The following is a 144,179-nucleotide window of genomic DNA, read 5'->3' on the forward strand; positions in this document are numbered from 1 at the left end:
TGCTCGGGTGGTGATTTGTTACCGATTACAATTGTTTCGGTTATCTTTTTCATCACCAGATATGGTTTCACGTTTGTGACCCACCCGACGTAATTTTCGCCAGTTATTTTCAGGGCCGGGAACTGGAGTTTCTCGATGTTTTCCATTTGTATTTCTAAAAACTCAAAATAAAATATTTTATTAGAATTTCGGAATTTTAAAACGAACCATTTATATTGATAATACAAGCAATTACAAGGAGAAGCGATGTAAAGAAAATTAAATCGATATTCATCTTAAATTCATTCGGAGTAAATTCTCCAACGAATAAACCATAAATAGAAACACAAATAAAAATGGCACATAAAAACAAAAGTGTGCGAATCATCTTTCTTGAAATGAAAAATCGGAGGAGAGCGATTTGAAATTTTTGAGAGAAGATGAAATGTTTTGGATGATGAAATGGAGTGAAAATGAGTTGTATTTATAGATGAAAATTACTGTTCATGACCGTTGGAGAAAGGGGAAAATTTTGAAAAATTTTCTTTGTGACCGTTGGGGTTAAATCGAGTGCACCAAAAATTAGTCTGAAAATATCGTATTGAACGGTCAATCAAATCTATAAAATTTCATAAAAGTGAAAAATTATGACAATGAAATATTTATGTTATATGACAACAAATCATGCGACGGCTCAGCCGATCAATGCAGAATAATAAATAAATTATACGGCGGCTCGGCCGACCAATTAATAATAAACAGAATATAAGGCGGCTCAGCCGACCAATAAATAATAAACAGGATATAAGGCGGCTCGGCCGACCAATAAATAATAAACATGATATAAGGCGGCTCGGCCGACCAATAAATAAATTAAATTACTAGTAAATAATATAGGCGGTATTCCGGCCATTATAACATGATATAAATAATAGTAGAGGCGGTATACCGACCATTATAACAGGGTATAAATGATACAAATAATTTTACCGAATCGCAGAGTGATCGTGCTGATAACGTGTTATAAAAAGAACAGGAATTTTATTATATCGCAGAAATTTAAATAAGGGCAAAATTTATACCCGTAGAATTTATAACACTGATAGAAAGATTATTATAGAGAGAAGAGGAGAGTGAATGATGATCTTACAAATGATCGAAATCGATCATATATATAGAAAAGAAATTTACTGTGCAAATAGTGCATCGGGCCCCACATCTTTCTATATTTTCAACGAAAACGGTGGCCGCTGCTTTCTTTGTCTTTCGTAACAAAGACCACACTAAATATGAAGAGGGTGAGTTCGAAGATAATAAAAGTTGTGGGGCTGAAAAAGAAGAAAAGTGGATACGTAAAGGTAGGGACCAAAGGGTTTGTGTATTTATGAGTTTCAGAGAGAAAAGTGATATGCCGACCAAATCTAAGTGATCTTCTCGTCGAACTTCCTTCCCACATTGTGCCTTCTCTCTTTTTCTTTTCTATTGGTTATCTATTTTTATTTACTACTTTTCATATCCATTCAACATTGTATATTGACTCACCAACCACAAACTCAAACCATAAAATGTCCTCTTCTTTTTTACCATAGCATATTTACATCAACACATGAGAGTATCTAGTCTAGAGACAATATTCTAGAGGTGTAGTGAAACAAATTCAAATGAATTGTTTCTGCTTTTTGACGAAATGTTTAGAGGAATGTTATTCATTACAACTTGACCATAAAAAGTTACAAATGTCTGGGAGAGAAAACAAAAGCTTTTCCGACGAAAGAGGAATCTGTCTCTGAGATCATTATTATGTCTATCGACAAAACACACATTGGCCTATAGTACTAACTCATGTAACCATCTAAGCACAAGAAAGTTAGTAAACACAATATGCAATATTTGTTCTTTTGTGAATCCTAAATTTTTGTGAATCTTAATTTTTTTTGCTCAAGAGAGAGAAACCTATACACAGTCCATGTTTCACCATAATATTTTTACGATCAGAAAAGCTTAACAAGGTTCCAAAAGCTTCTATTTACAAAAGTAAAGAAGCCTGGTCTCTACTTACCATGATAAGCAGCACAACAACGAGATAAAAGAGTTTGAAGAAACAGAGGAGTAAGATGCATACTAGAATCTAAGCGTGCTACAAAAAAAACATACTAGAATCCAGGTATATTAGAAAAAGTGCCACATTAAATCAACAGTATAGGTACTTAGAGCTAAGATTTCATGCAGCATAACCACAATGTCTCGCAACATATCACACTTACCAATGCGTTGTTAAGAAATACGCGGTCAAATTTTGCGGTAAACCATAATTTACGGGAGCAGAAAAACACACACAAAATTGTTAACTGAGTTCGGCCAATGTTGCCTACGTCTCCGGACCTGCTACAGATCTTTTATTATCAATCCGAGAAATTTTTACAAGCTCTCAACTCACACCCCGATCCCAAATACACTCAAGAAAATTATTCTTAATTTTCTTACAAGAGAATTTTTTTTCTCACAAAAAAACTTATTTCTCTCTTGAACACTTTACTCTTGTGTTCTTCCTTGTTTCGGGATGAAGAGCAACAACAAGATACATCATGTATTTATAGGAATGGCTTGAGAGGTTGGTGAGAAGTAGTTGTTGACAAAATTGCCAAGCCATTCTTTTTTACTTTGTTTTCACCATGTCCACATTTCACCAACCATCATTTTTCACATGTTCTTTGACTAACAATCTCCCACTTGAAGACTGATTTCAATCTGTCTTCACACCTTGATCAATGTAGCAGGTCTTCCCAGCTTGTTACACCAACAAACCAACTGAGGTTGCACACAACCTCAGCTTATCATACGACACAACCTTCGTCAACATGTCTGCCGGATTCTTGCTTCCTGGGATCTTCTCAAGCACCAACATTTCATCTTCCAACGCTGATCTGATGAAATGATATCGACGATGTATGTGCTTCGTCCGAGCATGGTAAACCGAATTCTTTGCCAAATCGATGGCACTTTTACTATCACAGTATAACACACTTTTCCCTTGGTCATGGCCTAGCTCTTCTAGAAAAGACTGTAGCCACATCATCTCTTTTGTTGCCTCCGCTACCGCAACATATTCAGCTTCACAGCTTGATAGAGATACAATATTCTGCAACTTTGACACCCAACAAATTGCAGTACCGCCAAAGGTGTAGACATACCCGGTTGTGCTCTTCGTGCTGTCAATGTCACCTCCATTGTCAGCATCAACATATCTCTGCAATCCTGTCTTAGACTTCGTGAAACATAGCGATAAGCTTGGATTTCCTTTTAGATATCTGAAAATCCACTTAACGGCTTCCCAATGTTCCTTTCCTGGATTGCTCATAAATCTGCTAACGACTTCCACTGCATGTGCAATGTCTGGCCTTGTACATATCATAGCGTACATCAAGCTGCCAATAGCAGAAGCATATGGAATTTTATCCATATATTCCATCTCGTCTTCCATCTTTGGAGACTGTTCTCTAGATAACCGAAAATGACTTGCCAGAGAGTACTGACCGGCTTCGCGTCATCCATGTTAAACCTCTTGAGGACTTTCTTCACATACTCCTCTTGTGATAGCTTAAGACCTTCCTTGCTTCTACTGATTCTCATCCCTAGAATCTGTCTTGCTTCGCCAAGGTCTTTCATTGCAAACTCTTCTGAGAGTTTCGTCTTCAAGCTATTGATCTCGTGCAAGTATGCTCCTACTATCAGCATGTCATCGACATATAGGAGCAATATCAAGTAGGACTCTTAAAGCCTCTTGAAGTAACAACAGTGGCCAGCTTCACACCTCAAGAAACCGACACCTTTAATAAAGTTGTCGAACCGTTTATACCACTGTCTTGGAGCTGGTTTTAAGCCGTACAAACTCCTTTTCAGCTTGCAAACAAGGCTTTCCTTCCCTTTGATCTCAAAGCCTTCGGGTTGCTTCATATAAATTTCTTCATCCAAATCACCGTAAAGAAATGTCGTCTTCACATCCATCTGTTGAAGATGCAGATCTTCTTTTGCTACCAGCCCAAGAACCGTTCTTATGGTCACCATCTTGACTACAGGAGAGGAGATTTCAGTGTAGTCAACGCCTTCTTTTCGTTGGAATCCCTTCACAACAAGCCTCGCTTTATAGCGCTTACTCCCATCAGGTTCTTCTTTTATTCGGTAGACCCACTTGTTATGCAATGCCTTTTTCTCCTTAGGCAAATCTGCTAACTCCCACGTGTGATTGGATAACAACGAGTCCATCTCGTCGTTCATTGCAAGCTCCCACTTGATCGACTCATCAACTTGCATAGCTTCCTTATAACATTCAGGCTCGCCTCTGTCTATGAGCAGAATGTAGTTGAGCGATGGAGAGAATCTTACAGGCTTTCTGATGATTCTGCTTGACCGTCGTAACTTCGTGACTAGTGTATATGGGACCACTTCAGAATCATCACTTTCTTCAGCCTCACCACTCTCGTCTTGAGAGATTTCTTCTGCTGCTGTTGCGGTATCCTGTGGAAACTTCGGTGTCAGGATATCTTCTAAGTCAACAGCTCCAGGCTCTTTCCTCTCCGAGCCTTCTCTTAGCTTATCCTTGTACAGCACTTCTTCGTTGAACACAACATTCTTGCTGCGGATGATCTTTGGCTTTTCATTATCCCAAAACCGGTAACCAAACTCCGCGTTACCATAACCGATGAAGTAACACTTCTTAGACTTCGAGTCAAGTTTACTTCTTGCAGCATCATCAATACGAACATAAGCTAAGCATCCGGACACCTTTAGATAAGAAAGATTTACTTTCTTTCCGCTCCAAACTTCTTCAGAGATCTTAAATCCCAATGGTATAGACGGTCCTCTGTTTATTAAGAAGGCTGCGGTATTGATTGCATCTGCCCAAAACGTCTTTGGCAATCCACAGTGCAATCTCATGCTCTTTGCACGCTCATTCAAGGTTCGGTTCATCCTTTCTGCTATTCCATTCTGTTGAGGCGTTCCAGGAATAGTCTTCTCCATCTTGATCCCATTATCAGTGCAATATCTCTTGAACTTGTCGGTGATGTATTCTCCACCATTATCTGACATTAAACACTTCAACTTGAGATTTGTCTCAATCTCAACCATGGCTTTCCATATTTTGAAAACTGAAAACACTTCATGCTTGTTCTTCATGAAGTAAACCCACATCTTTCTTGTGGAGTCATCAATAAAGGTCACATAGTAGTATGAACCTCCCAGCGATGCAACAGGAGCGGGTCCCCATACGTCAGTATGCACCAGCTCTAACTTCTCAGATTTTCCCTCTCTTCCTCCTTTAGAGAAACTAACTCGTTTCTGTTTCCCAAGGATGCAGCTTTCACACATCTGATGATCCACCGTCTTCAGATCAGGAAGAGCACCATTTTCCACCATGAGTTTCATCCCTTTCTCACTCATGTGCCCCAACCTACAATGCCACAACTTAGTCTGTTTGGCATTCTCAACAACAGCAACAGTGTCTTGATAACTCGTCGTCATATAAAGAGTGCCTCTTTTATGACCTCTAGCCACCACCATGGAACCTTTCTTGACTCTCCAGGCTCCACCACCAAAATTAACATTGTGCCCCGTATCATCAAGTTGACCTACTGAGATCAGATTTCGCATCAACTTTGGCACATGTCTGACCTTTGTAATCTTCCACACATGTCCGTCTGACATCTTCAGGTGGATATCTCCAATACCAACTATATCCAAAGGTAATCCATCAGCAAGATATACCTTTCCGTAATTTCCCGCAACATAATTTTCCATGATGTTATGGTGCGGTGTGGTGTGGAATGACGCTCCTGAATCAAGCTCCCATGAATCGACTGGGCTATCGACATAGGAGATTGACGCTTTGGTGGTATTCGCAGTTGCATCACGAGCTTCAATTCCACAATCATAAAAACATAAAATTTAAAAGCAAATTTAATATTAAGAAAACAAATAAATTAAATAGTAATAAAATATAATATATCTACCTCATTATACTATTTTGTAACTATTTGATCAAACGATGTTTATTTTCAAAATTTATTTTTAGTTTTTTTAATATCTCTTAAAAATAAGCAGTAAAAATGTGATTGTATTTGAAAATAATACTATATAAGTAAAATATAATTTATCGATATTTTTTGTTGTAATTGAAAGATATTATAGTCAACTAAATATATGAAAAATAAATAAAACATTTTAATAATATTAATTATAAACTATTTTTAGTCAATTATAAATAAATGAGTTTATGTAATATATCATCTATGAAAATAGATAGATATATAAAAATATTTCTATTACTTTGAAATTTTTTATTGTTTAAAATTATGTTTTAAAAGAAATAATATTTTTTTTCTAATATCAAGATTATCTGTGTAAATTGTTTTTAATGAAATCGCATTATATACAAATTTATATTTTTCATCTAAGAAAATATAGATGAAAAGAAAATATTTTAATACTTCAAAAGTATATTTTATGTTATTTAAAAATATTTTTTAATTGTAATATTAATATTTTGTGAACTTTCCCTTTTTATGAAATCATATTATATATAAATATATATTTTTTTCAATTCGTTTTTTTTTTAATTTATAAAACAATTCCTTTTTTATTATATGTTTATTTTTTTGGAAAATTTTAAAAAGGAAACTAAATAAAAATAAATAATTGTATTTGAAATATAATATTTTAATTCATTAAGGATATCAATGTAATCAACCATCGTGAGAGTTAATGTGATAGCGACACATAGGAAACTGACTTCTCAAATAATATTTTATATATATATATATATATATATATTGTATAATTAGAAACGAATTTTATATTACTAATATAATATTTGAAAAAATAAGATAATTCTTTTATACTATTTTTCTGTTATAAATTTTTTAAACTAAGATATACAATAATTTATAATCAAATATTAATCAAGTAAAAACATTTTCATAAAGGTATTATCTAAAATATTTTGAGGGTGTTTTAAATGAGAAACTTTATCAAATATAAATATTTTAGTGTTTGATTTAATTTTTTTGAAGACATAAACAATAACTTATCGTACTCGTTTGGTTTAAACTTATAAATATTCATAAGAAATTATGTGCGCATAGCATGTACGGGCAAAACACCTAGTATTTAACTTAGAAAAATTCCCTAAGATAGTCTTTTTTAAATTTTTGTCACAAAAATAGCTTTCAATGAAGAAAATGACCAAAATAAGTTTTATTAACTAAATTTAACCTATGGTTAACTAATTTAGACCTAGAGTTTAGAGTTAAGCGGTGGGGTTTCGGGGATAGAGTTTCAAATTTTTTTTAAAAAAATAAAAAAAATATTAAAAATTTCAAAATAAAAATGTGCTATTTTGATCACTTTTTCTTGAGAGCTATTTTTGTGATAAAAACTTAAAAATTGCTATTTGATAGAATTGCTTATTAATTAATTTTATAAATATGGTTGCTATTTACCTTTTTCATGAAATATATTTTGGTCATTTTGACCTTTGTGTAATATTTTTATGATAAACTTTTTTTTATAAATCTTTCTTACGAAACAAGAAAAGAATAATATTACAATCTATCATCGAGGACAGCGAAGTATATATAGTTGAGTTGGAAACCCATTAACTCAACCCACGGTCCAATGATTATGATACGAGATAGCCAAAAACAGGATTGACGTTCAGAAAATCACTGTTTGTCTTTGCCTCTAGAGGCTTTGTGTAAATAGGGTAAAAGGCTTTGTGTTCATTTAGAAAGATCTGTACGTCTATGAGCAACTCATAACCATAGTCAGAGATGACGACATTGACTTTGATTAGATGAATTTTTTTTTTTTTAATTTTCTTTGTTTTGTTCTTGTTTAGTTTTTGATTCTTGATCTATTTCGTGCAAATACAAAATCATATAATGTCGCTAAACAACTTTTGAAATTTATATAAAACCTGGTCGAAATCTCAAAACATTAAGGAATCGTACGCACATTACAATGTAACCAAGATTTTATATTGTACATCTTATAAACAGTGTTACAACTCCATTACAACACAAGGAGACACTGAAACACACAAGCACATAGTACGGAAATACCTTATTCAAACCTTTTGCTTACCGTCACACACGTATAATGACAATTTCTAAAGGAGAGCTTAACTTTATGACATATAGCTCATCTTTATTACATTGGGACGTAAGAGAAGACATTCTCAGATCACTTGGAGATGGCCTTGACATGGACTCCAACTTGGTGAAGTATGTCAGCACCTGCTTTGCCATGGAACCCAACGACCTTGTGGCCGTCTTCTTTGAGTAGGACACTTTTAGCACCTTCAAGTCCAAAAGGTGGAGAGGTTCGCTTATTTGTCGTGAACCCAAGCATCGTTATAATTTCGGACTCAGTACCAAATATGTTGTCGTAGTTAATCTCCACCGCTGTGATATATTCGTTTGGATCAAGCACGAACTGCAAAAAAAAAAAAAAAAAACAGTAAACAAAAGATTTAACGTAAAACATTTTTAAAAATGTGTTGCATCGACGTTAGAGCTAAATGATTCTCTTGTATTTATATATTTGACCTCTTCAGGTGCAAGTAGTGTCTTTTTTCCATGATCATTTCCAGGGACCTCCTTAGAGTCCTTCTCGTAGACGAACTTGACGTAGGATACCCCTGATTCGCCTTGACCTACGTACACTTTCTTAACACCATCATGAGGACCATCGTCCCACGGGTTTCCCGCATTACCACCTTTTGCCTCTAGTTTTTTGGCACCGGCAGCTGATCCAGCTGTCTGAGTGCTCGAAGAAGTACGACCACCAGAAGAAGTACTTGACGAAGGAGCGAAATATGCTCCTAGAGCATGAAGAACTTCGCCTGCTCGTCCATGGAATCCTACAAGTTTTCCACCATTCTTGTCCTTGAGTTCATATTTCTGCGCACCCTCTAGTCCAAAGGGCGGTGAGGTTTTTCCCTTAGCTGTTTTGAAGATTAAGCAGGTGATAACATCTGTGTCTTGCCCAAATATCCTGTCGGATTGCACCTCAACTGATGTGATGTAGTCGTCTGGATCAACCTCAAACTATACAAAGATTTCAAATAGATTATTTTTTTCAGTAAAGTCTAAATGGATTCGCACTTCCTAGTTATGACAAATAAAATGAACACAAACCACTTCTGATCCGAGCAAGGTCTTCTTTCCGTATTCGCGTGTTTCCTTTTTACCGTTCTTCTCGTACTCAAATTTGACATAAGAGACACTAGACTCGCCTTGTCCAACGTACACTTTTCTTACATGGTCATGAGCACCATCATCCCATGATGTTCCTCCTTTTCCACCTTGAGCATCCACTTTGTTTGCTTGACTAGCCGAAGATGGGGTTGAGGAATCAGAAGTGGAAGATGACGGTAAGGGAGCAAAGTGGACGTCAATGGAATTGAGAACATTACTGCTAATTCCTTGAAAACCGGCGATCTGGTTATCTTTGGGTGCATGGATGGAGAATTGGTTCTGTGTTTTGTTTCCGTAAGGACCATATTGGGTTTTGTTGGTCTTAAAAGCCAACGCTGCTATAGCATCTTCATTCCCAGTAGTTTTGTAGTAGCCAGTAACATCTGTTATGTACTCGTCTGGGCTCAAGCTCACCTACAAAAATTAAAATATTACAATTTATCAAAATAACACATTAAATAATCGCTTTATACATATATCATATGGTGAGTACTAACGCCGTCAGATTTCTTGCCAGGAGTGCCATGACGCTTAGGATTTTGGTCATCGTCATACTCGGCCTCTATGGACTTGATAACATCTTCATATGTAACCTGAACTCTCTTCACCCTCATGTGCTTCCCGTCGTCCCAAGACATTGTTGCGGCCGCCATAGTTGTATCTGACCCATTAAGAGTACCAAATGTTATTTATTTCATCATAGAAAAAATATCGTACGTACTTTTTACATATCAGATGTAATCTATATCTTTTTCATAACAGATAGCAATCAACCAAAAATATCAGATGGAATCTATATCGGAGTAGCAATTAACCAAAAACATGGACATTTATTTTCGAGCATTTGAAAGAGAGAATACCTCTGTTTTATTTTATTTTTTGATAGATAATAGAAAGAGATAAGAGAGCTGGTGTGGTACTGATGAAGATGAATGCAAGTGCGTTTTATATACACAGAGATGCACATTAGATAGGCGATATCTCAAAACCAAGTTTGTGGTCCTAAAGATCACACGTTACTCTGTATGACGATTGTTCCACTTGTTGAAATCCATGCATTATCCACTTATAACCCTTCAAAATCGAACACTTGGCCTTAATATCCACATGTACTTCTAAAGAATCATACACTTAACCCTAACATGCCAGATGTAAGAAATATTCCACATATACATACGAATCTTACGCCGGAAAACGAGAAGACAACAACAGACAAATGATCAATGTGGATGCAGCAGTGAGAGCTAAAGACACACTTCGCCTTCAAAAACTCAATTTGCATGTAACAGTGTAATAAAGACACTGGCATCCAGATGTGCTTCTAAAGAATCGTACACTTAACCCTAACATCCAGATGTAAGAAATATTTGACATACACCTACGAATCTTATACCAGAGAAAAAGAAGACAACAACAGACAGATGATCAATGTGCATGCAACAGTGAGAGCGAACGAGACACTTGGACTTAAAATTTCAATGTGCATGTAACAGCGTGATTAAGACACTTGGCGGCCTACAGATACAATTTTCGGCCATGGATTTCATCACTCGATCGTTGCTACTTATATATGTGTATAAAACGAAGATATTCCCCTTCTACATATCTATTCCATTAACCATAATCTTCCACTGTTTTAAACGTTTATCAAGAAAGAAACTCGTGAGCTTGTACAAAGTATAGCAACAATGAAGTTTCCTCTCTTGGGGTTACTTTTGCTCGTAACTCTTGTCGGCTCTCCTACCAGGGCCGAAGAAGGACCTGTTTGCCCTAAGACTGAAACCCTTAGTCGTGCAAGTTTCCCGGAGGGCTTCATGTTTGGTACCGCAACCGCATCCTATCAGGTATATATAGAGAAGCTTCCTACAAGTTAGGATAAAATTATTTTTCTAGATTTTTTATTTAAGTTATTGAAAGTTTCCCTTGACTAAATTTAATAATAAAACAACACTCAATTTATAATGGAGGGAGTATTAACTAATAAAGATATATATATACTCTTCCTGAAACACATCTAATTACTAAAGATGTAATGTATCTATGTGGTGAAAATAGGTTGAAGGTGCAGTAAATGAAAGTTGCAGAGGACCAAGCCTGTGGGATATCTATACTAAGAAATTTCCTCGTATGTCTCTCTTTTACCATTTATTTTTACCACGGAACATATATATATATATATATCTAAAGTTCAGAACTCTTCACTAAGACCATGATTAACCCGAAGTTCTTAGAGTGAGGTTCTTAGTGAAAGTTTCTTAATTTTTAACTAAAAAAGTTAAAAACCGGTTCTTAAAGTCTTTATTTAAGAACCCGTTCTTAGTTTTTTTAGTTAAAAGTTAAAAAAACAATTTTATAACTTCATCATAAGAACCCCGGGTTAATCATACTCTTAAGTTGCTCTTAGACAGGGCCTTCTGCGCATGGCCGTCTCCATCTCTTTAATTAGGATCTTGTCGTTTCAATCTGTTGTGGTTGTGTTGTTGTTGTTTAAGCTCTCGTATAAACGAGATAATATCTGTTTGACCTTATCCTGTACTTGATACAAAAAACCTTAGTTTTGTAGTAAGATTTTATTGTTATAGATTAAACCTAGATAGTAAACAGTGTCATCTAACAAGACAAACAGAGCTACACTTGAAAAAAGTTTCCTCGACCACTATTAGAAAGTTCACTCATATATCATTTCTTAATATGAAAACTGCAGATAGAGTTAAGAATCACAATGCTGATGTAGCTGTCGATTTCTACCATCGTTTCAGGGTAATCTCCGTCTTCCTGCCTCTCTCTCCAGTTAAAATCTCTACTTTGTAAACTTATGTTTAGTAACCGTGAAATCCAACAGGAGGATATCAAGTTGATGAAAAAGCTGAACACTGATGCTTTTAGACTATCCATTGCATGGCCAAGAATATTTCCCCGTAAGTTAAAACATATGACTTTTTAATAAATAATAGGCATAACAAATTCCGAATTAGTTGTAATAACAGCTGGAAATTGATTAATATAACAGATGGGAGGATGGAGAAAGGAATAAGCAAAGAAGGAGTTCAATTTTACCACGACCTTATAGACGAGCTCCTTAAAAATGGTCACATATGTTCTCACTGTCTTCTTCATTTTAATTTATAGTATCAATGTATAGTGTAACTGAAAAACTAACTCTTCACTGTTCTTTCAGACCTAACACCACTAGTAACGATTTTCCACTGGGACATGCCCGCCGATTTGGAAGATGAGTACGGTGGCTTTTTGAGCGAACGTGTAGTGTAAGCTTTTTTACTGGTCTCTCAATCATTTTTACATTCTCTAATGTACGCAAACTGAGATTTTATGAGAATTAAGAAAGAAAAGAGAAATTAAATGAAGAACATCAAAACTAATGAGAGACTTTCTTGAAAGATAATGAGAAAGATGGAATTGAATTGCTTGATTGTTTCATGTATCAAGAGTACCTATATATACATCAAATGGGGAGCCAAAACAAAGAGGCTCTCATGCACTAAGTGAGGCTCCCTTGCACTAAGTGAGGCTCCCTTGCACTAAGGAGAGGCTCTCATACACTAACTAAATAAAGAAATGATAGTGCATGATATGTGGGCATAATACTCCACGCAACTTCATTTTACATTTACAACAATTTACATTCATAAGTTTACTTATCTTTTCTTTATGATCAACACTCCCCCTCAAGCTTGACACAGGTAGGTATCAAGCTTGGAAACCATGAAGCATTCCCTCATTAAAACCTTTAGCTTGGAAAAACCACATGGGATAAAAACCAAGCTAAGGAAAAAGAGTAGAACACTTCATGGCTAAGGATCAGTGTGATGAGAGATCCACGAGTCCCAACTTAGAATGTATGAATTCACAAACCTTAGTGCTTGCAGCCTTGGTAAAGATGTCAGCCAGCTGATCTTCACTTCTTGTGTAACAAGGGAGGATGATTTTCTGTTCCACAGCTTGCCTCACCTTGTGACAATCTACTTCAATGTGTTTAGTCCTCTCATGAAAGACTGAGTTGCTAGCGATGTGTATGGCAGCCTGATTATCACAATGCATAGTGATTGGTGTTGTAGTCTCAATCCCCAAGTCTTTAAGCAGCCCCTTGATCCATATCAGTTCACTTGTGAGTTTTCTCATAGCTCTATATTCTGCTTCAGCACTTGAGCATGACACTACTTTCTGCTTCTTGCTCTTCCAAGTCACAAGGTTGCCACCAATAAATGTGCAATATCCAGTGGTTGATCTTCTATCAACTCTATCTCCTGCCCAATCAGCATCACAATATCCCACTATTTCAGTGCTCTTGTTGCATCCCATCCAAACTCCTTGGCCTGGTGCCTCTCTTAGGTACCTTAATATCCTTTCCACCATGTTCCAATGGTGAATTTTTGGCGCCTGCATCTGCTGGCTTACTTGGTTCACAGCAAAGCAAATATCAGGTCTTGTAATTGTGAGGTAGATGAGCTTTCCCACAATTCTTCTGTACTTCTTCTCATCTCCAAAAGGCTTATTTTCAAACTCCCCCTGTCGCAGCACTTTGTAACCATCTTCCAGTGGGGTCTTTGCTTTCTTTTCTCCAAGATCACCTGCCTCACTCAACAAATCAAGTATGTACTTTCTTTGAGATATGAATAGCCCCTCTTTAGATCGGCATATCTCAATCCCTAGAAAGTACTTTAGCTCACCCAAGTCTTTAATATCAAAAGAGGATTTAAGAAAGGCTTTGGTTAAGATGATACCTTCCTTATCACTTCCGGTAATGATAATGTCATCCACATAGATCAATATGACTACAATCCCACGCTGAGATGTGTGGGTGAATAGGGTGTGATCAGCTTCAGACTTGCTGAATCCTCTTCCATTAAGAGTTGTACTCAGCTTGTGGTACCATGCTCTTGGTGATTGCTTTAACCCATAGATTGCTTTCTTTAGCCTCAGCACATTCCCTGGTTTGACAAGGTTTTCAAGCCCTGGTGGTGGTCTCATGTAGACTTCATCATCCAATTCTCCTTGAAGAAAGGCATTCTTCACGTCCATCTGCCATAAGTCCCACTCTAGGTTGACAGCCAATGAGAGAATGATCCTTATAGTGTGAAGCTTGGCTACTGGTGCAAAAGTATCCAAATAATCCTCTCCATACACCTGAGTATATCCCCTTGCTACTAGCCTTGTCTTCTTTCTTTCTGGCTTTCCATTTGCTAAGTACTTGATAGTGTGTATCATGCGGCTTGTCACTGCTCTCTTGCCTTTAGGGAGTTCAGTTTCATACCAAGTGTCATTTCTGATCATGGCATTGACCTCATCCTCGACGGATGCTCTCCATTCATCATCTACCATTGCTTCTTCATAAGACCTTGGAATGTACTCTTGATCTAAGTTGGTGATGAAAGCTTGATGCTCTGTGGGATAGTGAGCAAGAGAACATACTGCTTGTATAGGATGAGCTACTGCTTGGCTGTTGAAGTAAAATTTTTTGTTGATCCAGTTTGAGGCAGGCTTTCTCTCCCTTGTACTTCTCCTAAGTGGTTGGACTTCTTCAGTAACATGCTGCTCATGTTCATCTCCACCTGAATGTACCTCAGTGTGCGGCTCCTCCACTGTCTCTTCTTGTTGTCTCACATCCTGATCATGATCCTGACCAGTATGTGTATCATCTTGTCTCCCCCCTTCAGGATCAGGATAGGGATTGTCTCCAGCGTGATCAACCACTTCAATCACAGTCCTTGGAACCTGTGTATCCTCTTGATCAGTTCCAGTCTCTGATGGTTGAGCCATATTGATGCCAAGACTCTCCATTATACGCTTCAGATTGTTTGCCCTATCAGAAGATGATTGAGAGATGTCCTTGAGTTTATCCCAACTCTTCTCTTCATAATATCCCCTTGATTCCACAAACTTTACATCTCTCGAGACCAGTACCTTTCTCATGTCTGGGTCATAGCACTTGTAGCCTTTTTGGGTTGAAGAATAACCAAGGAACACAGCCTTAGTACTTCTAGCCTCAAGCTTATTTCTTTGCTCCATTGGCTGCAAAACATAACACAAGCAACCAAACACACGAAAGTGATCAATAGATGGTTTTCTATTGTTTAGTACCTCATATGGCGTGAGATCATCTAGCACCCTTGTTGGTGTTCTGTTGATGAGGTAGCATGCTGTCATGACCGCATCACTCCAGAACTGCTTAGGTACATTAGTCTGGAACATCATAGATCTTGCCACTTCCATGAGGTGTCTGTTCTTCCTCTCTGCTACACCATTTTGTTGTGGTGTGTATGGACAACTGGTTTGGTGTATGATCCCATTCTTGGCTAAGTAATTTTTGAACGCATTGCTTGTATACTCCCCTCCATTATCTGACCTGAATACTTTGATCTTAACATTAAATTGGTTAGTTATGTGGTTCTGGAAATTAATAAAGGCATCTAGCACTCTATCTTTAGTTTGAATCATAGTTATCCAAGTATATTTTGATTTTTGATCAATAAAAGTGACAAAATATCTATGATTCTCCCTAGATATGCATGGTGCAGTCCAAACATCAGAATGTATAAGATCAAAGCAATTTTCATAGATAGTAGATGACTTAGGAAACACAGTCTTGCAATGTTTGCCTAGGATACATGCTTCACAGCCATCATTTTTAAAGGAAATATCAGGAAGCAGCAGGTTTAGTGCACGAGAATGGGGATGACCTAGTCTAGCATGCCATAAAACACTTTTATCTAAAACAGGAATTGAACTGAAAGCTGAAGATAAATTGGAAACAGTTTTGGTGTCTTCAAGTAGGTACAAGTCATCCTTTGTAACACCTTTTCCAATCAACTTAAGAGTCTCAATATCCTGAAAAATAACCTCATTAGGACTAAAAATCACATTACAATTTAAATCAGTGGTAGCTCTTTTGACAGATAATAAATTTGATGCAAAAGATGGCATGTAAAATGCTTTTGTATCTTTTTCAAATAGCTTAAGAGTTCCTACACCTTTAATTGGTATTTTATCTCCATTTGCAATCACTACATTACCTAATACGGGTTCTACATTACTAATCAACTTAGCATCACTAATCATGTGGTGAGAGGCTCCTGAGTCTATGACTAAAGGTTTAATACCACTAGATGAATGAGATGCATGTAGAGAAGTAACCATAACTCTAGGCGGTTTATATGATGCACTAAGGGAAATACCAAGTGTGTTACCAGACTCTTTTAGAGCTTTGATGAGAGCCTCAAGGTCTGACTTCTTGATAGATTCATCTCGTGTAGTTCTCACAGCTGAGCAGCCACTGAAAGACAGTGTCTTTCCTTCACTAGCACCATTAGTGCACTTAGGAGTAGATGGCTCTCCTACTTCACCAGAGAAGTTTGCCCTTGCATCTGCATATGGAGTCCGAAATTTCTGAGGTTTGAGGTGTGGATGGAGGATCCAACATTTGTCTTTGCCATGACCCTTCTTCTTACAGTGATCACACACCCAAATCTTCTTATCTTCTGGTTTGTAGTACCCTTTGTTAGCTACGCCTTCTGGTTTGGTCTTTGCCCCTTCAGCTTGATTTACCATGATGAGCTCTCCCTTTCTCCCAAAGAGTCCAACTGATCCTTGCTCCTTTTGGATCTGAGAGCACACTTCATCTAGAGATGGGAGCTCATGTCCTCTTAGGATGTGTTTGATCAAGTCATTATACGCAGGGTTTAGAGTGAAGAGAAGCGCAAAGACTTTATCTTGCTCTCTTCTCTGGTTCAGTACTTCAGGATCCAGAGTACTTGGCCTCAACATCTCTAGTTCAGCCCACAAAGACCTAAACTTTCCAAAGTGTTTATCAAACTCAGTATCCTCTTGACACAAGTTGTTGATAGCCCTCTTGACTTCAAACACTCTACTGATGTTGGAGACATTTCCAAACACCTTTTGAAGTGTATCCCACAGATCTTTAGAAGTTTCACAGTAGGAGTAAGCTTCCAAGATTGCGGGTTCAAGACTGTTGTGGATGATAGATAACACCATGAGATCTTCTTGAACTCTTTTCTTATCACCAGCTTCAGCCACCACTATCTCCTTACCATCCTCTCCTAGGATAGTCTTCTTCTTAAGGCCTCTGCCTTCTTCAACAATTTCCCAGAGACCTCTGCCTCCAAGAGCTGTCTTAGTTAGCCTTGCCCAAAGTAAGTAGTTAGCTCCCTTGAGAGTAACTGGAATCACAACCATCTTTGAATTTCCTCCAGAATCCATTAAGAACAGCTTCGCAATGAGAAGAACAAAGTAATTTTTTTTTTTTTTAAGAAAAAAAATAAATAGAAACAAAGTGAAAGATTGCGGAAGACTTAGGTTTCAAGAGCTTGTGGCTCTGATACCATGAGATTTTATGAGAATTAAGAAAGAAAAGAGAAATTAAATGAAGAACATGAAAACTAATGAGAGACTTTCTTGAAAGATAATGAGAAAGATGGAATTGAATTGCTTGATTGTTTCATGTATCAAGAGTACCTATATATACATCAAATGGGGAGCCAAAACAAAGAGGCTCTCATGCACTAAGTGAGGCTCCCTTGCACTAAGTGAGGCTCCCTTGCACTAAGGAGAGGCTCTCATACACTAACTAAATAAAGAAATGATAGTGCATGATATGTGGGCATAATACTCCACGCAACTTCATTTTACATTTACAACAATTTACATTCATAAGTTTACTTATCTTTTCTTTATGATCAACACAAACAACATCAATACCGTATACTCTTTCCTTAAATTGCGAATATATATATAGGCCGGATTTTGTGGAGTACGCAAATTTCACGTTCCACGAATATGGGGACAAAGTGAAAAACTGGATTACGTTCAACGAGCCATGGGTCTTTAGCCGTTCAGGCTACGACGTTGGGAAGAAAGCACCGGGACGTTGTTCTCCGTACATCAAAGACTTTGGGCATCTTTGCCAAGATGGACGGTCAGGATTCGAGGCTTATGTCGTTAGTCACAATCTTCTCGTCAGTCACGCTGAAGCAGTTGACGCTTTCAGAAAGTGCGAGAAGGTGAAAAAACGAAACAAAAGACGAGTGAACTGATTTTTTATTCTTTAATTTCTCATTTATTTTGGTTTTTCGATTCTTAAAAGTGCAAAGGTGGTAAAATCGGGATTGCTCATAGCCCGGCTTGGTTTGAACCAGAAGATGTGGAGGGAGGTCAACGTACCGTAGACCGTGTGCTTGACTTCATCATGGGCTGGTAAACATACGAAATCATCAGTTCCTGATCTTTTGTTATTCTGTATGTATATATACACATTCAAATGTACGAATCATGATACTCTTCAGGCATTTGGATCCTACGACGTACGGAGATTATCCTCAAAGTATGAAAGATGCGGTCGGAGCTAGATTGCCCAAATTTACAAAAGCCCAAAAGGCAAAACTGAAAGGGTCAGCTGACTTCGTGGGAATAAACTATTACAGTTCCTTCTATGCAAAGGCAAGCGAAAAGCCTGATTATCGGCAACCATCTTGGGCTACAGATTCTCTAGTCGAGTTTGAACGTAAGATTCATTCATGTTCACGTATTAAAAGTAGATTGCTATTTACGTATGAGTGAAAATCTATGCAGGTAAGAATATTACATATTGTTCATTCAATAACTAATTTTATTTGCTCTTTTTACATGTTCAGCCAAGACTGTTGATGGATCCGTTAAGATTGGTAGCCAGGTTGACACTTGCTTCTTAACCTTATGTAGTTCTAAATTACATTTTAATTACTTTATCCTTTCTTCTATATTTTGTAGCCCAGCACTGCTAAGATGGCTGTATACGCGGCGGGTTTGAGGAAGCTTGTAAAATACATAAAGGACAGATATGGCAACCCTGAGATCATAATTACCGAGAATGGTTTTTCTCAATATTTGAAATGTTTTTTATTATAGTATGAATTTAATATTTTTATTATGTTTATTGAATTTTCCTATTTCTTATAGGTTATGGAGAGGACCTTGGCGAGAAAGATACAGATCATAGCGTTGCTCTCAATGATCACAACAGGAAATACTATCACCAGAGGCATCTTTTGGCCCTACATCAGGCTATATGGTGAGATCAATTAAATAATTTGTGGTAGGCAATGATGCTTAATTATACATGTTGTTTTCCCATTTACATATTTGATCCTTGCTGTATCTTGTAGTGAAGACAAGGTGAATGTTACATCTTATTTCGTGTGGTCATTAATGGACAACTTCGAGTGGCAAGACGGGTACACAGCTAGGTTTGGTCTCTATTACATCGACTTCCAGAACAACTTGACTCGTATGGAGAAAGAATCTGCAAAATGGTTCTCTGAATTCCTCAAACCGGGCCTAAAACAGAAATCATCCAAGTCGACGTTCAGCGAGGAGCTCTAGATTCAACTTCTCTACATGATCTCTCAAAGCTTTAGTCACATGGGAAAGTAAAAGAAGAATGAGTTTGTGTTGGAGTTCTTCTCATGTTGTTTAGTTTCTGGTGCAATGTAATTAGAAGTCTCTTCAATAAAGAAACATGGGTTACTATACCCAAATATGTGTATACCTCCGAAATCCAAAACTTCTTTATGCTTGCAAGAATATGTTGCTAGAGTACTAGTCGTGTCATTATCAGTATTTCCATGTTCGTACCTACTGCATTCAAGTTGATTAAACTCTGATACTAAATTTGCCATGCATCCACTTGGAAATAAAGCTTAAAACTGATAATTCTGATAACCACCAAAGAAAGAAGAGAAATCTACGTACTCGCGTGTCACTATATAATTTTTACTACTGGTGCAATTTATGGACTAGTATCAAACGTGAGCGAGTATGAATTATGGAAACGCCAATTTTGAATCTTTATTGTGGGCAAACAAGGTGGATCCAACTTACAAATTCAACAATTTGAATCTCATTGCAGCCACAAAATATTGAGTTTTGAGGATGATTACAACATGAGTGTAAACTATCGAATCTGTGAGTTAGAAAAATCTACAACTTTTACAAATATGACATGTCTCTTGTGAAGATGTATATTTTGTATCAGTAGTACATGTGTGTGTCATGAAGATGAACTTGGTTGGACTTCGTCTTTTGTGATAATGTGTAAATGATATAACTTCAAAAGAAAAATACAAAGGAGTTATTCTTTAAGAAAAAAAGAAACAACAAGTTGTTTAAGTTGTCTTTGTAAGAACTTCTGGAGCAAGTTTTGGTAATCATATACAACGAAGACGTGCATATACGAAGAAAAGTGTCTGCAAAATAAGAAAACCGAGAAATATTTGTTTAGTGCTTGTATGATCAAGCTTTTGGAGTTGGTGTTGTGCTTTGGGTATTGAAATACTTGCTGACAGACTTCCGAGTATGAAGATTGAAGTCTAGGCTCTAAGGGGAGTTAACTTAGGATAGGGATTATCCTAAAGAGTTCTTGTAATAGAAAAATACGGTATTTCAGGAGGGTTGAGTGCCTGATTTATGCGTTAGCGAATTTGTTATATTTGCTTTCTTGTTCTAGTGAATTCGAAAAGAGAAAAACTTGTATCTTGTTTATTTTTGTATAATTGTATTTTAATCTGACTTCACTGCACTTACAATTGGTATAAGAGGGGGTCACCTAAGTTACCGGTGAGATCAAGAAGAGTGAGGACATAAACTGATTCAAAAATGACATAGTTTTTTATGGAGGCATATCATGAGAGAACGTCTATGACAAGACCACCCGTCTTGATTCATCCAATTATGGATATAGGAAGGTACTTATGTAAGCCTTTATCAGTGGTCTTGATGAAGCTTGTTGGAGTTATATTGAGGCTGGTTGAAGTCATCCACTGATGCTTGATGATGAGAAGGTTTAAGTTCTTAAGCTGAGAAATCAGTAGATTGCTGCAGAGAAGAAGGCTTCAAGTTGCAACTCTAAGGCCAAGACTTCAATCTACAATGCTATTGATGCAAGCTACTTCAAGTTGATTTCTCAATGTGCTTCAACTTAGAAGGCATGAAAGACATTGGATAATATGTTTGAAGGTACTACAAGTTTCAAGCAAACTAAGCTGGATATGTTAAAAAGTATATATGATTATGCAGAGGTGTATCATAAGAAGTTGTCAAGTTGATAAAGCAAAAAAATATTCAGCTTTCGTCATCAAATGTGAATCATCTGATTTGAAAAGATACTTGTTCTTGATTTATTTATATTTTGATAAATGGACATGTGTTTTGTGTTTACTCATAAGGTTGTTGTATTTGATTCCGGACCATGTTTTGTACAAGAATTTTTGGAGGATTTTCTCTTGGAATACTAATGATTAGTAGGACCAACATATCGGATTTATACAAAGATATAAAGAGTAGTTAACGTTATGTTAAGCTTTCCAGAAATTGGTTGCTTCACAGGAACGTACTTTGTCTAAAACGTCATGGAAGCAAATAAATACCATAACCGTGCAACTAAAAAGTCAACAAGCATGATCGACCATTTTTATCTCCCCAGCTTGCAAACCTCATCGAATCCTGACTTTTCTTTTGATTATTATTTATTATATAGTTTTAAAAATTAGAAATATTATTATTATTTATTTACTGAGAAAATTATAGATATCAGGGGGTGTTATCCAATAATATATTTTAATAAAAATTACATTTAAACAAAATCTACCGTTATTTGAAATCAGTTGTCAATGTTTCGTAATCAATTAAGTTTAGAGTTTCATGTTTGTTGGGAGTCAGCTTGATAGATTGATTTTATGATATTAAATAAATTAAGGATTATATTTTATCTACCAAATCTTTCAATTTATATATTTGATTTCAGATGTTTGTCGTTATAGATGAACCCCTTTTTTTCAAATTGTTTGGAAAAAAATGGAACCGGCTCCTAGGGTTTTGGCAAAAAAAAGGAGATTTTTGTCTCCAAACGATCCACCGTCACCTGCTATAGAAGATAGATCTCTAGGCTCTGACGAGGAACAAAGGAGACTACTACACTCTTTGTTTACCTCTCTCATCAGGGGATCTCTTTTGCTTATGTTTCTAGCGACTGCTACGTTTGGTTTTTTTCTATAGCTTCCGGCTCACGTAAAGCTATTCCTTTGGTTTTTGGTTCATCTCTAGCATATGCTAAGTATTTCTTTTTTATTTCGATATCAATATTAGTTCAGATCTAGTGTCTACTTACACAGATCTTCTCGCTCTCAGTGTTGTCTATACACGTGTTGACAGGATGAGTAAGATAAACAGTATGGTGCTGCGTGGAGAGAGTCCTGATCAAGGGAACCAAGGTCTAGATCTGGAGAAGGACATCATCAGGATCCCTGAGTGTGACATGACGACGATGGCAGAAAGATTTAAGCTGACTCTTATTGGGCATGTCCTCCATCTGGGGGGGGGGGAGAAGCATTGAAGCCCTAATCTCGCAATTGCCTAGACCTCGCATCTGGAACGTAGAAGGACGAGTGAGAGGAAGAAACTTAGGGAATGGACGATTCCAATTTGACTTTGATAATGAGCGAGACCTCCAAGCGGTACTGAACAAGAGGCCTTGCCACTTCAACCATTGGAGTTTTGCTCTGGAGAGATGGGAGCCCTTCACTAGGGAAGACTTCCCAAACACAATCCCCTTTTGGGTGCAAGTTACGGGCGTTCCGGTACATTTCTGGAACGATGACACTTTCACAGAGATAGCAAAGGCGCTGGGAACAAAGATGGCAATAGATGCAACAAGTGCCCGTATTCAAATTTCTGTAAACATTGACAAGCCTCTCCAATTTGAAGGAACAGTGGGTTTCCCGAATGGAGATACTGGAAAGGTCACCTTCCTATACGTGGGCCTCCACAGATACTGCTTCACTTGTAAGATGATTTCTCATGATGAGAATAGCTGCCCGGAGCTAACAGAAACCCAAAGGGAACAAAAACGTCTACAGAGACTGGCTTTAAACAGCCCTGGTGCACAACGTCAGTTACCAGCTCATGACCCTGGTCAAGAACGTAAGCAAGGCAACAAAAGGCCTCACTCTCCTTCGCTAGATTTACACAGGCAGTCACCGCCCCCGCAAGGTCCAAACTGATGTTGCTTATGGGAGAAACAAGCGGTATGGTAATAACAAGGAGTCTCGAGGCTTTAAATCCAACCAGACAAACAGGTCACACAACCATGAACACTCATATCAGAGGAATAAATATAATTCAGGATCGTCTAGACATGGGGTTTGGAGTCGTTTGGACAAAGAGTACCCCATTCCTCGAGTTATAAGACGTGATGAAAGTGCTGGGATCCGCTCAAACACACAGCATATGAGCAGGGAGCAAAGGCAAGATTATATACCTCATGCTGATATAACTAGAGGTAAAGGGGAGAACATCTCCAGAGAGTTTAATGGGTCACGACAGCAAGAGTGGAGACCAAGAGTATCTCAGTCTTACACTAGCGACCGGACCAGAGACTCACATAATGATCGGGTCTTTGTGCCTAGGGAAATGAACCGTAGTACCCCGATGTCAACAGGAGTTGATCAGGATGACACAGATTCCCAAAGAACTATCTCTGAACACCCGAGAATTTTCACCAATAATGGAACACAAGGGAGTGGACATCTGGTGGTGCATAGGAATGAGACAGAAGAGGAAAAATAGAGGAGGTTAAAAGGTAAAGCGATCATGGCTCCACTTGATGCAACTCCAATGTCTAAGGCAAAAGATGCGACAAGCTCAGCCATCCTAATTGGTAGAAACACTATCATCATTGGAGACCAGCCATCGTTCAGACCAACCTCCCAAAGAGCTCTGATTGGACAGACAGCGGAGAGTGCACAAGGAAGGCAAAATGCATCTAGTGAGAGGGCCACCATCATTGATACCGCGACAAGAGAGGAGGGGATTCTGGATGACGACATGCTAACCGAAGAGCAAGCTAAACAAGTGAATATGACTGCGGAAGATGAAGCAGAGGTGGATAGGCTTGTCTCTGAGTTTGGGGACGTGATAATGGACGAAAATATGATGGAAAATGATGACCTCTTGGTAGATGAACCGGGCTTTGATGCGGAGAAGATTGATGCTATTTCCCAGCTGTCCCCAATGCAGGTCCAAAACGAGCCTGATGAGGCAATGGGACCAAAGAATCCGAGCTCCCATAGGCATGAGAAGGCTCAGAGAGCCGAGCATGAAAACAAGAAACATGTTGCATCGGCACAACCCATGCTGGAGGTTCCCCTTGACATGATTGCTACAGATAAAGGGGTAGCAAAGAAGAAACCCGCTAGCAGTGCTGACGTTAAAGGTGCTCGTGCGTCCAAGAAACTTGCAGCTCAAAGAGGAAGAGCATCCCCTAAGAAAGCCAGAGGATCGGGTATACCCAAAAAATCTGCCTCTCACAAAGTCCCTCGAATTGAGGTGTTTCCTTCTGCTAATAGCAAGAAATCTCTTTCTCTTACAGGTTCGGTGGTGTCCCATAAACCACCCAGTAAGAAGATATGAACATTATCTCATGGAACTGTCAAGGGGCGGGAGCCTACTTGACGAAGCAACACTTGCGAGAGTTGCACCGTTATTTTGCACCTTCTTTTCTTTTTTTATCAGAAACAAAAAACTCTTTTTCTTTTATGCAAGATTTACAGCTTTCTTATGGTTATAATAAATTGTTCACCGTGGAACCGGAAGGTCGAAGCGGTGGACTGGCTCTTTTTTATTTGGATTCTTTCGATGTCAAGATTCTTTACTCTGATAGGCGTATGATTGATATAGAAGCAACAATTGAAGGACGCAAGACTTTCTTGACATTTGTTTATGGTGATCTGGTCATTGAGTGCCGTGAATATGTTTGGGAACGCCTTACCCGGACGAGCTTGGGAAGAACAGGAGTCTGGTTCATGATAGGAGACTTCAATGAAATTAAGAACAATGGAGAAAAAAGGGAGGGCGGAAAAGGAAGGAAGCGTCTTTTATCCCTTTTAGAACGATGTTGGCTAACTGTGGCATGATTGACTTTCCATTCAAAGGTAACCCAATGTCGTGGGTTGGATTCAGAAGTTCGGGCAAGGTACAATGTCGACTTGACCGTGCGGTAGGTAATGAAGAATGGCACCATCTTTTCTCCCACACTAATGTGGAGTATCTTAAGCTATGGGGCTCAGACCATCGGCCAGTCCTGGCAAGGATTCAATCACGGGAAATACGGATCCAACGTAACTTTAAGTTCGATTAGCGGTTGATATCTTGCATATTCACATTGTTTTATCCATTTATTCATGTGCATTTTCATCATATAGATTAGGATTTAGCCATGTCTAGGTTGCATTTTGCATACATATGTCTCTATTTGGTATTCGAGTACCACATGGAGTTCCTGGAGACATTTGGGTACATTTGGAGCTCAAGGGAGGTGATTAGAGTGATCTTTGGACGAGCACTGCCTGGAGCGACTTCCCGGAGCGACTACATGAAGTCGCTGTGACACACATCCCAGAGAAATCTGGACAGAGCGACGTACAGAGGTCGCTCGCGTTTCTATCGCGAGACACCCCTCCCAGAGCGACCTGGACAGAGCGACATGAAGAGGTCGCTCGCGTTTCTATCGCGAGACACCCCTCCCAGAGCGACTTGCCAGAGAGACGCTCCAAGGTCGCTCGCATTTCCATGGTGAGACAACACCCAACGAAGCCCGGAGCGACCTCTCAGAGCGACCCACTGAGGTCGCTCCCGAAGGCCGGAGCGACTTGTCGGAGCGACATGCCGAGGTCGCTCCGCGTCTATTTGCCTATCGAACTCATGTTTTTCTAAGGGCCTTTTGGTCATTTCATTATGCACGTTTTTTACTTTCTAAACCTATGTTTAAGTATCTTTTGTAAGCCAGAGTGGCTGAATCTCTTTTCTGAAGAACAACTAGTAAAACTTCTTTTGATTTAGATTTCATTGCTTTCATCTTGTGTTCTTGTTGATTTCTTATCTATTTCTCTACATGATTAATCTGAAATCCACCATGGGTTTAAGAGGAATCATGGAGATTAGTGAGTAATTACCTTTTGAATTCATGGGTTATGGAGATCAAGGGTGATTAGGTTAGTTCTAGGATGTTTTAGTGTAGATCATTCTTGTTCCTTGCTAGTAGAGTATTCATAATGCATCTTCTGAGTTGGCCACTCAAAAGTTGATCAATAGGCATTTCCCACCCAAAAAGTGTTTGATGAAATGCCTGAGACAACTCTCCTAGGCTTTTAGTATACTTTGCCAAAGACATTTGTTGTTAAAGATTCTAAGATAGCTAATAGACTTGTTAGTAATGATTGCTTTCACATTATTCAACCAAAGACATTTTCTGTTTGAGATATGTTAGCAAATGAGCATTCATCTAGACATAGAGCTTGCTTAGAATTGTGTCTAGGCTTAAGGTTGATAGTTTGATTGATCGTTTGCCATCCTTAGTTTGAAACTTGATCACCCAAGGTCTAATCCCAATACCCATGAGTTCTCTTTTCCTTTAGTCAAGAAAGTATCATTCTTTAATTGTTTTCTAGTATTAGTAGTAGTTTAAAACCCATCTAAATCATTGGTTGCGCTTAGATTAGGTGAGTGCTTGCATTCTCGGTGTTTTGATATCCCTCAGAACTGGTTCGACATTCACTATACTACAACATTTGTTTAAGGAGCCTTAAAAACTCCTAATATCAGCGGTGGCTGAGCAAAGACGGCCTAGAGGAAGCCATAAAAGAGGGATGGGGAATCTCCTCTAGAAGAGATGCAAGCGAGCTGCATTTTAAAATAAGTAATGTAAGATGAGCTTTTTCAAAATGGAAAAACGCAAATCCGACCAACTCGGCAAAGATGATTGAAGATATAAGGGCTTTGCTTGAAGATGGGTTCACTAGCGAGGAAGTCCTGAACCTAAAATGGAACTTATGCTCAGCTTTTCGAGAAGAAGAGCTCTATTGGAAACAAAAGAGCAGAGTCCTATGGCTTAAGGAAGGAGACCGTAACACGAAGTTTTTCCATGCAGCCACCAAGCAACGGAGAGGCAGGAATCATATAATCAAATTACGAAACTCAGCCGGTGGACGGGTAGAGGACGACGAAGGCATAGAGCAAATGGCAACTACATACTTCCAGAACCTGTTTACTACATCTTCTTCGGGAGATCCCGAGGACGGACTCCGGTATATTACTGCGCAGGTCTCCCCAGATATGAACACGTCGCTCATACGACCGGTACTGGACTCGGAAATCATGAAAGCCATAGAAGATATCAACCCAGAAAAAGCGCCGGGGCCGGACGGGATGACTGGTACTTTTTATCAAGCGTTTGGGGACATAGTCGCAGAAGATGTGATTCATACAGTCAAGGGGTTCTTCAACTCGGACTCCTTTGATAGCCGACTAAATCAGACCAACATCTGCTTGATTCCAAAGACAGATTGCCCCAAGGAGATGACAGAATTTAGACCGATAAGCTTATGTAATGTAAGTTATAAAATCATCTCCAAGATTATGTGTAGACGGCTAAAAAAATTCCTCCTGAAGCTCATCTCGGAGACACAATCAGCATTTGTGGCTAGACGTCTGATCTCAGACAATATCTTAGTAGCCCGCCCAGGAGATTTTTCATGCTATGAGAACAAACCCAATCTGCAAGTCAAAGTTCGTAGCTATCAAAACCGACATGAGCAAGGCCTATGATCGAGTGGAATGGAACTTTCTGGAAGCTCTAATGCTTAAGATGGGCTTCGCAGAGAAATGGGTAGCATGGATTAAATGGTGTATCTCTTCTGTCTCCTATCAGGTCCTCTTAAATGGTGAAGCAAAGGGCAACATTAAACCCTCGAGAGGACTCCGGCAGGGAGATCCTTTGTCGCCTTTTCTTTTTATTATCCTGACAGAAGCTCTTATCTCCCAGATAAAAGGTGCAGAAGCTGAAGGGAGATTAATGGGGCTGAAGATTGCTCAAGAAAGTCCCGCCGTCTCGCACCTCCTCTTCGTAGATGATAGTATATTTTTCTGCAAAGCAGATGTCCAGTAATGTGCTGAGTTGATGAAGATCATTCATAACTATGGTGTGGCTTCAGGACAACAACTGAACACATCCAAATCGTCCATATTGTCTGGTAATAAAGTCCCTGCCGAGGCGAAACAAGCCATCAAAACAGCCGTCGGAATTCAGCGAGAAGGTGGAATGGGTACTTACCTAGGCCTCCCGGAGAAGATTTGTGGATCCAAACGACATGTATTTGCGTTCATTAGAGACAGATTAAACAATCGGATCAACTCTTGGAAAGCGAAGTTTCTGACTAAGGGAGGAAAAGAGATCCTCATAAAGTCTATAGCGCAAGTGCTGCCCACCTATGTCATGTCGTGTTTCTTACTTCCCCAAGACATTTTGAATAAGCTAAAGAGTGCGATAGCAAAGTTCTGGTGGAGCACAAAAGAAATAACAAAGGTTTACACTGGATGGCTTGGGATAAGATATGTAAACCTGTTGAGAAAGGGGGTTTGGGCTTCAAAGATTTGAAGAATTTTAATCTCGCACTACTTGCGAAGCAACTATGGTGCCTACTACATCATCCAACTTCTCTCCTGGCCCGTGTGATGAAAGGCAGGTACTATAGGCATACCAACCCATTGGAGATAAGCAGTTCGAATAGCCCGTCGTATGGTTGGAAAAGCATGCTGGTGGCTAAGGACCTACTTAAGAAGGGGCTGAGACATACGATTGGATCAGGTTACAACACACGGGTGTGGTTTGATCAATGGATCCCGACACAAACACCTAGATTGGTCAAAGATAATGGAACATGGAGAGATCCTAAGCTGTACGTGAATCATCTAATCGATCACAGTACCGGCGAATGGAGGATGGATCTGATACAGAACATATGTGATCCCGGTGAGATTTCTCTTATACAGAGCATTCGACCTAGCCGGAGTATTAAGGCTGATGGTTTCTGCTGGACCCATACAAAGTCCGGTCTATACACAGTCAAGTCTGGGTATGAACTAGCGACTCTGGAAAAGAGCGAAAGTGATGATTAACAAGTGCAAGAACCAAGTATCAATCCCTTACTATCTAAGGTGTGGAAACTGAAAGCTCCCAGGAAGATTAAACACTTTCTCTGGCAATGCTTAACAGGGTGCGTTGCGGTATGCAGCCGACTGGCTGAACGACACTGCAGAAACGAACGGGCGTGCCCTAGGTGCGGAGGAGATGAGGAAACTATAAACCATCTTCTCTTAGAATGCCCTCCGGCGGTGCAGACATGGGCGCTGTCCGATATCCCATCAATTCCGGGACAATTCCCGAGTAAGTCACTCCTGGAGAACTTTGATTTCCTTTTGTTTCGAGCCACTGCAAAGGGCGTCTCAACGCAAAGGCTTATCAAGTTCCCGTGGATTGCATGGTATTTATGGAAATCAAGGAATGATAAGCTGTTCAATGGAGTGGAGATCTCTCCTTTGGATTCTCTACTAAAGGCCAGCCAAGAAAGTGACGAGTGGTGCGTTGCGCAAGAGGTTGTATCGGCAGGAAAGGCTCGAGAGAGCACAGCAACGGTAAATCGTGAGGAGATGATGGAGTCGCACAAACCGAGATGTCAAGTGGATCCATCTTCGGCGACCAACCAAGCTACTTTCGGCGGGGGTTTTGTTCTAGATCAAGAAGACGGGAACTCAATCTTGGGTTCCTTTGGGAGAAATCAAGTCCTCTCTCCCATTCACGCGGAGTTCCAATCCCTGTTATGGGCAATGGGTAATTCTCTCCGATTGGGGCAAGAATCTATGCATTTCGAATCGGACTGCCTGCAAATGGTTAAGCTGATCGAAGAAGAAGAATATTGGCCATCTTTGGCTTCAGAATTAGATGAATTCTTTCATCTCCGTTCTTTGTTTACTTTATTTTTCCTTTCCTTTATTCATCGCGAGTTCAATTCTCGTGCGTATTTCCATTCTAAGGATGCTCGTATGAAAAACTCTGAATTTTTCCATGTAAACATTTTTGTTCATCCGGGCTTAGCTCAGGTTAACCCTCCCGGACCAGTTTAATGAAAGATGGTGCTTTTGTTGTTAAAAAAAAAAAATATGAACCCTTTCCATAACAAACTACCAATCCTAGTCGGTGGCATCTCCGATTGTTTCATTACTTTGATGGCAATTTAACCTCAACACAATTAATACATTGTGCTAACCGTTATATGATGGGCCTTAATCAGTTAATCCCTTGCGTTAGCGGAGTTGAAATAGGCCTTCATTACGAGACTTTTTAAAATGTACAACTTGTTGTAGTTTAATTAAACCGTTTGTCAGTTTTTCATTTTTTTTTTCTGTTTTTCATTTTTCTTATTGAATAAATGTTACATGGCGGATTTGAACTGATACAATCACAGACATTAACACAAACCACTAAGTTACATGTCATATTCTTTATCATTTATATAGTTTGTATAGGGCTAGACAAAATATCCAAATCCAAAGAATCGAACGGAATCCGACCAAAAAAATTGTATCAATCCCGAACCAAAACTGATTAAACATTCAAATGTATCTAAAATTTTAAGATTTGGAGAACCGGAACCGAACCCAACTTGAACCGAAATATTTTTGAAACCCGTAGATATCCTAACAATAACTATATATTTAAATATATTAATTATTTCTGATTTAATATTTTCAAAATATTCAAAATGCATGAAAATATTAAAAATTACCAAATATAGTAACAAGTAAATATCTAAAAATAGCCAAAAATTCTCAAAATACTGGAAATATCCAAAATACATACTTTTCTCCATCCATATATCCAAATTGAACCAATTTTCATATTAATTTTAATTATCTAGTCCTACATTATTTAAAATTTTATGCTATATATTATTATTTTTAGGATTTAAAGATATTTATTTAATTTTTGGTTTCTCTTATATTTAAAGGGGTACTCGAACTCGAACTGAACCCGTAAGAATTCTAATGGAACTAGAACCGAAACTTGTAAATATTCTAATAAAACTAAAATTTCTAACCCCGAAAACCCGAAATCTGAATAGAACTGTACCAAATTCAAATGGGTGTCCGAACACCCATCCATATGTTTGTTTATCTCAGTCTTGCGAATTATAGATCGAACACATTATGGACAAGTTATAACACAGGCAGAGCACATAATTAGGTTAATATTTCATAACTCGCGATGATTTCTTTCTTGAGACCTCTGGATGTTAACAAATAAGCACGTCCCAGTTTGAAGTTAGCCAAACCGGACTTGTTAATGGGTTGTGGGTTTACCGGTCCAACTGATCGAATCAGGCCAGGTTTCAACCCATTATAACCGAGACAAAACAGCACATCTATCAAAGGAACAACTTCTATCAAAAGTAACAACATAAGGCGATTTTAGATGAAATAAGACAAAGACAAAAACATAAGACAAGTTGTTCAAAAAAAAAAGAAGACAAAAACATAAGACAAAAAAGAAGAATAAAAAGAGAGGGAGGTAGAGAGATGCATGTGGTGAGCATTGTAGAGTGTATGAGTCTGGTTGGAACTATATTTTCAAGACGCACGCCTTCAAACATTTTTAACTCTTTAGTAATTTCCAAACATTGAAAAAAGGGAGAATTAGCAAAAGGGACACTTTTGTCTCATTAGGACTTTTGATCTTTTGGTCATTTTTGGACATGTTTTACCCTTTTGTAGTGTAACAAAATTTATTTCAAGTTTTAAAAGTTTCAAAAAATATGAAAACTATTGGAAACATAAGTATGATTATTTATATGTTTTACTTTAAAAAAAAAATATAATGAAATCATATTTTATTTTATGTCCTACCTGATGGTAGAACACATATTCTGATCATCTGCTTAGTTTAGAAATCGGATACTAAGTATGATACATTGATCTATCTTTGGTATATAACACAAACAAAACTTTCTTATATATTCTACCTTTGTTATATTTCGTTCAATTGTATTATGGCAAGATATCAATAGTCTACCTAAAGCTCCATTACACATTCTAGAACTAACTCTATGTTTTACCTTATCTTGTTTATATGTCATAACCTCTTCTACCTATTACCTGATGCTATGCGTGGAGAAGAATAGATTTCCCACCCACTATGTAAGATTCTACTCTACATATGATACATATTACAGCCAAATCACAAAAAAATATGAAAATTTCCATAAGCGGTTAAGTATCTTTCCTAAATCTACATGGAATCTACCCTTCTTAAGTCTACATGAAATCTACCATAAATCTCGCGCAAGATTAATTCCGTGTGTTCCTGTTCTTAATCCAGTGAAAACACACAAGATGTGTCTTTGTTTTGCTGTTCTCTGTATATTAGGATTTGATTGGTTTTCTTCTTCTTTAGCAACGAGATTCACCTTCATTGATGGCCATACTTTTTCAGTTTTACGAGTTCATTGCACAATGTGAAAGAATTAAAACAGAAAATAAGCAGATCATCTACAAACAGAAAAATAAAGACTCAGGTTTTACAGAATCTCAGAGTTATGAATCATAGGATCAAACTACGGATTTACTACAGACAAAAAAAAGAGAGTACATAGGTACTGAAAGATTTTGAGTTCTGCAGGTGATGAGATAATCACATGATTCAAGATCTAAACTCTTGAAATAAGAAACTGGTAATGGTATGAATATATATAGGGATTGCTCTGTTGTTGAACTTTCCCATAATGGCTTCTTTTTTAGTATGATTACTGATCCTGAACTTCAAAAATTTGACAGCTGCCTTTGCATATATTTGAGCAGCTTCAGCTTCTGCTTCTGCTCTATCCACCTCTTTTGCTGCTTCTTCAGCCTCTGTGATTCCAAATTCTGCCTCTGCTACTGCTCTTGCAGCGGTTTCTGCAGCTTCTTGTCCTGTCATGCGTTTTATCATAAATAACTCTCCCTCTGATCTTGACCTGGTGAGAAATTGGCACCCTTTTCGTTGGGTTTTGGTTAGTCATTTTTGTTGTTCCTTTTAAACAGAGTTGAGGAGACTTCTGCCTTGCTCCTGCGCTAGTAAAATTAGTAGAAAACCTGTACTTGTGTTTTATCTGAAAATGAGAATAAGAGCGAGTAAGTGTTTGTGTTCATGAATCTTGAATCCAAATCTGTTTTGAGTGTTTATCTTGACTAATGGCCCATTTGATGATAGATGCTTTAATCTTACGACTTACAGCCACATGTGTTTTCATATTCCGTGGAGTCTTGAAGTTCTCCTAAAATTTTACAAGCTAATACTAGTATGCAGTCTGCAAATCCTAAGAGAAACATAGAATCTCAAAGCTTACCACTATATACCTAAAGATTGAAGTTCTGTCAGAACCGCGTGGCTCTTTCAAGTTGGTAATAGCCTCCAAGATGATCTTGTCCAAACTACAAGAACAAGCAATATAGCTCAACATCTAATATTTATCAACTTAAGTCCTGTTCGTTTCATAGTCGCCGCGTCCGGCGGCTGCGTAAAAAAAAAGCTCTGTGATGGAGACAACAATAACAAAGCCGTAGACGCAGAAAACCCAAATCAGTCGCTAATACATTGCCATAGACACAGAAACTTAGACGCTGATGACGCTGATTTCTTCCGCGTTCGTTATATTAGCTGGTAGTTGTCGCCGCGACTGGAAATCAGTGATTAGTGCTTCTCCGGTGCCGTATGTTTCTGTCATTAAAGGCTTAATTTTTTGACGCAACCGCTGGAGTAAACGAACATGGCTTTAGAACAAAGATTAAAAATCTTTAATATTAAGAGCTTTGAGTACTTCTGCGTCTATCTCCGCGGATTTAACGTCTAGGTTGAAACATCACTTTCATCATCTCCACAGCAAGACCTGGCCTGTATGCTGTCTCTATGCGAAGCAGGCTAGACAAAACATGAAACGAGGGATGGATATGTAAATTGTTTCTCTCAATATATACCTTCTCTTTGGTCCGTCTTCTTTCACATGTATGTGAGTCGGATATCGACATCAATCTGTCACCATATGAATCAAAAACCATATAAAATATATCGGTAAAGATAAGCCTTTAACAATGAACTTTTCGAAATGTTTTTAAGCTTGATGTCGATATGGTGACGATTTCATCAAAATCGACCTCTAGAACAAATTATAATTTGAAAAGTAACTTTTAAAAAGTTAAGGTTTTAAGAATTTAGAGGATGAAACACATTTGAGGAATGATAGGATTTTGATGAAATTGACGAAGAAGTACAGAACTGAGCGGACAAGAACATAGAAAAATACTAGGAAGAAGAAACCGAGAACATAGATGACTTGGGTTTAACCTAGTGAAGAACAATAAGAAGAAATAATCAAGAGAAGAGGAAGATTCCCAAGATAGGCTCATTTAGGTGAATATACAAACTATATACGGTAATTAGGTACTCATGCAGATTTCAAAAATATTTGTAAATGTGGGTATTTGTTGAGGGTGTAGTGACCATTCTATCCAGTTACAAAGAAAAGAAACGATCAAACAAATCACGATTTGGATATATTCACCATAAGAAAAATCTCCAAAAACAAATGAGCTCACCATCATCATCACAAAAAACAAACACCATTACAATGCATAACTCAAACTAATCAAACAAGGGAAACAAAAACATAAATACCAGAAAAAAAATCGAGGACAATAACATGGATCATCACGCAACTTCCGTTCATCTTCTCCGCACAAGCACAATCAGTTATTAATCTGTTCAAGATCATATCGGGCAAAACAGTTTCTTCATCTACCGGCCATGTAACACCCCCGAACCGTCCTAAGCATAGGTCGATCCAACGGCCAACAATCAAACGAAAACATGACCGACGGACGATCCACACCAATGGTTGGAGATGAAAGGCCAACCGGCCAGCCAACAATCAAACAAGTACATGACTGACCGTCCAACCCAACACCATGGTCCGGAAGCGCTACGTGACGGGCTAGGGACGATCCGGTCAGAGTCACAAACTTTATTCCACAACCTAGACCAGTTCATCCCCTAACTCGTCCCGCTGCGTCAAGGCATAAGGCTTTGCAACCCGTACCTAGAGTTAGCCTTTTCCGTTAGATCAAGGCCTAAGGCTTTTCAATCCGTACCTCGACCTAACGTTGTGTTAGACTGGACTAGTCAAATATCAGAGTACTCATGAAGCGCATATAAAAACAATTTCTTTATTGATTCAAGAAATATTCATACATTGAATAATTCAAAATTGGGCCCGGCCTAATGCCAAAACGAGTCAACATAACACAATTCACAATACTGTTTACAAAAGGCATGAAAATCTACACCGGCAGTCCTAACGTCCAGCACCAAGCTATCCGATCATCCTTACCTAAAGCGACCTGCAAAAAGGACAACAGAGTTGGATGAGTAATCTAGTATTACTCAGTGAGCTGGCGGCCTCTACCCGCAACCTAGAATCTAACCCAGACAACCCAAAATAACAATCAATCTAGCCCTAGCATGCAATAAAAGCTAAGGCTAAGCAAACCGTTACTAAGTTAGACTTGGCCTCCTGCCATGATCTAGCTTCAAGGAACGGGAACCTGCATTAAAACAAGTCAAAAACCAATCCCTAGTTGGCCAACCAATGATACCGCATAGCTTTAATATCCACCACCCTTCACAAGCAATCACTCAAACACAAACAGGTCAACGTCAGGCCTACAATAACCAAATACACACCAAGCCTAATCTGGTACCTAAACCAGACTTAGGACTTAATGTCAGAACCTGCAAACAAATCAATTAACAACCAAACACAATCACAATAATAAGACTATGAGTAACTACGACTCGATCTAACTTGTAACACCGTATATCGGTGCTACACTAACTCGAGGATTCCATAACCCTCTACGACACACTAACACAACACTCTAACCTGGGCCCTGGTGACTTCCTCGTCTCTATCGGCAATATCCTATCTCCCTACCATAAAGGCCAGAAGAAGGAACTTTCAACCGACCGCGGCCCACAGTCCTTCGGGTCACCGCGCGATAGCCCATAGTCCTTCGGGTCACTGCCACATTACACCGTCGTGTAATACTCAGCCATAGGCCATGACCCCGTCTATCTGAGTCTTCCCGATCTAGCGAATAAGAGGTTTCCTTGAACCCGCTGAATACAAGACCGAGGAAATACTAGTCCACCCCAAAACATGCCTAGCATGGGCGGGTTTCGCACCTGCTGTCGGCATAACACTCGACACACAATCCCTAGGAAAGACCTAAGGGAAAAGACTCGTACCGAAAACTAAATAATACTTAGGAGTCTATGACACTAACCACTAGTAGTAGTAGTCCGGCCTATATGGCATAGGACATGTAGTACCAATATCACAACTAGGAGATCAGCCTATATGGCCAAAGATCCCCTAAACAACAACAACTAAACAACTCAACCAGTTAGTCACTCCCTTACCAAGAGATGACTAACCTCAATCAACAAGATTAATTAAACGAGCAAGCATTTAATTAAATCTACTCAATCAAACCATTACCTAGATAGTTCGACCTCCTGCTACGACACTATCTTTAAAGATAACGGGAACCTGCAGTCAACCATATCAACACGCAAGAATATAAATCATGATGCATCCTAATCCTAGTCAGGTTATTATCTCAGTCTTAATTGCATTCATCCCAGTTTAGCCCTTGCTAAACTGAGTCCGGTTCCATAAATAACCCTAAGGACTCTACCATGTAACAGCGTGAGCATTCTACTCTATATGCGACTCGATCTTCCCTTAGTTCCAAGTGGAACTCAACTACCCTAAATTCCAAGTGAAATTCACACAAGCCAACTCACACTGTTCTAGGCGAGAAACGGCTGGTTGATCGGAGAGGACTTAGCCAAAACCCAATGGACGACTTGACTGGACTGGACTGATCTCGACTTGGACAGAACATGGGCTTCACCATGTAGAAACTGACAGGCTTCAACAGACTGATCTGGACTCTTACAGAACCTCCTTTAGCTTCTGGACAGTTCTTCGGACTTCCCGGTGGAGTATTGAGCAATACTTCGACTGAAATGAACCCGTGGAACTGAACTAACTCCGGACAGTACCTCCACTTGATCATCAAAGAATATAACTGGCCTGGACAGATTGATTTGGATAGAGCTTCTGCGTCACAATCGTAAAGAATCAACGATTGGACGGAACTGGCCGTCTCGGTGGAGTATCGGTCTTCAGAATCGACGACTCTACATCGACCACTTTCTCTCTCTCTCTCTCTATAGCCACGTTGACTTGATTCCCATCTGAGCTTATCTTCATTTGATTGAACTTCAGTTGGACAAAACCTTCCCTAGGCGCTGATTCGAAATCAGTAGAGAACTGGCCTCGAAAACTCTCTAAAACTCTCGAAAAAGATCGGAAACTCTTGCTTTCTTTTTTTACCTTCCTCTCACGTTTTGAACTGGCTTTGGAAAGGTATGGATGTGATGAAATGATCTGGGGTCATGGGCTATTTATAGAAGACAACAACCAATCAGCTTCAGGTTGGTGACAGCCCGTGTGTCGCTTCACATGGCTCCGGACGCATGCACGGCGGCACCTCGTGCTCCACATGGCTGGCTGCATTTCCAGGACACGTGCAGGACGCCATCACTCGTCCCAGATGTCAGGCTGCATTACTAGAACTCATGTAAGGCGCCACAGCAGCACACACATGTCGATCAGCATGCTTCGGTTGCATGCGCGGAGAGACCTCGTGCTTGGTCGATCCACCTTGTGCTTCTACATGTCAGGATGCATGTACAGCTTCCACGCACGGCGACACCTCGAGCTTCTGGAGACACTCAGCTTGTTATATGGTTGACACCACGTTCTGAACCTGATGTTAGGAGTTTTCAAGGCTCCTAAGGCAAATGTTGTAGTATAGTGATTGTCGAACCAGTTCTGAGGGATATCAAAGCACCGAGAATGCAAGTACTCACTTAATCTAAGTGCAACCAATGATTTAGATGGATTTTAAACTACTACTAATACTAGAAAGCAATTACAGAATGATACTTTTTTGACTAAGGGAAAAGAGAACTCATGGGCATAGGGATTAGACCTTGGGTGATCAAGTTTCGAACTAAAGATGGCAAACGATCAATCAAACTATCAACTTTAAGCTTAGACACAATCTTAAACAAACTCTATGTCTAGATAAATGTTCATTTACTAACATATCTCAAACATCAAATGTCTTTGGTTGAATAATATGAAAGCAATCATTACTAACAAGTCTATTGGCTATCTTAACACCTTTAACAACAAATGTCTTTGGTAAAGTATGTTAAAAGCTTAGAAGAGTTGTCTCAGGCATTTCATCAAACACCTTGTGGGTGGGAAATGCCTAACGATCAACTTTTGAGTGACCAACTCAGAAGATGCATTATGAATACTCTACTAGCAAGGAACAAGAATGATCTACACTAAAACATCCTAGAACTAACCTAATCACCCTTAATCTCCCTAACCCATGAATTCCAAAGGTGATTACTCACTAATCTCCATAATTCCTCTTAAACCCATATTGGATTTCAGATTAATCATGTAGAGAAATATAGATAATAGATTAGAAATCAACAGGATAACTTATGATCAAATGAAACAAAGAGATGAACTTTTCCAAGAGGTTTTTGGTGGTTTCCTCCAAGATCAAGATAATCCGCCCTTGATGGCTTACAAAAGATACTTAAACATAGGTTTAGAAAGTAAAAAACATGCATAATGAAATGACCAAAAGGCCCCTAGAAAAACATGAGTTCGACAGGTAAATAGACACAGAGCGACCTCTGCACGTCGCTGCGATAGGTCGCTCCCGGGTCGTTTCTTCGCGAGCGACCTGGCTGTGTCACTCCGAAGACGTCGCTCCCGGGTCGTCTCCTCGCGAGCGACCTGGCTGTGTCGCTCTGAAGACGTCGCTCCTGGGTCGTCCCCTCGCGAGCGACCTGGTTGTGTCGCTCTGAAGACGTTGCTCCCGGCTTCGTTTTGTGTCGTCTCGCCATGGAGACGCGAGCGACCTCGGAGCGTCGCTCTGGCCAGGTCGCTCCGGGATGTGTGTCACAGCGACTTCACGGCGTCGCTCCGGTGAGGTTGCTCTGGTGCACTGCTCGTCCGTTGATCGCTTTAAACACTTCTTTTGAGCTCCAAATGCGTCCAAATGTCTCCAGGAACTCCATGTGGTACTCCAATACCTAATAGAGACATATGTATGCAAAATGCAACCTAGACATGGCTAAACCCTAATCTATATGATGAAAATGTACATGAATAAATGGATAAGACAATGTAAATATGCAAGATATCAACTCCCCCAAACTTATTCTTTTACTTGTCCTCAAGTGAACTTTCTAGAACTCATAGGGAGAGAGGTTTGAAGGTGAGAGCTCATAGCCAAAAGAAACACACAAAGCACTCAAATCAACATCTAAATTCAGCATTAGTACACCTTCTCTTATTATACTCTAGCTTCTCTAGGCCTATCTCAACTCTTTTCATCCCTACACTCATCATCATGCATTCGCACATGCAAATCAGCCAACTCTCAAGTTCATAAAGCATAGCATCAAGTGAATTCTTGCAAATGGTCAATTGGTCCAAATCATTTGGTTGAGTAAGAGAAGGCTTTTATTCAAGTGGGTCAAGAGGTTCAAAATCCATGATCTTTTAAAGTGGTTTACTCTCAAAACAAGTAACCTTGACATTACACATAATATACTCGACCAATCTTTCTCTCTTTTTTTTTTTTTTTTTTAACGGGTTTCTACAGGTCAGATCTTCTGGTAAGTCAAAAATTTGTGAACACATCTTCAGGTAAGTCACCGATTTGAGAAAATAATATATCACCTTTGAGAAGAGAGTTGCTTCTAGATATGAATAGAGGCTGAAGAAAGAGAAATAGAAATAGGAAGTGGTGATGAATTTAGTTTTTTCTCTATTTTTTTTTGCGTAGAAAGGTTTCTTCAAATTTTTAAAACTCATTATTAATACAGAAGCGTGTTGCTGGCATGGACAAGAAAGGAGTTGTGTCCGTTTAGGTTCACCTCTGCCACATTGAATAAGGTTAATGTTGGTATTATTTAAAAATCAACAGTTGCATGTCTGTTTACCTAATATCAATTCATAATTTGTCTATCTACCGCAAATTCCCTAAGACTCATTTAGGTGAATAACCAAAACGTAGACGGTAATTAGGTAATCATGCAGATTTCAAAAGTATTTGCAAATGTGGTTATTTGTTGAGAGTGTAGTGACCATTCTATCCAGTACGTTTGAGGTGCAGAGCTATTCCCTATGTAAAACCAGATTTGCAAAATATTTGAGGCAAAAGAAAATGTTAGAAACCAAATCAATCGGTAGACTGTGTTGCTATTTTTAGAGCGGCATAAACGCAAGAAATTTTACTGTGGGCCTTATGTGTGTGTGTTGAATCCGGTATTATGGCAGGATAAAAATCGCAATTGTCGGTAATAGAACTCACAAGAGGAAAAGAGAGCTAGAACTTCCTTCTCTGGCTCGAAAGATAACAGATGTGACATAACAGATGCCATTCACAAAGTGTTAATGCAAAGTAAAACCCACTACCGTAAAGGCACAAGCTTTCAACCAAAAGAAACAAGTTGTCATCAAAATTCAGCATAAAACACAACTATCAATATGAATCTGACAACAAATAAGCTCTAGACTTTACAGATGAGAGCCTGACAAATAAGACCAGTCAGAATTTGGATTTCATGTCCGTTTTATGGGAACACGACAACGGCAACGGTGAAGGCATAGTGATGCAACATCATGATACCTTCACCGCCAAGCAACTGTTTTTCTATTTCGGTTTTTAGAAGATTTCCTTTTCTAATTATGAATTCCTTTTAGTAGATTTTCTATTTTTAACAGAGTTAGGTTATTATAAACCGTCTCTAGGATCCTATATAAGGGATTGTAAGTTGGCTTTGATAAGTAGTTTTTGAAAGATAATAAACTAGAGTTTCTCTAAAGCCTTGCATTGATTCGATTATGTCGTCAATACGAGAGCCTTGTATCGAATTTGATTAAGTTCTTCGATTCAAGAAGTCAGGTCTCTACAGATTTAACCTAAATCTTTAGATTTGAGCTGAGTTACCGTTGATACGCTGCGCCAGGTTGGTATCAGAGCTTTGCTACGCTCCTCGAAAATTTTTCCATTCACCATGGCAAGACCTCGACGAGCACCTGTTCGAACCGAAGCAGAAATCACCCGTGATGCAATCGCTGAGCTTCAGGCTCAGATGCAAACTATCGCCGCCGCCCTCCACAACCTTAATGTTCAACAACAACCACAAGTTCGCGATAATGTTGAACGTGCGAGCAACAACGATGCAGAAGACGATGAAGAAGCAAACCTATTTGCCGCCGCAGCAGCAGAACATGTGAACCCCTTCGCTCCTCTCAACGACCGTGTACTCGGTCAAGATAACATTCGCGGTGCAGCAGCTGTTGTTCCATGGGAAACAGGATTCAAAACAGAGATTCCAGAGTTCCATGGCAACTCATCCGCCGAAGAACTTCTGGATTGGATAGTCACAGTTGAAGAAATTCTTGAATTCAAGAGAGCACCAATGGAACGTTGTGTTCCGTTGTTAACAATGCGATTCCGCAACAGAGCAGCAGCATGGTGGATACAACTAAAAACTACACGAGCCCGTCTTGGAAAACCCAAGATCATGTCATGGGATAAGCTTAAATCAAAACTTAAAAAGACATTCTTGCCTTACAACTATGATCTGCTAATGTTCCAACGACTACATCATATTCGTCAAGGAACTCGTTCAGTTGCTGAATATTCCCAAGAATTTTTTTTGCTGCTTACAAGAGTTGATATTCAAGATTCAGAACGACAGTTGGTTGCTCGATTCACTGCCGGCCTGCGTCAACAGATCCAGCACACTATCAACTTGTTTAATCCACTGACCTTATCAGAAGCTCACCAACAGGCACTCACCATTGAATCTCAAACTAAAAGCAATTACTCTTGGTCTGCGTCTCGTACTACCCGACCTGTTCAGCAACAGCAGTCTACAAATTTAGCCGATGATTCGCTTCCTCAACAAGCTGAAACTGCCCTCGTGCCTTTGACGGATAAGACAACAACTCGACCATCTTTACTACGATGTTTCGCTTGCGGAGAGATTGGTCATCGACAAGCCAATTGTCCGAAAAGAAATCGCAGGGGACTTCTTCTTGATGCCGCTGGCAAGGACGTAGAGGTTATTTATGATGAGGAAATTGCAGAAAATCTAGAAGAAACAGAGGACCTGATCGCAGACACTGGTCCTTGTTTGATGATGCGACGTGTTTGCCTTGCTCCACGCCATATTAATGACAATCCACAACGCCATAACTTGTTCCACTCGAAGTGTACTATTGCCGGCAAGGTTTGCAAATTTATTATTGACTCGGGAAGTAGTGAAAACGTAGTGGCAGAGGACGTTGTCAACAAACTCAATCTGACAACAGAACTTCATCCATATCCATATAAACTCGCATGGCTAGACAAGAAGACAGACTTGACCATTACTCGACGTGCTCTCATATCATATTCAGTTGGTGGCACATTCCAGGATCAAATTTATTGTGATGTAGCACCGATGGACGCTTGTCATCTTCTCTTAGGACGCCCTTGGCTATTTGATCATCGAGTAAAACACGATGGTTATCACAATACCTATAGCTTCCGTTTCAACGATAAAAACTTCACACTGCAACCCTATTTACCTGAGAAGCAGAGTTTACCGTCCTCACCAGTCCTTATTCTCCAACACAAACCTTTTGAGCGAGAGATGCGAGAAGAGGGACGTGTTCTGATCCTGCTGAACTCACCAGTCAACACATCTTTACCGCAAATTCCGGATAGCTTTAAATGTCTGTTGACCAAGTTTCAGGACGTCTTCCCCGACGAGTTACCAACTGGCCTTCCTCCTCTAAGAGATATTCAACACCGTATTGATCTAGTTCCAGATGCTATCCTACCTAATCGAGCTCATTACCGTATGAGTCCAAGTGAGCATGAAGAACTGCGACGACAAGTTGAGGATCTCATCACGAAAGGATACTTGCGTGAGAGTTTGAGTCCGTGTGCAGTTCCAGCTTTGCTCATACCAAAAAAAGATGGATCATGGAGAATGTGTGTCGATAGCCGTGCTATTAATAAGATTATAGTCCGCTATCGATTTCCAATACCACGTCTTGATGATCTATTAGACCAAATTGGTGCTGCAACAACCTTTTCTAAACTCGATCTTCGCAGTGGATACCATCAAATCCGTATTCAACCGGGTGATGAGTGGAAGACAGCATTCAAAACCAGAGAAGGGCTGTTTGAATGGCTTGTTATGCCTTTCGGGCTTTCCAATGCCCCTAGTACCTTCATGCGGGTTATGAATCAGTCTCTTCGGCCGTTTATTGGTAAATTTGTGGTGGTTTACTTTGATGATATTCTGATATTCAGTAAGTCATTAGCCGAGCATCTTGAACACTTGGAAGCAGTCCTTCTTATCCTTCGTCGTGATCAATTCTATGCGACGATGAAGAAGTGTGAGTTCGGCTCTCCTAAAGTCCACTTTCTCGGCTACATTGTTTCCGCAGAAGGACTCGCCGTGGATACTAGTAAAGTGGATGCAATTAAAACGTGGCAAACTCCATCTACATTGTCTGAGACACGAAGCTTTCATGGTCTCGCATCTTTTTATCGAAGATTTGTGCCACAGTTTAGCAGCTTAATGGCGCCTCTCACGGATTGTATTCGACGGGATGGTGTCTTCACATGGACTCCCGCCGCAGCCACCGCGTTTGAGATTATCAAATCAAAGTTGATTTCAGCTCCTATACTTGCTCTACCTGATTTTACCCTGGTCTTTGAACTCCATTGTGATGCTTCTAAGTTGGGAATCGGTGCTGTCTTGAGTCAGCGAAACCGGCCTATCGCCTTCTTCAGTGAAAAGCTGGCAGGAGCTCGTTTACGTTGTAGTACTTATGATGTGGAGTTTTATGCCGTGGTTCAAGCAATCAAGCACTGGAGACATTATCTTTTTCATAAAGAATTCGTTCTCTATACAGATCACGATGCGTTAAAACACTTGAGTAGTCAAGATAAGGTCTCGGCAAGTCATGCCTCGTGGGTGTCTTATTTACAGCAGTTTACTTTTGTTATCAAGCACACGTCGGGTATCTCCAATCGAGTGGCTGACGCACTAAGCCGTCGTCGTTCTTTGCTGGGTGTTCTTCATGTTTCAGTTCCCGGCTTTGCAGCTTTTGCTGACTTCTACGAGTCTGATGAATATTTTGGTCGGATTCTTCTTGATGTTCAGAATGGCGTATCACGCGATTTCACTCTTCATGATGGGTTTCTTTTTCGTGGCGACCGTCTCTGAGTTCCGGATTGTAGCCTCCGTCTTCAACTAATCGCTGAAACACATAATGAGGGTCATATAGGATGCGACAGAACATTGCATTTGATCTCTGCCTCATATTTCTGGCTGGCTCTAAGACGCGATGTTGAGCGTTTTGTGGAGAGATGCACGACCTGTCAAACGTCGAAAGGACATGCTACAAACGCTGGTCTCTACATGCCGTTACCTATACCAACGCAACCGTGGACTGACATCAGTATGGATTTCGTCATGGGTCTTCCTCGTACACAAAAAAGGTTTGATTCAATCTTTGTTGTCGTGGATCGATTCTCAAAAATGGTGCACTTTGTTCCCTGTAAAAAAATGACGGATGCAGTTCAAGTTGCGACACTCTTCTTCCGTGAGGTTTATAGACTTCATGGGTTGCCTACTTCTATTGTCTCAGACCGTGATTCACGCTTCTTGGGTCACTTCTGGCGATATCTTTGGAAGCTTCTCGGCACCAGTCTCGACATGAGTTCCGCTTATCATCCCCAAACGGACGGTCAAACAGAGGTGACCAATAGATTGTTGGGTAACTTGCTACGATGTCTTGTTGGTGATTCCATTAAATCGTGGGATTCAAAACTTCCTCAAGCAGAGTTTGCTCATAATCATGCACTCAATCGAAGTTCAGGTTTCAGTCCATTTCAGGTCGTTTATGGTCTTCTTCCTCGTGGTCCTTTGGATTTAACTACTCTTCCAGACCATACCCGTCTTCATGGAGTCGCTACTGATTTTGTCGACAATATTCATCAAGTTCATGCGCAGATTATCACCAATCTTCAGTCCTCCTCGTCAAAGTACAAAGCAGCGTCTGATTCTCATCGTCGCCGTGTCCTATTTGAAGTTGTTGATCAAGTTTGGGTGTTTCTCACTAAGGATCGAATGCCAGCTCATGCTTATAACAAACTCAAGGCAAAGAAAATAGGTCCTCTCACAGTCTTGGAGCGTATTAATGATAATGTATATCGTCTGCAACTTCCAGCTCATATCACTACCTCGGATGTATTCAATGTTCGTTATCTCTCTCGCTATGCACCACCGGATCCGGTTCCTGATTCGAGGTCGAATCTTTCTCACCCCGGGGGACCTGATGCAGCATCATGATACCTTCACCGCCAAGCAACCTTTTTTCTATTTCGGTTTTTAGAAGATTTCCTTTTCTAATTATGAATTCCTTTTAGTAGAGTTTCTATTTTTAACAGAGTTAGGTTATTATAAACCGTCTCTAGGATCCTATATAAGGGATTGTAAGTTGGCTTTGATAAGTAGTTTTTGAAAGATAATAAACTAGAGTTTCTCTAAAGCCTTGCATTGATTCGATTCTGTCGTCAATACGAGAGCCTTGTATCGAATTTGATTAAGTTCTTCGATTCAAGAAGTCAGGTCTCTAAAGATTTAACCTAAATCTTTAGATTTGAGCTGAGTTACCGTTGATACGCTGCGCCACATAGGCGGACAGAAACACAACGATGGAGGAAGAGATGTAGACTTTTGCTATCACGACAGTGGAGAGGAAGCCTTACTGGGACACAAAGATGAAACCTTTCGACATCTAAATCATTGAAATTGCAGGCCCTTGAAGAAAGTTACGGTTCTTTATTCTTCTTTTGATGTTCAGGTGGTTGAAGAATAAAAAAATGTATGTGAAAGGAGACAACAAATCATAACATATTTTGCTGCAAAAACCTAAAGGCTATTTGTTATTTAGTTGACATATCTATTTTATAGGGATACATTTGGTATTTATGAAAGATCTACAGCAGATTTCCATATACCTAATTAAAATAGTTTTTAGGTTATGTAGTGCAAATTTTCTATATTAAAAAGAGAAAAACAAATATTTTATATTTTAATTAGGATAATTTTTAAAAAATCTAAAGGTATAATAATATTAACCGTAATTATAGTTCTAGTGAGACCAAATTTTTAGACAAGGTCATAGTGAGACAAATCCAAGTTCTAAGTGTTTCTTTTTACCAATTTTCTCAAAAAAGAAATCATGTCTTTATATTTAAACAATCAAAAGAAACATCTTTAAACAATTTCTCAAGAAACAGTTCTCTGTAAATAAAATTAGTAGTACTAATTAAATTTTCTTCCACTAACACTATCCAGCAATCAGCACATATCTGCATGTATACATACATAATGACTTGGTTATTATTTATCTTGTAAAAGAACAGATCTGAAATCAGTTTCTTATATGTACCAATGTGCCCAAGTGCCAACATTAAAAAGATATATATAATTAAAAGAGCATGCATTACAGATATAGATATTTGATATCAAGGTCCTCCAAAGAAGTTTAAACAACTCAGAGATCATTCATGTACCTCGGACAGAGAATATAAGGGTGGATAGCTTAGCACGCAGTGCTAGGAAACAACCGTCTTTCGTCGTTCACATGGATGCGGAGTTACCGGTTTGGTTTACAAAGTCAAGTTGAGTCTGTGAATGTCTTGTTGTCAAAAAAAAAAAATTATATACTTTTCATATGTGTCGTTCTTATGTTAATTCTTAAAATTGTTAATTCTTACAATAATATATTTAATGAATAAACTATTTTAGTAATTGCCATTAATAATATATATATATATATATTTTATAACCGTGGGGCTCCCAAAGACTTTCTAGGCCCAAAGACTAATCTCACGAAGTTCGTAGAAATCCGAGTTTTCTTGCCAGTTAAAGCGTCTATGGGTGGCCAATGCTACTCAAACCCAGGACGGAAACTCCAGTTGGAGCCCCTTTACCACAAGACCAAGGCGACTTGGTTACCATTAATAATACTGTCTATGGTCTATTTCTTTTTTTTTCTAATGATTTTTATAAATCATACCAATATATAAAAAATAGTTTAGTATAAAAATGACAATATTTTAAAATAAAATATATAACAATGTTTTATATTTAGAACATGTAGTTTAAAAATAAAGAATTAAGGGCTCTGGCCCGAACCTCCCGATATTTAATAAAACAAATAATAACGAGTTTCTATTTTAGTTTATTAAAATTTTATTTTTACATTTTTCTTAATGATGTTAAATAAATAAATTTCCTTTAGAATTTTAAAATATTTAATAACTCTTTTAATAAGAAAAAATCCATTTAGTTAGAAACTACTATTTTTATGGTATTAAAGAATATTATTATATCTTATTTACGAATTTCATAATATGCTATTTAATTATATTTTTGGATAATTATACGGTATAATATTTTTAAGCATTTTTCTAATAATTTTATGCAATTTTTATTTTCCTAATTACATATTCTCAAACTTTTGGATATCTCCATATCTATATATATAAACAAGTAATTATGTATAATCTAAACCCATTGTAGATTCCACTAACAAATTGTTTCAAAATAAATGGAGTATTCTGATAAAATAATTAGAATTTTTTTTAATAATGTAACCCGATCATCTAATATTAGATTTTTTCTAAATTATATTTATTTTTATTCGAGATGACTTTCTGCGATATCACGTGATAGTATTATATAAATATTATTTACGGTAAGCAATTTTTGTATATATTTAAAATTTATAATAATTTTGAGAAATTAAATTTGTAGATAAAAACCGATAAAGAACTTGTGATTTGTTGATAACAGAGGAATAACATATAGAAACTAGAGTATATGATTTGGTGATATATATCTAGTATCTATGTCCAGATCAGAAAATAGTTAGTTTGAAAAGATTATGTTATATCTATACCATTAAAACAAAAGACTCTGGTTTTAAGTATGTTTCTGTTTTGTAAGTATTTACAAAGCCATGCCATTACATTATATATATATATATATATATATATATATATATATATATATATATTATTTTTTTATAACCGTGGTGTGATTTCAAAGGTTTTCTAGATCCAATGACTAATCACCACGAGGTCCGCAGAATCCGTGTTTCTGTACCACTTAAAGCATCCCGAGTGGCCAAAGAGAATCAAACTCAGGGTGGTATTCACAGCTGTGAACCATTTATCAATAGGTCAAGATCACTTGGTTAAAAGGGTTTAAATACCTACAATGGCTTAATCATAATTAATACAGTTTATTATACAGAAAATCTGTAATGGAAATATTTGGCATATTATCTGAAACACAAAAAGCAGTATTTTAAAATCCGACTCAAACACCAAACTGGACAACCTCCCGGATTACTGGGTCACAATATTAACCGCGGATGAATCGCATGTTAATAAATTAATTAATGTTATTATGTAATAATATATATTATAAACTAAAGTTAAGTATTTCTTAAATGCTGTTTAAAACATGAAATAATAGTTTGGTTATGCTTTAGAAAAAACTATATTTTTAGTTTCATTTAACGTACAAAATATAAAAAAATAGTTTAGACTATTTAATTTTTTTTTGTAACAAATTAAGAACTTAAGAGTTATGACATCCAACGAAAATATATCAAGACTTAAAATTCAGAAATATTTAAATATCTAATGTAAAAAAAATCACTGCAGAACATGATTCAAATCATATGGTTTTGCATAAACAATATGAATAAAATCTGTGACTTTTAAGACAAAACATATTTAGTTAGAAACATGTAAAACAAAAACATAAAATAAACTCATGCGATTCACGAAAAAGAATGGAAAACATAGTAGAGCTTAGAATATATAAAACGTAGTAAGCGAGATTTATGATAAGCAAAAACTTAGAACATGTACAACCTAACTTCTTAATTAAAATTTAGAATACAAAACAGATTAAAAAATCATAATTAAAAACTAAAAAAAATGTAAAAGTTATTTATTGGTTCAAACCAATGATTTAACCGGTAACCGAGTTCTGGTTTTTAACGATTTTTTGCAGGTTTAATTGGGGTTTTTAAATATTGTTTTTTTTACAAAACCCAAACTGGATTTATCTTTCACCGGGTTTACTGGTTCAACTGTGGGTCCGGATCAGGTTTCAAGACACTACCAAAAACTGTACCCGAACCGACTAAAAATCAGAAGTGAAATCGAACCGAAATTATAAAAAAAAATAAACGGTTTTCATTTCTCTAAAACATAAAAACTGAAACCAAACCAAAAACCGAACGGGTACCTGAATATTTGAAATATAATAAAATATTAATTATTTTTAATTTATATATATAATTATAATTTATAAATTAATAATATTCAAAATCGCCGAATTACTCTAATCACCTGATTTTTTGTGGTTTTCCAGGTTTAACTCTTGTTTTTAAGCATTTTTTGGAATTTTTTCCTTTAACCATGGATTAAACTCAATCTATTCCTAATTCGCTTCCACTACAAGTTTTATAAGAAAATAAAAACATGTCCTAAATCCACATTACCGGGTCTTTAACATCCTAACCCTAATAAACTGAATCGAAAACATGAATGCCTAACATTTTGAGCCGTCAAAATAATTACTCTCAATTATAGATGTTAAAGCTCAAATATTAAAATTTAAATAAAAAATGATAGTAACTTTTGAATTGAAAAATGTAACCAAAATGTTATCTCGCACTTTAAAAGCGCTGGTAAAATCTAGTTAAAGATCGGATCAAGTAAAATATTTAGAATTCTATCCTAATTATTGTTTCTACTTATTTAATAAAATTTGAATAATAGTATAATATTTAAATTTAGGGAGAATTGGAAAAACAAGACATTTTCGAAGTTTGTTTGTCAAAATAAGACTTTGGTCGTTTTGGACTGGTTTTGCCCTTGTGTTGTGGAAAAAATAGTAAACTTAGGTAAAAAAATATAAAAAAATGTAGAATCATTAGAAACCAAAGTATATATACTTTTATGTTTAAATTTAATTTTTAAAAATTGTGGAACTATGTTTTATTTAATATCAAAGCTATAACAGAATACTTATTCAAGCCATCTACGTAGTCTACAAATCGAATATAAAGTATTGTACATAGGTTTACCTTGGATAGAAAATATAAACTACACTTTCTTCAATAGTTTACCTTAGCTAGATTTTTTGTCGTAATATTCTATCTTGATATCTTCAGTCTACCTACGGCTTTTTTACAAGTTATATCCTAGAGTCAGTGAAATACCTTTTCTTTTTTACAAGTCATACCTTGTTCTGCATTTTACTATATAATAGCCTAAGGCAGAATGTAGTTTCATTGTCTCTACATATTTCTGCCTTACGTATGATGTATATTCTTGCCAAATAAAGTAAAAATGGAAACTTCCAAATTTCGTGATCATATCTTTCCTAAATATATCCTAACTAAATATTTCCTAAATATCTTCCCCCCCCCCACGATTTTCTCCCTTTTCTCTTCACACGATCTCTATCTCCCTCGTTCCTTGTTCCTCTCTCTTCTTCATCGACAAAAATTTCTTCTATCAACCAACATAAGATGGTTCTAATCTACGTTAAATCTGGTGTATGGATGTCAAGTTTCAGTGACGAGTGGAGTTTCTTGGCAGACAAACAAAGGCGTGGTCGAATGGTGACATTAGAAACTACTACTTTACTGGAGGAACTCAAGATCATGGTGTGTGAAGATTATGGGGTCGACCCTAATTTGGTTAATGTCGAGTTCAGTTATGAGATGGTCAATCAAAGAGGAAATCCTCCAATTAGTATCAGTAATGATCGACAAGTGTGTAACTTTGTGGGCTACGCAAAGAAGGGTTCCTCTACAACCTTGTGTGTCACGTTCTCTGGTACTGGTACTGGTATAAAGGAAAAGGAACGAGTCAATATCGATCTGAATAAGGAACTGTGTGATTCAAGTAATGTTGAGGAAGGTGAAGTTCCTGACATAAATCTGGGAGATTTTGCAGAACCATCAACAAAGTGTTGTGATAAAAGGAAGAATCATGTCGTTGAGGATGGTTCCGGTCATGCTGGTTCAAAGAGTGAAAAGTATGGCGATAGTGAAAAGGAAAGCCGAGCTGGGAACACAGATTTCGTGAAGAAAGATCAACTTTTCCGAAGTAAACGTGTCCTAAAGGCAACAATGGAAATTTGGGCGATGAAGAATAATTACGATTTCCTTGTTACCAAATCAACGAAAAAGTGGTGGTCTATACGATGTAAGGATAATACGTGCAACTGGACTGTGCGTGCGGAATGTGTTGATGGGTCTACATATTTCATGATCAATAAGTGTGTGGGTATACACTCATGTGCTCCTTCAAAGAAAAGCAACTTCGGAAAAACGGCGTCGGCAAGAACTATTGGAAAGCTGATACAACATCGATTTGATGATGCCAATGATGGCCCCAAAGCAAACGACATCATTCAGTTTATGAGGCTAGAACATAGCTGCGAAATTACTTATTGGCACGCTTGGGAAGCTCGTGAGTATGCAATTGCAGCTGTTAGAGGTATACCAGACGAAAGTTATGCAAAGATACCAAAATATTTGCATATGATTAAAGAAGCTAATCCTGGTACACACACTCACTATGAAACTAAGAAGGATGGTAGATTCATGTATCTATTTATGTCGTTTGGGCAATCAGTTAGAGGATTTCACAGTCATATGCGTAGGGTGATTGTTGTTGATGGAACTTTTCTGAAAAATAAATATAAAGGAGTTCTACTTGTTGCTACAGCTGTAGATGGTAACTCCAACTTGTATCCAATTGCATTTGGAGTTGCTGATTCAGAGAATGAAGAATCATGGGAGTGGTTCTTCAGACAGTTGAGTGTGGTTATTCCTGATAGTAAAGACTTAGCTTTTGTGTCAGATAGACATGCGTCAATTGCTAAAGCAATCAGGGATGTCTACCCACGATCAAAGCACGGAATTTGTATACACCACTTGCTGACCAATGTAGTTAAATTCTTGAGGACAAAGGGGTTCACTGCCTTGGTCGAGAAGGCTTCAAAGGCATATAGGTATAGTGAATTTCAGGAACGTTTCACAGAAATTGTTGATATCAGTCCGGCACTTGGAAGATATCTACAGGAGGCTGATGTGAGAAAATGGGCTCGTTCTCTCTTCCTTGGATCCAGGTATGACATCAGGACCAATAACCCAGCTGAGTCGATTAATTCAGCTCTGAGATCTCCTAGACAATTTCCAGTAATTCCTTTGCTAGATAGTATAAGAGAAATGATGACCCGATGGTTCTATGAGCGTCGCATGTTAAGCTCCAAACATATTGATCCTTTAACCGATAAGGTGGAGAAAAAGATTGATATGAGAATCGTGAAGGCTCGAGGGTTTCAGGTTCAGAAGGTTGACAACTTCAGATCACTTGTTAAAGGAGACATATATGATTGTCATGTTGATCTGGAAACCAGAACATGCACATGTGGGAAATTTGATTTAGGAAAAATTCCATGCAGACACGTCATTCCTGCAATTTATTCTCGAGGTATGGAAGTATATAAACATTATCTTGGTACCTATATATTCCAGCATTTTTGCAGCATTTAGACATTGGTCGGTCTTTTTTTTGACACAGGTATGGAAGTACACCGATTTACTGATGGCGTCTATAGCACTGCAACGTGGAGAGCTGCCTACGTGGAATCCATTAATCCCATACCAGTTCCAGAGGCTGAATGGAATGTCCCAGATGAGGTTAAACTTGCGAAGATCTTACCACCAGAGTCAAGAAAGAGTGCTGGTAGACCAGTAAAGAGAAGGTATGAAACAGTAGAAGACAAGATTAAATCTTCTCAAGGATCAACAAAGAAGAAAAAGCACAAGTGCAGCCGGTGTGGTATGGAGGGACACATGAGAGGAACATGTGATAAACCTATCTAGTTTGTTGTGTGTGTTCTCTGTTATTTGATGTTTGCTTACAACATTGTTGAGACAAATCGAATCTTCCTATTGACAGTTTGATTTTTGCAATTTTTTTGTTATATTCGATGCAAATCACCAAAAACATCAAAGAACATAGTCTTACATTTATTCAGAAAAAACAGAACAAGAAATTGAACATCATGCATAGGTAAGGTACATGAAGACCATAGCAAAACAACACACAAACAAAGCTTTGATGATCCTTAACTCTCTAATGCATTCGATGGAATTTTCTTCACAACGAGCAATTGCATCTTCCATCTCTTCAAGTCTACTCTTATGTCGTTTCAGCATTGTCTCAGAAGCTCGTACTGATTTTTGAAACTCGGAATTGTCCACTAGCAGCACATCAAACAGATCCTGAAAGTCTTCAATTTCCTCAACAACTGACTTATCAGTCCATTTGAACAAGTGAGTTTTGTCCTTCATCATTAACATCAACAAACAGTTAGATTGGAGCGACGAAAAGGTTATATGAATACAGACTAACCATCTCAGATCCCATCGGACAACAATGGAACAATCTTCCCGGATTTTTTGACAGTTGTTGAAGTGAAAAGATGCACTGCCTTGCCGCAATTGCATCTTTTCGGAATTCCTCTTTGTTTGGTGTGCTGATATCTTGAATCGACAGAAGAACCGACCGAAGACATGATTGAGTTGATCTCCCAAGTTCTCTCCCCTTGATTTTTCTCTGTCGTGAAAGAATGAGGAAGAAAAGGCATTAGGTCAAAAAATAATACAAAACTACGTCGTTTCATGACGTAGAAAACATGTTTTATACCTGAGGCAGATCTATTAAATATAATGAAAAACGATTTAGGGGTTCGTTAGGGATTAGTAAGGGTATGTATTTCACCATATATCCACTAAAGTAGTGATTATACATGAAACAAAAAAATACATTATTAGTGGCTATAAGAACTACAAATGGAATTATTAAACAAATACATGTCATTCTCAACACAAATGGTAAGAGTTTAGAGTAAAGAGTTCTTATGTATAGGGTTCATTTAGGCTTTAGGGTAAATATTGGGTTCGTTAGTGGTTTAGGGTAAAGATTGATAAGTTTAGTGGTTTAGTGTAATTGGATATTTTAGTTGTAAATATTTCATGCAAAATCAAACCACAAATAACTAGTAAACTAAAATAGTGTCATGTCACATAATTTCTAGAAAACTCTAAAATAGAGTATTGTCACAACATTCCTGGTAAACCTAAACAAACACACATAATCAGTCTTCTTCAAGGTCATAAAAAGTAGAACTCTCAAAATCCAAAGGGATGTGTTGTGCCATAAGCTGGATTAAAATGGGATCATGGGCAGCCTCCCATATATCATAAGCAATTTTCTGTCGGTAACCAGACATTATTCCGTCTTCCACTAAACTGAGGTCGAGACCAAGAAGGATGCACTCCAAGTGTTTGAGTGCCCCGAAATCAGCACAAGACTTGTTCAATCTTGTCTGCATTGGCATATCTACAATCGAATAGGATGTAAGGAGTAACTTGCTCTTAGGTGGACCAACTGCCTTGACAATTCTAGGAATCATACAAGCAAAATTCTCTACGTATTGCCTATTCCTTCCCCGATTGCAATCATAGACTTCCACTTTCTTCTCAATCATGTTGACGCATACATCAACCCAATGATTACCTGCAACGGACATCACTTATTTTGTTAAAAAAAATACTTGAATAACGGAGACGTGTAGAGGAAGCATGGATAATTACCATTGACAAACAGAGGAAAGTAGAGATGATCAACATCGACACCCCAAACTCTATTAGTCCGCCTATGAGATGGAAGCTCTCCTCTCCCATAAGCAAGAAGAAGATCGGGTACTACGTAGCCTCTTTTGTCGTCTTTACACTTCTCGTATTCTTTCTCGATCTGGAGGCAGAACATGGCGTTCATGAAAGCAACACGGTCTATATTCCAACGCCTCAAAGATGTCTTCTCTCGCCATATATACATCATCGCATCCATTTCCTGAATATTCACATGGACAATTACCCAATGCACAATCAAATATATGTTACAAATATATGTTAAGAAAATAATACCTCGTTTCCAAGCCATTTTCCAGCACAAACTATTCTCTGTGCGAAGGTCAAATTAAAGACAGAGGGACCAATCCTCAAAGATGTTGGATTCGTAGACCATTTCGTGAATCTATCCCACGATTCTTCGGTAAAATAATACAGTGACACCTGTGGAGAACCGTCATCTGCCATTGGTGAGTCACTAAGCTGAAGCTTCTTGCTTGGTCCTCCAGTCCATCTATCCCACTTTGCCGATGTTAGAGGTGCATTTGATTGCTTTGATCCACCTTTTCGTAGTTTCCGGACAGTAGTCATTGGAGTCCACCAATCACTTGCATCGTTGTCGTTATTGGTCTGTGATGGATCAAAATCGGGTACGTACGAGGCTTGAGAAAGTCCTTCAAGGCTTTGCGTACCTATTGGTTCGTCCATATCATCCGCTTGACTGAAATTTACATCTTGTTTCAAAGTACACAAGCAATTCATAAAAAACCCTGATTCAAAACACACAAGCAATTCATACAAAAATCAGATTCAAAATACACAAGCAATTCATAAAAAACCAGTTATTAAGCATACACAAGGAATTCATAAAAAACATGATTTTATAAACTAATAAAATTCATATAAATATCTTACACATAGTTCACATAACAAAACACACATCATAATGCAGATACAAAATTAAGCCTGATTTTGAACAACAATTACAAACCAAACACACTTCCAAAACGAGACAATGCAAAACACATCACAAGGCCGATAAACACATGAAACTAACACTAAAAGAAGTTAAGACACATTGCAGAGAGTTATGAAGACTAGTGGTTGTTTACCAAGCGTTTGGACATCCTCGGAGATGGCTTGCTAGGCGATGGCTTCGTAGGATATGGCTTCCTAGGCGATGGGTTGCTAGGCGCTGGCTTGCTAGGCGATGGGTGGCTAGGCGCTGGCTTGCTCGCAGATGGATCTCCATGCTCAGCTTGGACGGTTGAATCCCCACGGGAATTTTTAAGCTCAGACTGCACTCCCTCAAATTTTTCATCCATCTTTTTCTCTAGCCTCTCTTCCATCGCAGCAAAACCTTGCTGAAACAACTGCGTCACAAAAGTCTTCATATCTTCATCAAAGGGCGCCTGTTGTGGTCTAGTATGTAGGACCTTATGCTTCCTTTTTTCCATTCGACGATCAGGGAGCCTCTTCTTTCCCTTTGTATCTCTCGCCCTTATGGTTGCTGATCCTTTTGGAGTTTGAAACTCCTCATCACTCCCACTTGCTTCATTGCTCCCAGCTGCTTCATCGCTCCCACCTTCACCATCCTTGTTGTTAGGCTCTTCATCACTCCCACTTTCTCCCTCATGCGTAGCTACTTTCTCCTTCTCACCTTCTTTGTTATCAACCCCAAAAGAAAAGACTGGTGTCTCTTCGTACTCCCAATTATGACCACTGAAGTCAAACTGCTTCATTATCATCTGCATGAGAAGCTTGACTCTATCATCCTCTACCTCATCTCGTCTGCTAAATTGAAGACTTTCACGCACTGTATAATTCCCTGTCCACGAGATGTATGGATATATGTCATCCTACACAAGAAAGGTGAAAAGAGTCAATCATTAATACAAACATTTGTTTGTTTTTCTACTTGTTAAAATAAATATTTACCTTGGGTGTTAAGATGTTCTCCAACTTGTTGAGCTCCTCGTACGAAATCTTTGCAGCTCCCATCCAGTTTACACATCTAGGACCGTTCTTAAAACTTTTGTTCAGTTTTCTTCCACAGAGCTTTCCAAGCTTTGGTATTGCTTCCATAGCCCATATCTGAAGACCGTAGGTGAAGCCATCTAACACGTAACTCTTTGGATTCTCCTTCAGTTTATCTCGTTTTTCAGCTATTGACTCGCATAGAAGGTCAAAAGAAGCAACTCCCCAAGGGTAGTTTCGAACCTGCTCAAGATCCATCACCAACTTCACGTACTTGATGGGGATAGGTGCCTTCTCATCTCTCCCGCAAACCATACAAACAATGATGCAAAGATACACCAGCCTGATTCGATCAGCATTACTCCACTTCTTAACAGCTGCCCTGTGATGTTCCCACAGCTCGAAAATAGAAATCCCCTTATTTGTCCTGATCACTAAGCTCCAGAAACCACCATCATCATCCCAGTCAACCAACTCCTTAAGTGAGAGACTAGTATCGCACTGAAGCCCGGTAACTGCGTGGAACTCAAGCAATGAAAATCGGAGAGGTCTTCTCGCAAAGACAAACCAGAGCTCATGATCTTTGTAAGTCAACAGCTCCCTACACAAGAAGCCGTGTATCACTCTCGCCGAGAATCCCAAACCATTATCGAACAGCTTAAAAATCTGAGCAAAAACAGGATCTTTCTTCACTGTCTCCAACTCCTTTGGCAACCACTCCATCAATCTTTTGAAATAGCGTACCATCTTGCAGTTGTTATTGATCTAATGCACTTGGGTCTCTTCACCCGGCTTAAACAACCGCTTTGGTAACTCCTCAGACATACCTACAATCACAGAAAAAAAGTTTATAATCAGAGCACAAACAAAGAAAGAAGAAGATTTGACAAAAAACCAAACCTTTGAATCGGAAAACAACAAAAACGAATCTATTTGTCAATTTTCCCTCTTTCAAAAAAGGACCAAAATCGAAGATAAGAAACTAAAATCAAAACACCCAAACAATAACATCCATGAATTGCGTAATGTATAAGGAGATTAATCAACCCATTCAAGTAATTTAGATTAAGAAATAAGAGAAATCGGATTTAAGTGATGAGAAACTTTAAGAAATCTAGGGTTAAGAGAATCAAAACAAGTAATCGCAAACTCACCTTCTTAGAAACGTGAGATGTTGATGAAATTGATGGTGGAAGAAGAAGAAGAGCGTCCGACGATGTCGTAGAGTAAGAACAAATCTCCAATTCTTCAGGCTGATAACGAAGAGAATGACGAAAATAACTAGATTAGAGATGAAAAATGAAAGTTAAAGAGTGAAGAAACGATATGGCTTTGTTCTTACCCAAAATCGCCATTGGAGGAGCTTCAAGCTTTCGACGGAGAAGATGAGAGAGGTTCGTTAATCTCTAGGGTAAATCGACTTTTGTTTCTACTTTTTTTATTGTTTTTCCTTTATTTTTACTTTCTGTTTTTACTTTTTTTTTTGTTTTTTAAAAGTGGTTAAATATATTTCAAAATATTAATATTAATTATATAAATCTTAACTATGCTAATTTGAGGGCAATATGGTATTTAAAAAATTATAAATCCTACTTACCTAAATAATTTTCAAAAAGTCCTATTCTGACAAATCGAAATATAAAATGTCTTTATTTTCCAATTTTCCCTTAAATTTATGACTCATTAATCAAAAATTATAATAATATGAAAAATAAGAAAATTGTCTAAAACCATGGAGAATATGACAAATAAGCAAATTCAATTCTCAAATAATAGTATAGATTAAGATTAACTTAATATCTAATAAATACTTAAAAAGTGTGTGATGTGATATAACCTGTACATTGTCAAAATTGTGAAATAAAAATTAGATTCGGCCCTTATTACATTTAATACTCGAGTAATCGATGTGTTTTCAATAAATTACAAGTTTTATTTACGCAACTCCAAATCAAGATTTCACATTTTCTCTCATAAATCTAACCCAAAACAATATATCAACTTATACATAAATTATAAATACATATTTATAATTCTAAGAGGATAAGCCAAACTATATCTATACTATTATTTGCCGATTTTTCGCATTCAACCTCTCATGTTAAAAGTTAGAGCGGTTAAAGTCAATATTGTGGGCTGAGGCACAAATATTGTGGGCTGAGGCACAAATATTGAATGAACAGAGGACAACGCCACAAATTGTAAATACGATAATGCCGTCAATTCCAGGAAGATGGTGTTTTTTCGGATGGCTCATGGAAAGAGGGTTATACCTTTACTGGACAAGGTTGGTTCAACACCTTAGAAAGATTTGATGGATTGTTGGGGGCAAGGAATGTTAGGGCTAGTCTCTCCCCCCTTCATGCGGAGATGGAAGCGCTACTCTGGGCAATGAAAAGTATGAAGAATTTACGTTAATATCAGGTTACGTTTGCAACGGATTGTTCTCAACTGGTGAAGATGGTTTCGGAACCAGAAGAATGACCAGCTTTTGCAAATTATTTGGAAGATGTCAAGCTTCTGAAAGAGAGTTTCACCCGATCAGAGATTATCTATGTACCAAAGACGCAAAATTCAAAGGCGGATGGACTAGCACGCAATGTTAGGAAGCAACCGTATTTTGTCGTTCACATGGATACTGTCACCCGGTTTGGTTTTATAAGTTGATGACAAAAAAAAAATGCGGCTAAAGTCTTTAATACCTTTAATGAAGAATTAAAAATTTAATATATAATTAACCATAAATTGAAAGCTAATTTCATTGATTTAGTAAGGATCATTATCTAAAAATATTTTATTTTAGGATATAAAGCCTTTATTAATCTTAATGAATAATAAGATTTGTTAAAATATAGTTAACCTAAATTTTAAAACAAATTAGATTGATTCAATAATTATCATCATCTAAAAATAGTTTATACTGTGTTAAAAAATATTTATCAATATTAATGAATGATTAGATTTGTTAATCTATAATTAGCCTTCAATTAAAAATGAATTTCATTGATTTGATAATTATCATACTATAAAAATAGTTTACATTGTGTTATCCAAAAAATATTCTTCATAGAAAAACTTATAAAAATTAAAAAGAAAGATAAATCCATATATATATTTTGCATACAATTTTAATTATAAATGAGTATTTTCAAGTTTATTTAACGCTATAAAAATAGTTTTATTATACTAAAAAAATATCATATATAAAGAATTTGATATTTAATTTATTACTAAATATTTTAAACGCATTGAGATTTTCAAGTTTATTTTCTTTAATAAAGATATTATGTTATGATGAAAAACTTTGTATATATAATGATTTCGTTGTTTAAGTTATTATTAAATATTTTGAATATATGAATAATAACATATTCTAATGATATTTGAATTGATACTATAACTATTTATAGATATTTTTAAAGTTTAAAATATTCTGATTTAATCCAATTAGAAATTAAATGGAAAAATGTGTACGACTCAATATTCTCGATTCTTACTTATACCCCATGTTCAAAAACGCGGCCGCCTAGGCAGCCAGAGGTTGACCGTGGCGAATATTCCCGCGTTGACCGCCTAATTTCTGTGTAGCTAGGTGTTGAGCCGTGTTGACCCGCTTAAGACCGTTTAATTTCCGCGTTGATCGCCTAATTTCGCGTAAGTTTTTTTTTTTTTGTCCGTGTAAAGTTGAGATTATATTTTACTCATTATTGATAGATTTTGTGTAATTATTCATTAATAAATAATTATAATTAGCTACTAAACCTAAAACAAACACATAATTACTTCATTTATGGATTTTTCGTACCAAACACACCATAATCTAAATGTTTGATGAATCAAAAAGAAACTGTTTAAAATTTTATATAAAAAGTATATAATTATGTCTAACAACATGTGTCATCGTATTTAAAATTAACTAAATATATTATAAATATATTAAATTGTATTTAAAACTAGGTTCCGCGTAATTTCCGAGTACTTCCGATTTTTTGGTAACTCTCTGTGTTCGGGTTGCCGCCCTGACGTGGTTCCAAACAGGGCTTATACCGCACGTTAACTTTTGACAAAACCACGAGACGTCGTGATTGGCGAATTCCGACCGAACACGCTTTGGTTTTCTGCTGAAACATTTATTTCCGGTCCGTCTAAACCGGGAACAGACACATTCCGACCAAACACGCTTCTTCTCTCCACTTTTGTGTCAGATGATTGTGATCAGAAACAGATATTTCCGCTAAAAGATAGTCCCAAATTAGATTCTTTTGGAGGAGATGAAGTTTAAGTTAGCCACGAGAGAGATTGAAAACATGTGGCTGTGTTATGTAAAGAGACCGAGTCACACGAACAACTCCTCCCACACGCCATTTCTCCTACCACTCGAACCTAACAAACCAAAACCCGCCACGTTTAATCTGAAACCCGAGTTCCCGTGAGTTAGGATCTTTACTTGAAGGAACCAGACATGATCGCAGAGTCACACATACACACACAAACCTTTAGAAGTGTTTTGTCGTCCCCCTCGTATAGAATCCATTGTGGGGCGACACAAACATAATATCTTCTTTTTGCTTATGCTCTTCTTGATCTTCTCTCATAAGATTTGTTTCTTTCAGGTGGATTTAGCTTTCCCATCTAATTAGCAAAGAAAAAAAAAGAAAGAAATTCTACTCTTTTCGATCTAAAGTATTATTTGATCTTGACTTATTTCAGAAGGTAACCAATCATTATTGTTCTTTCTTGAGGTTACGTGTGGGGAAAGGTATTAATATGGTTTGGTTGATCGTAGGGAGAAGAAGACCAAGAAGAAGATAAATTGGAGGAATGAAAGATGAGGCGAAGAGGATAACAATTCCTCCATTGTTCCCAAGGGTTCATGTGAAAGATACTGAACGAGGAGGCTTGTCTCAGCCATTTGATGGCAAAACAATGTCTCCATATAAACATTCCATTCTTCCATCTCCGACCGACAAGATCTCTGATTCTCCTTCCACTCTCTCACTGTCTCTTCCTCCTCCAGCCAACAACGCTTGTCTCGTGAGTTATTTGCTCACTTTTTAATCTTCAAGTTCTTGATTATGTATGTGCCATTTGCATACTCTTGGTGAGATGAAGAATTGATCAAAACAGAATGAACATTGTCCATATTGAATATGACTTCTTGTTGAATACTTTTTTTTTATTTTTTTCAGCAGACTGATCGATCTGAAATGAATCAGTTATCACCAAACTACAACACTTCCCCAGCATCAAATCTTGAAGGGAAGGTGAATAAAAAAGGCATGATTTATCCAAGTCCTAGAGGATCATCAGTTAAACCTAGTTCAATAAAACAAAATGAGTACAACCTTACCAACTTGGATTCTCTTAAGGTTCCTGTTTTTAGACTCCCGGAGACAGATCCAAAAGCAAACACAGATTTGTCACTACAGTTTCATAATAGCAGTACCAGTAAATCAAGAGGAGAAGCTGCTGGTTTCAAACCTCTCCTGAACAATCTTGATATTCGAGAATTACTTTTGCCACTACAGTGTTTGGAAGATGAAAGCAATAATGGGTCTCTTAGTGTGATGAAAACTCAACTGTATAGAAGAAGAACCCCCAAAACTGTGCCTCCATGTGAACAAGATGCCTCAGACTGCTCTGCAATAGACTCTTTGTCTGGTATGAGTGCAACTTCTAATGATGTTGCCAGAGTGATAGGTGAGAAGAGATTTTGGAAGATGAGAGCTTATATGATCAGGTATGTATCCGTCTCACTTGCTATATCAATCTCTCTCTCTTTTGCTATGATTCCAGATTCATAAATATTTTGCTGTATTTTCAGTCAGCAGAAGATCTTTGCCACTCAAGTCTTTGAGCTGCATAGACTGATAATGGTAAAGTTGCTAATAACTAGATTGTTTCAATGCTTCCTAATGCCTTTCAGCTTCCATCTGATCTCACCATGAACCTGAACAAAATGCAGGTTCAGAAAATGGTTGCAAAGTCGCCAAACTTGGTTCTCAAAAATAAGATCAATGGTGGTTCAAAGTTTAAAAGACCAAACACCGAGAATCAAAAACCTGTAACCGAAGCCTATCCAGAGCATATGAAACCAAAGATTCCTTTACCATTCATAAGCAAAGAGCTCATGACCCCAATTTGGCAACAACAGCTACTTCCTCCACAAGAAAACCAGTGGTTAGTTCCTGTAATGTCTCCTTCAGAAGGTCTGGTCTATAAACCATACGCAGGTCCATGTCCTCCTCCTCCTTCAGCTTTCATGGTTCCTATTTATGGACAAGATTCGCCCTCCAGGTTCCCTGCTTCTACTCAGTTTAGCCACAACTGCTTCCCACCGAGGACAGCAGTACTTGACCAGACAAACCCGTTTGGTCAGCTTCAAAGATGGTCAAGCACATCTAGCCACATGACTCAAGCGATTCCGTTTTCGTTAAAGAAGTCTCAGGAGTCTAATGACAGTGAGGTACATGGAAGTACAGCTTCAAGTCCACCAGAGAAGCATAAATTTGATGTTCTTCCACTTTTTCCTACAGAGCCTACTCATCACACTGATGAGTATGAGCAGAAACAGCAACCACTTTCTGGTGCCATTAAAGCCATTCCTCATAACTCAACATCTGCCTCTGAATCTGCTGCAAGAATTTTCCGTTCTATTCAGGAAGAAAGGAGGGACTCAGATCATATGATTAGTTAGTTTTCTTACTTTCTCCACATTCTTTTTCTTTATAATTTCTTCTTCTTATACCTTAGATTTTATACTATTTACTCTTCATGAGAAGATGTAAATCAATACTGTCACTATACATAAAGCATACACACATCTTATACTGATATTGTATTGACAAACAGCAAATAAATGATAGATTCTTTTGTTCTATTAATAACATTCCAATTTTGAAGGGTTATGGAAATGCCAGAACAACAAAACAAGAAGACTATAATTAACTCTGGAATTGACTTAAATTTCAGTGAACTAGTAAAAAAGTCACATTAGTTGGGCCAGACAAAATGTCTTTAGTAGATAAAGATGTTATCTTAAAGGGAAAAAGAATATCGGATTTTGAGGTAGTATAAATACAAGTTTAAGGGGTTGTAAATAATTCATTCTCATCATCAGTATACAAATCCTAAAATGAGTATTTGCCTCAATCATGTCTTCTCTCTTAGTTTCTTTGCTTTCTTCTGTGGGTAATTTGTGTTTGTTCACAACAAGATTATGATGCTTAGAGACTAAACAATACCAGTCCTCTATCCATATTCATCTGTAAAGTTAAATTTTATTAGCCATTGAAGTAATGATATATATGTAGAAGGAGACAACAATGATCAGTTGTGTCCACGCAAAAACAAAGCTACACTCAAAATAAAAAGACATTTCAAAATAAAAACCAATAACCAAAATAGCACATCGTTTAGAAACCAGGAACCTTTGAGGAATGTTCTCTGAAACTCTCATCTGTGTTCGGTATCTACTTTTTGGAAACAGAGAGGTTTTTCTTTTGTCATCTGTAAATTTGATTTGACCACCAAAGGTGAACAAGTTCAGTACACACCATCATCCCTGTAGAGGGTGAATTCGACCATCCCTCAAGGTCCGAAGAACTGACGACCCGGTCCCCGAAGAACAGACAGCCCGGCCCACGGAGGACAAAACAATGGCTCGGAGTGGTGGCTCAAAGCGCGTGTCTCTCGGCGTAACATGAGAGAGCTTTTGGTCGATTCCTCGGCTAAGCGTCCCCGACTAAACGGCTCCCCGAGACAGCATGGGCTTCTCGGCCCAGCGAGTTAGAAGCCCACGAAGACGATGCAAACTAGATCATGGGAGAGCACGAGGTTAGTTATATAAGGTGAGGGAGATGTAACGTAAGGGGATCCGAAATCACTGATACACACTGGGCAGCTAGATTAGGGTTTTACCTTTGTTATCTCGCCTTGTTGTATCTCTCCGGTAAAGCCTCCGAGGCTCCAGTACCTTTCCTTTCACGCATTTCCTTTCCTTGTAACCGACGAAACATTCTTCCGACCATTAATAAGACGTCTTTGCTTAAACCCACTTCTAAGACCGAACGTTCTCTCGTTCTATACCGTTTTCCGATCAAACAGTTGGCGCCCACCGTGGGACCTTTAGCAAAGTAACGTCGACAAGATGGCGACGAGTAACGACGGCTCTTCCTCTGGAGAAGAGCGTGAAGCTCCTGAAGTAACGCCGGCGTCCTTCCCTGTGACTCCGACGCCACTTCCACCTGCTTCCATAGAAGCTATCATGGCGCGCCTTGCGCAGCAAGATGCAGCCCAGAAAGCGGCGACAGACCAAATCGCGGCGCTCGCAAATATCTTAGCTCCTCTCGCTGCGAACGTGGAAGCCTCGACGACGCAATACCGAAGACATCTGTTTAACAAAGAGAGAGCGACTGGCGCAGCACCGACGCAAGCTGCCGACCAAGACGTCGACGACGACGTGGCCCAAACCCCTGGGGGTCTTGACGCGCAAACGATAAACGAGCTCGCCGCGTTGAAACAGTCGGTTCTCGATATAAACTCCAAGATTCATCACGTAACTACGTCCGCTCCCCAGATCGAGCGGGTCCTCGCGGAGTCTCTCCGGACACCGTTCACTGAGAAAATAACGAAGGTTCGCCTCCGAAAGATGGAAAAGCTCTGTCTTCCGACCTTCGACGGTGTTTCCGACCCTTCTGCTCACGTCACATCCTTCAATATCGCGATGCGACGCGCGAACCTTTCTGATGAAGAAAAAGACACCGGTTTTTGTCAACTTTTTGTCGAAACCCTAGAGGGCATCGCTCTTAACTGGTTCACCGGCCTTCAGAAGAACTCCGTCGATAGTTTTCACGACCTCTCAACGGCTTTCCTCAAAAATTACATCATGTTCACTCGACAGGAGGCCACCGCCACGGATCTCTGGAATCTCAACCATGCAAACGGGCAAAGCTTGAGAGATTTTATGGAAAAGTTCAAATCTATTGTCTCGAAAGTCGACGTACCGGACCACATAGCCGTGGAGTCATTGATGAACACCCTCCATATTAAGTCGCCATTCCGGGCTGACCTTCACCGACACCCAACGAGATCGGTACCGGATGCAATCGCTCGATCCAACAACTTCATTCGAATGGAAGAGGATACCAAAGCTAAGGCGGCGAAAGAAGCAGCGGGAAAACAGACTCCCGCCCGGACGAACGACACTCGTCATGAACCACACCAACATTCTACAGGTGGCAAGCCCAACCAGAAGAAGGGTTATATGAACGCTGTGGACGATGGAGAACCCTCAGGCTCCGCCATTGTGGTGCGAGAGAAGGGATGGAATCATTGGGATCGAGACACCAACCAGCAGAAGTCTAGTTCTCCCGAACCAACAAGCTCAAGTATTACGGAGCCGAGCAAATGGTGTTCTTATCATGAAGTCAAATCACACGACACAAAGGATTGCAAAGTTCTTTACAGACATTTCCTCAAGTCCATCGAAAGTGGGAAAATCGAGATAGAATCTCCTCAGCAGAAGCCGAAAAACAATAAGAGTTGGAGCAAAAACAAAGAGAAGAAGACTCAGAAGTCTCAAGCAAAAGCCCCTCAGAAAGAAGAGCAAGCTAATCCAGAGCGAGCCACAATAAACAATCTCAACCTCGAAGGTGAATCAACTGATGAAGAACCACCTAAGAACCGGCGACGGGTGGAAATGATACTCCCTCGACAGGCTGATTCCTCGGATGACGAAATTCCACCGGTACCGAGGGACTTGCGCGAAAAATTGGGAAGAAAAACAGATTCCAAGGACTTACGCACCTTTTTGGAGCGGAAGGTCGAAATGGTACAAAAGAACGAGGCGGACCTCAGAACGTCCCTCGACGAGTCTAAAGCAAGAAAGACTACCTGCATCACTACCTGCATCGGAGCTGCTCCACACCTTCAACCTCAACCCGCAGATTTACGTGAGCATATCAACTCCAAAGCCGAATACTTGCGCGTCAAGCTTAGTCAGCCCAAGCAACATGATTTACGACCGTGCCTCGAAGCGAAACGACAAGCGCAACGAGAATTGATGAAAGCTACGAACACCCCGCACCTCAACGTCATAATGGGTGGTTCACCTCCTTGTGGGGACTCGGTAAGAGCAGTTAAAGATTATAGACGACAAGCTGTCACCGCCCAAAAGTGGCCTTCGCAAGTCGAAGCAGACCATCGAATCTCCTTCTCGGTGGCCGACACTCACGGCATCAGCATGCGGCATAATGACCCGCTCCTAATCGATATTGGAATTGGCGAATGCCAGGTCACAAAGGTTCTCGTTGACACGGGCAGCTCAGTCGACCTTATCTTTCGGGACACGCTCGACAAAATGGGGATCGACCTACGTGACATGAAGCCCTCTTCACGCACTCTCACGGGATTCAATGGCTCCTCGGAACAGATGATTGGGACAATTCGTCTCCCAGTTTACGCAGGTGATGTGACCCGCACTGTTAAGTTCTCTGTTATCCGAGCTAAGGCGCCCTACAACGCAATCCTCGGTACGCCTTGGTTACACTCTAGCCATTCCCTCCACCTATCACCAATGCGTTAAGTTTCCTGGGAAAGATGGAACGACGCAGACGACCCGCGGGGATGAACGGGCTGCGAGAGAGCTGCTTATCACCGCGGTCAAGCTACAACAACCACCTTCTCTCGTCAACGCGGTCACCAAACCAATACATAAGATCTACCCTCAGAAGGAAGAAATCCGCGAGGTTCCCATTGATGAAGCTGACCCATCGAAGGTCGTGCGCATTGGCGCTTATCTCTCTGACGAAATGCAGTCACTAATCATTTCTTTCCTCAAAGAGAATGCCTCAACCTTTGCATGGGTAACTTCTGATATGAAAGGAATCGACCCTGCAATAGCATCTCACGAATTAAACGTTGATCCGACGTTCAAGCCTATTCGACAGAAGAGGTGGAAGCTCGGACCCGAACGGTCCAAAGCAGTAAATGAGGAAATTGACAGGTTGCTCGACGCAGGTTTCATCGCTGAGGTACGGTACCCAGAGTGGCTAGCAAACCCTGTCGTCGTAAAAAAGAAAAACGGGAAGTGGTGCATTTGTGTTGACTTCACGGATTTGAACAAAGCCTGTCCAAAAGACAGCCACCCTCTCCCGCATATCGACCGTCTGGTAGAGTCGACTGCCGGCAATGAGCTCCTAACCTTTATGGATGCTTTTTCAGGGTACAATCAAATCATGATGCACACAGACGACCGCAAGAAAATGGCGTTCATAACGGACAGAGGGACGTATTGCTACAAGGTCGTGCCTTTCGGCCTAAAGAACGCATGAGCGACTTACCAGCGTCTGGTCAATAGAATGTTTGCCGACAAACTTGGCAACACTATGGAAGTTTACATCGATGATATGCTGGTTAAATCACTTCGCACCAAGGACCATCTCGACCATTTGCGAGACTGCTTCAAAACGCTGAATGAGTACGGGATGAAGCTCAACCCGGCGAAATGCACCTTCGGCGTCATGTCTGGAGAGTTCCTAGGTTACATTGTTACCCAGCGAGGCATCGAAGCAAACCCAAAACAAATAACGGGAATCCTCGATCTCCCTAGCCCGAAGAACACCTGTGAGGTTCAGCATTTAACCGGAAGGATTGCGGCACTAAACAGGTTCATCTCAAGATCCATAGACAAGTGCCTCCCGTTCTATGAACTCCTGCGGGGAAATAAGAGATTCGTCTGGGACGAAAAATACGAGGAAGCCTTCAATCAGCTCAAGCATTACCTCACAACACGTCCAGTTCTGTCGAAGCCCGAAGTCGGGGACACTCTATCTCTATACATTGCCGTCACCTCCTCCGTAGTTAGCAGCGTCCTAATACGAGAAGACCGTGGCGAACATAAGCCTATTTTCTACATCAGCAAGCGAATGACGGAACCAGAAACGAGAGAACCAACCTTAGAAAAGATGGCCCTCGCCATCATCACTTCGGCAAGAAAACTCCGACCTTTTTTCCAGTCGCACACTATCGAGGTACTCTCCAACCAGCCCCTTAGGACGGTAATGCAAAATACCAACCAATCAGGAAGGCTAACAAAATGGGCAGTGGAGCTTAGCGAACACGACATCATGTACAAGAACCGCACAGCAGCTAAGTCGCAAGCTCTTCCTGATTTCCTGATCGAGCTAACGCCGGAGCTAGAACAAGATCTCGTGCTGCCAAGGCTGAACTGGATATTGCACGTAGATGGTTCATCTACGAACAAAGGTTCAGGGGCAGGCGTACAACTCCAGTCACCAACAGGCAAACTAATCCGACAGTCGTTCAGTTTTGATTTTGCGGCGTCCAAAAACGAAGCCGAATACGAGTCTCTCATCGCAGGCCTTCGTCTCGCTAAAGCAGTAAAGGCTGAACAAGTCAGCGCATACTGTGACTCCCAACTCGTGGTGAGTCAATTTCTCGGAGACTATGACGTCAGGAACAATAGGATGGATGCCTACTTGAAACTCGTCAAAGATATTACACAAGACTTCGAATTCTTCGAGCTCACGAAAGTCCCTCGCAGAGAGAACGTATGTGCGGATGCACTCGCAGCCCTTGGAAGTAAGCTACACGATCAGGTGAAAAGGATAATCCCGATACATAGGATCGAGAAGCCAAGCATCAGCCCAATGACGGAACAACTTGCCATCGCAGCATCTATCACCGACGTCAAGGACATCGACGAAGGGGAACCCCACACAACGGAAGGTCAACTTGATGATTGGCGAACGGAATTCATCGTTTACCTATCCGATGGCATATTACCCACAGAGAAGTGGGAAGCAAGACAACTCAAAAGACGCAGTGCACATTTCGTCGTCATGGACGGAACAATCCATCGATGGACTGCAACAAAAGTAATCCTTAGGTGTATCTTTGGAGACGAAACAAGGCTGGTCATGGCCGAAACACATGAAGGAGCAGCAGACAATCATTCGGGAGGACGAGCTCTCGCACTAAAAGTAAAAAGCCTCGGTTTCTATTGGCCAACAATGAACGCGGATTGCGAATCCTATGTCAAGAAATGCGACAAGTGCCAACGACACGCTTCAACCATACACAGCCCGATGGAATTGCTCCATACCTTGACGGCGCCATACCCCTTCATGCGATGGGGAATGGATATCACCGGGCCAATGCCGAGCTCTCGACAGAAGAGATTCATCCTAGTCTTAACAGATTACTTCACTAAATGGGTGGAAGCAGAAGCCTACGCCATCATTACCGACAAGGAGGTGCAGAAGTTCGTTTGGAAAAACATCATCTGCAGGCACGGGCTCCCATATGAGATAGTCACGAACAACGGATCCCAATTTATCTCCCACAACTTCAAAGAGTTCGGCGACAGATGGAGAATTCGACTCAACATGTCCACACCGAGAAACCCACAGAGCAACGGTCAAGCCGAGTCCACAAACAAGACAATCATCGACGGACTCAAGAAACGACTCGACTTGAAGAAGGGTTGCTGAGACGATGAACTGGATGGGGTCCTCTGGTCCCATAGAACAACACCTCGCGGAGCAACGAAAGCCACCCCCTTCTTGATGGCCTATGGAGTCGAAGCAACGGCACCTGCTGAGGTAAACGTGACGAGTTTACGCCATTCCAAAATTCCGCAGAACGTCGAACTTAACCAAGATATGCTCCTTGATGCACTGGATGATATAGAAGAAAGACGCTACCAAGCGTTGCTTCGTATCCAAAACTATCAGCACCAGATCGAAAGCTACTACAACAAGAAGGTTAAGTCCCGCCCCCTCGAATTGGGAAATCTGGTCCTCCATAAGAGTGTTCGAAAACACTAAGGAACGGAAGGCCGGAAAACTCAGAGCCAACTGGGAAGGACCCTACAAGATCATCGAAGTCGTAAAACCCGGAGTCTACCACCTCGAAACTTCAACCGGCGAAGCGGTGCCGCGAGCCTGGAACTCAAAGCACCTCCGACTCTTCCACAACTAAAAGCACCAAGAGCAGATGAACGACCAACAGTTACACTCACTTGCTTAAAAAAAAAAAACACTTCCCCGAGTAAATGCGCTCTCAGCCACTTTACTCAGAAAACAAAGAACTACGAATGGCTTGATCCTCTACAAAGGATGTACGTAGGCAGCCTTAACGGGCCCAGCTGTAACAAAAAAAAAAACAAAAAAAAACACACTTCCCCGAGAAGTCGCACAATCCATGCGATGCCCACATGAGTTCGCCCCGGAATCTCGAGACACGCGTACCGACACTCGCACCCCACAGCCGAGTATGTCCTGATAAGACATTTACTCGCGGGAATCCGGTCATATCACAATATTAACTGATACGTCCGAAATGATGACTCCTATCCATTTCATAATTTGCTAAGTAAGGTTTGGCCGACCGAACGCTTAGAAATTACTTTGAGATCGAGTTAGGAACCGTTGTCATTTAAAAATTATCTTTCACAGTCTAAATTTATCCTATTTTGACTCGTATCTAATCGATATACGGCGTCAAGCAAACGAGGAAACTTGACAAACGACCAAACGACACCCGACCACTAGTTATTAAATTCGCAGCCCGTACGAGTCAACATCGAAAAACTACTATATCACTGTCTCGATACGGCTTGAATCACATACTCTATAATAGCTTGCAGTCAAAACATCTACTGAGTTTCCTAAAAACCAGCGCAAAACCTACACCTTTTTGGACCGCAACTCCCCGAGTTATCGATATAAACTCCAAGATTCATCACGTAACTACGTCCGCTCCCCAGATCGAGCGGGTCCTCGCGGAGTCTCTCTGGACACCGTTCACTGAGAAAATAACGAAGGTTCGCCTCCGAAAGATGGAAAAGCTCTGTCTTCCGACCTTCGACGGTGTTTCCGACCCTTCTGCTCACGTCACATCCTTCAATATCGCGATGCGACGCACGAACCTTTCTGATGAAGAAAAAGACACCGGTTTTTGTCAACTTTTTGTCGAAACCCTAGAGGGCATCGCTCTTAACTGGTTCACCGGCCTTCAGAAGAACTCCGTCGATAGTTTTCACGACCTCTCAACGGCTTTCCTCAAAAATTACATCATGTTCACTCGACAGGAGGCCACCGCCACGGATCTCTGGAATCTCAACCATGCAAACGGGCAAAGCTTGAGAGATTTTATGGAAAAGTTCAAATCTATTGTCTCGAAAGTCGACGTACCGGACCACATAGCCGTGGAGTCATTGATGAACACCCTCCATATTAAGTCGCCATTCCGGGCTGACCTTCACCGACACCCAACGAGATCGGTACCGGATGCAATCGCTCGATCCAACAACTTCATTCGAATGGAAGAGGATACCAAAGCTAAGGCGGCGAAAGAAGCAGCGGGAAAACAGACTCCCGCCCGGACGAACGACACTCGTCATGAACCACACCAACATTCTACAGGTGGCAAGCCCAACCAGAAGAAGGGTTATATGAACGCTGTGGACGATGGAGAACCCTCAGGCTCCGCCATTGTGGTGCGAGAGAAGGGATGGAATCATTGGGATCGAGACACCAACCAGCAGAAGTCTAGTTCTCCCGAACCAACAAGCTCAAGTATTACGGAGCCGAGCAAATGGTGTTCTTATCATGAAGTCAAATCACACGACACAAAGGATTGCAAAGTTCTTTACAGACATTTCCTCAAGTCCATCGAAAGTGGGAAAATCGAGATAGAATCTCCTCAGCAGAAGCCAAAAAACAATAAGAGTTGGAGCAAAAACAAAGAGAAGAAGACTCAGAAGTCTCAAGCAAAAGCCCCTCAGAAAGAAGAGCAAGCTAATCCAGAGCGAGCCACAATAAACAATCTCAACCTCGAAGGTGAATCAACTGATGAAGAACCACCTAAGAACCGGCGACGGGTGGAAATGATACTCCCTCGACAGGCTGATTCCTCGGATGACGAAATTCCACCGGTACCGAGGGACTTGCGCGAAAAATTGGGAAGAAAAACAGATTCCAAAGACTTACGCACCTTTTTGGAGCGGAAGGTCGAAATGGTACAAAAGAACGAGGCGGACCTCAGGACGTCCCTCGACGAGTCTAAAGCAAGAAAGACTACCTGCATCGGAGCTGCTCCACACCTTCAACCTCAACCCGCAGATTTACGTGAGCATATCAACTCCAAAGCCGAATACTTGCGCGTCAAGCTTAGTCAGCCCAAGCAACATGATTTACGACCGTGCCTCGAAGCGAAACGACAAGCGCAACGAGAATTGATGAAAGCTACGAACACCCCGCACCTCAACGTCATAATGGGTGGTTCACCTCCTTGCGGGGACTCGGTAAGAGCAGTTAAAGATTATAGACGACAAGCTGTCACCGCCCAAAAGTGGCCTTCGCAAGTCGAAGCAGACCATCGAATCTCCTTCTCGGTGGCCGACACTCACGGCATCAGCATGCGGCATAATGACCCGCTCCTAATCGATATTGGAATTGGCGAATGCCAGGTCACAAAGGTTCTCGTTGACATGGGCAGCTCAGTCGACCTTATCTTTCGGGACACGCTCGACAAAATGGGGATCGACCTACGTGACATGAATCCCTCTTCACGCACTCTCACGGGATTCAATGGCTCCTCGGAACAGATGATTGGGACAATTCGTCTCCCAGTTTACGCAGGTGATGTGACCCGCACTGTTAAGTTCTCTGTTATCCGAGCTAAGGCGCCCTACAACGCAATCCTCGGTACGCCTTGGTTACACTCTAGCCATTCCCTCCACCTATCACCAATGCGTTAAGTTTCCTGGGAAAGATGGAACGACGCAGACGACCCGCGGGGATCAACGGGCTGCGAGAGAGCTGCTTATCACCGCGGTCAAGCTACAACAACCACCTTCTCTCGTCAACGCGGTCACCAAACCAATACATAAGATCTACCCTCAGAAGGAAGAAATCCGCGAGGTTCCCATTGATGAAGCTGACCCATCGAAGGTCGTGCGCATTGGCGCTTATCTCTCTGACGAAATGCAGTCACTAATCATTTCTTTCCTCAAAGAGAATGCCTCAACCTTTGCATGGGTAACTTCTGATATGAAAGGAATCGACCCTGCAATAGCATCTCACGAATTAAAAGTTGATCCGACGTTCAAGCCTATTCGACAGAAGAGGCGGAAGCTCGGACCCGAATGGTCCAAAGCAGTAAATGAGGAAGTTGACAGGTTGCTCGACGCAGGTTTCATCGCTGAGGTACGGTACCCAGAGTGGCTAGCAAACCCTGTCGTCGTAAAAAAGAAAAACGGGAAGTGGTGCACTTGTGTTGACTTCACGGATTTGAACAAAGCCTGTCCAAAAGACAGCCACCCTCTCCCGCATATCGACCGTCTGGTAGAGTCGACTGCCGGCAATGAGCTCCTAACCTTTATGGATGCTTTTTCAGGGTACAATCAAATCATGATGCACACAGACGACCGCAAGAAAATGGCGTTCATAACGGACAGAGGGACGTATTGCTACAAGGTCGTGCCTTTCGGCCTAAAGAACGCATGAGCGACTTACCAGCGTCTGGTCAATAGAATGTTTGCCGACAAACTTGGCAACACTATGGAAGTTTACATCGATGATATGCTGGTCAAATCACTTCGCGCCAAGGACCATCTCGACCATTTGCGAGACTGCTTCAAAACGCTGAACGAGTACGGGATGAAGCTCAACCCGGCGAAATGCACCTTCGGCGTCATGTCTGGAGAGTTCCTAGGTTACATTGTTACCCAGCGAGGCATCGAAGCAAACCCAAAACAAATAACGGCAATCCTCGATCGCCCTAGCCCGAAGAACACCTGCGAGGTTCAGCATTTAACCGGAAGGATTGCGGCACTAAACAGGTTCATCTCAAGATCCATAGACAAGTGCCTCCCGTTCTATGAACTCCTGCGGGGAAATAATAGATTCGTCTGGGACGAAAAATACGAGGAAGCCTTCAATCAGCTCAAGCATTACCTCACAACACGTCCAGTTCTGTCGAAGCCCGAAGTCGGGGACACTCTATCTCTATACATTGCCGTCACCTCCTCCGTAGTTAGCAGCGTCCTTATACGAGAAGACCGTTGCGAACATAAGCCTATTTTCTACATCAGCAAGCGAATGACGGAACCAGAAACGAGATAACCAACCTTAGAAAAGATGGCCCTCGCCATCATCACTTCGGCAAGAAAACTCCGACCTTTTTTCCAGTCGCACACTATCGAGGTACTCTCCAACCAGCCCCTTAGGACGGTAATGCAAAATACCAACCAATCAGGAAGGCTAACAAAATGGGCAGTGGAGCTTAGCGAACACGACATCATGTACAAGAACCGCACAGCAGCTAAGTCGCAAGTTCTTCCTGATTTCCTGATCGAGCTAACGCCGGAGCTAGAACAAGATCTCGTGCTGCCAAGTCTGAACTGGATATTGCACGTAGATGGTTCATCTACGAACAAAGGTTCAGGGGCAGGCGTACAACTCCAGTCACCAACAGGCAAACTAATCCGACAGTCGTTCAGTTTTGATTTTGCGGCGTCCAACAACGAAGCCGAATACGAGTCTCTCATCGCAGGCCTTCGTCTCGCTAAAGCAGTAAAGGCTGAACAAGTCAGCGTATACTGTGACTCCCAACTCGTGGTGAGTCAATTTCTCGGAGACTATGACGTCAGGAACAATAGGATGGATGCCTACTTGAAACTCGTCAAAGATATTACACAAGACTTCGAATTCTTCGAGCTCACGAAAGTCCCTCGCAGAGAGAACGTATGTGCGGATGCACTCTCAGCCCTTGGAAGTAAGCTACACGATCAGGTGAAAAGGATAATCCCGATACATAGGATCGAGAAGCCAAGCATCAGCCCAATGACGGAACAACTTGCCATCGCAGCATCTATCACCGACGTCAAGGACATCGACGAAGGGGAACCTCACACAACGGAAGGTCAACTTGATGATTGGCGAACGGAATTCATCGTTTACCTATCCGATGGCATATTACCCACAGAGAAGTGGGAAGCAAGACAACTCAAAAGACGCAGTGCACATTACGTCGTCATGGACGGAACAATCCATCGATGGACTGCAACAAAAGTACTCCTTAGGTGTATCTTTGGAGACGAAACAAGGCTGGTCATGGCCGAAACACATGAAGGAGCAGCAGACAATCATTCGGGAGGACGAGCTCTCGCAATAAAAGTAAAAAGCCTCGGTTTCTATTGGCCAACAATGAACGCGGATTGCGAATCCTATGTCAAGAAATGCGACAAGTGCCAACGACATGCTTCAACCATACACAGCCCGATGGAATTGCTCCATACCTTGACGGCGCCATACCCCTTCATGCGATGGGGAATGGATATCATCGGGCCAATGCCGAGCTCTCGACAGAAGAGATTCATCCTAGTCTTAACAGATTACTTCACTAAATGGGTGGAAGCAGAAGCCTACGCCATCATTACCGACAAGGAGGTGCAGAAGTTCGTTTGGAAAAACATCATCTGCAGGCACGGGCTCCCATATGAGATAGTCACGAACAACGGATCCCAATTTATCTCCCACAACTTCAAAGAGTTCGGCGACAGATGGAGAATTCGACTCAACATGTCCACACCGAGAAACCCACAGAGCAACGGTCAAGCCGAGTCCACAAACAAGACAATCATCGACGGACTCAAGAAACGACTCGACTTGAAGAAGGGTTGCTGAGCCGATGAACTGGATGGGGTCCTCTGGTCCCATAGAACAACACCTCGCGGAGCAACGAAAGCCACCCCCTTCTTGATGGCCTATGGAGTCGAAGCAACGGCACCTGCTGAGGTAAACGTGACGAGTTTACGCCATTCCAAAATTCCGCAGAACGTCGAACTTAACCAAGATATGCTCCTTGATGCACTGGATGATATAGAAGAAAGACGCGACCAAGCGTTGCTTCGTATCCAAAACTATCAGCACCAGATCGAAAGCTACTACAACAAGAAGGTTAAGTCCCGCCCCCTCGAATTGGGAAATCTGGTCCTCTAGAAGAGTGTTCGAAAACACTAAGGAACGGAAGGCCGGAAAACTCAGAGCCAACTGGGAAGGACCCTACAAGATCATCGAAGTCGTAAAACCCGGAGTCTACCACCTCGAAACTTCAACCGACGAAGCGGTGCCGCGAGCCTGGAACTCAAAGCACCTCCGACTCTTCCACAACTAAAAGCACCAAGAGCAGATGAACGACCAACAGTTACACTCACTTGCTTAAAAAAAAAACACTTCCCCGAGTAAATGCGCTCTCAGCCACTTTTACTCGGAAAACAAAGAACTACGAATGGCTTGATCCTCTACAAAGGATGTACGTAGGCAGCCTTAACGGGCCCAGCTGTAACAATAAAAAAACAAAAAAAAACAAAAAAAAACACACTTCCCCGAGAAGTCGCACAATCCATGCGATGCCCACATGAGTTCGCCCCGGCATCTCGAGACACGCGTACCGGCACTCGCACCCCACAGCCGAGTATGTCCTGATAAGACATTTACTCGCGGGAATCCGGTCATATCACAATATTAACTGATACGTCCGAAATGATGACTCCTATCCATTTCATAATTTGCTAAGTAAGGTTTGGCCGACCGAACGCTTAGAAATTACTTTGAGATCGAGTTAGGAACCGTTGTCATTTAAAAATTATCTTTCACGGTCTAAATTTATCCTATTTTGACTCGTATCTAATCGATATACGGCATCAAGCAAACGAGGAAACTTGACAAACGACCAAACGACACCCGACCACTAGTTATTAAATTCGCAGCCCGTACGAGTCAACATCGAAAAACGACTATATCACTGTCTCGATACGGCTTGAATCACATACTCTATAATAGCTTGCAGTCAAAACATCTACTGAGTTTCCTAAAAACCAGCGCAAAACCTACACCTTTTTGGACCGCAACTCCCCGAGTTATCGAATGCTCAAGAAGCAAGATAAATAAGGCGGAATTCGTAAACAAGAAGAAATAGGTAAAGTCTTAAACAAACAAAAGACCACGCTGGTTCAAGTCATAATACATAAAAAAGAGCAAGGTTTTTCAAACTAAAAAAGAAAAGGAACAACAGAGTCATTCCTCGGGGTCTTTAGCCTGTTCCTGCGCTATGGCATCACCATCGAGAGACGGTTCAGGAAGGTTGGTGCACACGGGTTGATCCGCGTCGACGCTCTCAACACGAGCGGTCGCCTCGCTCCCACGAGCCTCAAGCTGATTCTCGGAGGGGTTATCTTGGGAACCAATCATCTCTCCACTATGCTCCTTGTCGACCTCCTCGCCGGCGTCACCCTTGTCCGATTCTCGACCCCGACCATCCTCTGGATTAGAAACAGTGGAGTCGGAGATCTCAAGAACATTGTTCCCATCCTGGTTCCCAACAGATTTTACTCTCTCATCAACGGCTTGAGAGTCGAGAGCCGGAGCGTCAGTCTTTGATAAATCATCTCCCACAGAATGAGAGGGAGCAGTCGAGGTTCCAGGACGATTAGCAGGACTTTGGAGAACTCCAGCAGTCCTTGGATCGATCAAGCATATGTTGGATCCATGCGGATCGAGACCCACAAAAGCTCGCATGTCGACGAACTGAGAGTTGAGGCGAAGTGGAGAAAGGACCAAATCAGTCTCTGGGATCTCGCCCGGATAAAGCTTCAAGGCTTCCTCTTCGAACTGTTTCTCTCGGGCTGCGAACATGTCAATGGTCTCCAGAGGGATGTCGCGACCACTATCCTTTAGAGCCTCAAGGCAGTTCTTAGTCCCGAACGCCTGACTTTGAAGCAACCGCGCCGTGTCGAAAGGTCCACAGCGAGTCCACCATTCGCGCAGATTCCCGAAATGCTTGTTGGATTTCGCAATCATCTCGCTCTCGACCCTCAGCCTTTCCTTCGTAACCTCGTAAACACGCGAGTCCCTAAGGCGGTCCAGTTCTTTCTTATACTCCGCGACCTTGAATCCCATCTCCTCCATAAAATTGGCCTTCCGCAGCTCTAGAGCCTCGATAGTAGAACGAGCAATGGAAAGCTCCTCCTCAGCTGCATCAGCTCGTTTCTTCTGAGATTTCCTCCGAGCAACCGCGCGGTCTCGCTTCTCGGCCATCCTCTCGAACTCCCCTTGCCATTCCGCCTTCTTTTGACGGAGAAGTCTACTCTTGCTCGCCACTGTCTTCTTCAGCTTCTCTGACTCAGCAAGCGTTTCTTTCAGCGCAGAGTCATATTTCTCAATGACGAAGTTCGAAACCCCGTCGCAATCCGAGGCACAAAAACCAAAACACTTAAGCAACAAAATAAGTATCTAAGGGAAGAGACGAAAGAGCCGAAGGAGAGTCTTACCAACAACTTGGTGCGAGCAGCATCAACATACTCATCCTGAAAGATCAGGTCAGCAACTGGCGGAAAGGGTTTTGGGCCGCACTTGATCTGACTAACCAGTTCTGCGCATCTGTGCGGAGCGTAGATGAGAGGAGTTGGCCCGTCATACTCGAACGAAACACGGTCAGGAAACTCAACTCTCAGAGTCTTCCTGACGACCGGAATACCACCAGTCAACGAACCGGGGACCGACACCCCAGGGTTCGATGGAACAGCAACAGAGGGAACCTGGCGCTTGGTCATCCCCTGCTCACGAGTTTGCTTCGACCTTTTTTTCTGAAGCGGAACCTCGAGCGAGATGTTCCGAGGTTCATCCGCTAGGGCCAAGTTAAGAGAGGGCCCGTCAGTCGGATCAGATAGAGCAGAGGAGCGAGCAACTTCAGTACCTTGATTGGTGACGTTCCCCTCCAAAGATGGTTGCTTCTTCTTCGTCGACGGCTCCGCAATCTCCGAACGATCACCTTCTTCTGGAAGAGTCTAGAGATCATCATTGACAGACGGCTCATCACGAGACCTCTTCTTGCTCTTCTTCTTAGAAGCAGCGGCAACAACACCAGGCGAGGATTCACGATGGTCAAGACTCGTGAGGGTCGTGTCATTAGCCACTAACTCATTAGAAAGTACCGACGGCTCAGCATTTGACAAGTCAAGCTCTGTTGCCATCATAGCACTCAGATCCGGAAGGCCCCTCATCCTCCTTGCTGCGTTGATCTTCTTCTGCTCTTCCTTGGTGAACAGCGAGATCTGTCTCTTGGTCTTGTTAGCCGAGGGAAGGTAACTAGAATCCCAATCCCCTGCAAAGGATATACGGAGAGAAAAGACTCATTTACCAAGGAAAGAGTAAAAGAACATGATGGAACAAGGAAAAGAATTGGTTTACTCCTGGAAATACGATCGATCGAACGGCGGACCCTTTCCCAAGAAATATTTTCCCAGTACCCTTGAGCGAGTCTCGCGGCAGCACGAGCGCCCACAAGAAACTCTTCCGGATATTCGCGAGAAGTCGGATGGTCAGCTGCAAAGAAAAAAGACAACGAAAAAAGGCAGTCAGTATACGAAGAAATGATACGAGTTAACGAAGGTGTTCTACCAAGCAATGTGTTCCATAAGACACGGTAGTCATTGTCTGGAGGATCCTCGAAGGTAGAATCATCGCATTTAATGAAGAAATAAGACCTCTGCCAATCGAGCGTCTTATTAGGATGCCCCCTATCACGTTGTAGCTTGGTCGCATTTTTATCGATAGAAGGCCATCATCCAACAAACTGACGGACGTCAACTCTTCGAAGGCACGAACCCTCAGCGAGACATCGATCTCGGCAGCCATAACCATCAAAGCAACCGCAATACGCCATGAACCGTTCAAAAACTGACTTATCGCTGCGTCTCGGCGCCTCGCATATGCTGTGACTAGTCGAGGAATTGGGAACCAAAGCTTTGTATCGTCTCGAAAATAGGATTCGTAAACGCATTGATACCCGACTGGCGGTGACCAAGGCCTTTGGCTTGCCAAGGGAATCAAGAAGGTCACCCCTAATCCACGACGTTCCCTCAGAAGCCTCTTCACGCTATTAGGAGTTGACTGTGTCTTCATGACGTTCTCCCAAGCCTGACCACTCACATCTGAAGAGCGCAGGAACTCGGGAGCTATTGCCGGTAGTTCCTCGAAGATCTCTCCAGGGTAGTAGCACGTCGGCATATAGTTAACGGGAAGGACCCCAACTCTCGCACCACCAGAACCGTCTCTCTCGCAAGCCTGCGGCTCGGCTGCCCTTACTTCTTGCCGGTACGAACTCGCAGACTCGAAGACTAGGATCCTTTGAGATATATCTAGATTCCCAGTGTCCATCATCGCGTCGTAATGAACCCGTTCGAATTCTTCGAGCGGAACCTCGCTCGCATCTCTCGAGGGACGAGATACAGTCGCGATCTCTTTTCCTTTCTGTTTACGAGATAACCTCCCACCATACGACATATCGCTATCTATGTTACAACAACAACCTAGAGAGAGAAGTGGAGAGGAAGAGAGAGAAAGTACCTGTATAACGCAGAGAAGAATAGAGAGAATGAGAAGCGGGCAAGTATTTATAGGGGAGAGATGGGGTGCTTCCCCGAGGCGTCATCATTTGATCTACATGGGCCTACGTGGGCCTAGGAACAGTATTTGGCCGCCGAAGAAATCGAAGCGTCGTTTCGACTTCCCGTAATAATCGGCTTCAACTCCGAGTCGAACCAATGGTTGGGGTAGAATCAGATCTAACCAAACCAAAACCGGTTTGGCTAAGATTTGATTAAACCGCCAAACAAAGCAAAAATACTTAACGGTGCCTCGCGATGCCCGATTTGATGATGTGCCTTCAAGACGACCCATCTGTTCTTCCAAACCATTAACCTTCTCAATTCATCAAGTTCAACAGGACGTTCATCTCGATAAACTGGGGGGACTTACTGTTGATGGTGAATTCGACCATCCCTCAAGGCCCGAAGAACAGACGGCCCGGCCCACGTAGGACGAAACAATGGCTCGGCGTGGTGGCTCAAAGCGCGTGTCTCTCGGTGTAACATAAGAAAGCTTTTGGTCGATTCCTCGGCTAAGCGTCCCCGACTAAACGGCTCCCCGAGACAGCATGGGCTTCTCGGCCCAGCGAGTTAGAAGCCCACGAAGACGATGCAAACTAGATCATGGGAGAGCACGAGGTTAGTTATATAAGGTGAGGGAGATGTAACGTAAGGGGATCCGAAATCACTGATACACACTGGGCAGCTAGATTAGGGTTTTACCTTTGTTATCTCGCCTTGTTGTATCTCTCCGGTAAAGCCTTCGAGGCTCGGGTACCTTTCCTTTCACGCATTTCCTTTCCTTGTAACCGACGAAACGTTCTTCCGACCATTAATAAGACGTCTTTGCTTAAACCCACTTCTAAAACCGAATGTTCTCTCGTTCTATACCGTTTTTCGATCAAACAGTTGGCACCCACCGTGGGACCTTTAGCAAAGTAACGTCGACAAGATGGCGACGAGTAACGACGGCTCTTCCTCTGGAGAAGAGCGTGAAGCTCCTGAAGTAACGCCGGCGTCGTTCCCTGTGACTCCGACGCCACTTCCACCTGCTTCCATAGAAGCTATCATGGCGCGCCTTGCGCAGCAAGATGCAGACCAGAAAGCGGCGACAGACCAAATCGCGGCGCTCGCAAAGATCTTAGCTCCTCTCGCTGCGAACGTGGAAGCCTCGACGACACAATACCGAAGACATTTGTTTAACACAGAGAGAGCGACTGGCGCAGCACAGACGCAAGCTGTCGACCAAGACGTCGACGACGACGTGGCCCAAACCCCTAGGGGTCTTGATGCGCAAACGATAAACGAGCTCGCCGTGTTGAAACAGTCGGTTCTCGATATAAACTCCAAGATTCATCACGTAACTACGTCCGCTCCCCAGATCGAGCGGGTCCTCGCGGAGTCTCTCCGGACACCGTTCACTGAGAAAATAACGAAGGTTCGCCTCCGAAAGATGGAAAAGCTCCGTCTTCCGACCTTCGACGGTGTTTCCGACCCTTCTGCTCACGTCACATCCTTCAATATCGCGATGCGACGCGCGAACCTTTCTGATGAAGAAAAAGACACCGGTTTTTGTCAACTTTTTGTCGAAACCCTAGAGGGCATCGCTCTTAACTGGTTCACCGGCCTTCAGAAGAACTCCGTCGATAGTTTTCACGACCTCTCAACGGCTTTCCTCAAAAATTACATCATGTTCACTCGACAGGAGGCCACCGCCACGGATCTCTGGAATCTCAACAATGCAAACGGGCAAAGCTTGAGAGATTTTATGGAAAAGTTCAAATCTATTGTCTCGAAAGTCGACGTACCGGACCACCTAGCCGTGGAGTCATTGATGAACACCCTCCATATTAAGTTGCCATTTCGGGCTGACCTCCACCGACACCCAACGAGATCGGTACCGGATGCAATCGCTCGATCCAACAACTTCAGTCGAATGGAGGAGGATACCAAAGCTAAGGCGGCGAAAGAAGCAGCGGGAAAACAGACTCCCGCCCGGACGAACTACACTCGTCATGAACCACACCAACATTCTACAGGTGGCAAGCCCAACCAGAAGAAGGGTTATATGAACGCTGTGGACGATGGAGAACCCTCAGGCTCCGCCATTGTGGTGCGAGTGAAGGGATGGAATCGTTGGGATCGAGACACCAACCAGCAGAAGTCTAGTTCTCCCGAACCAACAAGCTCAAGTATTACGGAGCCGAGCAAATGGTGTTCTTATCATGAAGTCAAATCACACGACACAAAGGATTGCAAAGTTCTTTACAGACATTTCCTCAAGTCCATCGAAAGTGGGAAAATCGATCAATGATATATATGTAGAAGGAGACAACAATGATCAGTTGTTTCCATGCAAAAACAAAGCTACACTCAAAATAAAAAGACATTTCAAAATAAAAAACCAATAACCAAAATAGCACATCGTTTAGAAACCAAGAACCTTTGAGGAATGTTCTCTGAAACTCTCATCTGTGTTTGGTATCTACTTTTTGGAAACAGAGAGGTTTTTCTTTTGTCATCTGTAAATTTGATTTGACCACCAAAGGTGAACAAGTTCAGTACACACCATCATCCATGTAGAGGGTGAATTCGACCATCCCTCAAGGCCCGAAGAACAGACGGCCCGGCCCCCGAAGAACAGACGGCCCGGCCCACGTAGGACAAAACAATGGCTCGGAGTGGTGGCTCAAAGCGCATGTCTCTCGGCGTAACATGAGAGAGCTTTTGGTCGATTCCTCGGCTAAGCGTCCCCGACTAAACGGCTCCCCGAGACAGCATGGGCTTCTCGTCCCAGCGAGTTAGAAGCCCACGAAGACGATGCAAACTATATCATGGGAGAGCACGAGGTTAGTTATATAAGGTGAGGGAGATGTAACGTAAGGGGGATCCGAAATCACTGATACACACTGGGCGGCTAGATTAGGGTTTTACATTTGTTATCTCGCCTTGTACCTTTCCTTTCACGCATTTCCTTTCCTTGTAACCGACGAAACGTTCTTCCGACCATTAATAAAACGTCTTTGCTTAAACCCACTTCTAAAACCGAACGTTCTCTCGTTCTATACCGTTTTCCGATCAAACAATCCCTTCAAAACAAAGATAGAATGATCAAACAAAAGGGACCTAAGCCAAGGCCATGAGATACATACGCCGGATAGAAACCGGAGCTATAAGTTGGATAGAAACCGGAGCCATAAACTTTTAACACAACTTTCACCTAGAATCATCTCCACCACTATCACATTATCAACGCGACCATGAAGCTAGCACAAATGCCCACCTTCATCAACACCCAAAGAAGCCGGAAGCCCTCATAAAGCTGGAGAGATACCTTAAGAGTTAAGACGAGAACCCATCTTTAACAAAACCACTCGTTACTTGGCTGAAACCACATGACGAGAACCAATACCCATGAACTTGCAGAGAAGTCCCTTGCTCAAACCAGAACCTTTCCAAGAGAGACACACACCACGTTGCAAAGAAACGTTTGAAACAACAAAGATATACCCATCGAAGATAAAGATGGAGCGACAGGAATCTGGAGACACCACACATGTTGTGACTAGAACAAGACCCCAAGACCAACAGAGAAGGGATTGAACTCTTAACCAGAAGACACGAATGAGACACTAACAAATCAACGAGACCAGCCTTAAACCAATACCCGGCACTACTACAGATAATCCGAGAAGCAAGCACTAGTACAAAATTTACCAACACATAGACCCAACTAAACAGAAGCCTAACGAATCAAAGAGGAAGGTCCGCTTAGCTAGAACGTCGGGAACAGAGCGATTCAGGTGAAAGAAAAAAAGGATAAGCTAGAGCACAGAAACCTTACGACAAACTGAAAGGGATGGAAGAAAACAGAGAGCTTATATGCAAGAGAAGTCGGAGAAAGAACATAATAAAGCATTAAAAAAAGCCTTAAAGACATTTGTGTTGTAAAACGAAGGTCTTAGGTCTGAATATTTCTGTGTTTTATTAATGAATAAGAGATCCCTTTATATAAGGGTTACAAGAGAGATAAATGGAAATACATAAATGGAAAGAGTACAAATCATAAACATAGATGAAATAGGAAAACTAGAAGAATGGAAAGTCTCTAGCCGACTTTCCCTCTCTCCCCATGCCGCGGCCGCCGCCTCTCTCTCTAGGGTTTGGACTGTCTCTCTCTCTAGGGTTTGGGCCGGTTATGGACCGGGCCGGTTATGGACATCCACCAATTGATTTATAACACTCCCCCTTGGATGCCATAACCATTCAGGGATTGTAATACGCTTAATGTTGCCTCATTAAAACCTTATCAGGAAAACCCACTGGGACAAAACCATGATGAAGGAAAAAGAGTACCACACGTACTACTCCCCCTAATGTGAACCTCAGTGGAAGTTCATCAGCCTACGCATCTGATGCGTGAGCTTCCTGAATGTGCAGGTAGGAAGTAAACAAATCAGCCAAGTTTATTACTGAACCGTAACTAGATTACTTTGACCTCTCCGGTCTTTTCTCATGTCTTATGACATCCTGTGTGCATGGTCAATAAGTGAATCTTTGCTGTCGACTACTCTTAATTTGGTCGGTCAGACTTACAGACAATTACATGCTGAGCATGGTGCCATGAACTTGTAATCTCAAGTCATAAGTCTATGTCCTGGTGCATCTTTTCTACACGGATGTATATCAACCACACTCTAATCTGATCGATTCATGTTGAGTCATAGATCTCGCCTATACATGTTTATAACTTTTCTCATGAGTGTCTAAGATCAAGATGTGATCAATGATTATTGTTGTAATGAGTTTTACGATCTCATTGAACTATAGCTCTGCAGCCAAATACACTCATGGACCTCATACATGACCATCGACTCTTCTTGCCTTTGGCAATGCTACATTCATTAGTCTTTGCAGTCCTATCTTAATATATGATGGCGTCACATGACCTTTCTTGCCGTGGACCATATCACGCATATTAGGTCATGGACCTCGGCCACTTGTGTTTATGGACTACAACACGATGGCTGATCTTTCTTTTCACTAGCCATGATCAAAGAAGAAGGGCCGGACGCCTCTAGCCGGACACCCACACAGATTTAATAGATAATCTGTATCAATCAACTAACCTTTATTTAGGCTGGTTTAGTATAAGTAAACACAAGGAATTCAAATCTCTTTTATAAGTATATGGACTGAATTGGATTGTTCTTATACAACTCCTTTACATAATATATGCAGCTGCTTTGTTTCAGTCCATGAACAACTTAGGAATAATGTTGTTCTTTATCCAGTGATCCATATGCTGCTTACTACATCAGTGTATGTCAATCTAATTTCTTTCTTATGACCAGACCTTTTGTCAATTTCGAAAATCTGTAGCAGCATCCACCACATAGGAGTTTATCTCCTTATAATTTGTTCCTTTGGTCTCTGTGAGTATCCTTGTGTAACAAACTATGATCGAATGTTGTTAGTAGGAAAACATGAACACCTTTACACCTCGTGATCATGTACCATCTCTCACGGTTTCTTTTCCCTCACAAGACCCATCTATTTCACTGGTTTATCAGATGGTGTTTCTGTATATGTGTATGGCCAATACGCCTATCTCTTCTTTAGATACCTTGAACCCCACGTTTATCTTTCAATCTAATCTTTATGAGTACTCTTTCGTGGGTTCATGATCCTCGTTTATATCTTTAAACTCAAGTGCTACTACTTTATGTATCCTTATACAAATATAACTTTCATGTGTCGACACGTATATATATGTGTGGTTCCATTGTGTTCCAGACATGATCTAATCGATTTGAGATTTCTTAATCGAGGATCTTTGTTACCTAGTAGTTTGGCGTCCCAAGCTACATGGTTTGGTACCTTAGATGTTTAGCTGCGCAGCCTTTTTTGAATGTCTGGTATGGTTTCTATTTTGACCTCGAATCTGTATTCTATGCACGTTTTCTTTCTGAGGTTCTTTATCTTATGGAACACTTTGGTCTATCTTGTATAAACTCAGCAACTTGACTGTGTCTCTAGGACATCAGATTTCGTTTGGTGCTAAGCTGGTTATGACTTAGTCATTCTTTTCTTTTCTTTTATTTTCGGGTCAGTGTCTGGCATCTAGATTAGCTACCTTTGTATAATCTTTCTTTGGCCGTCTTAAATCATACTTTTAGTCTGAGGATCTTGCCAAGACAATGATGGTTGATACCATTCTATTTCTCTTATCATTCTTTTAATCTTTACCAGCTTATAACTTTCTCCTTCTAATGTTGGATAGTCGGATACATTAGTCATGCAATCCGTGCACCTGGCCTCAATCTGATCGCCCATATTTGACTCAAGGTCTCTTAAAACTCGTGGGAGAAAGACATACTTTTATCCAACATATATTCCCAATCCTCTTCTGAGGTTCCATCTTAGACGGCACATATGTCTGTGGTGGTTTATTCAATAGTCTCTTAAGATGGTATATGTCTGGCTCATGACCCGTATTCAATCTGAGATGGGAATATCTATGCTCACTTATATGGCCTGATGCATATTAACCTTATATACATGTAAAACTCGTGATGTCCCCAAGCTTATAGACTTTAGAGTCTGAACCTTATAGGTAATAGCCTGTACGGCCAAGCTGTTATCAAGTTGTTATATCCGTGTTTATAGTTTGGTCATGGACCACGGGTTTGTCCTCACTCCCCCTCATGATCATACTATAATCTGCAGATGCTTGGGACATTATAGCCTAATGAGTTTCCCTTGTGTACATGTTACACAACGTGAGATACTATGGGATAACTCTGTGTGCCCTTTTAATATCAATCTTTTTCATCAAGTTTAGACCAGGATGGCTAATCCGGTCATGCCATATAGTGTATCATTTTCGTGGGGTATACCAATCTGGTTACCATGGCTCTTGCCTCTTATCATACTGATCTTTGCATAGTCTAGATCAGTAGAGAATGCAGGTATAGTTTCGACCACTCTTTGTTTCCATTGTCCATTGTTTCTATATGGAAACCATTCTTATATCATATATCTTATAAAATCAATGGGCTTCTATGGGAGGATATAGAGCATTAGGTCTTTCAAGCCTGCGTGCTCTTTTTAGGCACCAATGTACTTAGCCTCTTTAGGCGCCAATGTACTAAGTCTAGCCGTAGCCCTTTAGACAATTCTATACTGGTCGCAGGCCCTTATCTGACTGACTATACCCGCAACATTGCCTTATATATTGGCGTTTTCTTAGTCATAACTAAAATCATTCATTCATCTTATAATATAAGTTCTTAATTCAAGAAAATCACAAACATAAAGCAAAGCAAACACAGAAGTCGAAATCAACATTATTCTTCTTAGACAATCAGATGTTTTAACCTAATGATTCCCCATTACATATCTTATGGCACACTGACTTGGTCGAGTGTGGTGGCTTAGAAATGCCACAGCCTCCTCTCCCTTAACCATGGCCAAAACAGGGTCCACAACCACGATTATAGTGATTCCTATGTCCATGGTCGTATAAGGTGGTTTGGCTATGCCCACGTCCTTTCCATCCATCATGGTTACAGCCGTATGGTTTATCATGATGGACGTGGTTGCTTTCTTTAGAATTTTTTTTTCTGCAGCCTCATTGGTTTAGGGTTGGCGAGTAATCATTATTGCCATGTATCTATTACTTTCACTTGCATTATTATCCTCGGTGATACTTTCACCGAGGCCCTTTGATTTCAGGACAATCTCTGTGTCTAATGCCCATTGCAAATAATTATCTCCAAAGAGATTTATGGCAGCATAATCTAGATTGCTGATTTTCGACATCTGTAATCATATATCACTCAATCTTTATAAGAAAATAAATCGTGTGACCAAGTAAACAATCGAGTTAATGCATTCCTAATAAACAAGCCACACGTCTATAGGGGTGATGTGTAATGAGGCCACACGGCCTAGGTGATGTATGATGCGGCCAAGCAAGCAATCAAGTAATGATCAATGCATCAGTAAGTAAGCCACACGGCTATGAGGGTTTAATGCAATACAATCAAGGCCACACAGTCATACAGTCATGATGCAAGCAAAGAGGCCACACGGCTAGATAGATATATGATGCATACGATCTTAGCTTTCGGATTCTATATGTGATCAAGGTGATATGATGTATGCAAGCCACACGGCTATGATAGTAAGGTGCAATAAAGGCCACACGGCCAAGCTATGATGCAAACAATCTATGTTGATCCAATTAGGGTTTTATCATCTTAGCAATACAAAATGTGGCTAGGTTTCAGATTTTATGAGAATCAAAATAATCTAGCACCTTAGCCTTCAAGACATCAATTAGATCAGTCAAAATAACAAGAATCAAACCTAAACTCAATTTGGATCAATATCATGCGATTTAGGGTTTCAAGGCCCTTAGGAATTCAAATTCGAGATTTAGGGTTTCAGATTCAATATGCAATCAATCTAGCTGACTTAACTCACAATCAATAGAATCAATCAAGCAAGCAAGCCTTATGGCTAAGGTTTATGCCTCACGGCCAAGAAGAAGCCACACAGCCATGAGGAAGCCACACGGCCAAAACAGGAGAACAAGCCGCACGGCTAATGATTCAATTCAGGATCAATGCATATAGTTTGTTGTGTAATTGCAATCCTAGCATAGATGCATTCTATCAGTTTATACAATGTACTCAACACAAGCAAGCTAACCAGCCAAGCAAAGAACAATCATACTTGATTTCAATTTCAATTTTAATACCATCCTAACATGAGATTCTAAGTGCAATTGCAATCAATCAATGTGATTAGGTTTAGATATGAATGCAACAAGGCCACACGGCCACAAGTATGATTATGTCTAGAACAGTTTAACCTAATCATATAGTTTCAGATTTTGATTTTTAAACAATCTAAACTAGATCATTAGGGTTTTGATTTAAACAAGCCAATTACTTCAAGATTCAAGTTTAAACAATCCTAATCATAGTTCTAGGTGATCAATCAATCAAACAAAAAATTTTAAAATCCAAACAATTAAAATCAATTTTTCAAATTAGGGTTTCGGGAATTCGATTTGATCTTAGATCAAGGGAGTTTAATTTTGAGATTCAAAACCTTCAAGGTTCTGATTTTAATTGATCAATGGATCAAATCTCGATTTTAGGGTTTGGATCGAACTTATAGAGCTTCGATTTACTCATAGGGTATCGATCTATTATCCTATGGCTTTCATCCTTTTAGAGATTATATTTTAGGGTTTCAATCTTTACAAAACAACCAGATTCGATTCATGTTTTCAGAATTCAAATTAACTTTAGGTTTTGAAGATTGTAGAACCGGACCACCAAGAGAACCTCGAGCTGGACGGGATGCGAGCTGGAACAAGCTGGAACGCGAGCTGGAACAAGCTGGAACGCGAGCTGGAACGAGCTCGAACGGACGCGTGCTGAGGCGCGAGCTGTAGCTGTCCGGGATGTAAGCTGAGAACGGATGGAGCTGAGGCTGAGTTCTTCTAGTATCAGGAACGCCTTAGGGCTGGGGCTGATCGGATGAACACGAGCTGGAACGCTTGCAAGAACAGATTAGGGTTCCTCGGGTTCGGATTAGGGTTCCAAAGCAAATCGGCGCGCACAGTATTGGTACGTGAGGGCGCGTCGGTAGTCAAATCGACAAACAGTTTGCACTGACTGATTCGTCTTGGCAAGAGCTTCGATTTGATATCTTGATCGTTTTCTGGGTCCTCACGGTTTGGGAGAACGACCTCTTTGAAGTTACGAGGTAGATTCTTTTTGTTTATGGTTTTAGGGGTTTGGTTTTAGGCTCAAGGTGTTAGAGGCTATCGTGCTGATAACGTGTTGTAAAACGAAGGTCTTAGGTCTGAATATTTCTGTGTTTTATTAATGAATAAGAGATCCCTTTATATAAGGGTTACAAGAGAGATAAATGGAAATACATAAATGGAAAGATTACAAATCATAAACATAGATGAAATAGGAAAACTAGAAGAATGGAAAGTCTCTAGCCGAATTTCCCTCTCTCTCCATGCCGCGGCCGCCGCCTCTCTCTTTAGGGTTTGGACTGTCTCTCTCTAGGGTTTGGGCCAGTTATGGGCCGGGCCGGTTATGGACATCCACCAATTGATTTATAACAATTTGGTATATTTGGTATATGGTGGTCTTTCTTTGTAACTGATGGTCTCAGTTAGAGACTACCTTTTATTACAAAACAAAAACTTTTATTAAACAATTATGTAACATACGCATAATGCAGTTAATAGATTCAATGTTTTCCAGTGAAATGCTTGATGAGATTTTCTTTTCTTTTAAATTATTTAGTTTGGTGTGGTGTCTGTGTTATTTAGAATTAGTTTTCTAAGAAAATATGTTATCAAGTTAGGAAATTTAAAAGTTCATTCCAATTTTCAAAGCTGATAATTGAGCTCTCGATTGTCTTGTCCCCGCTTCAAGACACTACAAGAAAACACGCCGAATTCCGACGGAGGTTCCGACGGACATCAATGTCGTCGGACGTTTGTGACGGATTATCGACCAATTTCCGATGAAATCAAAAAAATTGAAGTCGTCGGAATTCCGTCGGCCATTTCCGACGGAATTTTCGACGACATTCCGATAAAAAATGTAACCGTTGTAGTCGTCGGTATATTCCGACGAATTTCCGACGACATTCCGATTAACAGTAAAGTCATCGGAATTCCGTCGGAATTTTCCGACGAATTTCCGACGAACCATGTGACCGTTGCCGACAAATATATATGACCGTTGTATAGCCGTTTGAGATTGGACAATACCGACGGAATTCCGACGGACTGCTTTACATCCGTCGGAATTTCGTCGGAAAGTCGTCGGAGGGCCGTAAGCAATTTCCTATAAATACAACCCCTCCTCATTCAACTCATTCACACTTCATTCTCTCTTCATTCTCTTTAGTCATAACAATTCCGTGAAAATCATGTCTTCAGAAGTTTATTATCGTTCGTTGATGGATAAACCTCATTTGGATCCGAACACCAATTTGCTTACGGAAGAATACGTTCAAGGGATTGGAGAATTCATGAGGCTTGTTCAACAGCAACCGGATGCAAAAAGTGGTATGTTAAGATGTCCCTGCTCTTCTTGCAATAATAATAGGGTTATAAAAGAATTTGATGTTTGGACTCATTTGTATATGAAAGGGTTTTCACGTAATTATAAAGTTTGGTACCTTCATGGGAAAATTGGTTATGAATATGGTAGTACTAGCGAACCTCAGCCTGTTAGTGAACTTCAGCCTTATATTAGGTTAGAAGAATCTAGAACAGATATAGATTATGGTGTAGGTACTGAGCAGATGGTACATGATCATTATAGAGGGGAAGAACCAAATCCCGAATCTAGGAGATTTTTTGACATGTTGGATGCAGGAAAACAACCTTTGTATCAAAATTGTAGAGATGGTCATTCAGTCTTATCATCTGCAACTAGATTAATGAGTATTAAGACAGACTATAATTTGGCTGAAGAATGTATGGATGCGATTACTGATTTTGTCAAAGGTATTCTACCTGAGGATAACCTTGCACCGGGTTCATACTACGAGGTTCAGAAACTTATTGCCGGTCTTCAACTACCGTATGAAGTGATAGATGTATGTATTGACAACTGCATTATCTACTGGAGAGCGGATGAGACACGCAAATTTTGTGGGAAACCTCGTTATCAGGAGACGAGCGGAAGAGTTCCGATCCCATTCAAAAGAATGTGGTATTTGCCTTTGACGGAAAGATTGAAGAGGTTGTATCAGTGTGAGCGCACAGCAAAAGCAATGAGATGGCATGCAGAGCATTCCACAAATGGTGAGATTAGACATCCTTCAGATGCGAAGGCTTGGAAACATTTCCAGTCAACATATCCAGAATTTGCGGAAGAGAGAAGAAATGTTTATCTTGGATTATCTACTGATGGTTTCAGCCCATTTGGAAAGCATGGAAGACAGTATTCTCTATGGCCAGTTATTGTGACACCGTACAACTTACGGCCGAGCTTGTGCATGCGACGAGAGTTTTTGTTTCTCTCAATTCTCGTCCCCGGGCCAGATAATCCTAAAAGATCACTAGATGTGTTTCTTCAACCACTTATATATGAGTTGCAACAACTATGGGCGCATGGTTTTGAGACATACGATGTTTCGTGCAAAGAAAACTTTCAGATGCGGGCAGTACTTATGTGGACAATAAGTGACTTTCCAGCATATGGTATGTTATCTGGATGGACAACACATGGGAGGCTATCATGTCCATATTGTCAAGATGACACAGATGCTTTCCAACTAAAGAACGGAAGGAAAACGTGTTGGTTTGACTGTCACAGACGATTTCTACCACCTGATCATCCATACCGCAGGAGTAAGACTTCGTTTACGAAGAACAAGCAGGTGTTTGATGGTCCACCTGAGGAAGTTAGTGGGAAAGATTTGTTGAAGCAGTTTAGGTATTTTGATGCAGAAAGGACGCCAGATGTAGGTGGACATGAAAACATTCGAGTCAATGCGGTTGGAGAGCTACATAACTGGCACAAAAAGAGTATTTTCTGGGATCTGCCATATTGGGAGAGTCATCTATTGCGGCATAATTTAGATGTCATGCATATTGAGAAGAACTTCTTCGATAATCTGATGAACACAGTCCTTAACATCCAAGGTAAAACGAAGGATAATTTGAAGTCAAGGTTGGATTTAGTCGATATTTGTGATCGTTCTGAACTTCACGTTGATGAGAACGGTACGGCCCCTTTTCCCATTTATCGGCTGGATGGTGCTAGAAAAGAAGAGTTCTTTGATTGGATTACAGATAAAGTGAAATTTCCTGACGGATATGCATCAAATTTGGGGAACTGCGTTGATAGAAGCGAAGGAAAGTTTACTGGCTTGAAGAGTCATGATTGTCATGTAATTATGCAGCGCCTCCTTCCGTTTGCTTTTTCAGCATTATTGCCACGTAATGTTCATGAAGCAATTGCAGGTATATTATATTTTTACAATTTAATTTATTTTTATATTTAACAATTATGCTTATAAAAACTTAATACTTACGAAAATTATGTCTTTTATCTATGTAGGGATTAGTGTTTTCTTCCGCGACTTATGCAGCAGAGTAGTGACTGAAGAGGGTATTAATAATTTGAAGACAAACGCACCAGTCAGCATGTGCAACCTTGAGAAGATATTTCCTCCATCATTCTTTGATGTAATGGAACATCTTGCTATTCATCTCGCAAGAGAATTGGAACTTGGTGGTCCTGTGCAGTACAGATGGATGTATATTTTTGAGCGGTATATGCATCATCTGAAGAAGATGGTCAAAAATCAAAGCAGGGTGGAAGGATCTATAGTGGCACAGGTGATCAATGAAGAAACTGCAATCTTTGCTGAAAATTATTTTCCACCAGAAGTGCATACAAAACACCGAAGACCTGCTCGGCATGATGATAGAGGGGAGAGAGCAACATATCATGTTACTGTCCCAAGCATGTTCAAGGAAATAGGACGACTTAGTGGAAAATTCACGAAGCGGAGACTTACGGACACTGAGCACGCTCATTTGCAAACATATTTGCTCACCAACTGTGAAGATGTTCTACAATATGAGAGGTAAAAATATTTATTCATTTATTGTTAGATTAATATTCAATAAATTTATTTCATATTGATAATATTTTTGTATATAGTGTATATATGGCGGAGTTGCGTATGACTCACAGGCATGCAACAGAAGATGAGCTTCGACAACTTAGAGATAACGGATTTGCTGCGTGGCTTCGTAGTTATGTGAGTCATATATCATATTACCCTATGCAAATGATTAGTTTAAATTTAATATAAACTAATTAACTTTTCAATCATATATGTTTTTAATTTATAGGTGAATGATGGTTTGGCCAGAGGTCTTGTGTTCGATGATTGGATACGCGAATTTGTGCAGGAACCAAACTATGTGGTCAAATCATATCCTAAATTTTGTACGCGAGGATATGCATTCACAAGGAAAGGTCATTCTAAGACAACATATGATGCTGGTGTTTCATCTTCTTCCGGTGACGATGTCTACTACGGCAACATAAAAGAAATATTGGAAATCCAATTTCCTGGAATGGTTGGATTGCGTTGTGTAGTATTCTATTGTGATTGGTATGACACCACCCCAGATAGAGGAGTGAAGATTGATGCGTTTGGTGTTACATCAGTTCATTCGCGGCGGAAACTTCAATATTATGATCCCTTCATTCTTGGTTCGCAAGCTGATCAGGTATGTCAATCTATTCATAATTTTTTACCAATATAATTAATTAATGTTATATATTTTACTAATACTTGTATAATTGATATGTATAGGTGTGCTACATCAGTTACCCTCGGGTGACGTACAGAGACGATCCATGGGTTACTGTAGCGCAAATCAACCCAAGAGGACGAGTGGATGGAACTTCTGATGATGATGAACCATTGCAACCAGAGTCTACCAGCAATGCCCAGGCAGTTGAAGATTTGGAAAATGTTCAACTCGTTGAGAATTTGACTGTGTTTGGACATGATGATGTCGTACATTCGGAGCCAGAAGCCGAGGTTGGGGAGTTTGATGAAGATTCAGAAGATTCTGTTTTTTTTTTTTTTTTATTGGTCCGTCGGAAATCCCTCGCAATATACCGACGACATAGCGACGACGTTGGGTTTTATTAAAATTTGGAAAGGTCGTCGGTAATTCGTCGGAATATACCGACGACATTCCGACGAACTGGACAAGTTCGTCGGAATGTCGTCGGTATATTCCGACGAATTACCGACGACATGTGTTTCTAAAAAACTTTAATCATAAAAATCTATAAATTTAGATGCCAAAACTATGAAAATAACACATAATAAGTGTTTAGTATAGTATTAGATCGCAACCGTTCAAATATAACAACTCATTAAAATATTTATGTATGCATATCATTGTTTTCATAACATCTCATCTTAACATTATATACTTATACAATCATATTCATATAAGCTTACACTACAAAAAATGTTGTTGTGTAAAATCGTGTTATAAAACATTTTTATTGTTAAATCTTTATGCAAATACTATATATATATTATCAAAGATTTGGATTTTGCATTTAGAAACTTGAAATCAACACCCTAAACACTAAGTCGTCGGAATTCCGTCAGAACATACTAATGGACACATTCCGTCGGAATATACTGACGGGCACATTCCGTCGGAAATTCAATTTGCCCGGGAGATCCAAACCGCTTGAAAATTTTCGCGAATCGGCATTTGGTATATTTTAATTATACCGACGGAATACTGACGAACCCGTGTCCGTCGGAATCTTCAGATATAATAACCCTCCTTCTTCCTTCTTCGTTATTTCCGCCTCTCTCTCTCTCTAAATTCCTCTCTCTACACCGGCGATTCCTCCCTCTACACCGGCGATTCCTCTCCCAAACCCTAAATCATGTAAGAATCATCCCAAACCTTCTTTAATCTCAATTGTTTAGGGTTTTGGAAGTTAAATCTCGGATTTTAGGTTGTTTGATTGATAGTTTAGGATATATAAGTTAGGATTGTTGTTTGGATTGTTGTTTTAGTTTTTTTTTGGAACATTTTTTTATTTTTAAAAATGTTTTTTGATTTTTAAAAACGTTTTTTGATTTTTTAAAACGTTTTTTTGATTTTTAAAAAAGTTTTTCAAGTTTCCTGTAATGAAATATATATAATAAAATGTTTTTAAAATTTTTTAAAAATATTTAACAACATTTTTCTATATTTAAAATTTTTTTATAGTTTTGTATATATATATATATATATATATATATATATAAATCATGTATAATAAAAAATTTAAATTTTTTTATAATTTTTTATAAGTTTCCACTAATAAACTATGTATAATAAAACGTTTTTTAAAAAAATTTATAAATATTTAACAGCATTTTTCTTCATTTATAAATTTTTTATAATTGTGTATACATATATATATATATATATAAATCATGTATAATAAAAAATTTTAAATTTTTTTATTATTTTTTATAAGTTTCTAGTAATAAACTATGTATAATAAAAGGTTTAATAGTTTTTTTTAAAACGTTTATAAAACCTTTTGTAAATATATAAATGAAAACATTAAAAATAGAAATGATTTGAAAATATGTTTGATGTATTAATTTTTTTTTTAGGGCCGAGGATGAACCCCGCCCCGCAGCCCGTCTTCGACGTAGTTCGGTGAGCAGTTCCCGTGCATCGGGATCGTCTCATGACTCGGTTCCCGCATATATTCCCGCTCCAGCTCCCGCTTCCCCTCACGCTGCTGCTCAACAGGATCCGGGGGTCATGCCGGTTCATCTATTGGTTCAACAACCAGGTCGAGAGCATCTCCCGGTTCTCCAACCCAACCCACGACGAGGCCATAGCACTTGGTTAGTATTTTTTTTATTTGTACCGTTATGTTTTTTTCCTTTAATTAACTTGCTAACTTGTATTTTTTTAAAGGTTCACCAAGTCGAAAAATGGCATTAGCCGGAGCATCAACCAGATGATGTACTCCATGCTCCGTTTTGGATATCCAAAGTGGAGTGTGATCCCTTCCGACGAACGAGAGTTGTGGTTTCGTCAGTTTGCGGTATAGTAACTCTTCATTTTTTTAAAGTTTTTACATTTTTTTAAATATATTTACTTATTAAATTGTGTTTGTTTTGTAGCAAGAGTTCAACTGGCACTCCGATCTTACGGAAACAGTCCGTATGAAATTCAACGAAAAGGCCATGGACTCTTATACAAAGCAGATAAACGCGTGGAAGACAGTTTGGCAGAAGAACAAGAGGCCACGGTTCATCAACGGGACGGTGTGGGAGAAGTTGATAGCTCATTGGGAGAAGGAAGAAAATGCAGAGACGTCTTCTAGGAACTCCAAGAACCGGAAGAGCGATTGTGGCGGGAAAGGTATGTATGTGCACAACCTCGGCGCTTGCTCTATGTCTACTAAGGAGGATGAACTTGTAAGTTTTTTATTATTATTTTTCTTTATATTTTTTAAATAAATATTTTATATATTCCTTGGCTAATAATGGCGGTTTTTTTAGATCGAACCAAATGACGGTAATCCCGTTGATCGTCTCCAACTCATTAAGGTGGCTCACACTAACAAGACGACGGGTCAAATTCAGGACCCCGTGATCAAAGGTGTCGTTGATTTGGTGGAAGCTGAAATAGTATCTCAATCTCAGCCTCTCTCTGATGACGGCGACTCTACGGGAGCTTCAACCAACTTGTCTCTATTGCAAATAAATGAGATGGTTGAAAAGGTAATTTTTTTTATTAATATATTTTTTTTATAATGTCGATTACTAACTTGTCCTTATTTACTAACTTTAAATATTTTTGTAGGCGGTTCCTAAAAGGAAAGGAGGCCGTTTAGTTGGGTTGGCCCGCCGTGCTTTTTCGTATCCGGCATCTTCTTTGCAAGCTCCGTATGCCGATCCCATGATTCTCGAGGAGCTACATGACAAAGATGAACGAATTGGGGCATTGGAGGAGCAGAACACCACTATCCTTTCGGAGAATGCCACTATCTGTTCGGAGAATGCCACTATCCTTGCTGAGTTGGCATCCCAGAAGAAGTTCAACACCGAGATAATGCAGAAGCTAGATCGTTTGATGTCTTCGAGTTCATCTTAGTTTTTTTCGTCTTTTTAAAACTTTCTGAATGTTTTTTTTTCTATTTCAGTTTGTATGAATTTAAATTATATAATATTATTAGTTTTAAATTTCTGATTTTTTTAATTTATTAATATAAAAATATATATAAAAATTCAAAATTAATTCGTTTTTAAAATTGGTATATTCCGCCGAACTTTGGGCGTCGGAATATACCGACGGACAAATATCCGTCGGAATTTACCGACGAACCAATTTCCGTCAGAATATACCGACGAACAAATATCCGTCAGTATATTTCGACGACCAATGTCCGTTGGTATATTCCGACGCCCAAAGTTCGTCGGAATACACCGAGGAATCCACTACGTCGGAATTGTCTGAGGAACGTTCTCCGTCGGTACATAGTCTTTCCGATGAACTCTGGTCTCGTGTGTCCGCATCGTAATATCATCGGAAGTTCGTCAGAATGACGTTTCTCGGTATTCGTCAGAAAGTCGTCGGAAGTTCTGACGAAATTCTGACAAATTTTTTTTTTCCGACAAAACGATACCGACGGACAGGTTCGTCGAAAATTCGTCGGAATCGGTCTATTCCGACGAATTTCTGACGATTTCGGCCATCAGAATCCCCCTGTTTTCTTGTAGTGAGAATTCTGAATAAATATTCCAAAGTTGGTATTTAAAGAAAAAAATAAAGTAAAAGAGGCGTACCCAGTTTGAGAAGATGAATCTACATTGATCATGAAACAATGTACATATTACATATATATATCTGTAATCGACAGGTTCAAAATCTACGAGAGGTCTCCCCTAGGTTACAACTCACACAAAATTGGGCCTATGAATCATTTCTAATTTCACATGAAAGAAAACCAAGAAAAAAAAAAGCTAGTCCTTTAACAAGAAGATGATTTGCCTAAAATGGAGCAAATATCTATAATCATTTCCTCTTTTCACCTCTGAGCATGAGGTCCATCTTTACTAAAGAGTTTGCATCAATCTTTTCCGTCAGATGATGCATAGTTTTTCATTCTTTGTTTCAGTTGCTGCAAGAGGTAATCAACATGCATTGTTATTAAAAAACAGCCAAAGCAAAAAATGCAGAGGAAGTTGAACGCATAAACTATTGTTTTAGGGGGATCTTTGTTGTAACTCACCTTCAATTCTTCATGGAGAACAGAAATACCTTCTTCAAACGTTTTTGCCTCTGCAGATTAACATATATATAAGAAAGTCATCATCAAGTATAATGTGCAATTCTAATGATAACTGGCATAATTGGATAAAATGCACATAAGCTGGGGAGATTCCTTCCAAATAATAGATTGTCACTTCTACTCACTCTCTTATTTCTATGAAATTCAATCGAGGGGCCAAGTGGAGCTATTATTCCTTCACTTAAACACATTGCATACTGCGATAAATTTCAGATCTTCATGTCTTTCATTATTATCCGAATCGTACACGCAAGCAAGCAATTTTATAATTCATCATCCTCTTCAAATGATAAGCATGTCTCCAAATTTCACTTCAGATCTCAATTTAGATAACTAAGATGGGAATTCATCTGATGCCTAGAATACTTCAGTGAATAAGTTGAGTTCTATCTTCCACGGACATACTAAAAGAGTGACCATGCGAGATCAATATGTATAAGTGGTTACAGAATAGAGATAGAAGTTTACCTCCACATATTTGCAATAAGATTCCTTCAAGTGCTCCACAATTTTGTTACACTTCTCCATGTCCCTACCTTTTGCAACCGTAAGGTCTTTGCCCAACTTTTGAAAATCATTTCTGCGAATAAATGGAAATATATACATTTCAAGAAAGCTGATAAACTAGGACAACACGAGTAATCTGAGATTTACGAGAAAAGAGTTCATAAAGCTACCTGTAGATATCTAATATCTTGTGAATGGAGCAGTAACTATCATATTTATCCAAATATTCCGGCATATAGGCTTTATACCTGAAATAGAAAACCATTGTCAGTCTAATTGAAGGGTAGATACTAAGCAATCAGTTTTCCAGGCATTAAAGTTTCAGTTTACTCACTGCAAATGATCACTAATAGGTCTCTTAAGGTCGTGAGAGGATTTCTCGTATGTCAAATAAGAAGAGTCTTCTTCATTAAATGATGTCATTCGCTTCTCCCGGACAACACTGTCACCTGGTATTGGAGTTGCATCTTTGTGTCCATTGATAGAATTTGAAATTTTTCCAGACGTATGTTTTTTACCCTCCTTTGATGAGCGGGATGTGGAGGCTCGTTTGGAGCCAAGTGTTTTTTTTCTTCGTCTCTCCATAACCTTCCACACTGCTTCCTACTCTTGCTCCATTCTCTTTTTGTCTTGCTTTATAAGCTGCATCCTCTAACTTTTTATTCTGTGAACCGTTTTTAGTGTCTATACATGTAAGGTTGTGCCCATGTGACTGCAAAGCCCACTTTTGAGATCTTTCTGAATCTTCAACAACGTGTTGGGGCAAATCTTGTATACCATTGCTGCTGGCATGTGTAAGAGCTGGCTTTGTTGAGACAGATGTTTTACTAGGGATGTTAACTACAGAGTTAAGGCTCAACTCTCTTTTGTTTATTATAAGTCCAACCCTATTTTAATTCAGTCCTATTTTAACCCTATTATAATCAAGGGTTAGGGTTAGGGCTGGTACCAGGGTTAGCTCATTTAATTGAAAAAAATATTTCATTTATTTTTGTTCTTAAATTTTAAAGATAAAACTAGAAAAATTAAGATATGATATGATTCTTTCATCCAATTTGTTGAGCATTAAAATCAAAAGTTTTCCTACCAAAATCGCAAAATCGAGTTTTTGCTCCACAACTAAGGATAAAGTTTTTCTGTCAAAAAACAAAAATTGTGTTTTTCCGCCAAAACCCAATTTGAGTTTTGCCACCAAAACCACAAAATCAAGTTTTCCCACCAAAACCGCAAAATCGAGTTTTCCCGCAAAAACCGCAAAAATCGAGTTTTCCTGTCAAAACCGGCAAATCGAGTTTTCCCGCCAAAACTGTAAAATCGCATTTTCCCGCCGAAACAGCAAAATCAAGTTTTCCGCCGAAACCGGCAAATCGGGTTTTCCGCCGAAACCGCAAAATCTAGTTTTTCCCCTCAAAACCGCAAAATCGAGTTTTTCCGCCAAAACCGCAAAATCGAGTTTTCCCGCCAAAACCGCACAACGAGTTTTCCCGCCGAAACCGGCAAATCGAGTTTTCCCGCCAAAACTACAAAATCGCGTTTTCCCGCCGAAACAGCAAAATCGAGTTTTCCGCCGAAACCGGCAAATCGGGTTTTCCCGCCGAAACCGCAAAATCGAGTTTTCCCTCTAAAACCGGCAAATCGAGTTTTCCCGCCAAAACCGTGAAATTGAGTTTTACGGGTTTTCCAGAAAAACATAATTTTACGTTTTCACGGGAAAATTCGATTTTGAGGTTTTGGCGAAAAACTCGATTTTGATTTTTTGGCGGGAAAATTCGATTTTGAAGTTTTGACGAAAAACTCGATTTTGCATTTTTGGAGGAAAAACTCGATTTTGTTGTTTTAGTTGAAAACTCGATTTTACGGTTTCGACGGAAAATTTCGTTGTTTAGTTTTTGGCGAGAAAACTCGACTTTAAGTTTTTTTGGTGAAAACATTATTAAATATTGTATAATAGTTGTGTGAATCAAAATAAAAGGGTTAGAATTTAAACTCTGGTCCTATTAGGACCAACCCTGTTTAAAACCTGTTTAAAAAATGAGGATTAAGATTACAAATGGGTTTACCGGGTTAGGGCTAACCCTGTTAGGTTGAGCCCATATTAACATCCCTATGTTTTACCCCTTCGTTTGTCCGAGTCAATACCCAAGTTTTCTGAAGTGCTTGTGTTACGTGTACTGTTACAGCTGTACACGGGAGATATCTTATCCATGTGAATATTCCTTTACGCATAATAAACACACCACGTGAGGAGGCACGTGCGGAGGAAGGCTTCACGCAGAGTGTGTGACAAGCAGGACCTTTACTATTTAAGCAGGGAGAGAGGAGAGAGTTAGGGTTATCTAGTGTTTAGATCAATCAAGTATCAGGGGGAGGTGAGAGACTCCATTAATAATTCTCTCAAGGTTCTTGAGTACTTGTAACACAGTTCTGAGATAATATTATCGTAATCTCATTATTTCCTTTGCTTAATCTCTGTTTTGATCCAACAAAGATCGTCACACGTATCAGCTTGGTTTTGAATTTGACTGCCTAAAAGAATTTTTCTCATCGAATTGCTTCAATGATGTATCTACGCTCAATGGCTCAGGGAGTTCGCCCAACTCCAAGTCCGAATCTTGTTTTTGGAGCACCAGTCCATTTCCCTTAGGTAATTTCGCTGAATATGCTCTCTGACTATCCAATGGAGAAGAACCTATGCTCAAGCCTGAAACATTCTTGGGATCACCAAGTTTTCTGTTGGATGTGTTAGAAGGTAAAGAAGGGTGAAAGGCTGACTCATTATCCTTTTTATTCATTGGAAACTTGTTTTTCGAATGAACATCATCCCTATGATTGTCCCTGAAAGCCTTTCCTGACCGACTAAAAATCGTTTCATGCGGAAAATGGCCCCCTTCGTTAGATTCACGAAAATTATCAGAGCGTATGTTTGGTCTACCTGAACTATCAACAGGCTTCATCTGACCAGGTCCATTCAACTTTTGGATCGACGACTGCTGAAGTCCTTTAAGTGGATCTATCATCTGAGTGGCAAAAGCTTTGAGATATTCTGCATCACACTTGCGCTCTGAAGGCTGTGAATCTCTACCCACGGCAGGTAATTGCTGGGATTTCATGTTTTTCACTCGTGCTGATTGCTGACTGTAGTTGTCTAAAGCAGGGGCTATTTGGTCATGATCTTTGCCTAGCCTCTCAGAGATGTCACGCTGGTCATTGGTTAAGCTATCATTCGTTGTATTATCTGTGTAATCAAACAGCTGTCCAATAAAATTTTGGCGCTCTCGTAGATTGTCGTCGCTAGAAGGTAATTGTTCCTGCCCTGAAATGCCAACTTCTTCATTTGTAGTGGGAGTGATACCAGTTCTTGCTTCCATTTTCCAGTTATCATCCGAGAACTTTTTCCTGTCAGCTTCAGAACAGTGATCCTCATTTGAACTGTGACCATCGATGTCAACTGGATCAGAATCATGACCCTCGAAGTCAGCAGCATCAGAATCATTACCCTCGACGGCAGCTACATCAGAACCATGGCCTGGGAGATCAATAGCAAACCGTTCAGCTGACTGTATTGATTGTTGAGGCTCTTTATCACCATCGCTCATGATATCTACCTCCTCATCAGAACTTTCCTTGTTAGAAGAAGCCTCACTATCGCTGCTGCTCTCGCTGTCATTTCCACTGTCGCTATTATCACTCTCACTGTCACTATCACTAGAGCTACGAGCCTGGCCATCTCTATTTCCAGATAGTTTTTCCTCATGAAGAATACCAGGTGAATGATGCAAAATGTCAACACTTTCTTGCGCATTCAGTTGCTCTACTAGATGCGCAGGTAAACAGTCTTGTGAACCTTCTCCGTTCCGCTCGCACACTGAAAAGTTCTCCTTGTTGCTACCCCTGGAACATGTAACTGATCACGACTGCACTCAGTGATTGGTAACGATTGCTGGTGTTTAGGTGAGCTGAAAAATAAAATCTTTACTAAACCTAATACGACAATACATGGGAAGAAGACATAAGTATAAGTACATAAGATCACGTGTTATAATTTATAGCTTTTCGTTTCGTCTCAATCGGAGTTTCCGTTGAGATATTACGACAAAAACAAGTAGGACTCTTCTTGGCTTGCTTCCACTCAGCTACGTAGCGACCTGTCAGGCCTCCAGCTCACTACATAGCGACCTGACAGGCCTAAAAAAAGCTCCTCCTTTGTGTTCTCTTTTGAATCCCGATCGAAACGCTTTTCGTTTCGTCTGAATCGGAGTTTCCATTGAGATTTTACGGCGAAAACAAGTAAGACTTGTCTAAACTCCTTCGCTTGCTCCTACTCGCCCTTACCTCCATCTTTGTGTTCTCCTTCAAATCTCGATCGAAACGTCTCTTGCTTCGTCTCAATTAGAGTTACCATTGAAACTTTACGATATATACAAAAAAGAAAAAAAAAAAAAAAAAACCCGCAAAGACTAGTTTTCTCGCGTGGATTCAAATTAATCGTATAATACGGCAACGGTTAACTTAACACCTTAACCGCCTCAACTATACGACTACGTTGAACCTTTTTATTGACTTCGTATCAGTCAAGTTCGGAAGATAAATGTCAAGTCTCAAAGGATAAACACCAATATCGAAAAAAGCGAACATACACAAGAAGAGGAAGGGGAAATGAGCAAGCAAAACTGAGAAGAGACAAAACTGCATCTTTGAGAGAACTAAGGTATTTGCGACTTGAAATTTTTGAAATCAGACTTGGAGTTTTCATAGGAAATTACTAAGAAATAAAAATGCCTTTGAGACTGCCATAGAACTTTAGGGAACGTAAAACCTAGGGGGATAGTCTAGCGAACTAAGTCTTAGGTGATTTTTCCTGTCTCGATATATTGTCCCATAACTGTTCGTCCAGATCTTGCAAACCGATCTAAACTCTCCGAAAATCGAGAAACGATCGCCACGCATATCAAGCTCGCTTCCTAAGGAGAGAAAAAACTAGAGACATGAACGTCGTCTTAAAACCGATTCGTTTCTGGCAATTCTCTCGGAACCGACATATTCCAAGTCTTCAACCTGGAAACAACCAAATCACAATCCAAGCGTCGTCTTCAAGCCGACTCGGACTGTCGATCATTCTATTCCTCGAGAAAAGAAGGACGGAGTAGGTGGGTATACTATACTCGTATACTCCCATACTTCAAAAACATATTCAAACAATGCGATGTCTCGTCAAGATCAAGAAAACACTTTCGACAAAAAAAACGCTTTCGACAAGAAAACGCTTTCGACAAAGCAAACTCTCGTAGAGATACACGGAAAAACATCAAAAACATTTGCGACAAAGCAAAATCAAGAACAAAAGTAACAGAAAATACGACAAAGAGAACACGTCCTCTCCGCTCGTCGACTAAGTCTATCGCTGTTTAACTGATTCATTCAAGAAACCTGCAAAAACGTTTTGCGACTAGATCTCGGTGAAATAACCTTTGGTAAAACTCCATGAGTGACTCAGAGAAATTTTCACCGAAGAATAAAACAAAAGCGAAAACGTTTTTCAAAAATCTGCGGAAACATCGTTATTTTGACATCCCCATATGTCGCGTCAATTTAATAAATTTGTAAAAACCAGTCGCCCGTTACTTACGCAAAAAATCATTCGTATAATCAGATCATGTCATATGAAGTAACTTTCGAAAGTAAACGTAACAGGTTTTACGAAAAAGTACTTTCCTTATAGCAAAAAACCAAGCTGTATGATCCGACATTGGACGACCAATATAAACTTTACTTCCTCGCACCACGATCTGAAAGGTCCCATTCTTTAGCCCCGCGACTCACTGGCATCCGCTCTCATTCCGCTTGGTCACGTCCGAGGAGGAAATTACCCCGCAACTGACTCCGCACGGGCTCTGTATCGAGCTTCTTAGGCTTTATCTCCCTCGGAAACAAAGGAAACAACTTCCATACGAATAAAGGAAACATTATACGAAACTTTCATCGTATAAATTAACCCTAAAGTGGAAAAACGTTTTCTACCACCATCGGCATACTCGGCCTATCAATCTCGATAAACGCCATTCGTCACTCGCCCAATTACGCCTTTCCTTCGAAGCCGAACTAGGTTACAGCATCCCCTTTAAGGACGATTCTAACCGACTTGACCTTATTGACAGCACGAAAGTGTCATGGTCTAATCCTTTGGCAACAACGTCCTTGGCTATAAAGCTGAGCACAGCCTTCATGCAAAGCCAAAACAATTGAGCAACCACGGCTCCAATAACTTGACGGCTAAACGGTAATCCGGAATTTGTCTTGAAAAGCCAAGAAACGATTACACAAACAATTATCTTACCACCCAAAAACGGGAATCATACGGTAAATTCGTCATAACAAAACTCAGTCCTAACAACCAAACAGTTAACGGAAATGTTCCACTTGTCAAAAATCGACCAAGTTCCATATACTACGATTCACTTTAAGCCCGCTGTGTTTTACTCATAAAATGCGGCATGTAAGGAAAACTCGTAACAGAGCTCCTATAGCTATACGGAACATCCTCAAATAGACACGAAAAAAATCTCGGAAGGCCAACACCACACAAAGCACGGTATAGGAGGATGCCTCTTTCCGGGGACAAATTTACGCGATCTCTTGGTCCTAACTCCTCGATCGCAAATCAAATCCAAACAGGAACAAAAATTCTGGCTGCAAACATCCGTAGTCAAACCAGAATGTTTCCCAAACGCAGGGCTAAGACTAATCCCTTGCAACATCGCGAAACATCTTCAAGCCCGCGAACATTTCAAGCACGAAACGCGGCATACGAAAGAATAACAAATCTTCAGCATCGCGAGACGTCGCAGATGCCGGAAGATTCATTCTTCGACGAGTCGAATTAGTCATCGCACCCTCTAAAACCAGGAGTAAACCTAGGTCTTGCCCTAAACCCAGCGCACTGGTCTCTAACATCTCTAGGCATAGTATCAAAAACCTTGATACGAGATCCCAAAATTTGTCTCTTTGCCAATATTCGAGCGTCTTCAGAAATCCCACAAGTTTACACACTGCGGAAAAATCTCAAACAGATCACGGATATAGTAGTTCACACAGAGTTGGATTACGAGATGACAACTCGTAGTCTTCCTTCTACACCCATATAAAATGCCATCGGCAGCAACACGCCTGATAACCTCTACATAAAAACCAGACCATAAAGGTCTCGCTGGAAAACTAGTCATACGAACCTTAACTCCAAGACGAACTACGAAAGGCTTGATCCCTTCAACAAGGGTACGTAGGCAGCCGTCATAAGGCGCAGCCCCAATCTTATCGCGTTCTACTTTTAGAAGAGCAAGAAGACCACTTACCACGGACCTTTTCGATCATTAATTCCGCCTAACTCACCTAACTTGCCAAGCCACTCGCTAAAACCTCACGCTAGAAGCTCATGGTTCTAACGAGCTGGGGGGCTAACTGTTGGGGTCAAAATCGGTCACGACGGAATCAATGGGTGAAAGTCCGTAAAAATCGGCATGAACGTTTTTACGAAATATAAATCTTAGAAAAAGATTTATTTTTACGAAGAATCCTGCAGAGAAAACACATTCACGAAAAATCGGAGAAAGACGCGAACAAGGTTGCCGCGTAGCAACCAGCGTAAAAGCTGGTCGCTACGTAGCGACCGAGCTCTCACCAAAGCTCGGTCACTACGTAGCGACCAAGCACGTACACGGTTCAGTCTCTACGTAGCGACCGAGCTCTCACTGAAGCTCTGTCCCTACGTAGCAACTGAGCTCTCCCCGAAGCTCGGTCGCTACGTAGCGACCGAGCTCTCACCAAAGCTCGGTCGCTATGTAGCGACCGAGCACGTACACGGCTCGGTTGCTACCCAGCGACCGAGCTCTCACCGAAGCTCGGTCGCTACGTTGCGACCGAGCACGTACACGGCTCGGTCGCTACGTAGCGATTGAGCTCTCCCCGAAGCTCGGTCGCTACGTAGCGACTGAGCACGTACACGGCTCGGTCGCTACGTAGCGACCGAGCACATACATGGCTAGGTCGCTACGTAGCGACCGAGCTCTCCCCGAAGCTCGGTCGCTACGTAGTGACCGAGCTCTCACCGAAGCTCGGTCGCTACGTAGCGACTGAGCTCTCCCCGAAGCTCGGTCGCTACGTAGCGACCGAGCTCTCACCGAAGCTCGGTCGCTACATAGCGACCGAGCACGTACACGGCTCGGTCGCTACGTAGCGACCGAGCTCTCTTAGTGACCGAGCACGTCACGGCTCGGTCGCTACGTAGCGACCGAGCTCTCCCCCAAGCTCGATCGCTACGTAGCGACCGAGCACGCACACGACTCGATCGCTACGTAGAGACCGTGCTTTCTTAAAAATCAATACGACACGAATCCATGCATTCTCGTCTACTCTTTAATGCTATCTCCCGAAGACGGTAGCCAACCCATTTCATGTTTCTCGTCATTTGAAGTCATCAATCGAACTTTACGATAAAAACCGCGGAAAGTTCATTTTTATCGAAAGAAGCCGTAATAAACGTTTCAAGTCAAACAACAGCCCAAAGAGACCTAAGACGTGACTCGAAACCCACTTACGATTTCTTAACCAAAAGCCACCGTATGCTCGGTTCGCAAGGAAAGATAAATGTCAAGTTTCCACGGATAAATACGAAGTATTCAAAGATAATTAGAAAGATCAGAAAAAATGGAATATCTCCATTTTTAAGTTATGACGGCTTAAGGGCAGAAGAGGAAAAAGCGTAAACCGACCTAGGAGCGAGTATATAAGGAGTCCTAGGCGAGAGGCACGGGGGAGAACTTTTTAGACTGAGAAACTCTGAGGCAGAACTCTGGGCACTTAGAAACTCTGAGGCATTATTCTCGACATGCTCTGTTTCCATGACTGGCACCCGATTACCGGACGAATGCGCACAAGCAGTTCGATCTCTTGGTTCACTCTTGAACTACGTTCGGCTTGATCCTCGAAAGGGGTACGTAGGCAGCCTTTCATAAGGTTCAGTCTGAAATCAATCAAAAACCTTTCATGTATTTTCTTCGTCTTTTGTTATCGAGCTGCGACTCAACTAGGTTTGAGCTTTTAGGCCGCTAGAACTAGGTAACTCGCTGACAACCTTTGCGGCCAAAGCTTTTATGATCTCTTGTAATGATCGCAACGCTCTTACGCGGACTCGAAATAAGATCTACTATTTTCTCTAAACTCGTTTGTTATCTTTTCATGATTTCCGCATATATTTGGTCACTTGCCGTTGGCTCTCGCAGAGATCCGGGACCTCTGGGAAATTAGGATTTTCCTAGTTTCCTAATTTAAACGGAAATCGACGGTGCGAATTTTGGTTCCCACATGGAGGCTGACATATTAAAGAAAAAGGGTGTTAACCTTCTTGGTCTTGTCTCAGTAGTTATTAATCTGCTCGACTGAGGATGTGGATCAGACTTCTCACATGCTCACGTGCGGTTGGAACACGTGAGATATTTAGTGAGCTCGATAAAAATGTCATGTTGCACCTATGTCGTTCTGGATGGTTAGTCTATGTTCTTGTAATGCTCAACAATCAACATCATCTGCTTCTTTTACTTATTCTTAATCAAATGAGGAACTTTTTGCATTCAAGTTAACTTATCTTAGTTGGCATTACAAAAAGTGTCAAGTCTGTTGCACCTATGTCGTTCTGGATGGTTAGTCTATGTTCTTGTAATGCTCAACAATCAACATCATCTGCTTCTTTTACTTATTCTTGATCAAATGAGGAACTTTTTGCATTCAAGTTAACTTTCCCCGTGTTTCAATGGAAACTAGGGAATAACTTTGATTAACACAATTGGCTTAAAGCCCCAGCTATGATCAACAGGAATGTGATGTCGTTGGTTCTAAGGAAGTATCATATCAAATGCTTATTATTTTTTTCCTTTCTTTTTTTTTGGTCTCAGTTGATCTGTCAACAAGCATGCAGTATCTTTAAACAGAGAGCAATACTTGAGATGCTTGGAATTGATCAAAAAAATTGTTGCACTTGTTATAGTGTGTAGGCATGTATGTGAAAGGCCTGTTCGACAAGGTAATATTTGACAGTTTAACTTCTTTACATGAAACCTAGAGATATGAAACTTGCGGTCCATTATCTTATAATCCTATTCGGTTTTTTTACTATACAAAATGTTTCATGTTTCCCACTGTTGTCTATTTGGCGTTATATTTTAGACAGTTCTATGATAAAGAGTTCCAATTCTTATAGTTGTTGTAAGGACTGAAAGGAGAACTCGATCTGGGCTGTACTAGCGGTTTACATTAAGGAGTCTCTTATAGATTCCTTTCCAAGTTGATTAGCCTCTGGTTATCATTTTGCACTACTTGGTTCCCTTCAGTCCTTTTTTATAGGCTTTATGACCAACATGTACCACATAAAATTTTGAACTTATTGCTACTTCTAAACTGTTACTAGACTGTTCAGTTTGTGAGATTCTTCTGGAAAAGAGAGAGTAATCAGAAAGCCAAAATTTCCACAGGCAACCAATAAGGAGGTATATTCACCTAAAGAACCCCTTCTGAATATCTTTCTCATCTAGCTTGGAATGTGCTGTAATAGTTCTATATGTTGGAGTCAAAAGTTTCCTTGTGAGTCACTGACATAGAGAATTTTGTAAAATAATAGAGAGAAGGCTACTTGCAAATAAATCCCTAATCAATGAAAGTAATCACGAGTATGTGTGTTGTTACTCTTTAGCTAGCAGAATCTCTGATGATTGTTATCATTTCCAAACAAGTAAAGCACTTTTGCCTATGTAGGTGCTTCATCTAACATGACCGAAATCTATGATCTCATCTCACTGTTGATCAACAAAAGGAAGAAGCGCAGACTCTAGGCATTAGGTTGCATGGGTCAAGCAAGAGAGTGGTATTTCCATTATAACAATTAACACATATATAAACACACACAGAATTACTATATGTCAACGCTCACATACTTTTTTTTTTTTTTTTGAAAAAGGCTTACAAACGCTCACATACTTGTTATTTTCAAACTTAAAACACCTCTAACACATGTTTAACAGGTAAGTGGGGTCAATACGACGATGATAACACGACTACACGAGATTTCAACGCGAAGAGCATATCACTAAACTTTCTCTAGGAAGTGATTGGCATATGGCATACATCATTATGTACAAGGCTAGTCTCGTCTCCATGTAGGTACAACCACAAAGCTAAGTAAGTTGAGAGAGTTGAATCCTAAAGAATCCCTTGTAATATCTTTGAGTGTTCTTAATAAAATAAAGATTCTCCTTATGTAATCTCTTCTCTTTTCTTGATTTCACTCCCTCTTTATCTGATTTTTCATTCCTGGAAACGTTCACATTATTGTTTTGTTATCATTTACAATGTTATTAGACAAGAAAATTCAAAACCGTGTATTTTTTTTGTTCAACTGATTAAATTAGAAAAAAAATTAGAGTTTAGAGTCCATCAAGCCCATTGCTAAGACATGCCTTAGCAATGAGGTCTGCAGGCCCATTTTGAAGTCTAGAAACATAAGAGAAACGACATGAAGCAAATGAAGAAGCTGAAATTGAAGCAATGTCGGTCAAAGTCCCGTAGAGCTCCGACGGACGATGTTTCAGATTGATTGCTTTTACAAGCACTTGAGAGCCTGATCTTAGCCAGATGTTGGTGTACCCGGACGATACTGCACGTAGAAGAGCAGAGCGAACGGCAAACCCCTCCGCGAGGAGAGCTGAAGAGACTTGGTCTTGGAATTGGGAGCCTCTCCCGATCTCTGTGAGATTCTGATCAGTGAAGAGCCACCCTAATCCTGCTGATTTTGTATCTCATCTCCACGCTGCGTCTGTATTGCAGATTAGGGTTGTCGGCAAGAGCGTTGTTGGTGAAATCGCAAGAGACGCTGTCACGTGATTTGGCAGCGGGGTGATTTTTGGTTGTGCATCCTGAGCTGTCGTCCATTCTCTTGCTGTGATCACTAATTTGCTTAGACAGTCTTGTAGGGAGAAAGTCATGTTCTCGAAGAGTAGTTGGTTCCTAACAATCCGCAGATTCCACACTATCCAAGGGAATAGATTGATATTTGTACCTACTGGTGGTAGGTTAATGCGTTGATATGAAGCCACCAATTTTTCTCCAAAGGAAAGAGCTTGGGTGAGATTAGCTGGTGAGGACCATGGTGCAAGTTCCCATACTCGTTGAGCAAAATGGCAGTGGAAAAAGAGATGAATGGTAGTCTCTTGTTCCCCACACCTAATACAATTAGTGTTTTCATGTAGGCCTCTTTTCTGAAGGTTCTCACTTGTAGTTACCGCGTTCTGCATTACTTTCCAAAGGAAGAGTTGGATTTTCTGGAGTAGTTGCGCCTTCCATATCATTTTATTCCAGTTGAAGTTTGTTGGAACCGTATAGTTTGCGGGCAAAGCTGTTGTGTGCAATCGTTGTGATAGGTATCCAGATTTTGAAGTATACGTACCCGATTTGTCGAGTAGCCAGGAGTACGAGTCTTCAGCTCCTATAGTACTCGGGCGGAGGAGTAGAATTTCTTCTACCAGAGTAGGGAATTGCTTTTCAAGAGCTTATCTGTTCCAAATTCATGTTTCTCTGGAGAGTACATCTGCAACCACTAGGTCCTTTGCGTCTAAGGTTGTTGGTCCTATTGCTGCTTTTGGCGTCGATACAGACAACCATCGGTCATGTCATAGCTTTGTAGAGTTGTCATTTCTGATCACTATGCCTAAGTGTTGGATGAGAATGTCTCTGCCTTCAAGTATCCCTCTCCAGCCATGCGAAGGCGAGGAGCTACATGATACTTTCAGGAAGGCGTTTGCGTGGCAATACTTTCCTAGCAAAATCCTGGCTAGCAGACAATTAGGATTGGTAAGGATCCTCCAAGATAGCTTGCCCAGTAGGGCTTTGTTGAATTGTTGAATATCTTTTATACCCAAACCTCCACCATATTTAGATTCAGTCAGTTTGTCCTATGAAACCCAACATATCCCTTTTTTTATTCATTTGGATCCCACCAGAATCTGATGAGAGCTGGCTGTATTTGATTGCAGAGACCTACAGGTAATAAGAAGCATGACATAGCGAAGGTGGGAGTGGCAGTGAGGACTGACTTCAGCATAGTGAATTTCCCTGCTGGAGACAATTAGCGAGTCGACCAGCTGATAGCTTTCTGTTTAATGCGGTTGTCTATAGACGAGAAGAGGTCTCTCTTCTTCCTACCAAAGAGCTCAGGGAGGCCAAGGTATTTTTCCACACCACCCTCTTTTCCAATACCGAGAGCTTGTTTGATCCTGATTCTCTCTTCTGTGGGTGTTTTTGCTGAGAAGGTGATAGCTGATTTACTTGCATTGATCATTTGCCCTATGCCTCCTCATATTTTTTTTTAAATTGTTGTGAGTGCTAGGCAACTGGTGGGATCGGATCTCGTGAAGAACATGGTATCATCAGCGAAGAGAAAATGGTTTATCCTAGGGAAGTGGCGAGCAACTCTGATTCCTGCTATCTCCATGTTTGTTTGAGCTTTCCGACAGAGTCCTGACAGTACTTCAGCGCACAGAATGAAGAGATATGGGGAGATAGGGTTACCTTGTCGGATCCCTAGAGAAGGTATCACTGAACCTAGTACTTCTTTGTTGATTAGGAAGGAATAGGAGACTGTAGTAATACATTGCATCACCCAATTTGTGTAGATATCATGAAAACCCATTCTAGATAGGACTTTTTGAAGAAAATCTCATTCCAACCTGTCATAAGCTTTGATGATATCTGTCTTTACAGCTATAGAACATCTCTTTGTAGCGCTAGAAGTCTTTAAGTAATGTAGGACCTCATGTGTGATCAATACATTGTCGGATATGACCCTTCCTGGAATGACCCTTTCTAGTACTGGTTTAAGTCTCATGGATACGATTTTTGAGATCACCTTGTAGTAAACGTTACATATAGCTATAGGTCTGTAATCTACTACTCTTTTGTGGCTTAGGATCTTAGGTATCAATCTGATGTGAGTAGTGTTAATTGTGTTCGGCAGAGTTCCTGTGATGAAGAAATTTTGAACCTCTTTTATTATTGCAGATGAGACAGTTTCCCAGTTTGAGTGATAGAAACTCGAGGAGAAACCATCGGGCCCTGGCGTTTTATCCGGGTGTATAGAGAACATAGCATCCTTGATCTCTATAGCAGATGGAATGGAGATGAGTCCATCGTTTAACTCCTTGGTTATGCAAGGTTCGATGGCTTGGTTTACTGTATCGGTGCAGTCAGGGCCGGAGGATGTGAAGATAGTACAAAAATATAGATTGATCTGATCCAAGATCTATTCTTTTTTGTACACAGCTTCTCCTTCTTCGTTTTCCAAAACGGTAAGTCGATTTCGAGCCCTTCTCCCTCTAGTGGAAGCATGAAAAAACCCTATGTTTTTTATCTCCAAGGGTTAACCACATCTGCCTACTTCTTTGTTTCCAGTATTCTTCTTCCGCTCTGTAGGCCTCAAGTAGTTCTTTGTTGATGGTTGTGATACGCATTTCGTCTTCAGTGGCTCGTGACATTTCGACGTCCAAATCTCCTTTGAGAGACTCAATCTTCTTCTTCCTGTTTACATAGTGTATGTGTTGTGTTTTTCAAGGTTTTTTTCGTAGGTCCCAAATAGCGTAAATTCGTAAATAAAATATCTTATATTCAAAGAGATAATAATAATAAGAATAAATTGGACTGATAGTGATGTCACATGTAGAACAGTGAGAGGAATAGCAGTTGTTCCACTTGTAGTAATTTATCAGTACAATAAATATTCAAATTGATATCTGTTTTGTGAGTCAATCACGGATCAAGGTCAACAAAGAACGATTATACATATGCATAAATCAACGTTATTATGTTGTTATTTTTTGTTTTTACTTTTCAATATAGGGAAAAAGAACATGTTAATATTCCAATGTAAATACTATAATTACTACCCAAAGAAAACTAAGTACCTTTGTAATTTTCTCATTGACAATTTAAGAGATCAACCAAAAATTTCAAAACAACTGTATTAAAAAAAACATGAGCTGAGCAAGACAGCCCCCACAAGATACCTTTGTAATTTTTTCATTGACAATTTAAGAGATCAACCAAAAATTTCAAAACAACTGTATTAAAAAAACATGAGCTGAGCAAGACAGCCCCCACAAGACATGTGAAATGTGTTATGTAATAAGACTCTTGTTATAAGAGTGGACCATTACCAAAACAAGTCATAAGCTATGAGACGGTGAGGCCATCACAAGAGGAATTTCAATTTCAGAGATGATAGCTTAACACATTTAGTTAAACATTGTCAGTTCAACTTTAAACCAATTTAGTTCTTGATTATAAATCTTTTTCCCTAATTAGTTTTTAAGAAGCGGACCATTATTAAAAATTTGGTATCTTAGCACTATCTAATATCCATAGCCGCATGGACCACCATTAAATTTGCCAACCCTTTTCATTTTGACGTTGTTGTTATTAATTGTTTTCATTGAATAATAATATTCGGTTGACAAAAAGGATATATATACAAAACTTGTTCCATGGTATAGGAAGAGCCATCGAGCTTAGTATTTGGTCGTATTTTCTATCACAAGTATGTTCAGTATATATATATATATGTGTGTGTGTTTTCAAAATATATAATTTGACTTTTCTAACTAGATAAATAGTATTCTATACAAGCTCTTAATCTTAAAGTTTGATTGGACGTCTAAACCTAAGTAACCAGTGCCTAAAATTCTAACCTTGGAGTTTAAATATTTGATTAGATATGGCCTGTCTTGGTGCATTTGGTCATAGAGTTCGATTGGACATTCCATGCAATCACGCCTGCGAAGGATTTCATTCACAATTTTTGTACAAAAAAATTGTAAGTGAGAAAATTTTTATCCACATAAAATAGATAAGGTAAAAGAAGAAAATAAATAATAAACATAAAAAGAATTGCAACTTGTTGTTCTTTGTCTCCCCAGTCAAATACAAAATATCTCAAATCGGAAGATCAAATCTTTGTAAACATATTGGATTTCTCATATATCTATCAATCTTCCTATTTCCAAAAACAAATTTATTGAACCATGTCAGTAGCATTTTCAGAAATTAGGCATATGATAACAATGATACGTATGAATTAAACCAATAGAGAAGATGTTACGTGCAATCAACAAATATGATGAGAAAACATGATTTATGCAAAATGTAATATAGAAGGTTGTCACTATATTTACTCGGATGTACGAACAATAATACTCATGCATACACCTTTTTGTTATCAGTGAAAATCTCTAGGTTTATGTCATAATCTCAAAGCTGGGAATCAGTTTTTAAATTTTCTAATTTAGAAAATAATCAAAGATTGTTTAAACTTCAAACACAGAAAAAAAAATTCTCACATTATTACTAAACTACCAACATTTTAGTCACTCATGCATCCAATTTAAACCATGGTTAATTGTTTGTCAAAAAACCATCTTCGTAGCGATTCCATATTACTCAAATTCAAATCCATAGTGTTCCATCAGTAAGGAACACATCTTATTTTGTGGAATCTATTCCACAAAGTCGTTTAACACGTCAACTACATTCATAAGGAGTGGTGAGTGTTATGGTCTTTGACGAATGTGTCGTAGATAATGGCTATTATGCTATGGTTTTAACATTCCATAACATTCCATAAAATATTTACCAGTCACATTGAATACCATTCCAAAACAATTCCATATATTCCATTTTTGGAATGGAACAAAATTGAATTTTTTTTGTAAAATTCATTCCTTTTGTTCCACAAAATAAACCCTCGTGAATAAATTGAATGAGTGGAATCAACAATTTCATTAATAATTTCAGTTTCAATTCTATTTTATTCATCGTTCAATTTTTTCCTATTCCAAAATATTCATTCCTTTTATTTATGACATTCCTACTAGAGAGAAACAGTTACAGCTTGATGATTAAAAAAAATGTTGTAGTAACTAACAAAATTAACGATGATAAGTCTCAAGGACCAATAAATGCAAAATAGCATGAGTAAAAAAAAAATTGGGAGAAACTATATTTTCCACTTCTTATAAAAATAATAGAATTTTGTTTCTTTCTTAACGACTTATACTTTTGTCTTCTTTATATCGAAATATTGAACTAAAACATTTCATCGCTATATAAATTGTGACATAATAAACGCCATTTTGAACCCAAGAGAACTGGCGACTACTAGTACAGGGATTAGGGAGTCGGTTAAATATTTAATATCATGGTTCTAGAGAACCTAGGTACCTAAAGTGATTATAGTACATAAAACTACAAATACGAATGTCACATTCCGTAAGAATGTTGTTTATCTGTGTCGGTTCGTGCACAATTATTTAATCTAATAGTATCGAATAGCATAAGAAGTAAGAGCCTATTCTACTGACAGTTTTGAAAAGGGTTTCAATTAATATCGTTTTCAAACTTAATTACCAATAACTAATGACAAGCGGAATGCAATAAAATCGTCGGCGAAATACCTCACGGTTCAGAATAAAATAATAATAGCAATGTGATGGAGTTCTCACTCTAGAAAAGGATACCAAAGATATTTATTAATGAAGAATTATACTAACTCGAAAATTCATTTCAAGTTTTGTGGTTAATTCTTTTACCAACATTTCTTCATCTTACTATTGAACTTAAATAAGAAAATGAAACCGAAAATCTCCTTATAATACACACAAGATTAGTATTTTAAGAAACCTAAAGAACAAAAGGAAGTAGGAACTAGTAAATAAAGTTCAGTTACAAAAAAACACTAGTAAAAAGAAGTTATTAACTAAAATGACATAACATGTCATTTCATCAAACCTGTTCATTGTCTACGTGGCACATAAAATCAGTTTTACAGCTTCATAATAATTTACCAAAATACGCTCTACTTTCTTCAGTTTTTCTCCACTCTGTTCATAGCCAGATCAGTCCACGGGTTACCACCACCACCACCTCTTCCATTACCCGCTTCGCTCCTCCTCAAACCCATACCCGGATCCCAACCCGACCCGTCGAGAACGATCCCGCCTAGACCCAGCTGCATATTCGATGCCAAAAGCGAGCTGAAACTCCCACCACCACTCATCTCCATACCTTTCACGTCTTGGTCTCCGATCGGAAACCCGTACAACATCCGGGTCGGTTCCGTATCCGGTTTGTGCGCGCTTTGTGAATTAGGATCCGGATCGGTGTTCTTGGTCTTCTTGTTGTTGGAAGGAGAAGTAGGGGATGTGGTCGATCGTTTTGCGTTCTTGCGAGTTCCACCACCGACGGGGACGTTACGGAGAGCCCCGCCTTTGGTCCAGTAACGACGGCAGCTTTTGCAAAAGTGACGTGGCTGTGACAGGTTGTAGTTGTTGTAGTAACAGAATTTCGTGTTTTGTGAGTCACAGCGAGGACAGTTTAGCTGTTCTTGAACCGGAAACTGCGGTTGTTGTTGCTGTTGTGGTTTCGCCATCATCGACTGGTAATAAGCTGCTGGATCCTGCATTTCTTCTTCTCCTTTCACGAAAGAAAACTTTTTTTTCTCTCTTTTTAATCAAATTCCCAAAATAGAAAAACAGAGTCTTTACAGAACCAAAAAAGATAGAATTTTGGAGATGGTAGATTGCAGTTTCAGACCGGTTGAAGAGTTAGAGAAGAGAGAGTGATGGGTTTTGAGGTTTTATAGAGAAAGGAAGTGATTCTGGACACATAAATAAGACAAAACTAACACTTTCTCTCTCTACAGAGATCTGGAGCGGAGCAGAGAGAGGAAGAGGGAAGGACAAGAGTGTTGGGATAAAAGTCTAAACGACGAGAGGACAAGCTTTGGGAGCTGTGGTGTGTGACCTGTCTTATAGGGCAACCCAAATACAAAGATTAGTGGCTTCTGTAATCTTCTTCCTTTGATTATTGTTTTGTGATTAATTATTAAATTTGTATTCGTTTATGATTAGATGACAACAGTGTGGTGTTGAAAATTCACGTTGACTTGCTCACTTCTTCTAACTAATACCATCGTAGAGTTGTTTTTGTTTGATGTCATTTTGTTGGAGGGATCAAAAATAATTTGAATTTGTTTAAGAGAATTTGGCTAAAGTTATAAAATGAAAACTCATTTGTCCCATTAAACATTACATAATTTAAATTATAGGATATAAGTTATATTATTATAAATCCTATTTTAAATTTTAAATTTTGAAATTTGTTTTATAATCTTCAAAAATATTTATTCCAAATTTTATTTTATAATTAATTATTTAAAAGTAGGGCAAATCTCAAAAATGGTACATTTCTAAGTTTATGTCACAAAAATAGCCCTCAAAAACTAAAATGACCAAAATAGCATTTTATCTTTTGAAAAAATTAATTATTTTTTATTTTTCAAAATTTGAAATCTTATCCCAAAACTCCATTCCCCAACTCTAAACCCTAAAACCTAAACTCTAAACCCTAAACTCTAAACCCTAAACCCTAAACTCTAAACCCTAAATCCTAAACCCCACCCCTTAACTCTAAACCCTAAACCCTAAACCTCACCCCTAAATTCTAAACCCTAAACCTTAAACCCTAAATCCTAAACCCTAAACCCTAAATCCTAAATCCTAAACCCCACCCCTTAACTGTAAATCCTAATGTCTAAATTAATTTACCATTGGGGTATAAATGTATATTTATCTTTTTTGATAAAACATTAAGTGATATTTTGGTCTTTTTTACTTTTAGAGGCTATATTTGTGACAAAAACTTTTTTAGTGCTATCCTAGTCATTTTCTCTTAAAGGTATTCATTTCATATTTTTCGAATCTCTTGTTCTTTTATATTTTTAAAATTCCACCAAATAACAAACGTGATTTTAAGTCATTGCAGTTTAATCTCATTAATTGTTAGACAAACTTCATTATCAAGTTTTCTTATGTTGTGTATCATTTACACAATTATCTCTTTTATTTTAATGGAAACATGTAAACATACAAATCTAAAAGATCAAAGATTAAAACTTTTACATTATAAACTGGAAAGAAAATAATGTTAGAAAAAAGGTTTTTGTACAAATCGAGGGGGCAGTAACTTTTGCCAACATATTTGGATACTCCTGTCTTGGTGCCAAGATGTTGTTTGGCTTCATATGTTTAGACAATATCGATTCTACGTATCCCTTTGTTTTCTTATATTTGTTCTTACCTTTAAGCCCCCAAAAAACAAACAGTGCTGCCTTTTCCTTTTCATGGCGAAAAGTCTCTCTACTCTTTTTTCTATATTTTGATCTTTACGATCTGCAGAGATCAGTTCTTAGTCTATAGTGGATTCATAGCAAGCGCCCCTTGATGCAAACATTGTTCTTTAGCTTTTGCCTTGAAAGATTTACGATGGGATATTCAGTGAAAATGTTCCCATATTGTTGAACTGTCAACAAAGAGTTTGTAACATTTTTTTTGTATATAATATAACTCCGTTTAATTTCAATATCTTCACGCCGATTTCAATAACTTTTACTCTCAAACATTTTTCTTGTTAGAGAATTCGCATTTTATTTCTTCATTTAGAACATATATAATATATAATAAAGAAGACGTCAAACAAAAGACAACAAAAACAGTTATTATCTCCCGCCCATTGTCCAATGAGTTTTCTCATCCATGCAGAGTCCTTGCATATAGAACATTAGAGCATCCGCAACGGTGCTACCCAAAAATAAGTCTTTAGAAAAAATGTATTTTGATTTTTTTAAGTATTATTTTTTTTCTTTTCAGATAAAAAAAAATATATCAACTAATCGCGGATCGCCACATATCATGGGGACCCGCAAATAGTGCAAGATTCACTAAAAAAAAGTCTTTATTTAAGAATTTTAGGGATTGAATCTTTCACTTTTGGTGGAATCCACTGATTATTTAATTATTTTTTTCCTAAGAACTCATTGCGAATGCTCTTACATCTTAAATTCTTTTTGCTATAAAATATAAATAAAATCAGAAGTAGTTTTTTGATCAAAAATCAGAAGTTAGCAAAGAACCAGACGTGATTAGCATCTAATATATATATACAATACTAAAAAGCAAATATAAGCCATGGAAAGGACGTTCACGTATAATAGAAAAATCAACCAATCAAAGAGTTCGAAGTTGCCACGTCATCTCATTTATTTTTTCGTAAAAAATGAAAAAACAATGCGAAGGAAAGGATCGAACCTAGGTTAGTATGACATAAATATAGGGCAATTACCACTAAGCCATTGAAACTTTTTTGGACACATATACAAGAATCACTAAGTATGTAATAAGAAACTCTAATCTACAGTTACAATAATATAAATTCAACTTTCAAGACTCCGATACTTTGTTTTGTAAAAAAAAATAAGTAAGTGACTAAGCTAATATATTCTTTGAAAGTGTGAGAACATTGACAAATATAAAAAAGCATAGATTTTTGTTTTGTGACAAAGGTAAGAATTTTGTAAAAGTAAGTTTAACGTATAAATTTTCGTGACAAATATGAAAAGGCATAGATTTTTGTACAATTTTGACAAAACAACTCAAAACATAGTTCTCTAATGTCTTAATAAAATATTATTTAAGGGTGCAATAATTAAATATATCAATTCAATATATTTTGTAATTTATAGACAAAACAATAACACAACAAATTTTGAAACATTTGTTTAACCTATCGATTTCTTTTCATGAGAATCCAACTAAACAAGATAAAAAAAATTAGATTTACAAATATTTAATTACCATTTTGATTAATTTCAAATTGTAATAAAGTATCTTTTTGAAGTTACAAAAAAATAATGTTCTTTCTTTATTACACTAGCATTATATATAGATTCTATATACACAAATAAATATAATATAACAGCATAAACTTGCTTTCCCCGATTCATATGAAAACTTTTTAAGTTATCCACCAAAGCAAATTAATTAAATCAGTCAAATTGTTAAAATACAGCAAATTAATATATAATTTTATTTTAAATTAATTATTTAAAAGTGTATTTTCATTAAAAACAAAATAATAAATAAGTAAAACTGATTTGATGGTAATTTTTATGACATATATATATATATATATCAATTCTGTGAAAGAAATAGAGACTTAATAAGGAAAAAAATCTTAAATACAAAAAACTCTAAAAATTAACAAAAAAATAATGAAAACTAAACTATGATATCAATTGAAAGCTTCTTAGATAATATTAATAAAATATTTAAGCGATAATTAGACAAATTTGATTTTGTTTGCCTGCCAAAAGTTTATTATTAATTATCATCAGTTATTTCAAGATGTTTAAGAAATGATGGACAAAAAAATAGGGTGGACATAAATGATATATGAAATATGAATAGTACTTTGTAAAGCTAACTTAGATAACACATCTGCACATCCATTTCCAGTCCTTTTTGATGCCTAAATTTAATTTTTTCAGAGCAATTATTCCACAAAGAGATCGTATGAAATATTGTTTTGATATTCAGATTTGTTTATTGACTGTCAAGAAAATTGATAACTGTAAAAATGTTTCCTTCGAATATGATATGTCTATAAGCGATACCCCAACATGAGACAAGTTTGTTTAAAAAATAAATAATTTTATTTTTCTTATATTATATAATAAATATATATTATATAATAAATATATATTATTTACTGATAATAAAAATATAGTTATTCATCTATCACAAATATCTATGCAAATATGTGAATCAAGTACAATAATCAAACAATATAATGATTTCCACAAAGAAAATTTAAAAAATATTTTATGTTATGTAGTCTTATTTTATATTCTTTAAATAATGTAATACAATATTATACATTATCTTTTTAGAATTGAGAAATACATATATCAGTTAGACAAATTAAGCAATAATTAGACAAATTTGATTTTTTTGTCGGCCAAAAGTTTATTATTAATTAGCATCAGTTATTTCAAGATGTTTAAGAAATGATGGACAAAAAAATAGGATGGACACAAATGATATATGAACTATGAATAGTATTTTGTAAAGCTGACTTAGATAACACATCTGCACATCCATTTCCAGTCTTTTTTTATGCATAAATTCAATTTTTTCAGAACGGTTATTCCACAAAGAGATCGTATGAGATATTGTTTTGTTATTCAGATTTGTTTCTTGATTGTTAAGAAGATTGATAACTATAAAAATATCTCCTTCGAATATGATATGTCTATAACCGAGTCCCCAACATGAACAAGTTTGTTTAAAAAGTAAATAATTTCATTTTTCTTATATTATATAATAAATATATATCATTTACTGATAATAAAAATATAGTTATTCATCTATCACAAATATTAATTTTATTTTTCTTATATTATATAATAAATATATATTATTTACTGATAATAAAAATATAGTTATTCATTTATCAGAAATATCTATGCAAATATGTGAATCAAGTACAACAATCAAACAACATAATGATTTTCACAAAGAAAATTTAAAAAATATATTAATGTTATGTAGTCTTATTTTATATTCTTTAAATAATGTAATACAATATTATATATTATTTTTTTAGAATTGAGAAATACATATATCAGTTAGAAAAATTAAGCGATAATTAGACAAATTTGATTTTTTTTTGCCAGCCAAAAGTTTATTATTAATTAGCATCAGTTATTTCAAGATGTTTAAGAAATGATTGACAAAAAAATAGGATTGACATAAATGATATATGAACTATGAATAATACTTTGTAAAGCTGACTTAGATAACACATTTGCACATCCATTTTCAGTCCTTTTTGATGCATAAATTCAATTTCTTCAGAACGGTTATTCCACAAAGAGATCGTATGAGATATTGTTTTGATATTGAGATTTGTTTCTTGATTGTTAAGAAGATTGATAACTGTAAAAATGTCTCCTTCGAATATGATATGTATATAACCGAGTCCCCAACATGAGAAAAGTTTGTTAAAAAAGTAAATAATTTCATTTTTCTTATATTGTTTAATAAATATATATTATTACTGATAATAAAAATATTGTTATTCATCTATCACAAATATCTATGTGAATCAAGTACAACATAATGATTTACACAAAGAAAATTTAAAAAATATATTTATTTTATGTAGTCTTATTTTATATTCTTTAAATAATATAAAAATATATTTATTTTATGTAGTTTTATTTTATATTTTTTAAATAATATGATACAATATTATACATTATTTTTTTAGATTTGAAAAATACATATAATATCTTATCCGCGCGTAGCGCGGTTAAAAAATCTAGTTATTATAACTAGCTAATACCGGAAAAAATAAACAAGGAGTCCATCATTTACTACTGTATCATTTCTAAAACCCACTCTGGCTCAAGAATGAGGAGACAAATAGGTAGTTCGCGTTCTCGTGAAGCAATTATATGCACTCGATGAAGAAAGAGATCATTACACTCAAAAGTCATATCTCAGTCGTTGATTATACAATGTTTAGAATAATGAATCAAAGCCGTCCGTGTGTCGGGGAAACAGATTAAGGATATTGTCGTAGCGTTAAGCTGCCGTAAGAGCTGACCATTTGGCTGTTACTGTGTTCTGTTTTGGCCAACACGTGGGACAAACACACCACTTCCTTCTTTTTTTTTTTTTTTTGTCAACCATTGCATTTATATACACCACTTCCTTCTTGATTCCCCTATCATCGCGTCATTCCTACGGCTACGATTTGTGGCTGCGGCTTGACGCATGGACGGCTTAGATCGAACGTGGCCCTTTCGAATATTTACAACCAAAGTCATATAATGGAGAATGATGTGAAGACACATGTTGATTAGTAGCTAAATCGAGTTACTATTTCGAATTTTATCTAGTTACGTACATAAAAAAAAGAGTTATGCTTGAGAAATCTAAGTAAGAATAACGGTTTTGTATATTATTTAACGGTAAATATTCTCGTTGTTAGTCGATTTGAAGAGCCTTTAATTATGTGTTTTTATAGTAAACAAAACTAAAATAATATAATTTTGTAGAATAGTTTAGTAGTTAAGCTGGTAGAAACATCTTCCACATGATTCAATCTTTGAACAGTTTCACATGTGAGAAGGATAATACTAAGTTTTCAAGAACATTATATATTTAGTGAATTTTCTTATGTACTGAGATCACTGAATTATTATTTCATTAGTCAAAACATCTTCTTCGTCAAATCTTATATAATTCATTGGTGAATACTATAAGCTATAATCTTTTGATTATCGGTTTTATAGGAATGTGTCAAACATCATTTTTCTCAAAGAAGCAATAATATGGTGGAAAGAATAGAATTCAACGCATCTGTTTTCTGGTGTCAGTAACTACACAAGATGATAGTTTTGCCAAAAAGTAATAAATAAAACTTAATAAAACATGCATATGTACAAAAATAAAATAAAACATGCATATATATATATGATAATATTAAATTTTAGTTTTAAAATAGTTCTAAGTTGAAGACGCCTTATTCGTCCAGTGGTTTGAATAAAAATTCATTAATACTTTTACACCAAAAGATATGAGTTTCGAATCTCAAAAAAGGTGGAACTATGCGAACTAACAAAAAAAATGCTTATAAAAAATATGCAGCATGACACAAAGAATAGCGTCAAGAGTAGATCCTATAAGGTATCTCAGATGATACAGTAATGCATAAATCCTCGTAAGGAAAATAGAATTGCTGACTGTAAAATCGTCTATGGTGTTTTTCATAGTTTGTAATAACATAATTATCAGGTTTTAAAAAAAATAGAAATAGTTCCAAGAATATTTCCGAAAGAAACAACTCTCACAAAAGTTATACGAGAAAAAAACTACAATCTCGATTTTTCTTCTAATCGGATTTCCCTTCTTCTGGTTCTTGTCCAACACTTTTAACTTAATCCAGACAGAACACAAGTAAAACCTTCTAAAGAGAAAAATGGCGGACTAGCTTTTAACTCTTGTATAATGAAGAAAAGAAAATCATTACCAGTAATATTGCTACGTCCAGGCATTTCTTCAATTTAAAAAGAGTCAAAGATGATACAAACAAAAGAGAGAAAGAGAGAGCATATAAAGGAGTTTAGTTGTGTGATAAGAAGATGCTGATGATGTTGTCATCTCTGATCATTCAGTTTCACAAGTAGCCAAAGCTTCTTTCTCCATTTGAGTATGTTTTCTCTTTTCTTCAAGCATAGTACATGTACAAACTGTTGGCCGCAACGCAAGCAATGGAGTTCTCTGTTGGATACCATGCAAGATTCGCATCACCTCCATGACTCTCTGCTCCTGTTTTCCCAATTTTTTAAAGTATTCATTTATCTCTCTATATGCTCAATTAATCTTCTGCTAAAGACAAAAGGATAAAATTCACTGGCCTCTTTTAACCACACGTGTTATACTGCTTAATGATGGTCTTGATGGCCTTGCGGGATTGTGACTTATCTCCTATAAGTTCAACAACGTATTCTATCTGATCAACACTTCAAGAAAATGAGAGAGAAGATTCATGTTGACAGCACCAGTTTGTTACCTCATAAGGTTTCTTCTTGCTTCCATGGTTGTAGTTTCAGTACTTCCCGGGAAAACACCAATCACACGGAAGAGATTGCTGGAAACAAAAAGTGAAGCAAGCTTATTCCAGAACAATCTTAATTACAATACAAATTCAAAGAAATTGATGTGGATTACAGACATACCTGTAAGGACCTGTAGCCACTCCCCATTTAAACAACACTCGAACTTATCGAAGATAGAATCATTTTCATATTAATCACAGAGCTGGAGATGGCCACAAAAAGGTAATCACCAGTTTATGCTGATGCAACTCTTTCAAAAACCTTTGGTCTTAAATGTTCATGAACCTGGAACGTTGATAGTGGACCCGAGTCCATGTTGATGTCATAACTGACATGTAAAAACATAACCATGATTTCAGTAAGCGCATGGCACATAACCAATTCCAAGATAACATATGTCGTCAAATGCACCAATCAAATTCGTAAACGTATGGACCTTAAGCATCATATAGCCACAGCTAAGTATATCTCTTCCTCCTTTCGCAAATTTGATGTCTGAAACTGAAGCAATTATCTCCGTGAAAAATTATCTACACATGAAACCAAATTCTCTTTTGTAGTGTTATAATCGCAAATTATCTACACCCGCTCCTGCTCCTCTCGCTCCCGCTGCTGCACCCGCTGCTGCTCCTCCGGGTCGTCCGGGAGTGATGAATGTTGCGGAGTTGGTTCGACAGCCCGGTCGTGACCATCTTCCCTATCTCACTCCGTATCCACATGAACGGGGTCAAACATGGTAATTAAACGTATTTTTTTTTTCATTAAAATTTGATTCATTATTAATAATTTGTTCTTTTTATTAGGTTCAACCGATCCGGGAACGGGATCAGCGCATGGATCAACCGTATGATGTACTCGGCCCTCGACAAGGGACATCTGACTTTCACTGACTTCCCTACCGACAAGCAGCATCTGTGGTTTCGTCAGTTTGCGGTAAGTATTCTAATTTTTTACTTATATTTTTAATCTTTAATATAAATTTTGTACTAATTGTGTTTTTTTTTCAGCAAGAATTCAACTGTAATTCCGATGATACGCTCTTTATCTATCACCACTTCGTCCATAAAGTTATGGACAACTATGGGAAGCAGATCCACGAGTGGAAGAAGAAGTGGGAAATCAACAAGGTTGTTTTTAATTTATTAAACTATTTTTTAATTTATTAAACTATTTGCTTTTTTTTTTTTATTAAAATATTCCAAAGTCGATGAACAACACGGTCTGGACGGAGTTGTGTGTGCATTGGGATAAGGAAGAGACGAAAGAAACTTCTTCCACCAACTCCACCAACCGCAGGAGCGACCGTAAAGGGAAGGGCGTCTTCAAGCATAACTTGGGTGCTCAATCTATTGCCACTCTAGGGGATCGCATGGTAAGTTCAGCCGCTTTTTCTTCAATTATTTAAGTTTTGAAATTTTATTTTTTGTGCATTTCTTCTAATTTCTAATGTTTGTTTAATTTATGTTTTTTTCAAGGCGGAAGAAAATGATGGCGAGCCGGTTGATGATCTCGCCCTAATGAAGAGGGCATATACCAACAAGAAGACCTGCCAGATTGATGATGGTCTTGTGAGGGAAGTGGTCACCCTGGTCCAAACTCAGGTGCAAGACGAAGTGTCTCAGCTTCAAACCGAGGATGACGATTCGACGGCTTCGACCAACTTTTCCCGGTTTCGAATCAACGAAATCGTTGAATCGGTAAGTTCTTTTTTTTTAAAGTTCAATTCATTTATTTCTTTATTTTTATTTTATCATCTTTTTATATTATTTAAATTTGGCTATTTTCTATTTCAGTCGGTTCCAAAGAAAAAAGGACGTTTGGTCGGTTTGGGTCGTCGCCCCCGGTCGGTTCCTCCTTCTTCTACACCACCGCCCTTTGTTGACCCAGAAGTACTTACGGCTCAGTTGAAGGACAAGGATGATCGCATATCTTTGTTGGAGGACCAGATGGCGGCTCAACAGGCGGGCTATGAGGCACATAAGAGGCTGAACCAGCAAATGATGGAGATGATGCAGAGGATGTACCCGAACGAGGTGTTCCCGAACGTGCAAGACCCGTAGTTTTTTTTTTTTTCAAAAACTTGGAATGTTTTATTTTTATTTGTACAACTTTGAATATTATCTAATATGTTTTCAATTTTAATTTTAATTTCATATTTTCGAATTTAAATTTCAAAAATTTTATTTAAAAAAAAAAAAACCCTCAGAAATTTCCGACGAACATTTCCTCGGAATAAGTCGTCGGAATATACCGAGGGACTCCTTCCTCGGAATTTTCCGAGGGCTCCGTTCCTCGGAAATTCCCGATGAAAATTCCGAGGAACATTTCGTCGGAACTTCCGAGGATTGGACCATCGGAAAGTCCATCGAAATATCTCGAGGAAGTTCTCCCTCGGTATATTCCGAGGACCTTTCCGACGAACTGGTGGTTCTCGGAGTTTCCTCGGAAATTCATTTCCTCGGAATTCCGTCGGAAATTTCCGAGGGATTTCTGAGGAAAAATGAATTTCCGAGGAGTTATTTCCGAGGACTTGTTTCGTCGGTATGTCGTCGGAATAACGTTATTCCGACGACATACCGACGATTTTTTCCCTCGGTATATCGCTGTTTTCTTGTAGTGTGATGGTTTTTATCATTTGTTGAAAAGAGAAAAAGAGCACCATTGGCTGTTTGAGACAATCTAATTAGGCTTTTTTTTTCTCCTCTATCTCCAAACTCTTGAGGTAATCAAACTGGTAGACAAGGTTTCAGAGCATGAAAAGCCAAATCAAAGGTATAAACCTATTTGTTGCAGGGACTGGGAAAAGAAAGTAAAAGACTTACCTCAGCTTCATGACTTTGAAACTCAGTTTTATAACGAAACTCCGGGTGTCTTGTGTTGGAACTCGTTTTTGACAAAGTGGTGTGGACCATTTTTCCGATGGATTTTTTGACGAAAACGTCTGTCAGAAATACCAGAATATAGGCACGATGTAATCGTCACCGTGAACATTGTGAGTTAGTGTATTTGTTTGTCAAAATTGAAGCTGTTGTGAATGACAAATAGAGGTCTAAAGTGTATGACTTACAAAGTTTATAAAGTTTTGAATTTGGCTAAGTATATAAACTAGCAAATATACACTTTAGATATGTGGGTTTGAATTAGAATATAAAATGGTAAGTTAGACTAAATGTCTAATAACTTATTTTAAAATCTTATTCATGAATAAAAAGAAATGTAAACCCATTTAAGAAAAAGATCATTGGTGTTAGTCAAACATACAAATACAATACCTTCTTCTTGAAAGCTAACGTTACCAAATTGATTACAAGGGAATCAAATTTTCTTTATGTCTATTAAAAGTTGTGTACGCTAGTGGCTCCATATTAAGTGCACGACGTGTTTCATCTTATTATAAAAGAAGAGAAACAATTGGCGTAGACTCATTCTTTTACACACAGAAAATATTACAATCCTCATATTTTTTTTCCTTTGATTTTTTTTTTCTTTTGCGTCTGAAATTACATACAAAATCAGTTTCGCCAGTCTTCTGATAGAGTAACACAAATCAGAAGATTTTTTGCAGTTGTATCCTGGGACTCATTACATTATCGAACCGTCGCACTACGGGATGTATTTTGAGTTAAGGAAAAAGATAATATCTCGACTCTGCAGTTGTATTATTATTTTCTTAATCTTTGGTATAGTTTTATCAATTTTATTCTTCACAATATCTAGTTCTCCATAGTTTATATAATACGGTTCTATCATTTTATTGGATAGTATGTTCCTTCGAGATCTTTCATGGCTCCACTGGCCTGTGAATAGCATCACAACATCAGAAAACATAAAAATATGATATTTGCATCCTTTATATACTAAATCACAAGTTATTCGATCAATAATACTATGACAAATCATCTATATAAAAGTAAAAACAATTAAAATTGACATAAAATAGACAACAAACAATTAGACAACCTAAGAAAACAAGAAGTAATCCTAAATAAAAACTCTCTAACCAAAAAGCTTAAATCCCTAATTTTCCTCAGATATAAGTAACTAACTACCACGTTCAAAAGTGAATCATGTAATCCACAACTACCAAATCATGGCACAGCTTACAACTGTTAAATCTTCCGTAATTTTTTTATTTAACTAACTTGCTTCTTTGATCTGATCTCCCTCTCTTTTTTGGCCATAGTTTCGTCTTCTTCATCAAGATGTTTTTTTTTTGGTTTTGAGTGTCGCAACAAATAATTGATACAAGTTAATAGCTACTTTTTACATGAGTCATATCGACGATGTCAATTGGGTTTCCTACTGTTACAGAGCTTAACTCTTCAAAAAGAACAGTGAAAAATCAAAGCATCGTCATTTGTCAACAACCGAGGTAATTAAGTATATAAGACTATTATCTAAGATTACTACTTTCTCATTCTTTGATAAACAAATGAATTATCTATTTACTAATATGTATTGTTCTATTGGCTTATTCGTGGGAATACATGGGACATGATACTTAGCTGCGTATCTTATCTATTAAAATAGAAGTGATGACTTATTTTTTGTGTAATTTTTTTAATTTCGACCATCATTTAGAAATTTTATTAAATATATTTTATTAGAACTAATAATATATATAATATTAAAACTACTTTAATCAAGATATCTTTTCATTTTATATATAAATATATTTATTTAAAAAATTCTAACTAATCAGTTAAAAAAATATTATTTACAAGATCTCTATTTTCAAAAATTATATTTAAATATCTTCACTAACTTTGAAATTAGTTTTGAAATATTATTATAAATTAATATATTTAGTTATTGTTTATAAAATGAAAAATAAAAATTATATCACATTTTTATTTATTATATTATCATAATCAAATTAAAAAAAATTATTATATTGAGCTAAATATGATAAAATTGTATTAAATTGATAAATTTTATATTTTATTTTCATAAGTATAAAATATTTATGTTCAAAAATAAAAATATAATTTGTTGATAAAAAGGGCTAACATTAGCAAAATATATAATACATGTATAAAAATTAACATATATTTTATTAAAGCTAGTAATATAAAAAATTTGTAACTACTTTAATCATGATATCTTTTCATTTTAAATATAAATATATATATTTATATATTATATTTTAAAAACTATAATAAATATGTTGAAATATATTTTTAAAATATCTTAATTTTCAAAACAAATTATGTAAATATTTTCACTAATTTCCTGATTTGCAATGAACTATTATTATGCATTAATATATATTAAGTTATCATTTATAAAATAAAAAAAAATTAAAATTCTATCCTAATTTTATCTACTTTATAATCATAATCATCATGTTAAAATACAATTATTATTTTGAACAAAATATGATAAAAGTATATTAAATTGATAAATTTATAAATTTTATTTTCATAAATATAAACTATTTATGTTAAAAATATAATATGATGACAAAGCGGCTTAAAATTAGAAAACTATATAATACATGTCTAAAATTAACATATCTTAGATTTTTGTATATACAATAATATATTATCTAAAATGAATAACATAAAAGGTATTGGTAAAAGAAAATTCTGCTTTGAAATGCGGGTTAGAATTTAACATAAATTAAATACAAAATAGTTTTAAAATATGTTTTCTAAAAAATATATTAATCTTTTTAATAACTAAATGTAAATACAATAAGATAAATATATAATAAGAAAAGACAAATACATATGACAGTTTTAAATAATTTATTAATTATAACACTTATATTATAAAATTGTTGTATTTTAAATAGTTATATAAACATTTAAATATATGAAACATTAAAAATATATACCAATAATAATCTAAAACAAATATATATATAGTGAGAACAACACCTGCACAGTTGCGCGAATCAAGATCTAGTATTAGATTTAAAACCCTTAACTCAATTTGAAATACGAATGTGAGTATTTTGTCTTGAAGAGATATACATTTTAAAAAGTATTATTTAACTAAAAAAATAAAACCGAACGTACCAAATATAATATTTTATACCATACTTTTTAACCTTTTTTTTATAAAAACAAGTTTTCAAGTATGTATGATTGACTCATTAAAACAAAGATGAGTAAGATTAAGCCCTTGACAATAGGGATGATATCCTATCAACTTCTTTTCAGCCGCTTGATCTAACATCTTTGACAGAAACTTGCATACACATAACAAATAGGTATGCAGATAAAGAGCATCCTTGTCGCAGACCTCTTTCTCTATTAAAGTATCCAGCTAGTTCACCATTTATCTGAACCCAAAAAGAAGCAAGTTCAATACACTTGCGGATCCAAACAATGAATCTGTCAGGTACATTGATTGCTGAGAGAAAGGTTGTAACAAATGACCACTTCTCTCAGCAATATATCTATAATCATGGAACAGCGAGGCGTAACAGAATCCTTGTTGTAATTTTTAACCAACTCTGATGCAAGTAAAACATTTTCCATAAGAAATCGATCCTTCACAAAAGCTGACTGATTTGATGCGATGAAGCTCATGAGTATTTTCTTGAGTCTATTAGCCACCACTTTTGAGATCACCTTGTATACTACATTGCAAAATAAGATGCGACAGTAGTCTTTGATTTTTTTCGCCTCTCCAGTTTTTGGGATCAGAGCCAAGATGGTAGAATTTACACCTTTGGAAAGAAACCCAAACTCAAAATATGACTGAACCACTTCCACAAAATCTTTGCGTATGATCGGCCATGCTGTTTTATAGAACTCACATGTATAACCATCAGGACCCAGGGACTTGTTTGCAGCCATAGAAAATAGTGCACCCTTAATCTCGTCTTCTTTAACTTCCTGAACCAACATTGTTTGTTCACTTTCTGCGCATTCATATCCTAGCAGCTCACGAATTTTCTCTTTTGGAGCCCCTAGAAAATTCGGTGGCTTGTGAGTGTTACAGGGAAATGACTTGTTAGTGTTATCTGTTTGATAACTATGAGATATTCTTAGAGTTTCTCCGACAGTTTTTTAAAAACAAAAAAAAATAATAATAAAAAGACAAAAAAGAAGAAGTAATAAAAAATCATCACGTATCTCTTTTATATTGTTTAATTTTAAGGAAATATATTAAATTTAAAGGTTTAACTAAATTATATAAATTAGGAAATTTTAATCTTTCTTATTAGAAACTTTTTTTGCTTAAAAAAGTTGAAATATCCATTTATTAGCTATTTACATTGGTTAGATGTTTACAACACTCTAGTTTTACTCCACATCATTTTTTCTCTCTTACATATCATCTTCTATTTCTTCCACATCACAATTCAATATCCACTCAATTTTTATTCTCTACAATTATTTTGTTTTTAAAAAATTGCAACACAACACACTATCCCACTAATATTATTCATATTACATATTATTAATAAAAATTATCATTTAAAACTAAATAAAATAATTAAGAACTAAATAAATTTATAAAATAATTTTTATTTTCTTTTTTATTTTATATATTAATATTTTTTAAAAGAATTGTAAGTGACATATACGGAAATGATGAGTTTTTTTATGTGTCCAAATGAAATGAAACAAGTTTATATTTATAAAGTATGGAAAATGATGAATTTTGATATAAAACTTATATGTATATATAATTATAATTATATGCAATAATTGATGTTAAATAATTGAGATGAAAAATAAGTTAGAAATTATGAGCATCCAATCAGTTTCTTACACTTGTTTTTATTCATCTATTTGCGTTGCAATTAAAATTTGGGAAACAAACTTAATATTTTCGTATAATCAACATTTGTCACATCATATAGAAAATTCTATGTGCTTTTTTTCAATGTTGTTGATAAGTTTCAACACTAAATTTGCCAGTGTTTTACTTTTACAATAAACCATTGTAAATTTATCGACAGTTGTTAATATTTATCGATCGTTGATAAATCTTCTATTGTAACTTGTAAGTAGTCTTAGAAAACTCTTATGAATGAGTTTCTAACCATTGTAAACGATGTTATGAATAAAAATGTGACGAGGCAATAAGAGATGGATACGTGTCACAATACAGCCTCGATGCAAGGCATTATTGTTGTTAAGTTTTGTAGAATTGCCAAAAGTAAGCCATAAAAAACTAAGGTAAACAATCTTTGAGCATTCACACTGTATTTATTAGAAATGATATAACTGGAAGCTTGTGATAATATCCGGTAATATTCGAAAATTTAAAAATTCCTTCCTCTTTTTATAAATTAAGATCTAGTGGAAACCCATATTCGAAGGTCTATATTCTTATGTGTTTGTATTTCCTAACCCATATTATATTAAGGTTTCATACTTATGTAATTCTCTATATAAAGAGCTCTTTATTGTCTAATAAAGATATAGATTTTCCCCTTATTTTCATAACACGTTATCAGCACAATAGTCTCTAGCCCTAAGCCCCCACGAAATATTCTTCAACTCAGCCGAAAATCATCAAACCCTAAACGAAAAGGAATCTTCCTCGGAACTTCAAAGAGGCCGTTCTCCCAAACCGTGAGGACCCAGAAAACGATCAAGATATCAAATCGAAGCCCTTGCCGAGACGAATCAGTCAGTGCAAACCGCTTATCGATCTGACCACCGACACGCCCTCACGCACGGATACAGTGCGCGCCGATTTGCTTTAGAAACCAAATCCGATTCCAACAAGGATTTTCTAGCCGAACTCAACTCCTGTGCAAGATAAGTTTATCATACCTTAGTTGATTCATATTATCTTGTTAGCTTATGGCGTTCATGTTATCTAATGCTCCTCGTGTTGTTTCATGAGCCGAGGGAATTAAAATCTAATATCAACAAGGAGTTCAAGGCGAGAGGAGTTGATGCCCGTGTGATCAAACTCTCTTTTCCATTCAGATCAAAAGGAGTTCATAGGTAAACTATCTCAAACTTTTAAAATACTTAGAGGTCAAGTTTAATGTAATTAAACTCGAACCATACAAGAGATAACCGATTGCATATACCTTAATATGCGATCATAGAAATCAAAACCTAACCAACTATGAATACATAATTCGATTTATATCCTTATAAATCATATAAATCATATATTATATGTTTAAAACTTAGTAAAATATGGTCATAAGTTTTAAACCTAAGAACTAATCTAAACCTAAAATCGCATGACATGAAAATCGAATGTCATGCTTAAAACCGAAAATTGTATAAACCTGTACTATCTAATATGATTCTAATAATTCTAAAACTTGAATCATATACCTAAAACTATAGTTTCAGATCTGATTATGTCAATAATCAGATCGCATACTTGGTATGCTTGAAAAACTGATTCCTAATGTGTTTAGGAATCACTTTTGCTTAAACCTAAAAAATCGCATAGCTTTAAAATTAAAACCCCTTGATGAAAAATTTCTAAAACTTGTTTTCACATGCTGTTTAAAGTTTTAAAATCTGATTGTTTGTTTAAGAAAATCTGATTGCATGCTTTTAAAATTAGAAATCGCATGCTAGGCATAAAATTGCAAATCGCATGCTTAATTGAAATTTGATTTGTTTGATCACCTAATCACATGCTAGGATTATTAAAACTTGATTGTATGATCTGTTTGTTAATAGAAATTACATGTTTTAATCGAAACATAAACATTAAAACTGAAATTGCATGCTAAAACCTAGAACCCTTAAAAAAATAGTAAGGTTGTTACAAGGTTGTTATAAAGTTGTTAGGTTTTTTTTGTCTTGGCCGATTTTATGCTTGTATAACTTGATATTTTTCATTCATAAATACATGTTTGAAGTTGCATAATTAGACTAAGAATAATTACATGTTCTTGTGTCTAAATCCTATTAGAATTAGGATTTGAAATTTAACCTAAAATCTGATCGCATGATTATTGGTATTTCCTGAAAATTTAAAACTTAATAAATTTAAATTAGAATTCCAGAACTTGATCATATGAAGCTAGGGATAAAATTTCATGATTAGATTGAAATTATTCATATGCTAATTGATTAAAAATCGATTAGACCTAGAAAATTGAAATCGCATGATTAAATCCTATTAGAAATAGAAATTACCTTGATCACATGCTATTGATTGAAATCTGATATGGTTGCTTGATCACATGATATGTTTAAAATATGAATTGTATGTCTTAACCAAATCTGATTCGCATGCTTCAAGCCCAAAATCTGATTTGTTTAATCGCCTAGCTCGCATGCTAAGAAATTAAAATTTGGATTGATTGTTAAAGATAAAATCCGATTGCATGCAACATGGAACCTAGATTTAATTTTCTCAATCACGTGCTCACATGATCCAAATCTGATTTGCTAGCTGATTACTTGATTGAAAATGATGTCTTGCTTGTTTAAAACGTAGAGATTGCATGAAATCATATCCGCGTGATTAAAAGCTTGTCCGTAGGATCAAAACTTCATTCATATGCTAAACTTGATTCGATTACATTGTCTGGCCTATATGTGTTTTTAAACCTTGAACCATATGCTGAAAAATCTAGCAAATCCGAAACACATAACCAAATCCTAAAACTGTTTGGATTTGACTTGGCCAAAACTATACATGTTCATATGAACATTTGTATGATCGTTTCTCAAAGCCTTGGCCAAATGAAATCTTAGCCAAATTTAAGACATGATCACTTGTTTAAAACTTAAAATTTGATCATAAAATTACTCCTTGGCTGAAATCTATAAGAATCCTAGAATCATTCGGGTTTGGCCTAGCCGAAACCTATGTTTAGCCTAATGAACACTCGCATGATCTTTAAAACCTTGGCCAAATGTAGAAGCTTGGCCTAGCTTAAATCTTGATCAAATGCAAAGTCTAAATTCTCTTGGCCAACCTTTAAAAGACCTTAACCGAAGGCAAAAGCTTGGCCAAATTGAAATTTCTATTGGCCAAATATGAAATCTAGTCAAACTAATAAAATCATCTTGGCCAAGGGGAACTAATAAAATCATCTTGGTCGAATCCCCTTGGCCAAAATTCCTTGGCCAAAGTCTTTTGAATAATCTATCTTGGCCGAATCTATATCTTAGCCAAACTTAAAATCTTGGCCGAATTTAAAACCCTATTAGTCTATTCAGACTTAATTTATCTCTGCCTATTTGTTACACACCTTGATTTATTTAATGCATGTTGTTTTCAAAATTATTGTCTAAGGGAACAAAATTTGATATTAAATTACCTAAGTTTGGGATTCAATACGAGATAAATGAACATTAAGTGTTATTATCTCGAGGGGGAGAATCAGAGAATCTCAAAATCCCTAAATAACTTAAGCATCGACGACAACAATAGCCCAAATAGAACTTGACCAAAAAAATCAAATCTGAAAACGAAATTGCACAACAGAAATATTATATGGAGATTAATGATTGGCGAACCAGTCATGCCATTCCAGTTAAGTATGCGACATTCTATTGAATGGTTTAAGGTATGCTGCCTCTTTGAATAAGGGAATTGATAATATGAGTATTCACCATGATATTTCGAAAATAAGCAAGGAATTTCGTGGGCTTGATCATCCACGGATGGACTGATCATCCATCATATGTGACGACATATGGTTGTACATATCTTTGCAAGAGTAATTGGTGATACCGGTGGATTTATGAATCCTTATAAGTTGAAGAAAAATTTGTTAGCATAATGCCAAAGAAAAAATAGAGACTCTCCCATGAATTTGATAAAGGGTCAAGAATTAATGTTCCCATATAGAGAACTTAAATAAGTTTCTCCACCACAAAGTTATAAGATGGGATCTGAAATTGAATTAAGTGTATACGTTGGATATAAATCTCCATAAGAATACATAAGGCCACGAGAGATATGATTAAGTCTAAGCCAGGGATTAGATAAATCCGTATATCCAACATCAGGGAGAGAAATAATAAGTTGGTAAACGATTTCGAGAATGAATAATGATCCTCAAATATGAATATAGAATAAGAGTCCAAAGAATGAATCATTCTCAGAACTTAAACAAGTTAATTACCAGACATGTTTGATGACCCAAACTGAAATATACCAGCGGGTTATGCTCTAATAAAATTGATATTGGACTTAGTTAAGATAAGACGGTTCCATACATGTATTACTCGAAAATAAGAAGAGCATAAAATTGAAATGGCAGATCCGAAATTAAGGTTGTCCAAAGGAAACCTTAGACATGACCATGAATAAAGATCATGTACCTGAAAATAATATGATTTAAATGCATTATGTCATGTCTGGATTATAAATGGAACCGGTAAAATAATATCGACGTCGATGATGATATAATATTTGAATACAAAAGCGCTTGACAAAAGCGAGGATCATGAAACCAATGTCTATCATAGAGTGCACTCAGAGAAATTACTCAGAGAAATTGATAAAGCAAATTGATAATGCTATAAGGCGTGGTACATGAAATCTCTTAAGAGAAGAGATGTAGTCAAACCAGTTGGACATAAGTAAGTCTTTGGTGAGAAAACATAATAAGAATGGCGAAATTGCATAAGGTTCTCACAAAGACCTGGAATCAATTACAAAGGAGACATACTCCTATGTGGTGGATGCAACGACATTCTGATTCCTTATAAGTCTGGCAAATAAAAGTTCCAGAGGGTATCGAACTACCGAACACATCAAGTTCTCGAGAAAAATATTGAATATCTTTATGTGAACGACTTGAATATACTAGGAACCTCTGGAGAAATTTCCCAAAGATAGAATACATCAAGAAAGAATTCGAATTCAACATGAAAGGTTTTGAGAAAACAAGATTATATATTGGATTATACATTGAGCACCTTGAAAAGAAAATCCTTATGCATCAAATGACATACATAGATAACGTGCTCAAGAAGTTTGATATGGACTAAGCTTACGAATTGACAAGTCCCATAATTATAAGGTTCCTCAGTTTAGAAAAGATAATTTCGGCCCTAATGAAGAAAATGAGGAGCTTTTTGGTCCCGAAATGCCATGTCTAAGTGCCATAAAGTTTTGACGGATTTGGCGAGCCATACAAGGCTAGATAAATAATTTACCATAATCTATTAGCTAGATATAGCTCATGATCGACACAAAGACACTAGAACGGGATTATACATATTTTGTTACCTACAAGGAACTAAAGACTTGAGTCCATTTGATACTAACCTACCCGAAGAAGGGTAAATTATTTTGGTGATACAGGTTGTTTGTCCGTCCGAGGATTTGGTGGATCTAATTACTAAGGCGTTACTGACATCCAGAGATGTACTCAACAGGGAGAGTAATACGTGTTGTACTCTTTTTCTTTCACCATGGTTTTATCTCATTGGGTTTTCCTGGTAAGGTTTTAATGAGGCAACATCCAAAGCGTATTACAAACTACTTCGGAGATGGTCTTCCAAGGGCGAGTGTTATAAACCAAGGTCTGGTGGAATCCCATATTCGAATGCCCATATTCTTATGTCTTTGTATTTTGTAGCCCATATTGTATTAGGATTTTATACTTGTGTAATTCCCTATATAAAAGACTCGTTATTGTCTAATAAAGATATAGACTTTCTCTTTATTTTATAATTGTCTTTCTGGTCCCTTCCAGGAGGTAGAAAAATATTAAAAATCTTAAGATGGCGGTGGATAAACTGTAAACAATATGTTAGCTACCTTAAAATGAATAAAGTACTGATGAATTATTAGCAATGGGGACATTAAAATTACCACAGAACACAGATCATGTTCTCCCTCCTCCCCTGAATTAGTAATCTTACGTGTAATTTAGTAAGCTAAAATGTACAAAAACTCAACCAGCGCGATGGATAAATATTTCAAGTAACATTAGTTTAGACCGGGCAACGTGGTTTGGAACAATTAACTCCCACGATTAATTAGTTTATGAAAGTGTTGTATTGTGGCTAGTACTATGCGTTTGAGTGCATATAGAATAAATACGAGTATAAAGTAAAAAAGAAATACAAATTTCTTAACCATGTCATTCACCAGAAAAAAATTACAACCTACAGTTCCTATATGATATCCAATATACACTTGTATCTACCACTCTTATTTAGATTTACAATGATTAAAGAGATTACTAGTCAATGTCTTACCTAAGAGTATAGTTCCTATAACTAAACCATCAACAGATCTCTCGATATGTTTTGGTAGGACGATGCCACACACTTGTGTGCATCTATCAAAAATATCTTGGGTGCATATGTTAGATTCGGATTTGTTATCGGCTTCCAACTTAAAACCAATTGGTGATTAGTGGATTGACCCTAACTCTTTATATATTACTTAAGGTCTTTTAGAATTCCCGATGTGAGATATATATCCTTAATACCCCTCCTCGAGATAATGACTCTTATCGGCCAAAAATCTCGAAACTTTAGGACATTTATACTTGGTCGATCGAGTTTAACACGACCTTTATACTCGGTCGGAGGGGTTAATCACGACCTTTATACCCGGTCGGAAGGGTTAATATTAATTAGGAATTTGGGTATTTAGGAACTGGGCTCTGATACCATGTTAGATTCAGGTTTATTATGGGCTTCCAACTTAAAATCAACTGGTGATTAGTGGATTGTCCCTAAACCTTTATATACTCCCTCTGTTTTTTTAATATAAGTCATTTTAGAGAATTTTTTATGTTTCAAATTATATGACGTTTTCGGTTTTCTATGTAAAATTTATTAACACTTAATGTTATATGACCAATGATAATATACTTTCTATTTTATTATTGGTTGATTTGTGGTTAGGTAAATAATTAATGATGTTTTTGTTTAGAAAATATAAAAATTTAATGATTTCTTAATCTAAGTGCACAATTCTAAAACGACTTATATTAAAAGCAGAGGGATTATTACTTAAGGTCCATTAGAATTTTCGATGTGGGATATATATCCCTAATAGCATACTTTTTTCTTTGACGGTCTCATGGTACTTAAAGTTTCTTTTTTCTTTTCTTAAGAATGAGAAAGTTATTATTCATCTTAAATATATACTATTCAAGATGATTATCCGACTCAGCAGCTACGTCTTAGCTTGTATAAGTCGATCTCGTGTTTTCCAAGTATGTATTTCAAGAACGTGTTATAGGCTGGTCATGGACATCCTGAACATTCGGGATCAGACTCTTGATCCAATATTCATGGCTATAGAGCATCATTAACGATTTTCTAGATAGAATTTATCAGAAGTTTTAATTAATTATTAGAGATAAGTTAATTGAATAATTAAAACTTAAGAATAAAAACTGGATTTTTACAATGAACAACCCATGAACAAATGACATATACTCACAGTTTCTCAAAATATTCCTTTTTTTTAAAGGTAAATTTTCCTACACAATATAGCCTCAGTAAAAGTTTAAGCTTTATTTCCTGCAACAACTAGTAAGAATGACACAAAATTAAATCCATGAAAAGATTATATACATTGTTGGGGGTAGAATCTGTCATTAAAAATTAGGAAAATAACTTAAGGTTATCTCCAATAGTTTATTCTATTTTTTTATTCAAAATAGAGTAACTTTATAACAGAATTAAGTTCTATTTATTCTATTTTAGAATGTAAAATAGAGTGATGAACAAAAAAAAAGATTAATCTATTTATAGATTAAACCTCTTTTTATTATATTAAAGAATAAAAAATGGAATGTCATTAACCATTACTACAAGAAATTCTGTAATTAGCCATGAAAAATGTTGTGGCTATCGCTTAATATTTGTGGCTATTTAACGCTTAGCCACAAATCGCTACAAAAACATTTCGTTGACTACGGGCTTGTGGCAATCGAATAAGCGTTGTTATTTGTTGCTGTGCTTCTACGACTTAGCCACAAACGGTTTTTGTGGACAATAGCCACAAATAGCGCTAACTCGGATTCGTTGCAATTTTTGCTACAAAAAGCCACATTTTAAACCGTAGAGAATATTCTACAAACAGCCACAAAACTAATCGTGGATGTAATACGCAAATAGCCACAATTTTTTTGTGGTTTTATTAGCCACAACTCGTGCCACTTAAAATCGTGGCTTTATTTCTACTGATAACAACAAAACGTTTTGTGGAAATTTAGACACAAAATAACCACAATTATTTGTATTTGTGGCTTGTATAACTACAACTTATTATGTGGAAATCTGTGGTTTTATTTTAAAAATTGCCACAAATTTATATGTGCTTTTCTGTGGCTTTATTATTTATTTTGATTTATTTTTTAAACTGTACTGATTAATAATTTGAAATCAAATTTAAAGCATTAAACAACATAATAATTAATTTAAACATTCAAATACCATTAAAATTATAAAAAAAATTTACAAAAGACATCTAATGATGTTCTTCAGAAGTTACAAAAGACATCTAGTGATGTTTTTACAAAAGACATCTAGTGATGTTAGAGCTTAACTTAGTATAAACACAAAAGACACCAAGATCAGAGTTAATGTACGGGAGAATTTTGGTCAAGTTCTCCGCTTG

The 144,179-nt window shown here is 38.4% G+C and overlaps 11 protein-coding genes, 2 long non-coding RNA genes and 1 pseudogene across 14 annotated transcripts in view; 9 read left to right on the forward strand and 5 right to left on the reverse strand.

The window, feature by feature from the left end:
• Positions 1-7,952: 7,952 nt before the first annotated feature.
• Positions 7,953-10,260, reverse strand: LOC106376924 (jacalin-related lectin 36). The gene is made up of 5 exons (XM_013817056.3): positions 10,094-10,260; positions 9,731-9,894; positions 9,174-9,647; positions 8,583-9,083; positions 7,953-8,469 (listed from the first exon to the last, which is right to left on the reverse strand). Exons 2-5 carry the CDS (start codon positions 9,884-9,886, stop codon positions 8,218-8,220), a joined length of 1,383 nt encoding a protein of 460 aa, XP_013672510.2. The 5' UTR covers positions 9,887-9,894; positions 10,094-10,260; the 3' UTR covers positions 7,953-8,217.
• Positions 10,261-10,824: 564 nt separating this feature from the next.
• Positions 10,825-19,894, forward strand: LOC106376923 (beta-glucosidase 19). Of its 2 annotated transcripts, NM_001316219.1 has the most exon segments (14): positions 10,854-11,077; positions 11,289-11,358; positions 11,938-11,993; positions 12,076-12,151; positions 12,244-12,321; positions 12,412-12,499; positions 18,004-18,268; positions 18,352-18,461; positions 18,551-18,768; positions 18,899-18,936; positions 19,014-19,116; positions 19,203-19,314; positions 19,409-19,557; positions 19,559-19,894. In NM_001316219.1, coding segments are annotated over 14 exon segments (1,545 nt in total). In that variant the 5' UTR covers positions 10,854-10,921; the 3' UTR covers positions 19,585-19,894.
• Positions 19,895-22,597: 2,703 nt separating this feature from the next.
• LOC125580002 lies at positions 22,598-23,864 on the forward strand. The gene is made up of 2 exons (XM_048743932.1): positions 22,598-23,288; positions 23,422-23,864. Exons 1-2 carry the CDS (start codon positions 22,598-22,600, stop codon positions 23,862-23,864), a joined length of 1,134 nt encoding a protein of 377 aa, XP_048599889.1.
• A 4,941-nt stretch (positions 23,865-28,805) lies between these two features.
• On the forward strand, positions 28,806-30,254 carry LOC125580003. The gene is made up of 2 exons (XM_048743933.1): positions 28,806-29,238; positions 29,347-30,254. Exons 1-2 carry the CDS (start codon positions 28,806-28,808, stop codon positions 30,252-30,254), a joined length of 1,341 nt encoding a protein of 446 aa, XP_048599890.1.
• A 2,379-nt stretch (positions 30,255-32,633) lies between these two features.
• Positions 32,634-34,965, reverse strand: LOC106374865. Its single transcript, XR_001275124.3, has 3 exons — positions 33,983-34,965; positions 33,512-33,596; positions 32,634-33,274 (listed from the first exon to the last, which is right to left on the reverse strand). It is a non-coding gene; the product is annotated as an uncharacterized LOC106374865 (long non-coding RNA).
• A 6,438-nt stretch (positions 34,966-41,403) lies between these two features.
• On the forward strand, positions 41,404-44,622 carry LOC125580004. Its single transcript, XM_048743934.1, has one exon. It carries the CDS (start codon positions 41,404-41,406, stop codon positions 44,620-44,622), a length of 3,219 nt encoding a protein of 1,072 aa, XP_048599891.1.
• Positions 44,623-51,025: 6,403 nt separating this feature from the next.
• LOC125580005 lies at positions 51,026-53,395 on the forward strand. Its single transcript, XM_048743935.1, has 2 exons — positions 51,026-53,000; positions 53,091-53,395. Exons 1-2 carry the CDS (start codon positions 51,026-51,028, stop codon positions 53,393-53,395), a joined length of 2,280 nt encoding a protein of 759 aa, XP_048599892.1.
• A 7,796-nt stretch (positions 53,396-61,191) lies between these two features.
• On the forward strand, positions 61,192-64,068 carry LOC106376922 (ELF3-like protein 2). Its single transcript, XM_022695134.2, has 6 exons — positions 61,192-61,719; positions 61,798-61,897; positions 61,971-62,218; positions 62,374-62,924; positions 63,009-63,060; positions 63,150-64,068. Exons 3-6 carry the CDS (start codon positions 62,006-62,008, stop codon positions 63,879-63,881), a joined length of 1,548 nt encoding a protein of 515 aa, XP_022550855.2. The 5' UTR covers positions 61,192-61,719; positions 61,798-61,897; positions 61,971-62,005; the 3' UTR covers positions 63,882-64,068.
• Positions 64,069-75,351: 11,283 nt separating this feature from the next.
• On the forward strand, positions 75,352-76,899 carry LOC125580006. The gene has a single exon (XM_048743936.1). The coding sequence runs from the start codon at positions 75,352-75,354 to the stop codon at positions 76,897-76,899; it is 1,548 nt and encodes a 515-aa protein (XP_048599893.1).
• Positions 76,900-82,593: 5,694 nt separating this feature from the next.
• On the forward strand, positions 82,594-83,955 carry LOC125580007. The gene has a single exon (XM_048743937.1). It carries the CDS (start codon positions 82,594-82,596, stop codon positions 83,953-83,955), a length of 1,362 nt encoding a protein of 453 aa, XP_048599894.1.
• A 19,048-nt stretch (positions 83,956-103,003) lies between these two features.
• LOC106442717 lies at positions 103,004-105,095 on the reverse strand (annotated as a pseudogene).
• Positions 105,096-112,656: 7,561 nt separating this feature from the next.
• On the forward strand, positions 112,657-115,912 carry LOC125580234. The gene is made up of 5 exons (XR_007317994.1): positions 112,657-113,962; positions 114,145-114,335; positions 114,498-114,700; positions 115,169-115,455; positions 115,559-115,912. It is a non-coding gene; the product is annotated as an uncharacterized LOC125580234 (long non-coding RNA).
• A 2,874-nt stretch (positions 115,913-118,786) lies between these two features.
• On the reverse strand, positions 118,787-120,137 carry LOC106376921 (dof zinc finger protein DOF3.1-like). The gene has a single exon (XM_013817053.3). The coding sequence runs from the start codon at positions 119,616-119,618 to the stop codon at positions 119,022-119,024; it is 597 nt and encodes a 198-aa protein (XP_013672507.1). The 5' UTR covers positions 119,619-120,137; the 3' UTR covers positions 118,787-119,021.
• Positions 120,138-143,547: 23,410 nt separating this feature from the next.
• Positions 143,548-144,179, reverse strand: part of LOC125580235 — a 2,714-nt gene continuing 2,082 nt past the window's right edge. Inside the window, exon 6 of the mRNA XM_048744467.1 lies at positions 143,548-144,179. This exon is cut by the window's right edge and continues 292 nt beyond it. Within this exon, the coding sequence (XP_048600424.1) occupies positions 144,142-144,179 (38 nt within the window). The 3' untranslated portion in view covers positions 143,548-144,141.

The sequence above is a fragment of the Brassica napus genome, chromosome C1 (assembly GCF_020379485.1).
Source record: "Brassica napus cultivar Da-Ae chromosome C1, Da-Ae, whole genome shotgun sequence".
Taxonomy (NCBI): Eukaryota; Viridiplantae; Streptophyta; class Magnoliopsida; order Brassicales; family Brassicaceae; genus Brassica; species Brassica napus.

What these genes read in the sequence shown, in the direction of transcription:
- LOC106376924 (XM_013817056.3), bottom strand. Translation starts at nt 9,886, where the DNA reads ATGGCGGCCGCAACAATGTCTTGGGACGACGGGAAGCACATGAGGGTG. An exon ending in CCTTGCTCGGATCAGAAGTG is followed by an intron (nt 9,084 to 9,173) that starts GTTTGTGTTCAT and finishes ATCTTTGTATAG; the next exon opens with TTTGAGGTTGATCCAGACGA. An exon ending in CACTACTTGCACCTGAAGAG is followed by an intron (nt 8,470 to 8,582) that starts GTCAAATATATA and finishes TTTTTTTTGCAG; the next exon opens with TTCGTGCTTGATCCAAACGA.
- LOC106376923 (XM_013817055.2), top strand. Translation starts at nt 10,922, where the DNA reads ATGAAGTTTCCTCTCTTGGGGTTACTTTTGCTCGTAACTCTTGTCGGC. An exon ending in CCGCAACCGCATCCTATCAG is followed by an intron (nt 11,078 to 11,288) that starts GTATATATAGAG and finishes TGGTGAAAATAG; the next exon opens with GTTGAAGGTGCAGTAAATGA. An exon ending in TTCTCTAGTCGAGTTTGAAC is followed by an intron (nt 18,769 to 18,898) that starts GTAAGATTCATT and finishes TTACATGTTCAG; the next exon opens with CCAAGACTGTTGATGGATCC.
- LOC125580002 (XM_048743932.1), top strand. Translation starts at nt 22,598, where the DNA reads ATGTCCTCCATCTGGGGGGGGGGGAGAAGCATTGAAGCCCTAATCTCG. An exon ending in GCAGTCACCGCCCCCGCAAG is followed by an intron (nt 23,289 to 23,421) that starts GTCCAAACTGAT and finishes AATATAATTCAG; the next exon opens with GATCGTCTAGACATGGGGTT.
- LOC125580003 (XM_048743933.1), top strand. Translation starts at nt 28,806, where the DNA reads ATGAAAGGCAGGTACTATAGGCATACCAACCCATTGGAGATAAGCAGT. An exon ending in GACTCTGGAAAAGAGCGAAA is followed by an intron (nt 29,239 to 29,346) that starts GTGATGATTAAC and finishes AATGCTTAACAG; the next exon opens with GGTGCGTTGCGGTATGCAGC.
- LOC125580004 (XM_048743934.1), top strand. Translation starts at nt 41,404, where the DNA reads ATGGCAAGACCTCGACGAGCACCTGTTCGAACCGAAGCAGAAATCACC.
- LOC125580005 (XM_048743935.1), top strand. Translation starts at nt 51,026, where the DNA reads ATGGTTCTAATCTACGTTAAATCTGGTGTATGGATGTCAAGTTTCAGT. An exon ending in TCCTGCAATTTATTCTCGAG is followed by an intron (nt 53,001 to 53,090) that starts GTATGGAAGTAT and finishes TTTTTGACACAG; the next exon opens with GTATGGAAGTACACCGATTT.
- LOC106376922 (XM_022695134.2), top strand. Translation starts at nt 62,006, where the DNA reads ATGAAAGATGAGGCGAAGAGGATAACAATTCCTCCATTGTTCCCAAGG. An exon ending in CAGCCAACAACGCTTGTCTC is followed by an intron (nt 62,219 to 62,373) that starts GTGAGTTATTTG and finishes TATTTTTTTCAG; the next exon opens with CAGACTGATCGATCTGAAAT. An exon ending in AGCTGCATAGACTGATAATG is followed by an intron (nt 63,061 to 63,149) that starts GTAAAGTTGCTA and finishes AACAAAATGCAG; the next exon opens with GTTCAGAAAATGGTTGCAAA.
- LOC125580006 (XM_048743936.1), top strand. Translation starts at nt 75,352, where the DNA reads ATGGCCCTCGCCATCATCACTTCGGCAAGAAAACTCCGACCTTTTTTC.
- LOC125580007 (XM_048743937.1), top strand. Translation starts at nt 82,594, where the DNA reads ATGGCGACGAGTAACGACGGCTCTTCCTCTGGAGAAGAGCGTGAAGCT.
- LOC106376921 (XM_013817053.3), bottom strand. Translation starts at nt 119,618, where the DNA reads ATGCAGGATCCAGCAGCTTATTACCAGTCGATGATGGCGAAACCACAA.